Below are 138,604 nucleotides of genomic sequence, written 5' to 3' on the forward strand. Positions count from 1 at the left end.
ACTGTTAAATTTGTAATTCATAAACTAATGTCATTTTCTAAGGTTTTTTTTTTTTTTTTCTGACTTGAATACTTGGATTTCTCAACACTGCTGCTATGATTTAAATCATTTAGAAATATTCACACTGTAAAAGGGTCCTTGCCCTTTTCTTTGTGTTTCCTGTTGTTGCAGAAAATACCTTTCACAAACACCTGCATTTTCAGCACATGTACAACACATCTGTGCATGCTCAGAGGCCATTTACGCACCACAGCCACGTGTCCTGCTGTCAGCTCAGGGCTTCAGTGGATGTGTCTGCTGGAAACTCAATATGTCGCAGCCTTATATGCAGATTTTCGAGCTATTCACAAATCAAAACCAACATAAATATTAATTCATATTAAAATATTTTATTGCAACCGCATTTGGTGCCCATTAAATGGAATAAATACTTACACTTTTCACCTGCAGCTGCCAAAGGATGAAGGTAATTGTGGAACAGTTACTTGATTTCACTGTAAGCTTACAGTCTGCCTGTAATATCCTTTGTCATAAAGAATCCCAAATTCTGTAAGAAATTTAACAAAAATACACATTAACTGGAATTACTGCATATTTGAGGATGTGAAAAGCGTTGTTATTATTGTATTACTAATTATTATTGTTAAACATTATTAAAATATTATTCATTAACTGCGATGCTGTTGTTGGAATGCAGCCGCTTCTAAGGAGACATCTGACAGCATTTCTGAGAGGAATCCCAACACTACACATCGATTTCAGGCCAGATGAAGATCAGCATTTGCTAAAGATTCATTTCAATTACTGCCGAAACGCAGCTGCTGCTCAATACCCCCCGTAATTGTGCAAATCTGATAAACCTGGGCAGTGGAGATTGCTCTGTAGGACCAATTTTAATATGCTTTTAGATTATTTAAATTGTAACGAGAAAGGAACACACTGTTCTTACCAGCCCTTGTAGGTATGAGTAAGGGTTGACATTGATCGCCATAAAAAAGGCAACAATTTGTATCTTATTCATAGCATCTTATTTTTTTTTTTAATAGGCCTATGCCTTGCTAACATTTTGAGTGTCTTAAGTACTGGAAAGCACGAAAATCGCAGGCAACATTACAGAGCTTAAAATATTTAGGCTTTAACCTTGAAGAGCGATACTAATTTTTGCAAGTGAAATGTGACCTCTCAGGTATCTCAAGGTAAACAAGTATGCAAATCTTCACGGGATGAAATCCTCAGAGTTTGTAGAAACAGCCCTTACATCATGTTCAATTGACACCAGATGAGGAAAAATGTGGTCAGACGTAAAACATTCATTCTACATTAAAAGCACGGCTGTTTTACAGTTGTACCAACCAATATTGGATTAAAAAAAAAAAAAAAAAAAAAAAAAAAAGGTTTGTTCATGAGTAATAGAGCATTGGCACAACAAACAAAAAAACCAACAGGTTTTTAGGCTGTTCCAATAAAGTGAAAAAACTGAATGTCCTGGAAGTGCTCCATGAGGTCTTCAAAACCACTCCACAGTGGATTCAGCACAGGAAGGAAGCGCTTCCAAGCTCCACGGTCTGACATGAATCACAGGATCACAGAATGGCCAGGTTGGAAGGGACCTCAAGGATCATGAATCTCCGACCTCCCGCCACACGCAAGGCCACCAACCTCCACATTTCACACCAGCCCAGGCTGCCCAGGGCCCCATCAACCTGGCCTTGAACACCTCCAGGGATGGACGGGGCATCACAGCACCTCTGGGCAGCTGTTCCAGCACCCCACCGCTCTCATAGCAAAGAACTTCCCCTCGACATCCAACCTCAATCTGCCCTCCCTGACATGATGTGAGACAAAGCATGAGGCAAAGCTTGAGGTGCGAGGTGAGGTGTGAGGTCAGCCTGAAGCACCCATCGCCATGACACTGAGGTCTGGCAGCACACCATGGGCCTCATGGCCGCCATGGGGACAGCTGCAGCCAGTCACCGCTTGACAAAACCCAAGTCAAACTTCGCAACTCCATCCCTACACCTCCCTGGATGCGGCCAAAGAGGACCCCGGTCCTCAGCCCCACACCGCTCTCCATCCTCAGCCTCCCTTGGGGGAGCCACAGAGCCAGGCCCTGAGGAGGCCGCAACGCGCCTGCGCAGAGGGGAGCCCGGAGGCGGAGCCGAGAGGTGCTGCGCAGGCGCGCGGCGCATGCGCGGTACGACCCCGCGCTGGGCTTGTCGTTGCAGCTTTAAGAGGGCTCGCGGCCTGGCGGGTACGACGCCCCCCCACAGCCCTGAGGAGCCGCCGGGCCCCCCGCCACCCCTCCTGCCGCGGGACGGCGCGGGGCCGGCCCCGGCACCCCCCGATCCTCCCTCGATCTCCCCCCGAGAAGCGAGAGGGAGGCTGAAAGGGAGTGACCCCCGGCCCCGCGCCCCGGGCTGGGACGGCTGAGAGAAGGAGGAGAGGGGGGGGGGCGCAACATGGCGGAGGCCAAGGAGGAGGGGCCCGGGCACTGCGCCAGGGTGAGTGGGGGGCGTGAGGGGAGGTCAGAGGGGAGGGGTCAGGGGGCGGGGCGGCGGGCTGCGACCACCGGGATCCGCCGCTGTCCGGCCGGCTGCATCGCGGGTGGGCCCGGCGGGCTGGGAGCTGCCCTCGGGCTGTGGGGAGCTGCCCTCGGGCTCTGGGTGCTGCCCACCCTGCGCTGTGTTCCATTCTGTCCTTGTTGAGAGCATCTCGGCAGCCTTTAGGTAGCATCTCTGCGTCGCTGAAATCATAAACTTAGAACCTACTGTCGATGCCATCTGCCTGTCTGACCTCTTCTTGTTCCAAACGCGATGTTCTTGTTGCTCTCCTTCAGTTTATTTCAGTAAGTGTAAGTGAGGCATCGATATGGCAGCTCCGTGCAGGTGGTTCCCAAAGCCGTCAGCACTGCTGGCCCCAAGGCTTGGCCCTCCGTTTTCACAGTCTGTAAGTACACGTGGATCTGCTTGAAGAACAGTGGAAGGTTCTTGTCCATGTCTTGTAGCCTGTGCAGAAACTGAGGATGAATAACTTTGAAGCAGTCCTCAAGGTAGTCTCGCAACACCTCGTGTCATTTCTCATTGAAAGCTTTATGATAGAAATGTGGTTGTTGCTGCTAATTTGCATTTGAATCTGTATGGAGCAGTCTGTAGGCTGCTAAATGTCTCTGAGCTGTCGAGTTCCTCATTTCCAAAGATGAAGAACTTTTCCCATTCTCTAACCTTGGAAAAAGGAAGAACATGAACTAGTTTTCCATTCCTATACGTAAGAGGAGTTTTGTTGTCTGAATTTATTGCGGAGAACGCAAAACTTGCATTGAAACTAATTGATGCCAAACCGAGCAGTTAACCTTCCAGGGAGCAGTTGCACAGATGTTTGGCTACTCTGCAGCTATGGGAATGAACTTTATCACTGATTTGTCTTAAAGCCGTGGCTTTCACCGTGTTCTTGCTCACAAGCAGAGTCAAAGAATTTTGCGGGATTGCTCTCAGTTCTCACTCATCTGGAGGATCAAGAGTTTGTCTGTCTGCAAGACGTTCAAAGAGAAGTGGCTGCACGTAGGACAGTAGCATAAGAACTCTTAAATAAAACTTCATTTCCAATCACTGAAAAGTTAGCAGACATAAAGAACTTTCAGATCATGATGGCACTCAGGCCTTGAAGCTGGTTGCTCACAGAGGTTGTGGTCTCTGTCCTCACATCTGCCGGGCTCACCAGTGCCATTACTTTGGTATGCTCCATTTATCTGACAAGTTACCCGGCATTGCCCAGCGGAAAATAGGTTTTCCTTTTTTCTTCTTAAGAGTGTCAACTGCCAGCTAAGATAAAACAAAACAAATTATCATAAACTTAGCATTAGTTTCATTGGGCTCAGGAAAAACTGTGCTTGTGTTGGTTGGGTAACCGCCCACTTGGTAGTAAGTCTGGAAGTTTCCATCAATTATTGCTCCACGCGTCCCTCCACACTATGGAGAACTTCTGTGTGGTGTTTTTTGGCAGAATTGTGGAAGTTCTTATGGCTAAATGCTTAGCCTACCCAAAATCAAAACTGATGTATCTTCTAATGAAAATACATCAACGCATCCAGCTCTTCTTACTTACTAAATAATATCAGGATTGACGTAACAGACCCTTGTATTTTTTATGTACTTAGTTAAAATATTTGTAGCACTTCAACTTGAATTTGTAGGTAATGTTGCTGAATGAATGGTTTACATTTTGAATAGAATGATCATTTATTTCCAATACTCAATCAGTTGAGGTGGACAGGACGGTTTGTGGTGTGCAACACAGTGCTGAAATTTGACATTTGGGCTGCTGGGAATGAGTTTGGTGTGAATAGGTGAACACCTGGGTGTCTGCCTCAGCAAGCAGCTGTTTGCACAAGATGTTAAATTTTTCATGGGTTTATTTAAAAATCAAAGATCATCTCCTTTGGAAAGTTTTCTTTCTAGGTGCTCCTAAGTGGTGTAGAGGTGATGAAAATAAGATTTCTTTGCAAGGGCTTGAGCACTTCTCAAAGGGTGCTGTGCTGTCGTAATCCCTGAATTAACCTTGTTGAAGAAAATAAGCATAATCAAGCTTAGTCTTTTAGAGTAAGACTTTTCACACAGCATATCATAAGCAAAAAGAAAGTAAGCTGTTCACCCTTGTTTCAGGGCTGCTTGCATAGTTGGGATACTGGAAGTTAATTGCAAGATTTCTCCCAGTGTTCTCAAAGCACTAACCTCAACTGTCCTCTCGCTTGCTGACCACTGTATCCCACCATTCCTTCCAGGCATTCCCATTCATGTTGGCTTTTCCATAAATAAGTCTTGCAGCAAGTTTAATGTAGTGAATTTTCTTCAAGGTTTTCTGCCAGGGGCTGCCTCTGTTCGGATCGTTTCCATCATCTGTTTTACATTGCTGTGCTAACTGCATAAAGGCACTGCTCCTCCACCTGACTTGTGATCATCTGAACTTCTCAAGATAAGGCTTCTCCAGCAGAGCATGCCTCATCAAGGACATGTTAGCAGAACTGTTTGTGCTCTTGGCATCTGTCATCTTTGCCTTTCACACTCTAGTAGAAAAATGTGTTTCTGGTCCAACAGTGGCATGCTGTATTCTGTCCTTTCTGTAGAGAACCACGATGGTAATGTAGTTTGTTATCCACCTCAGATATGTGTTGAATTGTGAGAGTAGTTTGAAGCTCTAAAAGAGTAGACATGCAAATTATCATTAACTTAGTAATGCTTCCATTGAATGATGAGGTTAGAATCTCAATTAATCTAGCAGTTGCTTACAGCCTGGGTCTTGGGCTGGTCAGAAAGCTCCAGCGCTGCCCAGGAAGTTGTACCAGAGAGCAGGAGCAAGATGCAAGCGTTCTGGATGCTCTGAACTGACAATGCTAAGGTATAGCAGTCTGCTGTGCAGTCTGTGTCTGTAAGGCTGTACTGTAGTGTACAGGAGAAATGAGGACAGGTGGGTGTGATGGGGTTCTGGAGGAACATCTTTGTTTCCACTGAAAAGAGAAAAGCCAAATCACTCGCCTAATAATGTGTATGTATCTGCATTTAGGTGAGAAGAACCTGATGCAGAATCAGTGCATCTGGGCGTAGCTGTTCCTACAGGAGTAAATTTGGAGTTCTTCCTTATGACTGTTTTTTCTAAATTTTTTCCGGTTTTTTTTTTTTTTTTTGTGTGTGTCTTGATGTGCCTTGAATCCATTTCAAAAGTCAGTGGAATTATTTCAGCTTTATTCTAAATGGTGTTACGTGCTCAAGAGGGCTTTTGTGAAATAAAGTTTAGTTTAGGAGAAGAGAATGGTAGAAGTCAACCAGGGCAACAGTGGCAAATGTGATGGGAAAAAGAAACAGTGATATTTTTTTTTCTTTTATAAGAGCAGGAGGGGAGAGCATCACAGAGCATCGTAGAGCAGAGGAACGTGGAAGAGAAGCAGAGCAGAAAGAAATGATGCTTGAGTTAGGAAGAAACTTTGAAGAGTAAAGCAGATTGCATGATTGCTTATCTCTCATTAAGGACTGAGATAATGAAGTAGACAAGCTCTCCAGCTTTCACCCCCAGTTATTGTTGGCACTGAACAATTAGGAGAAGGCAAAGACTGGCAGTACCTGATGGTAGTTGAGATGATTCACCAGTGTGGGCCTATTAACATATCAGCCATGGTGTGAAGGAGGGCTGATAATCCCTGCTGTGTTTATCAACAAGCAGAAGGTGCTACGTGTGAACATTCTCCTCCTTTACATGCAATGCCATCCTGTTGGCTTCTGATTTGGGCGTAGATCACAATGAAAAGCAGATGACTTCAGTTTTAAACTTGTGTCTCTTTCTTACAGGCACCTCACGTGGTTAGTTATCCACTGAGCAGAGGGATTGCTCCTGGGTTGTATGGCTTCTCCCACCCCGGGTTGTTGTCGTGTTTCTCAGTGGTAGCTTAAGGATTCACCTTCCCTTAAAGACGTGGTGATAGCACTCAGTTAATGAGATCCCTTCTGGGTTAAGTGGAGTTGCAGCAATTGTGTGCTGTGCAGAACGTCGTCATACAAGTGAGCTGTGCTTTTGAAAGAAGAGGCCAAAATATTGAAGTATGTGCTGGTAATCTGGGCAGTGCTGCCTTCGTTGTGAGATGCTGGAGTGCGAAGTTTGGTTTGGGAGAATTGCTTGCTGTGCATTGCAGCAGAAATAGGTGATATTGTGTGGACAAGTCTGGTTTTGGAGCTTTTTGCATCTGTGTAACTCATGAGCTTCAGTTTTCTTCCGCTGCCATATGCTGTGAGGAATGGGAGTTCTCCAGTCTTCCATGGAGGTGTAGCTTAGCCAAAATCTCATTGGTTGTAGTGACTTAACCAGAGTGGGAAAGTTCAGCGAGGGTTCAATGGAAGAATTTCTTTGTTGTTAAAAGACAAGCCTTTGTTGTGGATTCCTCGCTTTGCTTTCTGTGTGGTGTGTGTGCATTTCTTCATTTGCAGAACCAAATGGAGGCTCTGGGGCAGCGCATCGTTCCCAGTGCAGGAGGAGCTGCACGGCGAGCATCTCCCAATGCTCTGCACAGGTTCACAGCTGCGATCCTTCAGGGAGAACACACCTTAACGTCCTGGTGTTTGACACCAGCTCGCAGCGCCTTGGTGCTCCGGGTTGTGGGAGCCATTGGTCAGCAGAGGCTTTGTTTGGAGCCGGCCCATGAATATTCAGAAATCCTAGGAATCTCAGAGAAATCTGGGGGCAGAAAGGGACGATCCGAGTCTGCGTGTCCCGGTGGATTGTTCTGTTCTAGAAAGGGAGAAATGAAATGCCAGCAGCAGGTGCCTAGCTCAGATTGTAGGAAGCTTCCACTTAAGAAGGATACCAAGAAACTGTACTTCTTGAAGGGGAAGATGGGACCCATGAGAAACCCAGCGCTGCCTGCCTTTGTCCTTTCACATGTATAGGTGTTTGGATTTTTTTTAATGCATCCCAGCATCCATCTCATTACTTCTAGACTAAAACCATAGAAGTTATTAAAACCAACCTTTCACAGTGCTGAGAAACCCACCTAACTCAACCCCCCCCCGGGGCTCCATCTCCCCACGGCGCACTCAAAGCCCACACGGTGCTGCCCAGGCTGTGTGCTCCCCCCTTGGGCTGCTGCCTGGGCCGGCTGGGGGGGGCCCTGCAGCTCCCAGCTCCATGTATGGCTCGCTGACCCCGCCGGCTTCTCTTCCTGCTGCCAATCTGTTCCTGCAGGTACCTATGGCAGGCCGGCTCTTTGTTACCTTCTGCTCTTCCTTCCCCAGGTGCTCGAAGGTACGGATGGCTGAAGCCGGCTGCAGTTGGGCTCCAGCAGCTCTGCTGCTGGTTTAAGGCTCCTGCTGTGAGGTTTGCACGGCTGGCAGCTCGGCATCCCTGCCGCTGTTACGTGGGAAAGGTCAGGGGATGCTTCCTGGGCTGCCAGCACCTGGTTCCTGAATGGCGGCGAGGATTGGAGTGGCTTGGAAAAAAAAAAACCCTCCATCTTCCTTAGCAGAATGCTGAAGCGAGGGGGTGTGCTGTGGTGTGTAGGTGCAGGGAAGCTGTGCAGACAAATTGAGGGATCTCTGCCTATTTTTAGTTGCAGTTTTCTTAACATCTGCTTCCTTCCCACAGTTCGCTGCTTGGCGATGCGGTACAACCTAGGATCAGACTTCAGAAGGCTTGCTGTGTGTGTTAAGTTGCTCTGGGGCTTGGGGTTAAAGGCATAATTTTGCATACAAAGCCAGGGTGCAGCCACAAGCTGCTTCTCTCTCCTTATCACACACTAAAAAGCCACTGATTCTTTGATCTGTGCACACTCTGCCAACCTGGGATGCTGTTAAAGTATGGCACAGGTTCTTAGTTATTTCAGATGAGCCCATTGTATGGAATGGTAAGCAGTGTCCTGCCACCCGCTCAGAGCAGTGGAGGCACTAATCCTAACACCAGCATACCATTAAAGAGATGCAGTGACATAACTAGTGGATGGTGTTTGCTTTTCTATTTTTTAATATATTTATAAAAGCAGCGCTTTGGTTGTAAAGAATAGTTAAAACACATTGCTTTCAGGAATGCCTAATTGTTTTGTCATTATTTCTTGTGTTATTTATTGCCACCTCACCAGGCAGAGCGCTGCTTTCTGCACAATGCTGGCTAATGAGGCAGAGTCACTAAGGAGGATATATTTTAAAACATTAAATTTTACTTCCATCACGCTCCAACAATTCTGTATCAGCTCTTAGGGAATGCTCACTGCCTTAGAAGCACTAAGTGTCATTAAGTTCCTCCCTGGCAGAACACTCGACTGAAGTGATCAAGTGAAGGTGTTTCAAGGTGTGATTGTGCTGAGTTTTGCTTTTGAAACTGGAAGTGAGTTTTGAGGGCTCTGCTGGGAGTTTGGAGCTCGTGGTTTTATATTTCCATTCTGGATCCTTTTTGTCCTGCACTTATCTGGGGCTCATGCTGGGATATCGAGGTGCCTCTTCGTGGGACTGTACGAAATGACCACAGGAAACACCTTCTGAAAACCAGTTCCATGTTTCCCTTTGCAGTTCTTTTGCCCCCTTTTTATCACCGAATCTTCAAAAACTGTTAGCAGAAATAAAAAGCATTACAGCGAATGGCAGCTGGGAGAACAGCCTGTGCTAATTCAGGAAAAAAAGTGTATGAGCCCATTTTGGGGCTTTGTTTTGTTAGGGAATGCATATGTGTACACATGTGTGTATTTATGTGTCTTTATGCATATGCAGACACATGTGTGCCCATACACACAAGCATGCCACCACTTGCTCTGGTTGCTGCTCTTTGGATGTACAGCAGGTGAGAGATCTGATGCTGTCCACCATCCAGGGCCGTGTGCTGCCTCAGCTCAGGCTGCTGCCGTTACCAGGAGTGGGAATTCTGTTTCACAAACACATCTTATGTGAACTTGTGACCATAAACACAAATCATCCCCTGCATCACAAACCGTTTTAAAGAAAGATGATTTCGTAGGGTAGCTCTATGGCTGACTTCCTAATAAATTATTTTGAACTTGTTGAAGATGCTCGTGGCAGTGCCTAATGTGCACTTGCAGATGTCGCCGTCGTGCTGAGCTGTGCCTTGTCATTTCTTTGAATGGAAGGGTGAATTACACATGTCCAGAAGCTGGGATATTTTCCTACGTGTACAGAGGATCTCAAAAGAGTCAAGAAGCTGCTTTGATAGAAATTTGCTTCGGGGAGAGGATGGTCATTGCTCCATCTCAGCTAAATGACCAGAGTTCAGTGCAGTTAGAGATAATCCCTTTGCTATCAAATCCCGTTATTGGACGGCCTGTCAGAAAGAACAGCATGGAAATGGAGGTGCTGAGGAAGGAGAGATGAGTTAAACGAATCTGTTATGTTTTAGGCAGAGGTGAGGAGTGCTGCCCAGAGTTGGCCATTGGAAAGCAAGCTTTGTTTCTCCATGGTGCACACACTGCACTTCAGACACACTGTTAACTTCATCATCTGTCAGAAAATGCTGCATGAGAACAGGTTGTGTGCAGCACTCAGAATCATCCTCTGGTTCTTTGTCCGTTGTGCTCCTCTGACTCTTGTTATCTCATTATTAGGAATGTTGACATTCCCTTCTCCATCTTCTCAAGCTAGCAACACTAATTCTGAATTTGTTGTGTAATTCTTTTCTGTATGCTTCTGAACTTGTGGTAATTGTGACTTCTCAGCAATGTAAGATTTTTACATAGAACTCTGCGTGGGGCAAGAAAGGAAGGAGGAGGAGCTGTGATTCTTCATGTTGGTTTGGCTTTTGATTGGATGCGTTTTAGAAAAATACTTCCAGGTTGACCAAGATAATGATGCAGTCCTTTCCTTTTTACAGTTTGAAGATAAATCTGATGCAGTATTTGATATTACAGAAAAATGTAAGTATATTTCTTTATTTCTGTAAGACATAGCCCAACAAAGCAATTCTTAGAAGTACCACTGCTGACAAAAAAGCTACCTTTGCCCTTCTCCTAACCCCTGCTGCTTGTTCCCTCCCCACAGTACTTTCTGCACAAATAATACAAATGATAGGAATTAAAGTCCTTACTTTCTTGCTGTTTTTTCTCAGATCAGCTTCTGTTTCACTGTGCGGTGAGTGGGACAGAACTGTTTCTTTGTCAGCAGTATTTGATCAGTAATGTTGGTCCAAGAAGGCTTAAAGGGTTCAAGGAATTGCAACATTACACGGATTAGCAAAGGACCCTTTTACTCACTTTTGTTACACGCAAAGCTGGGAGATGCTCTGACTGTTCACAATTTTCTTTTCCCTAGGTAGTGAAATCCTGGATGCAGAAATGTCTGAGGATGCTGTGCACAACTTACCAGCCACCCTTGACAGCGTTTCTTATGAAATACAGAATCGAGCAGGATCTGAAAACTCCCTGCTGGATGATGACGACGACGATGATTATTTTCTGAACTCTGGGGATTTGGCAAGCATACCTGTTGTTGGGAGCGACAACGAAGATGATCAGAGTTTCACTCCAAAAGACACTCTCCCTGCTGAAGACCATCTGGAAGAGGGCAAGAGGGTTACAGAACACGAGCTGGACAGTGAAAAAGATATTCAGATCGAAAATGCAATCCAGAAGGATCTCACTTCACCTTTTGAGCAGGGTCCTGTATTTAAATCAATTCAAAAAGATTTTAGCATCGCAAGAGATAATGGCAAAGAGACTTTTTCGACAAAAGACAAGAATAGAGAAGTAAATCTTCAAGAACATGAAAAACGGTTGGAAAAAATCCCTAAAGATACGGATTCTAGATTGAAAAGCAGTTTTCTTGACAAAGCAGGTAACTGTTGACATCGTAGACCTGGCTGCCCAGCAAGGAGGAAGGAAGAGCTAGATGGAAATTAGCAATAGGAATAGCTAAAGGCATCATCTCGGCGAAGATAACGTGCATTGCTGTATGGAGGGAAACATTTTATCCAGAACCCCGAAATACAGCAAACTGTGTTAGGAGTAGGATGTGCAAAAGGGCCTGGCAGCATTAGGGGGTGTCTCATCAACCACAGCCTGTTTTGTAGCCTCTTCATATCCTTTGTTGGTGTGGTTTGGTAAACCCAACTGGGTGACCCCTTGAGCTTCCTTTGGTTTTGTCATCCAGCCCCCAAAGCTCCTTTAAGGAATAGATGATGACATTTTGGCTTTTGCTGGCTGGAAAGATTTTTTTGAGCAAAGTGCCAATTCTTCATTATTGCCCGTGCTTAAAGCAGCATGTTTTTCATAGTAACATCACAGGAAGGCTTGCTAGAAATATTAGTGCCTGCAGGAAGTCAGCCAGGGAGTAACTTGAGATCTGCTTTTCCTAGGAGACTGCTCTCCTTTTTCTTCTGATACTTGCGTCTTGGACTTTGTCCAGCAGCATGGAGAGAACCAAAGATGCCTGTAATGCATTTCTCATGTGAGGGAGCCTGAAAGTCACCAGCAGTCTTGCTGCCCACACACCTGGTTTTGATTTCCCACGCTCTGAAAATTACAGTAAAACAGTGAATGAGAGCGTTAAGAATAACCAGGGTGGAATGTGCAGTTTAATTTCATTCTGAAGATTGTACAGAGTGAGGGCTGGCCAACAAGTGAGAGCCTCTGACTGCTTGTCGAGACTCACAGCTTACATTTCTGACGTTTAAACTTTGTGCATACAGTAACAGCATCTTAAAATCAGTGCTTTCAGGTTCTACAAATGGTACAGAAACAATACCAATATTTTTTTTAATATCTTTTAGTATCTTTTTACTCTTGCCTTCAGCTAGAAATCTAGTAAAGAATATTTCTGTGCGAAAGACTTATTTCAGAAGATGGTAAATATCTACAGTCACAAAGTTGTAGCTGAAAGCTGTGCAGCCTCAGGTGGGGTAGCCAGTAATTGACCAGCTTTAGTGGATGCTGATGGGCAGCATCAAATAACCAGGCAAATCCAGTCTTTTTTAAAAGATAAATTGCTGAAAACCTGCCGTTTCCTGAGGAAAGGGGAAAGGCAAAAGACAATGAGAAAGGTGAAAGTTGTTTCTCTGAAAATTACTCTCTGATTTAATAGTAGAAACGTGGCAGAATTAGGAACTCAACGGGATATAGAAAGTTCAGAATGAACAATTCTGCCTCAGAATTATCGGACTGTTTTGCTGGCATAAAAAAAGAGTGGCTCAGAAGGCTAATAAAAATATCAATTCTCTTTAAGGATTACCATCTTATTTACAGGGGAGTATTTTAATGCTTCTGAAGTGCTGCCAGACTCTGGGGTTGGGGATCAGAATGAGACTAGATAGTTTGTAAGGAAATGCATTGGAATCTGTATTCATTTCTATTTAATGTATATGTTTTCCTCAGTTCATAATCAAGTAGAAGAAACATTACGGACGCAGTTAGCGCCACAAACTCCAGAAACTAACTTCAGGGTAAGCTATAGATCTTTCAAACACTTTTGCAAGTGCAGCAATATGCTGGAATAATTCAAAATACTTATGTTATATTTGAGTGTAAATTTGAGTATCAAGAAAACTGATCTTCTGACTCATAGACGTCTTTGCTACTTAAACAATCTGCATATAATTTTGTACAAATTTTGCTGACCCTCTCTTTGAATTGAGGATTCTCTTGATAGCCACTCTCATGTCCAGCATGGTCTGACTGTGACGGGTGAGTTGATTCCAGACCTGGACGCATCCATCTGACCTGTTGCCTTTTTTCCAAATGAAACAGGGAACAGCTCTATGAACAGGAGACACTGCCCAACCAACCAAGTGCCCTCACTGACAACCATCTTAGAGAGCTGGGTGGCTTCTGCTTTGTCCAGAGGAGTGAAGAGGATTGGGGGTGGGATGGCAGCGGGTGCTGCAGGGAGGTAGAGGCAGCGGCTGCTGCCCTTCGTTTCTCCCACCTTCCAGTGGCAGGACCCATTTCTTTTGGTCTGCAACAGAAACTCCCCTTGGCATCAGCCCAACTCCTCTTGGCAGATGCAGGAGGGTGAATTCTTTTTCATATTATTGTTTCAGGAGTCTAGCTACCTATTTTCTAGTAAGGAATCTATTGGACAAGAGCTGGGGAATTCCTTTGCACCAAATATTAGAATTAAGGAGGAGCCTTTGGATGACGAATATGATAAAGCTATGGCCCCACAGCAGGGACTATTAGACAAAATTAAAGATGAACCTGATAATTCTGAGGTAAGTTTCCCATTGCATTTCTCATTTTGGTCTGACAACTGACCGCATAAGCTGGACATAAGTTCAGCATTTCATTTGGTTTGTTGACCGAAATTTAACTTGAAGAACGTAGATTAGTAGAAGAATTTCTCCCTCTAATTCTACCATGGAACCCAAACCCTCAACTTTTTGATATCATGTTTCCATGTCGCTGAGTTTTTGTGCTTTTCAGCTCGAGACGAGGCAAACTGCTGTACAACTTGCATTATTAAATCTGTGGCAATATGGGCACTTCATCTCCACTAGATCTCACTAGAAAATAAGTCATGTCTCATTGAGTATTTTGTGGATTGTCACAGTTAGAGCTGCACAGTTCAAGCAGTGCTGTTCCTGCTACTTCCCTCTTTTAAGGTTGGCAGTTTAAGCACAGTGCTTCTTTGTTTTGTTTTTATAAACATTTCTAGTTAGAGGTCTTAGCTCACAAAGAACATTTAAATACATACAGCTCAGTGAGGTCAAGTGGCTTTGTCATTTCAGGCTGACATCTTGTGTGATGTTACAGTTCAGAGTTCAATAATTGCAAAATGGAGAAAGTCAGAACTGTTGAACAATGTCAGCACAAGGATTGCTGAGCCCTCCCCTCTCTGTTTGCCACTGGCTTGCAATGTTACACCAAGGAGATGATCCATGTTGCAGTTCTTGTCTCTTCAGTGCTGATATTTGGGTTGTGTACCCAACTTTACATGCACTGAAGGTGCACAAAACTTCCAAGGCAACTCATCCCACTTGTGCTGGCAGTAGTTTTGGTGTTCTAGCTCAGGCATTCGTTTTTCCAGTCTCATTCTGTGTACTTTTGCTATACCTCATCTTATTTCTGGGCCCTTCTTTTCAGCACTTTTTCTTCTCTTCCCACCGTACTGTTGGGTGAATGAAATAAAAACGTTCACTGAGTATTTGAAACTGTTAAGATTTCACTGCCCTTCTGATTTGTCCTGTTCTTGGAGATTAATATCTAACCATGTGTAGATTAGTTAAACCTGTTTCTTCTTTTGTCATCCCCAAATGGCACCTGCTGTATGGATTTGTGTGGATGTGCAAGATGCTAGTGGTTATAAAAGATGACACTAATGAGGACATTTGGAGACCTGAACGATCTGAAGTATCTTACTGATCAAAATATTAATTCCTGGGGTAAAATTCTGTAATGATCAACTTCAATACTGGAAAAGTGTGAGAACTGATGATGGTTCATTTTAGTTTGCTTTAAATCAGAAAATAATGTGTTTTACATCTCTTTTTCCTGTGCATTCTGAAAGAGGAGAGCATTCCTTGCTGCAATTGCTAGTTGGAGCTGGAAGCTCCCTGCTTCCAACAGTTACACTGCTGTGAAACTGTGCTTCACCCTGCAGAGCTGATGTTGGCATTTGCTTCAGTCTCTATTACTAGTATTAATTTTAAATGCTTAAAAATACACGTTCCTGTAAATAACTAGCTTTTAAATTGTGATATTAGAGTAAAAGCAAGCACGGTACTCTAAAACCCATCATCATGGTGCGCTCATACACAGCTTAAAACCTCTCTTCCTTGCAATGTGAATGCATGTCTGCTCGTTCAGGTGAGGAGATAAGGCTGTTCTCCTGGGAAACCTGTTGAGCAGTTGGTTGCCTTGTGCAGAAACTTGTGATTTTGCCACAGCAGCATTGACTCATGGCAGGGCTGCATGGCAGGGTGTGATTTTTCGGAGGTGGATTCAGCTGAGGGAGCAGTTTGCTGCTGCTGAAAAGTGAGAGCTTATTTTTGCCCAGTGATTTCGAATTGGCTTACCTTGCAGTCAGACAGCAACTGTTAATTTAGCTCAGTCATAATATGACATCATGGCCTCGCTATTCTCCAATGACTGTAAGTAGGTTAAATCTTATCATCCCTGTGGCTCCGTGAGATTATTCTTTTCAGCCTATTAAGATTCACATGTAGAGCATTACAAGCTGCTTTACGGTTTGAATTTCTAGGAAAAGCATGGGCAAGAGGCATGGTGTCCAAGTCTGAATAGCTGCTGTGAGGTAAGCTGGTAATTTGTAGGATGTCAGCTATTCCACAAGCAACTGTCTGCAGGGATTTTCTCATCTGTACAAAATGCAAGGTTGTTCCCCTCCACTGAAGTCAGTCTAAGTGTGGATTGCAATGGTCTGCGTGCTGCCAGCTTCGCAGCACTGCTGTGTGGAGCTCAGCTGACTGAGAAAATTAAAAAGATTACAATAAAAAGAGGGTTCGTTTTTTTCTGATTCGTCATCCCTCAATCAGGTCCGGTTCAGGATGGGGCAGAACATGGTTGTCCCAGCTGAAGATTTCTTAACATGCTCTAAAGCTTCACTTCAGGCTCCTCCCAGGTCCTTCACCTCAGGGTTAAGCACAGAGCGCTTCTCGCCAGCCAGGGCTCAGGTTCTGTTCTGTTATAGTTATCTGTGAATTGGAAAACAGAGCTGGTTTCCAAGAGTGAGGGTAAGGACTGCAGAGCACTTCTGGTTGGACAGTTTGTGTAAATGGAATGCAAATATTTATCTTAAGACGTTGATGCTGAATTCTGAGGTGCGTTGGGATACAGGTGGGGAAGGGAAGGCAGCAGGATCTGAGTTCTGCCTGATGTTCCCAGCTGTACACTTTGCTGTGAACCCCTGGGGCAGTTCTTTGTGTGCTGCTTGTATGGCAGCAGCTGTGAGCCTGGCCTTTGGGACAGGCTGAAGAGGTTCTTTCTTGCCTTCCTGGGCCTTAAGATTCAATACAGCATTCCAGAAGAATGGAAATCATGCAACCTGTTATTACATGTGTGTATTTGTTCTCCTTTTCCTTTCCTTTTGTTTCAGGAGTACGGCCAACAGCCAAAAACTCAGGAAGGGGAGCTGAAAATCAGTGCTGTGTTTTCAGTCAGTGGCAGTCCTCTTGGTAAGGAACTGGCAAGACTTGACTTGATTTAAGTCTATAAAATGGCATCACCTCAGCAAATAGCCTCACAGTTTATTCTGTGAGAATAAATTTTGTTTATTTAATATATATTATTTGTATAACTCCAGTATTAAAAAGAAAAAAAAATTGTTTTGTTTTAGAGATGATGAAAATCACAGACTGAAAAATAATTGCATCTTTGAGGCAAGGGAGAACTGAACGTGAAAGCAGTGTTAAAAGTGCATTCTTATTCTTAAGAGCAGTTGAAACAATCCACTCTGCAGAAAACCAGCACAGGGCACGTATTGTAGAGAGTTCCCTTGCTGTTTGCTTCTCCCTTAGAGCCTGACGATCCCAAAGAAGCCATAAGCTTTATGCTTGCTCCCTGTGCATAAGTAAATTATGTGTAATATGTAGCTTAACAGCTACTCTGTTTTCTCTCTCTCTCTTTCTTTTCATTTTAGCTCCACAGCTGTCATCAGGTTTCCAGCCTGCTGTGGCATCCTCTGGCATGAGTAAAATGCTTCCTTCAGTTCCAGGCACAGCTGTTCGGGTTTCCTGTTCTGGCTGTAAAAAAATCCTCCAGAAGGGGCAGACTGCATACCAGAGGAAAGGCTCTACCCAGCTCTTCTGCTCCACACTGTGCCTCACTGGATACACTGTTCCAGCTTGTCGCCCACCAGCTTCTACCAAGAAAACCTGCTCCAGCTGCTCGAAGTAGGACAGCCTTTTAAATTGTTTGAGAGTAATTGTTGCTCAAGCAGATGATGGGAAGGTTTCAGTTTTCATCTTGTTCTGTTGGGTTTTCATGCTGTTCTGTAATGCCCACTTCACGCTTCCCTTCTGTAAATGATGGTGTGATTTGTTAATTGATCTGTCTGCTTTCAGTTCCATTTAGTTCATTGTGTTTTGCATACAGGTGCATTTAAAAGCCTCTGTTGTGAAGTGTACCTTTTGTATTTTTGCCACGTAAAAGATGGAAACATGGAACATAGAAAACATGGATTCCATGTTTTCTAACACATACTACCTGTGTTGGAAAAGGGACTTCACTTCCCTCCTGTTCTGAGATGTCATTGCACTCCAAACAGCTAACAGATACTTTAAGAAAATATTTATTGTTTCCTCTTGGTGAAAATAAATTTACTGATGCCTACTAATGAAGTAAAACACAGATAAATTAATGTGTTCTGCACAAGGCAGACCCTTAGATTCTATTAAAAAAAAAGAAAAAGCTTTCCAGTCTGGCTCCATTCTGTGAGCTCAGATTTGCATAGGTGTGAGTTCTTGAGTTCTTCAAAATATGTTACTGCTGCTATTACATCATTGTGGTCAAACCTTCATAAGATTACAGAGATTAAGCATATCAAGAATTGAGTGTTTCGAAGAGTTGGGGCTTCAGTATTCAATCAGTTGCTTTCTGCATAGAGCCTGCTTCAAAAAAAAACACTTTAGGATAGAAGATCAGCGTTTTCCACTGGCCTGCTGGGAACACCAGGGTGAATCTTCAGCTCTAAGAAACATTTCAGTTCTTCATATTCTGTTTTAGTTTGTATTATTATCTCCAAATTAGCAGAAGGATGCATCTGTGGCCAGCTCTTAGAGCTGTCACTGCTGTTCAGGAGCTTGAGGCAAGTCAGTAACTGCACAGACTGATTGTTCTGGGCTCTCTTTACAGAGGACAGTGATTCATATGAATTATTTGTAGTTATGAAAGTTACTTTGCAAAGTGAATGCTGCTTTGTTCATGCATCGTTTCTTAACAATAGATTTATTGCTTCCTGTTTTACAAGGTCAACTGAACTTCAGCTTGAGACTTCAGTTAATTATTCCTCTTTCTTGCTCTCTTGGTGTAAAAAGACCTTGTAACAGTCTTGGCTGTAATTTGTATTTATTAAGATGGAAAATGGTTTATATCTGAAAAGACAAGAAAGAAGGAGGCGTCCCTCCATCCTAGAAAGGAATATAAAGATTTCTTCCCAATTTATACACTCATTGAAAATGTTCTGTGAATGACAGTTTCAAAAGAGAGACTTAAATAGTTTATTAAATCCAATGGCAGAGAGAACAGTAGGTTGGAGATTAAAGAGGAAAATAATTGTCAGACCATTTGGGGTACAACTAAATGGGAATTAGAAATCCTCACCTTTTGTTTTTCCCCCTTTTTTTCCTTATCCCATGATTATTGATATTTTCACTGTTAAAGGGAATTCATCCCCATATCCTGCTTTAAAAAATGGTTTAGTAAGTACTGTGCAAAACCTCCCAGTTCCATCTGAAAGGATTAATTATGCAACCTGATGTCTTTGTAGGCCACTCTCAAGACGAGGTACAAAATGTTTCCCAGTGTATTTACTTGAGAATTGCACCCCACTGCTTTACTAATGGGAAAAGAAAAATGAAGATAGAAGAAAATCTCTGAATTAAATAAATCCACCATCTTACAGAAAATGTTTAGTCTGCCAAAGTGGGAAGGAAAGCGAGTTGCCATGAAACCAGTGTTTAATCTCTGGGCTTGTTTTTCTTTTTTTTCCTGTAGAGAAATTCTAAATCCAAAGGATGTAATCACTGCCCAGTTTGACAATACGAATTCCAGCAAGGATTTCTGCAGCCAGTCGTGTCTTTCTACGTATGAAATGAAAAGGAAACCTATTATTACTATTCACACTAACAGCATTTCAACCAAGTGCAGCATGTGCCAGAAGAATGCAGTGGTAATGGCAAACTTCTTTTCCGTTTAAGCTTCCTTTAAATCAGGGAACTTGCATTTCCTTTCTGTTCTTGTTAATATCCTTTCTTCTCTTCCAGATCAGACATGAAGTGAATTACCAGAACGTTGTACACAAGCTTTGCAGTGATGCCTGCTTCTCCAAGTTCCGCTCTGCCAATAACTTGACCATGAACTGCTGTGAGAACTGTGGAGGTTACTGCTACAGTGGGTCTGGGCAGTGTCGCATGCTGCTGATAGAGGGACAGTCAAAAAAGTTCTGCAGTTCGACATGTGTGACACTATACAAGCAGGTATATTTTGACACGGTGTTAGAAGAACATCTTTGGTAGGTTTTGGTTTATTAGCTGATGGTTTCTGTTGCTTTCATAGTCTTAAGATGCTTCCTTTGGCATTTGCTGCTTAGTTTTCGCTAGAAATGTTGCTCTGTTTCCTTTACCACTGCAAAGACAAGCTGAGTATTCCAGTGTGAGAGAAGACACAGTGGGACCACTTGGCAGCAGTCTGCTGTGGCACATTTGGGCCATCCTCTGAGGAGCTAACCATCATCTGACAAAGCACACAAACCTCACGAGCAAAGCCCTTTTGGCAGCCTTTGGGATTGCTCTGAGCGTTCTGTGCTGTGACAGCAGTGGTGCAGTTTCACACCAGCTGCCTGAGAATTCTTAACAGTCAAGAGCAATTTAACTGTAGGGTATCTTACACTACGACACATCCTTCCTGACACTGAAAAAGAGGTTATTTCTGAAATTATGTCTTTCTAAACACCTTGTCTCAGGCATGCTCTACAGCTTTATGGTCTTGGGTACCTTAAGTAACAGAAAAACACGAGAGAGCACTTCGTTTTTGACCCAATTCAGCTGTGAAAATTGTAGCATTTGAACTAAGTGGAAAAGTGGTAATTAGCTGATCATTTTAATTGTCATTTTTAACTTCTTTAATATTTTAATTTTGATTTTAATGGTGTTGGGTTATGAAAAATACTAAGCTTCAGATGCATGACCAGTTTTACTGTTTCCACAGAAGTCAGCTAAAATTACACCCTGTGCACTGTGTAAATCCTTGAGATCTTCAGCTGAGATGATAGAGAGCACAAATAACTCGGGAAAAACTGAGCTGTTTTGCTCTGTTAACTGCTTGTCAGCATACAGAGTAAAAATGGTTACTTCGTCAGGTAACTTTATTCCTTTATTCTGTTACAGACATAATTTCACAGGGCTTCAATCCAAACTTGGTCTTGAAAGTTAAGGCTGATGTTCTTTTCTGGGGTGTAGAAAGCAGTGTTTGTTTTGAGGGAAGGTGCTGAGATGGGAGCGTAAGGATTTTGTAACGTAAATAAACCTAACGGTGACAGTGTAGCCATTTCAGCTTTGTTTATAGAGATCTGAGAGATGGTAACAAACCTTAATGTATTTTCTGCTGGTGTAAGTGAAGGCCAAGGAGTCGGGGGGGGGAGGGTTCTAGTGTCCTAGGGGTACTGTGAGAATAATGAAAGGATCTGGCAAACAGCAGCCACTGCAGCTGTGGTGTCTGCTTCTGTCTTGTGCCTTAGCGTGCACTTTGTCTTGTCATGCAGAACCTCTGGGTTTGTATGCATGGTGCAAAACTACCTGCAGGGGGACTCGATGTTGAATAAATCACTTTTTCTTCTCTGTTTCACTCTCAGGTGTTCAAGTTCAGTGCAACAGCTGTAAAACTTCAGCCAACCCTCAGTATCACTTGGCTATGTCAGATGGGAGCGTACGCAATTTCTGCAGCTACAACTGTGTGGTAGCTTTTCAGGTGTGATATCTGGGATTTCTTCTTAGCTCGATTAATAGAGTAATAAATCAAATACCTGGGGTGTCGGGTAAAATACACAGCTGTAAAATAAGGCTCTTGTTTTTGCTCTTCTGCAGAATTTGTTCAACAAACCTGCAGGAGTGAACTCTTCAGTCGTACCCCTGTCTCAAGGTCAAGTCATCGTAAGCATTCCCTCGGGGACAACGGTGTCAGCAGGTGGCACCACCTCCACTGCATCTCCCAGCTCTGGGAGCAGTTCAGCTGCAGCTGGTCTACAGAGGCTGGCTGCCCAGTCCCAGCAAGTCACTTTTGCCCGCAAGGTTGTAAAACTCTGGTGTCAGCACTGTAACAGATTATTTGCAACCAAGCCAGAACTGCTTGACTTCAAGGTAATAAAGACCAGGACTTCTCTGGCTTGTCTCTCTCGATCAGACAGCTCAGAAATTATAACCTCTATGGCTGTGGTCTGTTGGTGCTGCTCTGTTGTTTGCTGTGATCTGCTGTGGGGGAATTTGGAACCGATTTTATTATCATTCAATCGTTATCAAAATTAATACTGAAAAACAGAAAACAACTGAAAAACAGAAACCCCACACTCAAACCATTACGTGTCGAAATAAGCACATTCCTGATCCTTCATCCCAGAGATGATCTTTTAATTCCTGCACAAAGCACGTGGGTGAGGACTCGTGGCAGAAAATTCTGCTGTCTTTGCTGAAAATCTATTTGGACTTACTTTGCTGGTGCTGTCTGTTGATGATTTTTCAAGTGCATAAATATGCTGAGTTCTTACGATTTAAATGTCGTAACTGGATATGAAATATTGAAACCAAAACATTCTGACTGTGTCGCAGGGTAAAATGTTCCAGTTTTGTGGGAAGACCTGCTGTGATGAATATAAGAAGAGGAGGAGTGTAACAGCACTGTGTGAATACTGCAGAACTGAGAAAATTATCAAGGAGACGGTGCGAATCGCGGGCATAGATAAGCCATTCTGCAGTGAAGGTAAGAAAGAGCAAGGCTGTCTCTCAGAGAAATGAAGTTAGAAGAGTCTTGCCTTAAAATTATTTGTGATACTAAGGGAAACCTAATAAACCAGGTCAGAAAAATGTATTTTAGGCTTAGAAACCTGGAACTTCATTCACACTGTAATGCCGTATTTCAACAAATGAACCAGAAATGCCAAAGACACAACAGTTTGATATTGAAGGATGCTTTTGTTATTCTGCTGTTTTTCCTTCTCTTAGGTTGCAAACTGCTCTATAAACATGACTTGGCTAAGCGCTGGGGAAACCACTGTAAAATGTGCAGCTACTGTTTGCAGACCTCCCCCAAACTGGTCCAGAATCTCTTTGGGGGGAGAATGGAAGAATTCTGCTCAGAAGAGTGCATGTCTAAATTCACAGTTTTGTTTTACCAGGTAAATAATAATGTCATATTCTCTATAGCACAAAAGTGTTAGTGGAACTTCTGAAAGTTAGGAGCTGTGTTAAATGCCTGTGGTTGACCTCCGTGTCCCTGGAAGGTGTTACATACACATATGAGAGATGAGGAAATCCTTCTCAGCTTTGGAGTGGCAGTTTCACAAATAAAGAAAACCTGATATGTCTCTGGGGGGGGAGGGAACCTGAGTGTCCTGCTGCTTTGTGTCACACTGATGCACTCTTAAAGATTTATTTACACCGTGTTTGCTGAGCGTGTTGTGAAGAGGTTGGTTTGCATACACGCTTTGTTGCCTTTAACACACACGTTTAATTTCTCTCTCTCTGTTGTCCCAGATGGCAAAGTGTGATGGTTGTAAGAGACAAGGTAAACTGAGCGAGTCTCTGAAATGGCAAGGAGATGTGAAACATTTTTGCAATCTGCTTTGTATTCTGATGTTCTGTAAGCAGCAACGTACTTCTGACCTTCCAGCCTCAAACAACACAGGTAAAACGGGATGTGGCCAGCATTACCTCTTAATGTGTGTGATAATGATAGGAATGTTTCTTTGGAAAATCCATTTAGTGAATTTTTACAGCCCTCTATTGGGGTGCTTGTCCATTGTAATTGAATGGGCTCAGTTTAAGATATGTCTTTTACTTCAGGAAGTTTCAAACTTCCATAGGTATGAAATGATGTTGTTCATGAAGCAAACCTGTATTTTGATTTTTGGTATTAAACATAAGCACTTACTTTTTATCTGCTTTCCTAAAAAAGGAAGCCCATTTCAATAGGCTGAAATGTACTGATATCTGTTGAAGGCATGATAAATACTCAGCTTCCTGTACTTGGTAAGGCAGAGATAAAGGAGAATGTTAATGTTCATTTAACAAGGAAAGTCAAGCGGATAAGTGCTTAGGTTTAGTGGCTGTAAATGTTTGTTTTGATGTACGACTTGTTGCTGGTTCTGTGTTGTCAGTAGGCGTTGAAGACTTGCATTTTCTGTGTCATTAAGTGTTGATTCTTCGAGTATCAGTTCTGAGGTTAATGTATGCTGTAGCTGTTTTGTTGCTCATTATTTCAGCAGGTGGAATGGGGAGGAGGGTGGGAGTGAAGCCCACAGGAATAGGAACTGTGAGTTTCTGTAGGGAATGAAATGCAAAGGGAAGAAAGGAAGAAAGGCGCACAAAGACAGGAAGAGGAAGCGAAACAAAGGGCAGAAATAGCACTGATCCTAAAGAGGGGCATGTTCTCCCAGAGAGTGATGGTGACTGCAACAGTAAGGTACCCATTAAGCAATAAAGAATATTAACTGACAGTTTATAGTATGCACCAGGCCATACTATATTGAGTTCTGTGCTCCTGCTTCGCTTGGTGGGGATTGTTTTCTTTGACTAAGAGTAATATAAAAGTAACTTTTTGCCTTCAGGCCGTAATTAGACTGTGTGACACTCCTGATTTTTATCAGTATGCTTGGCTGTTAGCAAGGAAGTGGCTGAGAACAGTATTTGTCACGAAATGCAATCGTGATGCTTTTAAGTAGGAAGAACCTAAAAGTTCCTCTGCAAGAGTGTCGTAAAATCCACCCCATTCATCATTTGTTAGGATCTTGAGGATGGTGCTGAGCACAGTGGGACACCTGCTTCTGTTGTCTGCTCAGTGCTGCTCTAAGAGACGTGCTACTAGAGACAGAAAACTGCTTTCATACTGTGATAAACTTCTGAAAAGCCTCAGTGAATTGAAAACAGCTGAAGTTTGCTTATGGATCCAACTTCTATTTGAGCTGGAATCCTCCAGTTTGACACACTCTCCTCATAAAGCAGGCTTTTTCATCTGGAGATAAATCCGGAGGGTGGATGTTGTTTCAGAAACGCCGTTGTGTCTCCCATCATATTGCTTACTGCTGTTTTCTTCTGTTCGTTCCATCCAGCAAACCCTTCTACAGCACCAGCTTCCTCGTCAGGCCCTCCTTCTTTGAGGAAGGACTCAACCCCAGTCATAGCAAATGTGGTGTCCCTTGCGAGCACCCCTGCTGCCCAGCCTACGGTTAACTCCAACAATGTTTTACAGGGTAGGACTGTTACAGTTGATTTCTCTATTTTTAAATCTCTATTCCTGCATATTTGTATTTGTTCAGGGGTCTTTTCCACTGAGGACAACGGCTTCTTCATTATGCTTCGTGTCTTTGCTGAGGGTTGCTGTCTTGTCTCTCCTTTACCTACATGTAAATACTGACGTAGGTCTGTTCACTTGCAGTGGGGAATGAGGTTAAAGGAAATTCTTTTTCCCCACCTGGCAGAGTGTGGGCTGTGGTCCTTGATAAGTGCACAGACTAATCCTGTGTGTTGCTTTTTTTTATCCACAGGAGCAGTCCCTACAGTGACAGCAAAAATAATAGGAGATGTAAGTTTTACAAGAGACTATTTTTCTCACTTTCGTCCAGATTGTATCAATAACAAGTAAAGTATCCAATATTTAGCACCTTAATTTTGTAACTATTTTTCCTGGTTCTGACTGACATTTAAGATTCATCCAGCTTGCAGTTACACACCTTATCCATTTTTAAAAATGTGTGATGTAGAAGTTCTCATGTGTACAGTGACGGGTTGATTTGATGGCTTGGCAAGGCTTATCAGACTGTGGCTCTTGAGATGGCAGCAGCTCTCAAGCACTTTGTGCATGGCTTTTGTACTGAAGGCTAATTTTTGTGGCCAGAGGTGGGATGTGATGTCAGGAGGGCTGCTGTGGAAGAAGGAAACCAGCATGGGCTGCTGGGACTGATGTTATCCACCTCTTGCAGCTTAGCTGTTCTTCCCCACTCCTTTGTAGTGTGGTAGTGAAGCTATGGGGAACGGCTGTCACTTCTTATATGTGACTAACTCCTAGAGTTCCTGTTCTTGGGCTCTTTGAGGTAGGTGGTGTACATCTTGGAACTCTCTTAAATTAGGAAGATTTTGTTAGGTAGCTTGTTGTTTCTGGGAGATTGGCATCCTTCCTTCTATCTGGAGGGTAATTTATGGATTAGAGTATCATTTTTTTGTAATGAAACAGATCGTGTTGTATGAACGCATGACTGGAAATCACTGTTGGCAGAGCACAAAATTAATGCAAGCATAAAAAGTCAGTCTGTGTATAATTAGGAAGTGATACTGCCAGCGTTTGTGTTCCATTTTTTTCTATTCCTTTGCAGTGATTTCACATTGATTTACTGAAGGTTTTTTGAGTATATGTATCAGCCAGTATTTTTGTCATCAGGAGTATCTTAAGTGCTGATCTTAAAATTCTACTGCTGATAAAAAAGAAGTTTATAGAGGTTTGACTACAGAAACCAAATACCCTCTGAGATCTGTTTTTTGCTTTGCAGTAAAATAAGTTGATGTGAAGTGCAGAAAACACCAAATGGATCACACCAAAAAAACACCAAATAGCAAGCTATTTAATGGGAGCTTGTAAATTTAGTTAATAAAGACAGTTTGAAATTGTTCAACATTTCCTAGCAGAGGACAAGTATGAATCTTACAATATCATACTGCAACCAATGCTGACTGTGCCCTCATTTATATTTTTCCAAACAGGCAAGCACTCAGACAGATGCCCTGAAACTGCCATCTTCACAGCCACCTAGGCTTCTGAAAAACAAAGCATTGTTGTGCAAGCCAATCACACAGACTAAGGCCACCTCATGCAAACCTCATACACAAAATAAAGAATGCCAGACAGGTATGTGTTTAATCTCCAACCCATTTTATAGAAGCCTGTAGTGCAGTCAGCGTGTGTGATTTATGCAACAGACTTAGTAGTCTTTTCCTACGGTCTTGTAATTAGCTGTGAGATGACTGTAATAGCATTTATTTGGCTGCAGACCATAGCATTTATTTCCTCTCCCTTCCTTTCCACCATTCATGTATTTGGTCACTGTGCTGCTTATTTCCAAACTGTTCTGTCACTGTTTGTTCCAGCAGTGCTGACGTGCGAGATGACTGTGAGCAAAGATGTGCTGTGCCCATTGAGTGACAAGCAGAAGTCACTACTAGTGGAACACCAAGCAGTTGTGGTGGACACTCTGAAGTGTGTGAGGGTCTCATGGTCACACAATTTTTGTTTTGTTTTTAATGTAACAGAGGAAGAAGAAGTTCAACCCAAAATCATTGTGGTACCTGTTCCTGTACCAGTGTTTGTGCCAGTACCCCTCCACCTCTACACACAGTACACACCAGTTCCACTTGGGATGCCAGTACCTGTAAGTTATGCTCACGTTCACTGAAGAACTGGTTTGCAGTTTTGGTTTTGATTAAGAGCTGTGTGACTGGGCTTTCTGATTAGACACATGAGTGGTATTTGGAGTCTGTGAAGCCATTTCCTTATCACCTACTTAGCTTCATTATGTCAAAACACCAATTCATAGGGTAATTGCAGAGATGACAAGGGCTTTTTTGTCCTGGAGTTATTTAAAATTACGTGTAGTTCTAAAAGTGTGTAAGTAAGATTAAATAAGTAGAATCTCCCTTGTGTGTTTGCTGCTTCCCTTCATCCCAAACAATCTCTAATAATTTCTGCATGTCTGTGTAGGTACCAGTTCCCATGCCTTTCCCAACTACTTTGGATAATGCTGATAAGATCCTTGAAACAATTCAGGATATCAAAGAGAAGATTCCCATAAGTCCATTTGAAGCAGATCTCCTTCAGATGGCAGAAATGATTGCAGAAGATGAGGAGAAAGACAAAACACACTCTCATGGTGGTATGTGGTGCTTTTAAAAGGGAACTAAATGCAGTGAGATAGAGGGGTCCTCTCCTCATGGTAAATAGGCAGAGAAATGGGTGTGTAGCCTCTGTTATCTGCAGAGCTTTATGTGTCTTTGCATTCCTTTTCCTCAATCCTAGGTGCTGATTTAACTTACGTTGGCAGTAACAGGTTGCTAGTGGAAGTAATCTCCAGACCAGTACATCATGCACTGGCAGGAGACAAAATCAAGAAGGCAGAGCAGCTGCTTTTCAAGAATATTTTCCTGTCAGGCTTGTTATGGTGGATTCCTGAAGGGTGATGTGGGTTAGAATGTGTTGGAAAGCAGTCATACTATGCAACAGAAGTGGAGCAAGCTGAAAAGAAATGAACAAAATACTGCATTTGCCTGCAGATGACTGCCAGTGACAAATATGGAGGGATGAAAATAGAACATGGGTTAATTCTTTTTCTCCCATAACAGCGTGAGCTAGGAGAGAGCTGTGATAAAACTGTTGTGGGGGGTAAGGTGTGGAAGCACTGTGACCTCATACATGTATTTTTTTGGCATTCACAATAGTGTATTAGTTGTGTAGGCTGTAAATCATTTGTAGATGAAAGTTTCCTTCTTTCTCTAAAGGCTCTCAAACATCTGAGCATGAGCTCTTCCTGGACCCCAAGATGTTTGAGAAAGGTCAGTTTGACTTTTTCTTGCAAAGGGACTTTGATCCAGACATATCTTCAAAGCCTCCTTTTTGTCTGTCCTTTCCTGTAGCACGTGGTATATCTGATTGCTCTCATTACAGACCAAGGTAGCACTTACAGTGGAGATCTAGAATCAGAAGCAGTATCCACTCCACACAGCTGGGAAGAAGAGTTGAATCACTATGCCTTACGATCAAACGCCCTGCCAGAACCAGATCCAGAACCCAAGCAGATCTCCAAAGGTGAAGTGGAACAGGACCTGGAGGCAGATTTTCCATCAGGTCTGTATAACACTAAGAAAAATACACACAGCTTTGAGTCAACGTTGTCTGCTTAAGAGGGGGTTTATGTTTTCATTCAGTTAAACTGGATATTGAAAGCAGAAGCAATATGTCAGCTCTACTAAAATTTACTGTGTTTTTAAAATATTATTGCTATCTTTACAGACAGCATCTTACAGAACCACTGTTGAGAGTAGCACGTATTCTTGCCTGACTCTCTTCAATGTATCAGTTTTGTTCCTAGCTGTAATCCATGTTAGTGGTGCAAAAGAATATCAGTTCATCTGGATGAATGCAGCCACTGTTTGGGGGTGGGGCTTTTTCTTCTGAGTGCATTTATTGCCCAGTTGTTCAGTCATAAAGTATTACATGAATATACAGATGTAATTGGAGTTGCTGGGGTACTTAGTATTTTATGTGACGCTTCTTCTCAGGCTTGTTAAATCATATAATTTAAATTCTTAATGGTGTTGATTTGACTTCAGACTCATTTGACCCTCTCAGTAAGGGACTGGGTTTGCATTCGCGTTCACGAGCAAGACGGAGGCACAGAGATGGCTTCCCCCAGCCAAAAAGACGGGTAAGAAAGTCCTCTGGAGTGTTAATGCCTTGCACTTACAGCAGTAATGCTAGATGAACCCCTGGAAGTACAAACAAAGTATTGAGCCAGGGTGGAAGTGAGAATTCAGTTTAGCTACACGGCGTTTTTTCCTGTTCTTCATGATAAATACTTTCTTCTCTTCCCTGCATGTTAAAAAATGCGTGTGTATACCTTCACCTCCTCTCATGGGAGTAGCATTTTGTTACCATGTCAGTTTATTGCTCTCTTTATACGAGGTGAAGTGAAGCATCCATGGATGAAGTGCTTGCTAAGCTTTTATTTGCTTTACTTGCTTTGTTTTCCTGTAGGGACGAAAGAAGTCTGTAGTTGCTGCAGAGCCCCGCAATCTGATGCAGGGCTCCTACCCAGGATGCTCTGTTTCTGGGATGACCCTGAAGTACATGTATGGGGTGAATGCCTGGAAGAACTGGGTCCAATGGAAAAATGCACAGGAGGAACAAGGGGACCTGAAGTTTTCAGGTAAACAGGAATAATTGGCTGAATAACTCGGTATAATATGTTTGTCAAGACAAAATTCAGTTTTAAAATAGCCATAAGTAGACAAAAGTTTTCAGAGCATCTTGCATTTAAAAATCTCAGCCATTGCTTTCTTAGTTGATCCATTACCTTTCAAAGCAGGCTCTGAAATACCAGATTTCAACACGAAATGTTGGTCTTTTAACCTCACGTGTGTGTTCGTTTGCATGCACTAATTCTTCACTTCTAGAACAGCTGTTCTATGCAGCTGCAAAGCCCTTACTAAGCTGTTAGTAGACCACACTTACAAGCTGACTACACAGACTTGGCCCTGTCTTTCCATCTGTAGCTCATACATTCACAAAGTATTTGTCAGCATCGGTGTTTGCTGTAAAAAGCTGTGCACCACAGTGTTCTTTCTGAGCTGCTGGAAACAAACCTTCCACAAGTGCACCCATTCTGTGCTGCACTCTGCCTGAAAGTACCTTTAAAAGGTATGAATTGTTCCTTGGGTCTCACTGGGGTGATAGATAATAATGACAATATAAATGTCACTTCTGCTTGTTTTTCTAATTATGGATGTTTTTTGGGTTTTAGTTCTTGTACAAAAGCACAGCCCCGCTCCTGGGGTTTGGCACTGTCTGACTCCCCTTTTCCCTGGTCTCAAGTCTGTCTTACATGCTCACACTGAATGTTTTGTGGGCAAGTTTTCAGAATGCAGCAGAGAATTTGATTTAGTTTTGTAACTGAGCTTTTTGAGGACAGTGGGGAAGAGAACAGGCAGTATTAAATGCTTCTGCAGTGCATAGATGTAGGTGTGGCAGAGCTTATATAAGAAAGATCCCAAAAGGGAAAATGCTGTTTAGAATGAGCTCTGCTTTCTCCTCTGTCATTACACGAGAGCAGCTGTTTTTTGTTTTAATCACATGAATGGTGGGCTTTTCTCATAGCTAAGAAAACAAAGGTTCCCAACAGCTCCAGGAAACGATAGCAATCCCCACAGCAAGGTTCCCTGCTCAGCCCCAGGCAGTCGCTCAGCAGTGTGGAGTGGCCAAGCAGTCATTTCACTGCAGGTTCTTTGATGGATTCTCTGTGCTGCTTCATTTTCTGAATCTCACAGCCCTGTAAATTCTCCATTCCTTTTCCCTTTAAGGAGTCGAATTCTCTGTGCTCAGCTCGTGCCCAGAACTACTAGGAAATATTCAGGATCCTTTTCTCACTCAAGGTTCCCCTGAGTCCAGCTGTGAAGGATTTGCCAACCCTGCTATGCCAGCCCAAGTGCAGTTACCATTGCTGCACCAGATCTTGGATGCAGTGAACCCCCTGGTGTTTAAGTGTAAAGATTTAATCTCTGGAATAAAGATATTTCTTTAATCGTGTTCCTCACCGCAGTTCGTCCTGTGAAGCTCAAGGAGGACATTCTCTCGTGCACTTTTGCTGAGCTGAGCTTTGGCCTGTGCCAATTTATTCAAGAGGTGCGGAGACCGAACGGAGAAAAATACGATCCTGACAGCATCTTATACTTGTGCCTTGGAATTCAGCAGGTAAACCACAATCAGGGTGCTGCAGAGAGCATACAAACTTGTAGTGGCCTTCTAGGCTTCGTACCCATAGTCTCAAGTAGCTGCTTGTTTTTTGTAGAGGTGAGAACGTATCTTTTTGTGCTTCTTTCTTAGTGTGGCTTAATCTCTTACTCTACTAATTTGTTTTTTGATCAGAGTAAACAAACCTCTTCTGTACTTGGGAGGAATGTGACGTGGAGGGCTTGACACAAATCTGTAGGTTTGGGACTGTATTTACCCCTTTAATGTATAGGAAAGAATTGTAGTAACCTGAGGTTCCTCAGAAGAATTTGATTTGTGGTTGAATGCTGTAGATCTAAAATAGCTGCACAGTGCTCTTCTGAGATGTGAGTTTACATGGAAGAGATTGCCTGGCAAAGGCTGTGCTCATTCCCTAGCTCTATTTCAGCAGCTCAATCTGCTGGGCTGCTTTTTCAAGAATATTTTAATACCTAGAGGATGGTGATTTTTTGCAGAAGAGAGCTCTAGAGCTGGGAATAATGAAAATGATTCTGGCCTAGATCTCTCATTTCATACCAAGGAAATCCCAGTCCGTGCAGAAAATCTGATGTGGTATCTTACTGAAGATTTCATTTTGGACCATAAGACACTCAGACGTAGGAAGGGTGAAGCATCTGATGTCCTGTATCTCTGCAATGTTGTGTATTCATAAATTACATGTCTTCCTTTTTTTCTCTCGTAGTACCTGTTTGAGAATGGTAGAATAGATAACATTTTTACCGAGCCCTATTCCAGGTTTATGATTGAACTTACAAAACTTTTGAAAATCTGGGAACCTACAATTCTTCCAAATGGTAGGACAATTATTTTATTTCGTGTAGCTGCATGACAAAGCCTTATTATGAGTATTTTTCTCAGTGCCATGAAGAAGGGTGTGATCTGAGGCATTCACATTAGTCTCCTCTTTCTCCACCATGCAGTTGTTTGTGGTAGACTAGAATCATGGATTGTGTGTCTGTCTCTACCAGTTATGGGTTTCACTTAAAGATTCCTTTCCCTCCTTTGATCGATCTCTCAGCCCCTTTAAAGGCTTCCCACTCCTGCAGTCAGTGTGCTGGTTCTCTTTGCTCAAGTTTGAGCTGATCTTTTTGAATGCAGAATTGTGTGCAGTGTTTGAGATGAGTTGCTTGGAGTGGAGCTGCAGAAGTGTTTCCACATCAGTACTGGAAATACTTCTGATCAATCAGGATCGTCTGAGGAGATCCTTGGAGCCTTGTCTCAACTCCTTGGCTCCAAGTTCTTCTCACCTCAATCGCATTAAGAGTTCCCCAATCCTGCAGATATCATTAATTGTCCTTGAAGGATATTCATGCAGTTTATGAAGGTGGTCAGAAGCAATATGAAGATGTAAGATCTTTTTTTCAGATTGCCACCAAAACATGAGTGATACCAACAGCTCCATAGATGGATCTGAAACTGGCTTTTTGTTTACAACTCCCTGTTGGTGCAGAAATAACCCAATTACTTATAGGCAGCTGTGTACAGTGGAGTTTTCTTGCAGAACAAATCTTTCATCAGCCTCAATTTCTCCTTCCTAACTTAGGATGATAAAACTGGGTGATCTGTGTATAGAGATGGGGTATTTTAAACCCGTGCTCCATGTCCCAGGAGCTGGATGTTCCTGCAGTCAGCTGATTTAATGCAATTAAAACTGAGCGAGGTTCTGCTGATGTCTGTAATCTTCCTTTGTATGCCTTTGTCCATTCATCAGGTGTTGAAGATGGTGCTGTTCCACAGCTTGGCTCTCCACACTCCCTCTATGTCCTTGCATGCAGTGCTCTTGGTTTTATGTTGCAGTTACCTGTGATAGATCTGATTTTGTTGGAATGCACAGTTGGTTCATGTACAAAGTTAGCTGGAAGAAGACTTAATTCATCTCTGACAGAATCTGCCAATGTAATTTTACTCATTTCTGTGTCCTGCTCTGCTCATGTATGAGGGTTTGCTTTGGGAAGATAGGGAAAATCTCTTAGATGGCCAGCAGCCTGTAAAAGCCATTACATTCCTTTGTAACTGAGCATGAGGAGCTGTCCTAAAATTACACAGGTGACACTTCTTCTTTCTCTGCACATTGTTTCTAGGTTATATGTTCTCAAGAATAGAAGAGGAACACTTGTGGGAGTGTAAGCAACTGGGTGCATATTCCCCCATAGTTTTACTGAACACGCTGCTATTCTTCAACACCAAATACTTTCAACTAAAGAATGTCAGTGAGCACCTGAAGCTGTCCTTTGCCCACGTCATGAGGAGGACCAGGACCCTGAAGTACAATACTAAGACAACATATTTACGTTTTTTCCCACCCTTTCAAAAACAAGAGGTAGAATCAGGTGAGTGGATGCTTTGTGATCACTTCAGTTTCTGCAATCATGTTTCTATGATCTCCTCCTCATTTGAAAAGGGCAGGGGAGAAAAGCATAGAATAAGCAGAGCCGTGGGTAGTTTGGTTTCTGCTGTTATCTTGCACTTTTTCCTTCACTCTGGGATGATTTAAAGAGAAACAGTTTGAAGGCAGCCACCTCAAGCAATGTGTTTCGAGGTGTTGCAGAGTCCAGTCAGGCTGGTGCTGAGCTCTGTGTAACCTTCCATGTGCTGCTCTTCTCTGAACTCGAGCGATGCCATTTTTGTGTGTCCAGATAAACTGTCTGTAGGCAAAAGGAAACGTGGAGAAGATGAGGAGATTTCAACAGCAGTGGAAATGGCTGAAAATGCAGATAACCCCCTGAGGTGTCCGGTGCGACTCTATGAATTTTACTTGTCAAAATGGTAAGTGATAGAACTTCACCTTTGATCTGCACCTAGATCAGAACAGGAATTCAGGCAGTGACTCTCCTCAGACATCTTGTTCTTTGTGAAAGAGGGTAGGAAAAGTGTCATTTAGGCAAAAGTGGTGATGGCTCTTGCTTGCTGAGATGTGAGATTAATTTTTATTTAGCAGTTAGAGACCAGCAAGGACACAGACACAAATCATTTTGCCTTTCCTGCTTGGTATCAACTTTAGGTAGATCTGAGAGCAGGTGGGGCGTGGTGTCCCTCAAAGAAAAGACACCAACAGAATGGAACAGGATCTCACTGGTGTCAGCTGCAACTCAAATAAATCACCCTCCAAAATGCACCTGGTGAGCTTCCTGCAGAGTCCCATGGCTCTGTTTGTGCCTCGCAGCTGCCCCGACTCTGTTGTATCTTCCTTGTATTTGCTTGCATAGCTTTAGAAGATGTTAGCTGTCCTTGGGCTGAGAAGGATTTCCATGTTCCTCAAGGAATATCAGCTCCTGCAGAGCCCTGCAGCGGCACGAGCTGCAGTGAGTTCGCTTTGCTGTTCTGATGTGAAAGCACCAAGGCCAAGCAGGAGGGATCCTTGCTCTGGAGGACTTTGTCCCTTCCTTCCAGCACGGAGATCTGATGGTCAGTTTGCCAAGCACAAGAGCTCCCATTCTGCAGCAGGAGAAGCAGGCTGGGCTTGAGTTCTGCTGCTCCTTCCACATTTATTGTCCCAGAGCTGTGGAACGGAGGGATGGAAGGTTTTGTTTAGAGATGGAATGGCAGGCACTTCTGTCAGTCACACAAAGACTCCGGTGTTGGATGGTTGGTGTGGATGACACTGCAGCTGAAGAGCTGCAGAAGAGAAGTCACTGAAGTCTTTGTTTCTTTGTAAGCAGCTGGAGCCAAGAGCTTGGGAACAGCTTAAATGTCCACAGAGCTGAAGAGGGGAAACCAATCCCCTAACAGAAAGATTCTGATTGTACTGCTTCAACGGCAGTGTTGTGACCTCAGTGTGACTCCCGTTTTCCTTGTTGTTTCTCCGTGGCTTTTTTCTGAGTGAGGCTTTTAAAGCTGCCTTCTGTGATGTGTTTTCTTTTTCCGTTGACAGCTCTGAAAGTGTGAAGCAGAGAAGTGATGTGTTTTACCTTCAGCCCGAGCGCTCCTGTGTACCCAACAGCCCCATGTGGTATTCCACATTGCCCATAGACCCAGGGACTTTGGACATCATGTTAACTCGCATTCTTATGGTGAGGGAGGTACACGAAGAACTTGCCAAAGTCAAATCAGAAGATTCTGATATTGAGTTATCAGACTAACTGAAGTGGGATGTTTTCCTTTGAATGCATCGGAAGCACCAAACTGTGAATACGTCCAGCTTTTGGAAAATGTGTATGAAATCAGCCAGGATGGTGTCACCTACAGGCATATTTGGAACCACAGCGGATGTACAAACTGGAACTGGAAGGAGACAAGCTCCATAAGCTGCAAGAAGCAACGTCCTGTGGCAGGCAGCCACGAATCCTCTGAACAAATACAAGTTGAACTAACCTGTTTGAGTGGTGCATAAATCCTTTATCTGTGTAGGGTTTAAAAAAGAAAAAAAAAAAAAAAAAAAAAAAAAAAAAAGAGATTTTTTTTTAAAGGAAAATGGTCGTGGAACATCTCCCATAAGGTGTCAGGCTGTGGCTCACGTCACCTCTCAGCCTGCTGGCTGGCAGTCCTTGCTGCCAAAGAACAGTGGAGATCTTGGAGGTCTTCACGGGAACAGGAGAGGATTTGGTGGTATGGAGAGAACCAGGCGACTTCCGTGACAAACACCAACAAGCTTTTGTAATGTTTTGTAAAGCCGGGATCAAACGCTGGCAGGCAGAGGCTGAGGGCACAGCAGGGAGCTGCTGAAGCCGTGGCTGCGGTGCCAGCCTTGCTGTCAGCCCAGGGCAGCAGCTCCCAGCCGAGCTGTGCACAGTGCTGTAGGTCAGAGCTGAGAGCATCGCCTCTGGGTTCCCTATGGGAGGGGGCAGCCGTGGGGCAGGAGCAGCAGATCCTTTACCTGCCCCCAGCTCTGCAGGCTGTCGATTCTAATCTAGCAAATACTGAGGTGCGTGGACGTTTTTTTTTCCCCTTGAGGCAGCTTTCCTTTCTCCTCTCTCCCCACTCCTGTGGTTTTGGTTATTTCAGAGGGCAAATCCCCAGGGTTACTCGGACAAAGGGACGTGCACTCTTTCTCTTTCCACCCTTGCAGTGCAGTGTTGTGCGAAGGACGCAGTATTACTTCTGACAGCAGAACTGTGGCAGCCAGCAGCCCTGTGTGTCTTTCCCACCCCACGCAGGGAGGTGCAGAGGTGTGATGCTGGGAAGTCAGGAAGCCTTTCTGGAGGCTTGGCTTTGAAGAGAAGAGCTCCCACCTTGTGCTGAGAGGACAGGACCTCATCAGATGCTGTCCGTGCCTCCATGCATAGCTGTGTGTTTCTGATGACTTAGCGACCACAAATCCATTGGAAACCCAAACTTTGCAGAAGAGAACGGTGTGGGTTTTCTCTAGTTCTGGTCAGCTGTCCATCTGCTGTAAAACAGGGGTCTGACATTTGATCTCGTCACTACAATTTCAAGAGGTGAAAATCGACAGCCTTTCGTTACCTTTTCTTTTTTGTTTCGTTTTTCGTTTGTTGGTCGTTGTCTTTTTTTTTTAATTATTTTTTTTTTTAGAGGTAACAAAAGTAATTTAACAAGAAAAAATAATAAAATCAGAAAAGTAGCCTATTGACGTCGTGTAAACTCGGTAGTCCTGTCCCTTGCCTGTAACAGATTTCACTGATGTATTTTTTAATACAGAAAACTTATGTGAAAAGTAAAGCTGCCCCTGGTTGTGTCTGCTCCAAGCCCACTGTGTGTGTGTGTGTGTGCTGCCCTGCTCTGCTCTGCCCTCCTGGGCAGGATCCTGGTTCCCTTGGCTGTCGTCCATCTGTACCGTTGCAGAAGCTGCCCTGGCTGCTCGGAGGCTCGTTGGAGGTTGGTTTCATGCTCTGAACGCCGACCTTCCCTCCCCACGGCGGTGTTGCAGTGGTTTGAACGCAGGCACGGCGTTTTGTGCTGGGATGCTTCAGGGAAAAAGGAGTTCAGTGACCGCATGGCTGGGTCTGTAGGGGGTGGAAAGAAGCCCGGGCTGCACTGGTGGCATGGAGCTGTGTCTGAATCTCAGTGTCAGGAGGAGGGAAGGAGCCAGGAGCTGCTGCATAATGCATTCGGTTTGCCCTGTCTGGAGCCCGTTGCTTTTTTGTGAGCACTTCTGCTTATGTTGATTTTATTTTTCCAGGTACTTAGAATGGAAGGGATTTGCCCTCAGCAGGGAGAGGTGAATCCCTAAAAGCGTGGCTGGCTGAAGGCGGTTGTTCCCCATGGCAAAAAATTCCTTTTATCTCATGGCTCTGAGGCAGACAGGGCTGCTGGGTGGTGCAAGGATCAGAACAGATGCTTTCGGTTTCCATTCCGGATTGAGACCCGCCCTGGGCGCTGTGCTGAGGCTCCCAGCCCTTCGCGGTCACGCAGGTCCGAGGTACGGAGATGACGCAGCAGTGCTGGAGCTCTGAGCGCTCAGATGAGGCGCTTTGGGACAAGAGCTGAATCCCCTGCTGGCCGTGCAACGCCGTGTATTGATGGTGTAAGCTTTGGGGGAGGAAAACCTCGTGTTGGAGAGGAGAGAAACAGCCACGATGAGCGCAAGAAGGGCGACGCCTCGTGCTGGTGGCTGTCCTCCCCCATCCCCGTGCCTTCCACTGCTGCAACCCGCCTGGCTGCGGCTCAGCGCACAGAGGCGACGCTGTGGCTGTTGGCTGGGGAGGACAGGCGGCGTTTCTGAGGGTGTTGCTGCAGGGAACGGCAGCGCAGGGGTCGTGCAGAGCAGTCGGTGCTCGCAGTGTTGGTTCAGAGGTGCTCAGCCCGGTGTCTGTGGGCGGATGGAGGAGCCTGGAGGCGTTTGGTGTCGCAGTGAGGTGCAGAAAGCGGCTCAGTTACGATAGGAATTGCTCTGCCAGCTTGAGAAGGAAGGCAGGCTCTGGGTTTCTCTGGCTGTAACCTCCAGCCAAGCCACGTCCCCTCGGAGACGCAGAGTGAAAGGGCACTGAGCCCCTGCCTGCTTCCTGCAGAGAGCAGAGCCGTGGGGCCGGGTGCTGCAGAACCTTTGGGTTCAGTTGCTGACTGGGGGAGGCCTTTCAGCCCCGTGAGCAGCGCAGAATTTTGGGAGGAGGTGGTGAATGTGAGCACAGGGCACAGCTGGGACGAACAGAAAGCCTTCCTGCACCCAGCACTGCAGCTCCATCTGTCCTGCATCTGCAGGAAGGGTCGCTGAGCTGAGCTGCTGGTTTCTCAGCAGAGATTGGGGTTGCATTGAAGGAAAACCAGGAGTGCAGGAGGTGGTGATGATTCACTTGGAGGGAAGGAGGGCATTGCCACAGGAAGCTCTCGAGCTGGACGAGGCATCAAGCACCAAATCTCCACCTGCCCCCCATGCGCACAGATGGCTCGGCAGCACTGCAGTCACACCCAGCTGTGGGAGCCCCTCACCCTTCTCTCCCTGTTTATCTGGAAGGCAAAGCACAGCACTCAGAAAGGCCTCTGAGAGCCACAGGGGCTCCTCCCTCTCGCCCAGGGCTTGGTAGCACTGCTCTGCCCCCTCCCCTCTGCAGCCCAGGGCCTGACAGCACTGCTGTGCAATGGGTGACGCCTCCCATGCGCTCCTTTGCCCCTCTGTACCTCGGTTGCACCCCTCTGTAAATTGGCCAGACTTTCCTACCTCGTTTGGGCATTATGAGGCTAAATTCCATAGGATGCTTTGCAGCCCCGTGATGAAAGGTGCTATAAAGCTGCAAAGCGTTGACTTCACAAGACTCAAATAGGTCGCCAGTGCATCATAACCTATATGAAAAAGACTTCTTTTTCTTATATGAGAATTTATAGAGTTCAATGTATGGTATTAATAAGTGAATTCCTGAGACCCCCCCCCCAGAAAATAGTTTTTGTTGGAATCGTATCTGTATTCTGCAAAAGTGATTAAAAATCTTTAACCTCAACCCGAGAGTGCAGCCTCGTTTCCTGCGTGCTGTTTCACTCCTCCAGCAGAGCTCCCCGCTCCCTGCCCCACACCGTGGATAACGAGGCTCTCCCTGAGCCCTGCGCCCACCTTTTCCATTTCCTTGCACCGCAGGACCTGCGTGCCCCCAACCCGGCCCTCCCGTCCCCCCCAGGACACACACGGCCACCAGTTCGTTTTCTCTGCCGTCTCTTTATTGTTCTGTGCGATGCGCTCCCGTTGGCGATCACGCAGCGGCGGCCGCGCCGTCTCTCGGCGTTTCTGAGCTTCTCCATCCATCCTTTAAGGGATCTTCGACCCGATCAGCGCACCGAGCGGCCCGAACACGGAGGCCAACCCGAGTTTGACACCAATGGAAAGCCCGGCGGCTCCTGCAGGGACGGAGAGCGGCAGATGCGAGCGCAGGGCGGAGGCAGCCGAGAAGCTCCGACCCGCTCGGCACCCGGGCGGCACGGAGCGCGCGTCCAAAAGCGCAGGATCCCTTCCCCAAACCGATCCCTTCCTCCACCCAGGCTTTGTGCCACCCCTCAACCTTTCGGGTGAACGAAGCCGGCCCGCAGCCCCGCGCTCACCGACCGACTGCAGCACGGCCACGATGCTGCCCGCAGCCACTCCGCCGCCGTTGGCGATGGCCGCAGCCGACATCATCTTAGCGGCTATGGAGTCCGCGGCGATGCCGGCAGTCGTGAAGCCCAGCGACGAAATGGTTAACGGGACGGCCACGAGCACCGCTCCTGCACCGGGACATCGCCGCGTTAACGCAGCCCTGCCGGCTCTGCGCCCGACGGAGCTGCGGGATCCCGCGGGGCGGCGATGCCCCGATCCCACGAGGCAGCCGATGGCCCCGGCCCCGAGCCGCTGCTGCTCCCCCCATCGCACCGCCAGCCCTCACCTGTTGCAACGCCGCACCCCACGAGGGCATGAATGATCGGTTTCACGGCTGAAGAGGAAGAAAGCAGAGAAAGCGTTGCTCAGCTCTCGCAGCCCTGCAGCCTCAATCCCCTCCCGCCCCGTTTCCCGCAGTACCTGCCGCCTGTAACATCCTCACAGCACCTCTGAGCACCCACGGACCCAAACACCAGCGGAGCAGGGAGCCCAGCACTGAGCGCAGCGATCCCCGTGCTGTGATAAGAGGCGGGGGGGGCGGAGGGGAGAGGAAACAAGCGATGATGTAAGGAAAGTGAATTTCCAGGAAATCCGTCTGTTTGCTTTCGGTTTTGCTAAGTTTTCTGGATCGAGCCCAGCGTTTAACCCTTGCCATGCCTGTTCACATTGCTGTGCCGGGGGGTGGCGGCAGGGCTGGGTGCCGCCTCGCAGTGCAGCGCACGGCCGGGGGTGGACGGGGCAAAAGGCAGGAGCCGGAGGGTCAGAGCCTCCCGTCTGCGATCGTTGCTTTATTGAGGTCTGACAGCGGTGAAGCTCTGCACTTCTGGATGAGGAATGGTGGACGTTCCCAGCTCCTCCCCCTCCGCTCAGCAGCTTCAGAAAAACGCCCCAACCCACTCCTTCCCAGCCCTCCCCACGCCCCATTGCCCCCTCCTTACCCTCTGCGTCCCCTCCGTGTCTCCAGGCCTCGTGTCACCTCCTGCCGCCTCGTGTCACTGTGTGCCCCACTGCAGCTGGTTGAAGGGGACCAAATCCAGTTGTAGTTGATCTGGTTCCTTTTTACCAGCCTCAGGGACGCACCGCTCCGTCGCTCCGCAGAGGCCATCAGAGCTGCTGGAAGTGATGGGGTCCCAGCACGGGGGTCCCAGCCCAAGGATACATACTTCTTAACATTCCATAACGCCGGCCGACTCCATATGGGCATATGAAGAAGTATGTAGGGTTGGGAGGAAGAGGAAGAGGCAGCAGGCACAGGGCTGCTCCTGGAGGCAGCCCCAGCCCACGGGGGCTTCCAGCACAACCTCCAACCTGCCAGGTGTGCTCCATCTCTTCCCCATCTCCACTCATCAGCACCAAACCCCAATGGCACCCAGCTGCAGCCAAGCACTCATTAACCCGCCCCAGGCCCTACCAGGGTCCCTCTTTCCCACAGCTGTGCTGGCTCACAGTGCCCCCCCCCCCCCCCCCAGCACCCCTCACTGCACTGCAGTCGGGGACGGGGGCACAGCACCAACCTGCATCCCCTCCTTTATAAGGCTGGGATCGTGCAGGAGCCCTCGTCCCCCACAGCATCTCCTGGCACAGCAGGCTGGGGGCACCTCTCCCAGTGTGCGGATTTGGGAGTGTGTCTGGAGTTGGAAACCACAGTGAGGGGTGGAGGGGGCTCAGCAGACCCAGTGCAGTGTGACCACAGCCAGGCCATGGTGCTGGGAGGGGACGAATATGATACCAGCTGGGCTGTGTTGTGACCCCAATGACCTTCCTATCCCTAATCTCAGAGCTGGAGCACTGCATGGGAACACAGAGACAGGCCCTGTGGGGCAAGGGGGGCACAGGAAGCCTCTGCGGGGCTGTAGGGGCACCCAGTGCTGCCGTGACTCAGCGCCCCGTGTGCTGCAGCTCTGCAGGAGCCAGAGACAACCAAAGCAGCAGAGCCTGGGGGTGCCCTGATCCCCCCCAGTGCCATGGGGCTGCCCAGAGCCACAGACACCGTGGGGACACGACTCCCAGGGGCCGGGTCACCAAGCTGGTGGCAGCTGGAGATGCAGTCCAGTGCCCCCAAAAGCATTCTGAGGGCATCCTGTGGCTGCGCCGCAGGGATGTCCCTGCTTTACCCCTTTGGCTTTTCCAGCCCTGAGCTGTGCTGCAGGGGTGTTTTGGGAAGTGTGAGCCCACGGCTCTGCCCACAGCTGAACCCCCACCATCAGGATGTGGGGTCAGAACCATCTCATCTCAGACAGATCAGCTCCAGGTGTCCCCAGGCACATCTCCCAGCCCTGCAGTGCTGCTGTCCCCCAGCCCTGGGGTCACACGCGGCTCCGTCCCACAGCTCAGCCCTGCAGCCCCCAGCCGAGCTCTCACAGTGACCTTGCAGGGCAGCACCCGGCACTGCGCTCACCCCAAAGCCCCCACATCCATACCTGCACAGTTCCAGGCATGAGGGAAAACGGGCTGACAGGGGGAGGCAGCGGCACGGGGGGGTGCTGGGGCTGCCCGTGGTGTCCCACACGCTCACACAGCACCAAACAGCCCCGGCCTGGCTATAAAAGGAAGCATCTTTTTTGCACGCTGTGCCCCAACCACGCGCCCGGTGTTGGTGGCCTCACCAAATGTCACTGCTCAGTCAGGGCATCGCCCCACAACAACCGGGCTGTGGGCACGCTGCCACCTGGGGGGTTGTCACCCTTATCTTTGGCCATGGAGCATTTGGGGGCCCACGGTGCCATGCTGCTTCGCCATGTGCTGGGCTGAGAGTTGGGCATCCCATCCCATCCCATCCCATCCCATCCCATCCCGCAGCATCAGGCATCCTCGCACCACACGCCCGGTGGTACCCCAGCCACCCAGGGCCACCCCCACTCCTCCTCCTGCCCTACACACGGGAACCCCCCTCAGCCCGGAGCTGTGCCCACCCAGCTGCCATCAGCAGAGCCGCGGTGCTGCGAGCAGCGGCCGCATCCCCACCCGCGCGGTTCTGCCTTCCAGCGGCGCTCGCTGAAGGTTAAACGCCGGCAGTAGGAAAAGCCCCGCAGCGCCCCGCGCCCACTCCCTCCCTGTCCCCCCCCCCCCAACACTCACTGCCCTGGAGGCGCCCGGCGCGGAGCTCCGGTGGCAGCGGCTCTCCGCGTCCCCGCCAGCTGCACGCCGCTCCCCGTGACTTTGCCATAGGACTCCTCCGGTTCGTCCGCAGGAGCTTTGCAGCATCCTCCGGTTCAGCTGGAGAAGTTCCCTCACCGGAGAGGGAGGAGGGAGGGAGGGAGGGATTTAATGCAGCCCCCGCCTGAGCTGCGGGTGCCGCCGGGCTCAGGCGAAGCCCCTTCGGGCACGGCCCCCTCCCCGCCCCGCGCTGGGCCGCCGGGATGCGGCTGTGTCCGACGACGAGCATCTCCCCCTCGGGGCCGCGGCCACCTCCTCCTCCCCCCGCGTCCCCCGGTTGTCCCGCAGCGCCCGCAGCCCTCGCCCTGGCCCAGCAGAGGCGCGGAGATCCCACGGGGCGCGACAGCCTTCGCAACTCAGACCCCGCGGGGATGCGGACACGGTGGGCGCGGGGATCCCGAGCGGAACGGGGACCCCCGGCAGAACCACCCGGCTGAGCCCGGCACGGCGGGGCTTTTAGGATCACGGCGCAGAGCGATGCTGCTCTGCCCACCCCGCTCATCCCCCCCCGGCCCTACCTCTGTGCGGGGTCAGCACGGGGACCCCGCGGTGCTGCCCATCCCGGCACCGACGGGCAATGCACGCCCCGCGGTGCGGCTGCCCCGGGTGGCTGCGCTGCTATTTTTGGCAGCCTCCGAAGAGCTCCTCTCGGGCTATTAATAATGAGAGTGCGAAATTCGTTTGGCCTCTCCTATATAAGGAAAGGTAGAGGCTCAGAGGCAGCTAAATATACTGGCGCGTGCGGGAGCGAGTGGGGAGGCTTTGGCACCGGGTGTGGAAAAGGGATCGTTGGAACAATGGAAAGACAGAGCGAGCTGCGCAGACGGACGGACGGACGGAGGGATCCCCGGGGTGCCCACAGGCAGCGCCCGATGTCCCAGGGCTGCGTCTCTGCGGCAGAAGCACGAAGGGCAGAGCAGGAGCGGCCGGGATGCGCGCAGCACCGCGGTGCCACCAACACAACCGCGTCCTCCCGCACCTCAGCCCCACCGCTGCCCCACTGCTGCCCGCAGACCTGAAAGGCCCCGACAGCTCCCAGAAGGGACAGCAGAGATCCGGGGAATCCCAAAGACAGGAAGGCAGTGAGGAGCGGTGCCAAACCCACACGGTCAGAGCAAGGACAGCGCGGGCAAAGGGGTGAGAACTGCTCTCAGCCTGAGCTCCACGAAGAGCCCTTTTCTGTTCTCCTTCTAATTCCACCTGCGTGAGGTGGTGGGAGTTAAGAAAGCAGAGAGATGAGCAGCGGCAAAACACCTCCCCTCTTCATTCACCAGAAACACTTGGTTAAAAACAATTACGTTTAGCCTCGATCCAATTAACGCTGCAATCAGGCACCGTGAAGCAGAGCTGGGCAGGTTGGGCGGCCCGCTGGTATGCAGAGGAGTGAAGGCTTGAGAGCAAACTGTTTTAAAACTGGATGGCAGCGTTTGCCTCCATCATCTTAACGAGGGTTCAAAGTAAATTTACGTGAAAGGAAATAAAACCAGAGGCTCCGAGCGTTTGTCCAACAGCCGCCTCCGCCTGTAACTTCCACACATGGGTGTCTCTAATTGTGAAATCATAATGCATAGCAATGCAGAAACCTTCCCCGTGCAAGGTCAGAGAGGGACCACAGAGCTCGGGTAGCAAATGAGCAACGCTGGTGGTGACGTGGAGGGGGGAAGAGGGGTTTGGGAGGAACGCATTCACTCTCACGCGCGGCCACGGGGAGCCGCGTTAAGGGCGCGTTGTGTCCCATCGCTGCAGCACGGCAGGGTTCTCCTCGTCCTTCTGCCCAGCGCCGGGCCGCGCTCTGCACGCTGTGCCCCGTGCGGTGATGCCGAGGCACTGAGGGTTAAACGGCAGCGCGCTCCGGTGCCGCACGGTGAGGGAACGCCAACGGGGAGCGCTGCGCCGTCACAGAGCCGCGCTCGGCGCTGACAGATGGCAACGGAGGGAAATCCTGAGCGGGGAAACGCCGCAGCAGCTGAGCGAGGCGCCTCAGCCTCCGTGTGTTTCCCGTAGAGAACGCCGAGGACAAAGAAAAGAACCTCGGCCCTGCAGCTTTTTGGTTTTTCCCTCTCCAACGCTCTGCGCTCGCGGTGATCGTTACTGATCTCTGCAGCGGGGAGAGCCGGCGCACACAGCACTGCAGAGGGGATTCCCCCACGAGGACAGCGAGGGATGCGCAAGGCAGAGCGGCACGGAACGAACCCCAGCGCCACGTCGGCTCCATCCCCCCAGCTCCAAACCCTCCTTCTCTCGAGCTCCTTTCGTCCTCCATCCGAACGAGAGGGCGGCGGTGCCCAAAAACGCCGGGCCGCGAGCAGCCCTGCAGCACAGCACCAAGCTGTGAGCCTTCCAGATGTGGGGGGCACCTCTGTGGCACAGCATCCCTGCGTGTGGGCTGAGGGGGAGACAACGGACAGCCCAGAAAATAAACTCAGCAGCAGCCATGGCCACATTGAGCAGGGCGACGTCCCCCCGCCTTCAATAGTGTTTAATCTTCAACTCGCTCGACACAAATCAGTAGTGCAGCAATATAAATACAACCGAGGAAGTCAAAGCCTTTTGGCTTTCACAGCTCAAAAAACAAAACAAAACAAAACAAAATAAAAGCCAGTGAAACGAGTCTTCCAGTTTTAAACACAAAGGAAGGCAATAAACTGCCCACCCAAGCACTGAGGAGCAGCGGCATCCTTTGTGCCTGTGAGAGGACGGGGGTGCAGCCCATGACAGCAGCACAGTGAGATACAGAAGCAGCTATGGGGAAGGACCACAGCTGAACCCCGGCACTCACCAGGTTCTCAGGGTTCCCTTACCCCACTGCAGTTCAGAATTGAGATATGGTTGATGTTCAGACTCGTGGAGGGCTTAAAGACCAACAGAAAGTGCTGGGGGTGCTGAATGACATCTCAGAGCTTTGGAAATTAAGTCTGCCGTGAGACAGAGGTACCAAAGGTGAGAGTCCTTCCCTGCTCTGGTACCAAACAGGAGAGCTTGCTGCAGGAGGGGGTCTCCCAGCCCAGCTAATTACCACAGACAGATCAGCTTCTCCACACTGCCATCCCAGTGAGAAAAGTCTGACCGTTACTTAAGATGGCTACAAAACCCTCTCCTACCTGCAAGCTGATGCAGCATGACCACAGTGTTTAGATTCCTCCTCCTCTATGCTACAAAACAGCCAGTGCTTGTGAAAGGACAAGCCTAAATTAAAACAGCGCTTAAACCATTAGGGAAGGTGGAAAGAAAAGAAAAGAATGGACAGCAGTAGTTGGTGGTGAGCTGCTGGAGCCTGGAGGGAGCTCAGAGCACAGCCTGCAGTGCAGCTCTGCCCTTCCTTCTTCAACAGATTTCCAAGGCAAAGAGCCTGGAAGTCCACAGGTGCTTCCTGTGCTGCAGTGAGGTGGGACAGGAGGGTCCTGCACACCCACAGTCGCTCCTTCCAGATCCAGCTCTGCCTTTTCTGATGCCTGCGGTTCACAGTTGTCTTCTCCTCCCTTTGATTTTCCTTGCAGTTCAAATTCAAGTACAACCAGTTTTAACTGAACGAAAAGAAACCCACAGAGTTATTTTCTACGAAACAAAGTTAGCAGCTGCTGTCCAAACCAAAGCGGCCTCCAAAGGCCTTTGTAGAACAGGGACGGGCCTCCTCCTCCCCGCCGAGCTCCAGCAAAAGGCCACCTGAAGGCAGCTAGAGGACCTCCTCCCTCTGGCTCTTGGCTTTCAGTGTCACCTGTCCATTGCGCAGGGAGCCGTTCTGGCTGCGGAGCAGCTTCCCTTTTTCCCGGTCAGGCCAGGTGAAGATGGCTTCATCGCTGTCCAACTCCGACTCCGAGTGCATCAGGCTGGTGTTGAGGACCTGGGATTTCTGCCTGCCACCTTTGAAGGAGAGAGATTTGCAGGTTAAAGCAACTCAGCACTGCACAACCACAGCTCCCTCCACCCCCGTCTCATTTCACGTCACAGGGGTGGCCTAACCTGACCTCCCCCCATCTGACACTCATTCACCCACAGGCTGAAGCCAAAAACAGAGTTGATCCTGTTTCAGAAACCTCGGTGTGACAAGAGGTGATGCAGACACTGCACACAGAGCAAAGCACAAGGCATGGGCAGGGAAACAAACCACAGAATACCTGGGGTCTGCCTCCCTGACCTTGCTGAGGGCACTGCCTAGAAAGCCCCCTGGGGGCTGTGGTAAAGAGAACATGCAGGTGTGCAAGAGATCACTGCATTCTTACTCCTTTCCCTACTCTCATCTCTGCTTCTCTTGCCTGCAAGGGGAGGGAGACAAATTAATGGGCTGAATTCAGATTAATGTGCAAGGATGGGAGAGAGACATTTGCTGATATTGTCAGCAGGGGAAGCATTTAAATTTAGCTTTTCCTTAATGGAGAAATGCAGCCTTTCCTCTGTTAGGAAATGCTCCCTGGATGTATCTAGAAGGAAAGAAGACGTCCGTCAGCAGCCAGGCCTGGAAGAGGCAAAATGAGTTTGGTTATCAGGGAGCAAATGGTTGAGGCACCTTTGCAACAGCCTGCAGAACAACAAGGCCTTTACTTAACAGTGGGGCTCTCCTGCACCGTGAGGCAGAGTTGGGTGCTGAGGAGGAAACCCACCTGATTTTTATTCTACAGGAGCAGCTGTATTTGTGCAGCTCTCAGTTACGCGACCAGCTCTGCTGCTGCAGTGCCCTCAGTGCCACCATCAGGCACATTTGCTTTGCTGGACCACTGCTGCATGGGATAGCACTAGGATGAGTCATTATTTTCCATAGTAATCAAGGACCAGGGATTGTTTTTCGCTCCCTCTAAAAGCAGGACCAACATTCTCAATCAGAACACATATTTCAGCAGCCCAAGCACTGCGCTGTGTTTGGCAGGGCCAGGCTTTGCAGGCACCTTCCCATTCCTGCCTCCTCCCCTGGTCAATCAGCAGGTGACAAAGGTTGGCTTTTGGTATCAGATTCGACCTGATACAAGCCTGCAGCCACAGAGAACACTGTGGACCTCACTGGTCTCCCTTCTAAGAGAAGCATTCGATTCCAGCAAAAATTAAAGGGTGGGTGAAGCTCTCAGAGCCTCATGCCCACAAGGAATGGAATGGATACACATACAAACAAGTACTGTGGAGTGGGAGAACGTGAGGGCAGACATGAACAGCACTTTCTGCAGGCCATTAAGAATGTTGATGTTGCTTGGTGTCCTTTTGTTTACCAGTCAGTGTCAATCAGTTCAGTGAAATGCTCAAAGACACTGAATTCATGCTCAGCCTTGCCAAGGAATTGGATGCTGGCAAGAAGCTGAAAAAGAGACTGAAAAGAGTACATGGAAAACCTGGGAGCTGGAGAAGCTGCAGCTGACACCCAGTTCTGGACTTCTTGGATCAGGTCTGTCTCTGAAGGGCTTATGTGCATCCACTTTGTGATGAGAAGCAGAAACACTTGGACTACGCCAGTTTCAGCCCCAAATATTTAAACCAAAGTTAGTTAACTTGATTAAACAGCCTGTCTGCAAACGAAACAAGCTGAGATCTTCAGAGACTCATCCATCAGTGACGAACATCATGTTTGTTTCACTCTGTGGTTTTTAAGTCCACGGAGGAAGAGTTTTCTTAGCAAGCATTCTGGAACTGCTGAGCTCTTCCCTCTCATGTTTTACCTGCTTTGGGATTTGGTTTTAACTCCAGGCTTTCTTGATCCGTTGCATCCAAAATCTTGTATTTGCTTTTTCTTTTGGATTTTCCTTTTCGTCTAAAGGGGGAAAGACAGAATTCAGAGGCAGGCTGCTTCTTCAGAACAGTTGGAAGAAAAACAAAACAGAACAACACACTGATCTTCAAAGCCAGAATACTTGCTTATTTCAGACTATTGTTAACATCAGAAAGCAGAACATTAAAAACATTGCTTTAGTTGCACATTTACAGGCTAATCCAAGTCTCACTTCTTAAACAGACCCAGAGTTTTAGGACTTCAATGTTCCACTTGAAACACTGAGCCAGAAAAACCAACATCCCAGGGCTGAGCAGACAACCTGCTGGGTTTAAAACTCTTTCACCTCCTAAAGCAGCCACTTGGCTCTGCAGCACTGACACTGGGGGGGTTATGGCCTCAGTCCCACCTCTTGCAACAGCAGATCACCATCCAGGATAAGATTCCAAAGGCAACCACAATGACGAAAGAGGCAATGATCACATACAGCACACTCCACTCTGAAAGCAAAACACCCCAGAGAAAAAGACGTTGTGGCAACTCATCCAGCTGACAGTGTGCACTTCAGATGACTGCTCTTGAGACAAGAAAGAAGGCAGGCTCGACCTTTTGTGGAATTACAGAGACTGGCACCCATCACTGGCAGGATCTCTGATTCTCCAATGGAAGCCAGAGGTTTGGGTCTTTCTGCACAAGTTTGGGGTTTTTTTTTCTGTCTGTTGTCTTAAAAATTGGCTTTCCCATGGCAGAAAATCCCCCATAGGATCGCAGTAGCAAAGGGGCATAATTTATAAACTGAGAATGGACTCAACTCTCAGCAAATGCTCACCATGAAGAGCATTTCCTAGCCACTACTTCCTATCTGCTCTGTGAGACCAGCTCAGGGACCGCAGCGTCACAGTGAGCAATCAGGCATCTCTTACACAGCAAACCTCGGGCTACAGACTCTGTTTGCCTCCTAAAGGTGAGCAAAGCCAGGCAGCTTTCACATACCACAGTTGCTTTCGCCATCCCCCATCTGCACCTTGATGAAGTTCTCCATCCAAAAAGGGTCACAGACGCAGCGTTTGGTGAAGGAGTCGCAGCGCCCGTGCTCAGAGCAGTTCAGCTGACATGCTGGGGGCCAGAAACAGCAAGGTGAACTCAGTGACTCACACGTGAGGCAGCAAAAAAAGGACAAGACAGCTCAGTATGGCCAACCACCATGAGGTTTTTTACTCCAATCACCGTGCTGTGACTGCAAGAAGGGCAAATGTGAGCACCCAGGCCTGATGCCAAAGCAGCAAAGTCCTGCTTCATTAGCAACTTCACATGTCAACAGGCTCAGAAAATTCTTGCCGTTCTTGCAAGTATCCAAAAAAGAGTGCAAAAGGCATCAGCTCACATCACAGCAGCTCTCTGACTTACTGACTGTGTTGATTTCCAGTGCCCGGAAGATGAGGAAGTCTGACTGCTGCTTCCTCAGTTCATTTCTTAGAGTCCAGGCCACCTCCCGTCCTTTGAAGATCTGATGGGGAGGCTGATTCTGCACAAAAAACACCATCTTCGTGCTGCAAGTCAGACAGAATGGTTACCTCCACTGCTTCTCCAAACACCACGCAGTCATTCCCCTGTCTGTCATTACAGGGACTCATTCAGAATCCCACATTTATTTGGAAGTCGAACTTCAGGTAAACCTGCTCATGCAGCAGACACCCCACTGGGACATCTGATCCAACCTCATCTTCAAAGCTGGGATGGTTTTTAGTTTGGTAATGGCTTCGTCAAGCCAAGTTTCAAACATCTCCAAGCACAACTTTGCATGCTCACACTGAATGTGGAAATATCCAAGCCTTAGGGCCTTACTGTTTTCATAATCTCCTCCCTTACCATGGGATGCCTGGACCTCCAGCACCCTCTGTCACACCTCAGGCAACAACAGGCTGCTGTTAATATGGACAATGGGGCCCACATGCAAACTAACACTTGTTTAGAAGAGGCCAGCAGTAGCTTACTTTCAACCACGCTGCAGTCAAAACCAACCTTTTCTGTTCTAACAGCTGTTACACTGTTTCTCAACATTTAATTTCACATTAAATTGAACTAGTTGTATAGACAGCAAAGCTTTTCTGGACAATCACCACCTCCAGAGGTGAAGGATAACCAAGACCTGCTTGGCAACTCAGAAACATCAATTTCACACAAGGTCTTTGCATGTCCTGGTTATCCAATCTGCTTCCCCAGGGAAAAAAAAGCCCTTTGGTCACTAAACACTTCAGCAATTCCTCTCCTTGTGCCTTCACAGGCAAGTCCTACCTTTGCTCAGTGTATGGCTGGATCTTTTGCACAGTGATGTCAGAGTCAAGGACCCCCAGCAGAACTCCTATCTGTCGGATGAACATGCCCTTCTGCCTCTCAGTCAGCTGGCTGACATTCACATCCAGAATGATCTCCACAAGGTTGTTTTTCCTAGGATCTAGTGAGAACACAGACAGCACAGACCTTCAGATCTTCTATTTAACAGTTCAGGTACAAGTCAGGTTTCTAGCATCGTTCTAAAATGCTTCTGGTTTGAATCCAAAAGTACAGAATACAGGTCTATGACCCTCATAGATAATGACAAATGGTAAGAGTCAGCCTCCTAGAACCACATGAAAATATGACTGTTTTCCCCCACACATTTGACCTTTTACACTTCCAAGCAGGACCCAGAACTTGCAGTATAAACTGTATTCAGAACAGAAGGCCAATGAACTGTAGGCAAACTTGCTACAGCACAAAAAGCACTCACCAGGTTTGACTTCCACCGTGGTCCTTTCCACATCACTCTCTCCTTTGGCATCTGTTACTCTGAGATGGAATGTGTAAGTTCCTTCTACCAGATTGGACAGGAGAAGCACCGGATGGTGGTCTGAATTATTTAAGACCTCCTGGAAGGCAGAGCAAAGCAAGTATCAGTAAACTAAGCATCAAACCAGGATGGCTTATCACTAAAAAGTAACCAGGGCAATGATCAGCTCGATGTTTCCTCAGGAGCTATCAATGCTCCCTCCCTCTGACTGCTGTGATGCTGCAGGATGCCATTTATAAAAGAAACTTTACCCCAGCTGCAGGGCTCCCCTCATCCCGAGTCCACAAGTAGCTGACAATTCCCTTATCATCAGAGGATTTTGATCCATCCAACTCAGCTGTATTTGCAGGCAAGGTGATGACAACATTCCCCGCAATCTTTGCAACTGGCGGCTTGTTTATCTCTAAGCAAACAGAAAGAAACAATTGGAGAGAAATCTGGTAGTGCCCAATGAAAAGCTACAGCCTTCAGCCTCTGCTGTAACCCAGAAATCCCCCCCTAAAGCTGGTGGAGAGAAGTGCCATTAGGTACTGTGGGAATCAGTGAACAACATCACTCCTCCAGGAAAGGGCAGACATCTGATAACACAGGCAATTTCAGTGCTCTGCTCCTCATCCTTCGTCCATTCCTCCTAAGTTTGCCTCTTGCTCAATTGCTCAGAGATAACCTGGGCCCCAGGTAGTTCTGTGTATGGCTGGACCTACCTTCTTTGACAATAACGTTGACAGAACTTTGGCTCTGCAAGTTCCTTTCATCCTTAACTGTAAGAGTGAACTCATACGTCCCAACCTGGAGGCCTGTTACAGTGGCAATGCTGCTGTTGGCATTCTCCAACTTGACACCATCTGGTCCCCTAAACAGAGCACAAGAGGATCAGTTTCAGCTTTGCACAGCATGGGAGCTGACCATGAGGCTCAAGCAGAGTTTACAGGGTTGGAAACACAGTTACCTGGAAATACAACCAAGTGCTTGGCAGAAAGCAAAATTATTTTCTCCCATCACAGCAAGGTAATCAAAAGAAAAAAGGGCAACATTCACTCTGTGGTGAAGCTCATCATGCCTGATGTGGCAAGGATTTAAGACAAGAGGGGTAGATGTGTCCTGGTTGAGATGAAAGACCCGGATGCTTGCAGAAGAAGGGGCTGGAAGATGATACGCACCGTGTTTTTTCCCAAAGAAAGGAGACTATTTTCTGGTCATCTGAGCTCTTGCTGCCATCTAGAGTGGTGCTGTCCACAGGAAGAGTTAATTCTTTATCAGGACCAGCATCTGCCTTTGGGGGCTTATTGTTCTCTGAAAAAGCATTGCAATACTTTTTACACAGATGCCAGAAAGGTGGAGCTTGCTCCCCAGCATTAAGAAGTTCCTCCAAGAATCCTTAGCATATTTTCTGCCCCTTATTTCAATCAGCTCAGACCAAGTGAGTCAAAAAGCAGCTAAGAATTCAGATCAGAGTTTTATTGACACATCTACACTAAAAGGTAGATTAATGAAATCTAGGAGTTTTGATTTTTGACTCTCATCCTCTCAGCATTACCTCACCTTTCCTGCTCCTGCACTGTGAGCAGAGACAGCACTCAGGAAACACAATCCTGCCATCACAGGTGGATAATACTAACTAGATGACATTGTGAAAAATAAGATAACAGCCTACAAGGGTAATATTTGTAGAGATTTTCTTAAGTTGGTTCATCAGCAACATAAAGTCCTGGAAAGGTCCTCAATTAAAGCTTTTCTGGAAGCATTAGAAAGCTACTACAAGATCTAGAGTATGCTGACACAGTGATGCCCACCTGGAAATGAAGAAGCAAAAGCAAGGAAGGGCAGCTTACCTGGCTGGACTATCACAGTGACCTCTGCAGTGGACTGGTGCCCAGCAGAATCAGTCACTATTAGCTGGTAAGTGTAGTCACCTTCTTGCAGTGCAGAGAGCTGCAAGACTGGTGTCCTCACCCCCTGTGAGAAAACATATTAATGCATTGAGAAGACTCTCACCAGCAATGATTATAGATCTGAAGACTCTGTTTCTAAAGCCACTGTTATCAGCAGGTTCCAGGTGTTTATTATTACCTCCTGTTAAAGGACCAGAAGTCTTGTGTCACTTCTGGGAATCTCAGTGCCATCCTGCCCCTTGTTTTAGTTAGATAAAAGATGACACAGCCTGGCTCCACACCTTTTGACTGCACTTAAGCATCCATCCTATAGCACCATTGATTTAGTATTCACTAATGTTCTGAGGAGTCAGCAACTGAGCAGACAAAAAGCACACTTCCCTAGCAGTCACATAGGTTAAAAGGAGATACAAGCTATGCTGAGACCTGCTATATGGAACAGCAGAGTCCAAAGCTATCAAGTTCTCATTTCTCTTAATACTCTATCCTCAAGCAGTATTTAAAGCTGCATTGCTCAAGAAAGGAAATAGGATGCCACTGAAAACCTGTGGCTAGACTGGTGCACCAGCTCAGCCATAAGCTAATAGCATCTCTGTGTGGATTCAGTTTGAAGCACCGAATCGTCACATTCTTTCTCTGTAAGCTTAAAAGGCAGATTTGCTATCAGCCATTTAAAAACTGCTTGATCATAGGAAAAAAAACAACAAAACAGCTAACGAGTAATCAGAGATGAGTATAGGAGACCTGCACTTACCTGCATCTCCATCACTTTCCCTTTGCTGTTAGGGCTGAGCAGCCACTCGTAGCTGACGATGCTGTGATCGTCAGTGCTCTGGTTGCCATACAGGGTGATGGAGTTCTGAGGCAGGGTGATCACTTGGTTTGGGCCTGCATTTGCCACTGGGGGGTAATCCACTGCTTTGTTCACTGTCAAGTTGGCAGTGGTAGAGTTGCTGGCACCGTCTGAGTCCACTACTGTTAGACTGAAGGAAAAACACAGATAATTGTGAAAGCAACCCAGAGTCACAACTGTAAGAGCAGAATATAAAATGGTGGCTGGAGAGGCACAAGAAAAGCTAGAAAGTTAAGACACTTCAGGGCAGTATTTCCTTTTCCTCATCTAGAGGTGAAAAAGTACCTTCATCATCTTGGACCAGTGCTACAAATTAAGAACAACAAGCAGCCAGATAGCTTATCTTTTTTAAAGTGAAAAGCTATGAAGCCACCTGAAATTCCGACGAATACATCAGAAAACAGAGTGCCATTCCTGTTTGCTTGGAGAGCAGGCTGACTTCAGGAGTATTGTACATTTTATCCTTAGGGAACAAGAACTGGTAAAGGTACAACCTACCTGAAAGTGTAATTGCCAGGAACCAGGTTGGTCAGTGTCAGAATGGCAGTGTCACTGGAAACCTTCTCTTCCCGCAAAGGACCCTTCAGTTCTTCCCAGTGATAGCTGACAATTTTATCATCATCGGTGCTTTCTGTGTCAATTATGAAAGAAAACCATACAAGGAGCTGGAAAATAATGCTTCACAATCCCAGATGTTCAGTTCTCCACTTCAGTGCTGGGCTTAGTGAGCAAAAGCTTTTTTGGTCCAAACCCAACCTCAGATACCCAAAGTGTCTGCCCTCGTCTGCTCTGCTTCAGAGGTGCATTTGAATATCCTTGATTCCAGGTTTGTGTGTTGAGGGAATGCAAAAAAAACCCAAACACAAAACCAAAAAATACAGATAAAATAGTACTAGTCCTGGACCAGCATTTAAAGAAACTCCTGAAAAGCTCTACTGTGGGCCAGGGTCATCACAAGTGATGTGTCAGCTAACCAAGGCATGTGAAGCTTAACATGAGAGGCCAGTTCTTTTGATTAAGAGCCTTTTTTTTCTAGGAGAATCCCTCAGGGCAGCATCTGCAGGAGGAAACACGGAGAGGTGCCTGCGTGTCAGCATGTGGATTCCCCCCTCCTAGCAGGAGAAGCTGATTCTATGCACTGAACTTATCCACCAGGCCAGCCCAGAACCAAACACAAAGAAACCAGGCACAGCAGACTACTGAAAGCAGGAGGTACTCACGGCTGCCATCAATAACAGTTGAAATGGTTGGCAGTGAAATCTCCTGGAAGGGTGGGGAGACGATGGCAACAGGAGGACGATTCACTCGAGGCTCTGCAACAAAAACAGAGCTGTTACAATGACACCTACAGGCAGACCATGGTACAAGGTCCTAGCCGAGGAGCTAGAAAACTGCTTTGCTTTCGGGCACTAGGAGTGGTGAGCAGAACACGTGCTGCACATCTGCCCTCTCCCCAGCTCTATCTATCCCTTCAGACCCTGCAGTCATCTAACTGATAGCCTGGAGAATCCAGGAGTCCAAAATGTGGAGCAGATGTGCTGTGCAGCTTCAGGACAGGCACAGAGATCTGCATGATCACCAACACAATAATTCTTGCTTCCAGCAAGTTATGAACCAGTGCAGGGAAGCAGTGCTAACAAAAAGGGCTTAAAAAAGGAAGGAGGAGAACTGCTACCACACGAGTACTCCAGAAATGGCTGCAGTCCATCAGTGCTCCCACGCTGAGACGAGATGATTCTAAGTGAGCAGCACCTAGAGCTTCTAGTTTCTATTGCAACAGAGCTCTGCCAGCATGAGGCATTTCCTGAGCACTTGTGTATCAGTATTCCAGCCCTTGCACTGGGTGGTTGGCCTGCATGTGGTACAGCAAATAGCTGTGTGTATCAGCATAGCTTCACATCTCAGGAAATGACTCAACGCACACTGAGATCTGAGCACAATCAATTCTCATGATGTTAATCTAGGGTCCAGTCCAGTAAGCAAAGCAGAGAGGCAGGAAGTTAGCAACAGATGCACTGACACTGAACTCACTTGGATTCACTGTCACGTTCACATAGCCCTCTCCGTGTGCATTTTCCCCATCGACCACAACTTTGAATTCATACAGGCCAACAGTAAGCTGGAAAGCAAACACAAACAATTATTCACCTTTGATCAAGACAGCAGAACCACAGTTTGACCTGCTGAAAAGTCAACTCACCATGCCTTGGTGCTGTATTAGAAGCACAAAATACACAATTCTGCTCCAATCCACGCATAGGAGGCAAAGCACGGCTTCCAAGCCAAAATGTTGCTATGCATATTTCAGTTTACAACAACTAATCAGAAACTAAAGACTAACATTTCTTACTGCCACAGGTGACAGGATTGTCAGTCAAGACTGACTTTCCATCAACAACAAGCAAACAGAACAGGTCTGAGGGATTAGTTCAGGCTGTGTGGCCACAGGAATCTGTATGAGCAGACTGTGCTTGAGATTTAAAAAGCCTGAATGTAAGAAAAAAAGATCTCTTCTTACGTGTTTTTACCAAAAAAACGTATTTCTTCTCTTTCTTCTAGGGGACACGAGTCAGTTTGTCACCCTTTCATCACAGCTGAACCAGAATGAGGTCTGGGTGCTGCACAAGTCATGCTATCCAAGAGACTGAAAACCTGACAGGGACAGATGTGCTGCTTTTGAAGTGCTTTTCTCTGCATGGTATCACAGTTAATGCCTGCACATTTTGTTCTGAGTGCAGAAGAATCCCTGATGCTCAAAGGAATGTCCCATAAAAACAGAAGTGTATATTCATGCAATATTTAAAGTCGTTCTCTTGTTAAGAAACTCCATGTGCAGAAACCAACAATCCTTTCATTCCTTTAGATCTTGTCTAAAAGCAGCAGCCAGGGACATGCTAGGAGGTATTCCATCTCTCTAAGCTAATGGAACCTGCCAGTCCTTTTAGAGACTAGCACAAGGCTTCCAACCTAAACAGACCACTGCAGTGTTTCGGTAGTAGAAACATTCACAACCTTTTGTTAATGTTAAATTGTGTCCTTTTGAGTTTGACACATGGCATGTAGGCAGCTTTTAGATCCTGAAATCCATTTCTCCCCCTCATTCCAGAGCAACCTCCTTTTTCTAAGGGACTCAGAAGAGGGCCTGTAGTGAAATGTTGGCTGCTGGCCCATGGTGCTATTTCCTCTTCATTGTGAAATCATACAAGTCTTTCCTGGCTGCCAGGATTCCTGTTTTCCTCACTTGGCATTCCATACAACAGGACACCAAGCAGCAAAAGCTTTACCTTAGATAACTTAAGGGTCTGGGAGTGTTTCCCTTCCATTTCTCCACTGTAGTCTTTCGGATGAGTAATCAGTTCCCACTCATAGGAATAAGTGGTTCCTTGAAAAAATAACAAAAAAGAAAAGCTCCAGAAGTTAGTTTTTAAAAGACTGCCTTTCTGCCTGCTAAAAAAAAGCAAAGACATTAAACATTTACAAGGCCCATTCTGCTGCACGGAGAAATGAGACTGCTTAGAGTCTGGACTGCAGCTTTTTGGGAATACACCCAAGACAAGAGACAATCTGTGCTCCTAAACACATTTACTCCAAAGCCAAAGCCCATCTTTCTGCCTGGAAGGCATTAGAGAGCTTCGGAACAGTCACAGCTCAGGATGGTAAGAGAGAAAAGCATTACTGTGCTCACAAATCCTGCAGGCACAACATAATGCCAGTTTCTGAACAGGGACACGTCTCCCCCTGCTGCTGTGCACCACGTCGCTTGCTTGCCTCCCCTCCTGCTGTCATTACTGACATGGAAACCGTCTTCTGACAAAAGACACTTCCAAGATTGCTGTTTGTAATGCTTTTTTAATGCTGTTTGTAATGCCTGTTGGTCTTTTCACCATCACCTGCCCTTGGCAGGAGCCCCAGGGAAGCCTTACCAGGTGGTGGTTCAGGAAGCACAAATGCATTCAGCTGAACTTCGTTCTTTGGCAGGGTGACTTCTACGCTGTCTCCAGCAGAAACCACCAACTCCTTCATAACTGAGAGGGAGAAAGACAGAATTGAAAGAGAAACGGAATAATTACACACGTACCTAAAAGCCACCTTTGCTTCAGAGCCTGTGGAATAAAAATCAGCAGCAAACGGGTGTATTTTGTAAACACCTCATCACTCAGTGCAACTCCTGCTCCAGGTTTCAGTTTCGTTGCTAAAGCAGGAACGCTAATGGGCAAAATCATTCAGTCACCTTCAACCCTTTGCAGATGCTGAGCAGCTCCTGCTCCTTTTCTGAAGAGCTGAAATGTGACCCTCAGGCCCTGAACAGGGGCCTCTGGGCAGCCAGGTCCAGCAGGATGCAAAGGGCTTTTTGCTGACAGGCTTTTGGCAGAGAACCCAGCTGCAGCCTTATGGCAAAGCAAGACAAACAGTGCTATTTACCAAACTGCAATTTCAGATCTTTACAAATACATGAAGAATCCAAGGCATTTCTTAGTTAAAAACTGCTTGGGGGCAAAGAAATTTTCTAAAATCTGCATAGCTACAGCACTGAGTTCGGGAACTCAGAATACAAACAGGATCCTTTTGTTTAGATTTTCTTCTTCTCCTTTTCTTTTCCGAATAGGAAATCACTGCAGCACTTACTATGACCTTTCCTCCAATACCACTTCAAATCAACTGGCAGACAAAGAAAGCTTACTCCTTCCTAGTTTGCTACTTCCTAGTTCGATCCCATCAAAGACAGTGTTCCAAAGATAGGTGCCAAAAATCCAAGTAAAGATGGACATGGAAAACACCAGTAAATATTTAGCCTTACTTCCATTTGTTTGATAGCTATTGGAATCAACCAGTTAACTAAGAGAAAACAAATTTATCAGATCCTTTCTTCCCTCCCTCAATTACTCCACCTCCTGAGATTTTACAGCCCCATCAGTCTTTCAAGCTGCAAAGAGTTCCAAGGCAAAAAGAAATCTGACCTCATCAGAAAACAAACAGAGAAAAACTTAAAACTCCTCTGAGAAAAAAATACCCTTCACGTGACCACCTCTGCACCACTGAGCAAAACAAGGAGGCCCTGGCTATGCTGCTTTTCCAGCACAAACCACTGAAGACATTTTAAATAAGTCTTTCAGTTTTAGTTGGGTTTAAGTCCCTAAAAAGAATGCTAACTTGTTAGCACAGGCATCCAACCAGCTGCCTGCCTAAAACATCCTTGGATGCAACATTTCCTTTACACGTTCTGTTTGTTTCCTTGTAAGGGAAAAGAAACTCTACGTTCAAAAGAAATGCAGAAAATTGGATTAACTGAATTCTGAGCTCTCACACAACCAGTATGCATTGGTCAGTATGAGCAACACGTCCCCACAGGGTGAGATGATGGCCTGTGTGGGTTCACAGAGCTGCCCAAAGTGCCTTTTTGTTTTCCTACATCTTCAAATGTTTGCTTTCAGAAATGCCAGCGTGAACAGAAATGCCACTTTGCTGCAAAGCACAGCGTGGGCAAATGGCCAGGCACAGTGCTCTGCTGTGCACTGACATTTCAGAGATGGAAGACAATCAGATGCACTGCCTTTTGAACAGACATTCATTAAGCTTTCTGCTGAACTTGATAGAGAACAACGTGTCCCAGCTGCTGAAGGAATGCTCCACATGACTGTGCCTCACACCACATCTCAGCCTGCACTTTTATCACAGTTACTTTCAGTCCATTCTTGGAAACAAACCCAATGGTCCTGTGCAGATTTATGATGCCAGTATCTCACCAATTAATGGGGACCAAGCACTGCACGCACTAACACTCGTGTCCCAACTTCCTTTTGATGGCACCACCCTTAAAAGACCCAGTGTTTTTCAGTGCTGCAGTGGTTTATCAACAAAACCTGAAGAGGTGACCATCAGGGATCCCTGCATGCTCTCACCTGGTGCAGCTGCAGTAGTGCTTGGTGCCACAGCAGTGTTTGTCTGGACTGGAGAAACACTGCTGTTTGTGGGAGCACCACTGGGCACAGGAGTAGCAGCCTGCATCTTCGTTGTGCTTTTCCCCTGTGCAGGGCTGATGGTGGGCAATGTATCTGAGGAGTGGGTTTGGATGTAAGCATCATCCAGCAGCTCGGGTTTCTCTGTCTTTCCAACAGCTGTCAAGCTCAGTGCCACAGGACTGGAGAGCGTAGGCAACACTGGGGGCTCCGGTGCAGAAGTTCCTGCATGGATCTGGAAAGGAAAGAGTAGTTTTAGTCGAACTGAGCTCAGTTTTGTTTTGCTGTGTTTGTTTCACAGAGGATCAAAATGCCATTGGATTGTTCTATATACTGAACTCCACCAAAAGTTGCACTCCTTCATTTTGGGGGATGCTGAGAAGTCCCTGGGTTGTTTCTCCCCTTAAGGATGATGTTTTACTGCTTCTAAAACGTTTCTCCATGCTTTTCCACAGCAGAGAAACCATTTCTAGCTGAGCAGAACACCAGTTGAGACCTCAGATCTTAGTACAGCATCTGAAGTGTCACTGCTGTTGACGTGGCAGATGTGACAGAAGATCTGGGCTCAAAACTGCAGAGAACAGGACCAAAAGAATGGGGAGGTGGAATAACACAGGAGCAGAAAACAAGGATTGGGAACTGGGGCTCATTTGGGGCGTTTGTTTTGGCCAGGTCCTCCTTGTCCTAAAGCTGCACAGCTGGCAAGCACACAGAGAGGGGGCTGCAGTGGCATTTTCATTTAATAATCAAAGATTTTCAGCAAGATGAAATTTATTCCAAATCTCCCTTCAAAGCAAGGTGGTCTGACATAAACAACTGCCTCAGTGCCTGCCAGGGGAGATGCTGCTGGGGCAGGGAGCAGAGCCTGAGGGCAGAAAGCTTGCTCACATCTATACAGGATGAACAACTTTATTGAAAGTAATCCCATTGGCAGCAACAATTTCCTTTCTTTCATCAGAAAATTCCTTTTGCAGGACCCAGCCCCGTTCCAGCTCTCAGTGCAGCAGGCACTGCTCTCGACAGCTCACCTTCCACCATGAAGCACACACGTGTGCACCACCACGTGTGCAGCACATCCTGCTGAGCTAACCCTGCTTGGGGAACATCTGCTAAATGTTTAAGATGGAACAACTCACTGCTTTTGACTTTGGAAGTGTTTTGGAACTGGATTGCTCACTGCTGCTCCTCGCCATGGGAATTGATCACAAGCTCACATTGGAGGAAACGTTCTCAGGCTTTTATGCCATGCTTTTGGCATTCAGTCCAGGCAACAAGTGCTTTAGACTACAGTGGGCAACATCCTGCTAGTAAACAGGCCAGGCTTATTAAGTATAAAATGCTGGTTGTTAAAATAAAGCCATTCTGCATGCATTGGAACAGCCAGCCCAGCCACGAGCAGCAATGGAGGCACTGAAGGTTTCTTTGCAGAAGCATTTTTTGCTGTTTCAGGCAATTTCCTCCCTTCATATCCTGGCTAGCCTTCCCCAGCCCCTGAAAGCATTGCCCCATGCTGCTCTCCAGCAGCAGCCTCGAGACCAGCAGCTGTGACTGGAGATACTGGCACACTCTTACCAAGTAAGATCAAGTCAGAAAAGCTTCACGAGAGCTCAGCAGCCAGGCAGGAGCTCAGAGACACTCAAGACAAGCTGCTTCAGGAAGGCACAGGAGGGGAAAGGCTCCATGACTGCACACCACCACAGGGAACCTTTATTTTGCTTAGTGAGAATCGACCCACAAGGGCTGCAAGAACAGCTGTCACAAATAAGGCACAGCAGCTGCAGCTCTGCTTTGCTCAGTAGTATTTTCACTGAGATGGATGCTTCCTTGAGACACCTTTAAATGCCTAAAATACCTGACAGTTAAGAAAGACCCTTTTCCTCCCAGAAGTCTTCAGGATGAACCGACAGCCAAATGTCTGCGTGCAGCTCAAGTGAGATAAGCTTTGCCTGGGGCAACATCACAGTCAAAAATGCCTCTGATGCTTGTAAGCTGAGACATTTCTTATCTTTACCCAATAACCCCAAATTCTTTAAAGCAAAGAACAGAAGACGGGGGTGAGGGGAAGACTAGAAGTTTGCCAGCTGTCCTATCTTATTAGCTTACAAAACAGAGAAAAGTGGCACAGTGGCCCAAGAGAATGTGCCAGACATTTCTTATTCCAACCTATAGCTGCCTTTGTCTGGGACAAGTGACCTCTCTCCCTGTCTGACAGCATTATGTCTGTAACATTCTAACAGAGCAGCTACGTGCATCAGAACCTGCACTGAACTTTAAAGAAAAACACTCATGATCCAGAATTCTGTTTCATCCTTCAACTTAAACGGGCCTTTCTTTGGTGAGAGTGGTGTGCATACATAAAACAGCCTCTCTGCAGCTCTGATTGTTGGCTCTGTTGTCAAAACCCCACTTTAAAGGCTGCAGATTTTCCCATGGTCTGCCTGCAGGACTGCTGCAGTGCTGCTGGAGCCCTTGTCATCAGCAGGGCTGCACTTAAATACTTTTGTTTGGCTACTGCATGCACTGTGAGAGTCTAAAATTGGCAAAGTAGTTCTGCAACAAGGTGGAAAGATTTTAGTGCTTGGCAAATATCACTCACTGAAGAAAAGGCCCAGATTCCCCTTCCTTAGTTAAGGACAGGTGAGGGTGCACTGCAGCTCACCCTGCTGTGCTGCCCTTCCCCCATCTCTGCCACTGTAGCACGGATGTAGTAAAGCCATAAATTAATGCTAGCTGCAAATTAGCAAGTGACACTGCAGATGGCTGTGAGGCTGTCAGAAATGTGAGAGGAAAATCAGAGCTCAGAGAGGCAATGTGCTCCTAAAGCATCACCTGACCATTCCCTGCATCTTTAGGGAAATCCTTTCATCTTCTCCTTGCCACGCATCCAATATTCTCACCCACTTCGGATGTTTGATGCTCCCAAGCATGCACTGCTTTGCATGCAGTGATTTCCTCCAGCTTCCACCCCACCTGCCAAACCTTTGTAACAAATACAGCATTAGAAGCACTGCATTCACCTGCTCAAACAATGTACCTGATCAAATCTAGCTCAGATTAAATTCTATTGATTTCCCCATGCGTGTAACTTCACTTCTTTTGGCCCCAAACCAACCCAGCTTGGAAAAATCCCTACTTTGGCATCTCCCTCCTGCAAAGGCTGGCCAGGGCCCAAGTACAAAGCCTTCCATGTTGTATCCTTGGCCTAAATTAAACTGCTCTCAGATCAGAAATGTGAGGACAGCTGCATAGCTTGACTTATATTTTGCTGCTGAAAGTTGGATGCTTCGCTAGCCAAGGAATTAGCCCAGGGCTGGGCAGCATCAGCCTCAACTCAACACTCCTGTTAAGGTGGTTTTTCTTAATTCTTCCTCAAATACTGCATCCCAAACCTCAGAAATGTGGTTGCCAGGAATTTCATCACCTTTTAGGAAGAATTTCATCAAACATCCAGATGTTCTTGCTAGCAAAGACCAGAAAGGTGAAGGAAACCCACTGCCCCTCACATCCACCCAACAGTGCACCTTAATGACAAAGAGGAGCACTTGTACACATGGGAAATTTGGACACTTAGCAACATTCACCCATTGATTACTCCATGTAATTTAATATTTGCAGCCCATTTTCTGACAGGCACTGAACAGTAATAATGAACACTCAGCTCTGTGCAGAACAAGCAGGGAGATACAGCAGCTCTTCAAGAGCAATAGAGCTCTCAACACAGGTTATGTGCAGCATAAATGAGAGGATGGGGTCACCGTGTAAATCTCAAATAGGAGGAGGAGGGGAAAAAGCAGCAGGGTAGGAATGCTGCAGTACTGCAGGGGAGAGAGAAAGCTGAGCTTTTATGTCAGCCCTGGGTGCTGGGAGGCTCTGGAAAATCAAACATTTGTGAAGTCCTGGTGCATGATTTCACATGGCAGCAGGGCTGCCCTGCAGCTCCACGTGGTGCCTCTTGGCTGCTCTCCACATCCTGCTCACAGCCTCACCTGGAACCACGATTTGCATTCAAAGGAGAGAAAGAAATTCAGGCATTTCCAGTAGCAACAGGAAAAGGCACCAGGCTTCAAATCCTGGAGGTGTGGCAGAAGATATGCAAGGAATTTCACAAAGGATTCTTCTCGTTTCACTGTCATTTGTGGGCTTTTCTGTGTATTTTTATAAATATTTCTATCTGCAGATGTAAAAATCTAACTTCTCTTAAGATCAACATCTGGATTTGCTGGATTAACGTGGCGCGCGTTTGCAGCAGAGCCTGAACTGCTTTCATTCAACCAATGCCAACGTAAGCTTTTGGGGATTTGAAAAACTGAAAGCCTTCAAAAAGAGAAAAAAAGAAGAGAGTTCAGATGCCAACACAAGTAAGCAGGCTGACATGGGAAACCCTATGCATAAAAGTCCAAGAATAATTTATCTGGCTGCTTCAGTTCAGTACTCCAAAGGAAACAGCTTTTGACTTTGTGGATCCAAAAAGGTACTTTAATGGGTAACAAGTGTCAACTTCCAGGTGCTTCCCACTGACATCACAGCTATCATACCTCACTTTTGCATCTCATTTGGTCAGTACAGTCCATGATTTCATACAAAATGCAAGCATTATTATTTCCATCTTCCTTCTCAGTTTATCCCAAATAGGAAGAAGTAGGGAAAAAAAAACCAACTCATCCCCCTTCAAAATATACAAAACAAAGCAGAAAATGAACACTTGTCCTTGCCTTGCTGACAGGAGACTGAAAGCAGACATCTAGAAAGTTATTCTATCATGCAAACAGTCCAAATTTATATAAAGCAAAAGCAGGAGATCGACAGCTGTCCAAGACAGCCCCATTAATCACTCACCTGTGGGAAGCCAGCACTGTCTGCATCACCAGATCCATTCACATTATTGCTTTTAGGAGGGAATGGGCTGTTGGTTTTCTGCTCTTGAGGACTGGGCCCATTTTTCAGCAAGTCTTTCTTTTGATTTGGATGGGCCTCAGGAACAGGCCTGTCCTCCCCCAGCTGCTTCAGCACTCGATCCTTCAGGCGCTCTGCGTCTCTTCGGCTGCTTCCAGGTCTGCTGTCTGATGCTCTGGCTGCAGCCCCACCACCAGGGCTGGCTGCTGTGTCCCCTTTCAGGAGCTGCACTCTGTTATTTGCCAAGCTCCGTTTCTGGAAAGACCTCCAGGGTTGTTTTTTCCCCCGCACTGGGATGCCCCAATCTAACCACCTGCGAAGCCGGTTCTTCACATCATTTCCTGTTTGAAGCTTGAAGAAGTGCTCTGTGCTTTTGGATTTCTTTAAAAACACCAAAACAGAATCAGAAGTGCCAGTCCTGTCTGTCTGACACGCAGCAGGCATGGAGCAGTTCACCTGGATGCACATGTTTTCTGAGAACCAGAAGGCATCACAGGCAGGGCTCTGGCAGCAGGCAGCCTGACAGGACTGCATGGTGTGAAAGCCTGCCAGGAGCTGCAAGTGATGATCTTCCCATGACTGCAAACGTCCACCAAGCACGATCTTCCCTGGCTCACACTTAGATCTGTTCCAGTCTGCATCTGGGAATGAAGAAGATAAAGACAATTCTCAGTTTTCTAAAGCAGTCGACAAGAAATCCTCATCACTGCTGCCAAGGCAAAGTCACCACGCTCTGCCCATAGCCTCCCTGCAGTACCAGCAGTGCCTTGCTTCACAGTATAAAAGCAATTATCTGTCATGCATTTCTTTACAATTAAAGCTGCTTCAGATTTCAGACTGGGGGTAGAGCAGCAATTGCTTTACGTATGGATTATTTCCTTTTTCTTGTGCTTGTAGGGATCAATGGATTAAAGGCTTCCAAAATTCAGAGCTCTGCAGATTAAGGACTCCCTAAAAATAGACTAATGACCTATGGGACCGTTACACTGTGCTGTGCTCAGCATCCAAGGCACAGCAGGTCACTGGAAGATTACTTTACCAACTATGCCACTGGACTTTGAGTCGTGCAGCTGGAGGCTGTGCTCTGATCTGCCCCCTCCCTGTTCAGACCACAACACAAATGGGGATCTTTTTTTTTTTTCCCCCTGTTAAAGTAGTCACAATTTCCTTTTTTTTTTTTTCCTCCTATTTTTCTAATCAAATGTGGAGCTCACAAGCAGCAGCCAGCTTCCACCTCCAGCAACAACAACCCTGGGAAACTCTCTGTGAGACTGTGACACAAGCACAGCGTTCCCCACCTTGGCTGCTTTTATCATTTGACTTCAGAATATTCCTGCCACGGAGGCACTTACCTCACACTGCTGATGTGGCAATGAACTCTGATCCTCTCAATCGCAGTTAATACCCAGAATTGGCAGCACAGATTTGCTGTGACTCTCCCCCTCCTTCTGCATCACCCCCCAATATCTCTGGGATAACATTATATGACCAAAGAAAGCGAGCAGCAATGACAGATGCACTTCACTGTAATCCAGTTATCACAAACATCACAGTGGGTGTTACAGCTCTTCTGTTACTCATCATTAAAGGCTTCCAAATACATTAATTTGGTTTACCCAGAGTGGATAAGGACACCTTATAATAAATAATAAATAAAGAGTGATGGCCATTTTCACGTTCCTTCCATGTGCACCTCTTGCAACACCCAGAGTTTCAACTCAAAATGGGAACTCAGACCACGTGCAAAGTTTGTTCATGATACAGCAAAAAGAAAGAAGCAGAAATGTCATTCATGGCTCATTTGTGAGACTAGCACAGCAGAGGCAGTTTGAAGACAAAGCTGAAGCAAGCCAGCATCAGGCACAATAGGAGGCACCTGAGATCTGCAAGGGGATCACAAGGGCCCAGAGCTCTCTGTGGGTGTCTGAGGCCAGAACTGCAAGAAAGGAAGGGAAGCTCTTCACTTGAGAAACTGCAGTCTGTGAAATATTGCATATGTTCACCAGAAAGAGATGCTGACAACAGCACCTTTACATCAACACAGCATTTCCTTGCAGAGCAGGCAGGCAGGCTGCCCAGGGCCAGCAGCTGACCTCATTCCACTCTGAAGTGCTGGGCTGAAGTCACCCCAACACGTGGCTGTGAGCAGGCAGGGATGAGCACCTGGCATCAACCTGGCAGGTGTGGAAATGGGGCAGAGCACCAGGAGGGGCTGTGAGCACCAGGAGGATGTGAGCACACACACAGAGCACACATTGGGCTTGGAGGAGCAGGCAATGAAAGGAAGGATAACACTTCTGCTGGGAATTTCAAGAGGATCTTATCTGCAGAGATCTGAGTTAGTCTTAAAAGTAGGCAACAAAAGAAATCCTCACTTTCTGTTTAAGGTGAAGCACTGTTCCTTAACACCTACTGTGCAGTAAGTGCTGCTTTCCACATCCTTAAAAAGCCCTTCTCATCCCGAACTCATCCATCCCTCCTCATGTTGAGCCCTGGCTCATGCCTACCACACAAACTAAGGCTCAGTGCAGAACCCAGGGCTTTCCACCACAACTGAGCACAAACAGAATGGCTGCATTTAAAATGTAAGTGCTCCCCAGGAAGACATCACTCGTGAGAAAGTCACTACATAGACAAGCATGATATGCATGCATCTAAAATTTGAAACTCTAATCTCCATAAGCATCTCCTAGGTATGCCAGAGCCAGGATTTAGTCTAGATGACAACACACCAGCATGCTGAGAACACTCTGCTCTCCTTTAACCCACTGTGAAAATGTAGAGATCTGAATTATATTTCATCCAGACTTCATTTCCAAAGTTCTGGTAATGCCCACCTAGGGCATGTTTATCTGAAATAAGCCAATATGGTTTTTGTATTGCTCTACACTGATAGCTTAAAGCTCAATTAACTCACAGAAATAACAGAAGTTAAACAGGCAACTCACAATCTGGAAGGCCAGCATTGAAGATGAGCATTTTTCATAGAGCCACACCGATTCCCATCTATGCAGTTCCTGTGGTGTTTGGCAGGGGTCACAAATCACACAGCTTCACTGAATCACGCAGAGCTCTTCTATCCATCTACATTTGCATTTCACCTCTGGCCTGCCAAGAAAACTCACCTGGCCTGTTCACAACACAGTGCCTCCCCGGATCCCATAGGAACACCCTAAGGGCAGACAAAGCCCCACACTGCTATCTGCAGCCCTATAAATGGGGATCTCTGCAGCACTGGGCAAATGTGGACCTGTACCAAACGAGTGGAGGCAGCTGTAAGCACAGGCAGTTACCTACTTTGGCTTCCTTAGAGAGAAGCCACCTGCTCAGCCCCTTACAGCTCCTCGTGCTACATCCCAAGCATGGCAGCTGCACAGAGGGACCTGCAGGCTGGGTCAGGCCAGCAGGGTGGTGAATCTGCTCACTGTGATCATCCATGCCAGCAGCTTCAGGGGATGCAAAGCAAATCTGCAGCAGGAATGTCCCTGTGAACAAGTCCTGTCTAAGCTCCAGAAAGGAACCAGCCTGGCACAGCACCAATCACATCACTGCTGCACACTGTGTGCTCAGTCACTCCTCAACACTGCTTTTGTCATTTTTAGTTCTCTAGTGTATATATATACGCAAAAAATGCTGTCCTTCTCAGTCTGTAGAGCTCCTGTCCCTCTGATGCAACTCGCAGCTCTGCTGAACAGCAGGGAACTAAAATGGATAAGAACAGTTTCTATTAATAAGCTCAGGTTCATAGACTTAGGCACTTAATCCCCCCGATAGAGAATTAATGATTAACAACTTGACTGCACAGACTTTTTTTAGCCTGTCACATGTAACCAAGTATGTCAACACAGCTGGGTAACCCCACATGAACACACTGATTTCTGGGCACCTCTGATTCCTCTCCAGTTGAACAAACTCTGCAGCCTAAGAGATACCTACAAAACCAAAAGAGCAACGTGCACACAGGGTGAAAATGCCACCTTCTGGGGAAGATGTGGGCTTAAAACACTTAAGAGAAATTTAACCCATTCATCTGAAAAGACAGAATTTGATTTTTTTTTAAACAAAAGAAAACCCAGTTCTTTACATGAAAGTCTCCACACCCATTTGGTGCATTTACTTGAGCAAGAGGTTGATTACTCAAGTTTGAACAGGAAACATAAAAACAAACAAAAATTACCTGTAGGCAAATAGACTATTGACTTACAGTGTTTGTGGAGACTTTACAAACATTAAGTGCTTCGAAACGCTCTTGCCTTCCCAACCTCCTTCAAGTACAGCTCAGATGAAATTATTAACCAGAGCATCACCTGTTCCTTTTTGGGAAAAGGGTTTTCAGCTCAGAGAAAGCTCCCTGTGAGATACAAACATCTGAAAGCCAGCAGCACACGTGAAGATGCCCACATTTGTGGGGCAGACAGACCCTGCTGCTCAATAAGCAGTTGGGTACCAGAGTGATACAGCATTACAAGAAACAAGCCCTCATTGCCCCACACCTCTCCACAGAGCTTTGGTTATCCCACATTTCTGACAGCTCATTTAGCAACCATCAAGTTAGCTTGGTTTTAATCCAGCTACGAAGGCTAGCAGCTAATAACTCCACTTTCCTCTCTGAATATTTCAAACATGTGAGAGAGATAAATACCCACAACACAGACAAGGTCCCAGGCAGAGCAGCACAATCACCTGTTGAGGAGCACAAGGCACACAGGCAGGCGCACACGTAGAGCAGCTGCAGGCTTCTCAGCTCCCTTGCAGGTCTTCCCCAGCAGTATTGTGGCAAAAACGGAGCACTAATGCTGAGCTTGGCTTCCAACCTCTTCTCCATGGCCTTTGTGGGCAGCAGCAGGGTTCTGGAACCACAGAATATATCCACTGGTCATTGGTATATTCCTGCAAGGACTCACTCAGCATGATGGAGAGCACGGAGTGTTTGCAGAGGAAAAGAAACAGCTAATCTTATCAGCTGAGCACAGCAGATAAGCAACCATCCATGTCACAGTGCTAAAGTGAGACCTTTGGCAGCACAACTCCCAATCAGTGAACCACAGCAAGCCTTGCAATTCCCCGCCCCCCCCCCCCCCCAGATTCAACAGGGAAACACCAAACAGCATAAATTGCAAAGTATTTGGGGCTTTTTGGGCTTCCAATAACCCACGGGCGATGGATCCTCACCCAGCTCCTCCAGCACAACACACTGACAAACCACACACTGACAAACCACACATCTGTGCGGCGATGTCACTGCTCACACACTGGTGCTGCTCGGTGCCAGCCACCAACAAAGCCAGCAGAACACAGAATCGTTGAGCAGCGCGAAGATAAGGGCACATCCAGCTCCGTGGGCACAAACCAGAGAGCACTGATCCTCACCGGTAGCCTGAATGTCAATTTTCAGTATCCTGAATGTCAATTTTGGAACCTCAGATGCTCCCGAAATCCCAACCATCGCTAAGCAAGGTGCGATACAAAACTCAATTCCGCACGAGGGATAAACAGCGCCTGTTTGCAGGGGCAATAGGGCGTTACTGGGCACGAGGAGCTCAACCTGCCACGGTTCCAGGCTCGGAAGGCAGCGTCACCACAAAACCGGCCGTCAGCACGTCGCCTCAAACTCGTTAACTGCTAAATCCGGAGGGCAGCCGCCCCGCACACCGAACCGGCCGGCAGAGCCCGGCACCCCGCGCTGCCCCACGGTCCGACCCGCGGCGGCTCTCCGCGGCAGACACGTACCAGGGCCGCGTGCCGCTCCGCCGCTCCTCATACCGGGCGGCCGGGCCTCCAGCGCTCCGGGCCGGGGGGCAGCGCGGCCTCCTGCCCTGCGGCCATAGCGCCGGGCGTCCGCTCAGCCCCGGAAGCGCACCGACACCTTCCGGAAACGGAACCGACACACCGGGAACGCCTGGACCGGCGTCGTCCGCTCGGGGCTGCGCCGCTCCGCTGCCCGGCTCGGCGCGGGGAGGAACCTCGAGCCGCCGCTCCTCCCGCAGCCCCGGGAGGGATCGGCCGAGCAGCCGCGGGGGATTTGCCCATAGGGCGCGGCTTCGGGGACTACGCAACAAGGAGGCGGCTGATTGGTTGGCGCCGCCCTGCGAGCGCTCCGATTGGCTGAGGGGCCGCGGTGGCGATGTCCGCGTGGATCACGTGCGTGCCGCGGCGCGCCGTAGCGGCCGGGTGCAGTTTGCTGTGCAGAAAATAGCCGATTAACCGCGCTTAATGCGGAGCCGCGCCGGTCGCCATGGCCTCGGGACCCGGAGCCGCCACGCTGAAGAAGTGCCTGGAGGTGCTGAAGGACGCCAGGAACGACAGCGAGCAGCTGGCAGCCCTGCTGCTGGTAAGGCTGCGTCACCGCCGGGCCTGGGCCGCCGCTCGTCGGTCCCGGGAGCGCCTAAAGCCATAGCGAGCTTCTTGCTATTCATTGTGAGGTTGAGAGGCACGTTATTGAGGGCAACGAAGATGATCAGGGGGCTGGAGCACCTCCCCTATGAGGACAGGCTGAGGGAGCTGGACTCGTTCAGCCTGGAGAAAAGAAGGCTGCGGGGTGACCTGATTGCAGCCTTTTAGTGCCTAAATGGAGCCTGCAAACAGGAGAGGAATCAACTCTTTGAAAGGGGTAGATAGCAGCAGGACTAGGGGAAATTGTTTTAAGTTGAGGCAGGGAAGATTGAGGTTGGAGGTCAGGGGGAAGTTCTTTGCTATGAGAGTGGTGAGGTGCTGGAACAGCTGCCCAGAGAGGCTGTGATGCCCCGTCCAACCCTGGAGGTGTTCAAGGCCAGGTTGATGGGGCCCTGGACAGCCTGGGCTGCTGTGAAATGGGGAGGTTGGTGGCCCTGGCATGTGGCGGGGGGTTGGAACTTCATGATCCTTGAGGTCCCTTCCAACCTGGGCCATTCTGTGATTGTCTTTGCTTTCCAGGTGACCAAAGCAGTCAGAGCTGGAGAGCTGGACTCAAAGACCCGCCGCCAGATCTTTGATGCCATCGGCTTCACGTTCCCCAACCGCCTGCTGAACTCCAGGCAGGCACCACCAGGCTGCCCCGAGGACACATTCAGGGCGCTGGGCCTCACCCTGCTGGCGTGCTTCTGCACCGACCCGGAGCTGGCCGGCCACTCACAGATCCTGAACAAAATCCCAACCTTCAGCGACGTCCTGCTTTCCCCCTGTAACCTGGACAGCACGTCCATGCTGGACGATGCGTACCAATGCCTGGCTGCTGTTCTGGCCACTCCCAGGGGGCCCAGGGAAATGGTGACCAAAGGAGCCGTCGCTGCTCTGTGCCAGGCTTACACGAATGGTGGTTATGGCTCTGAGCGTGCCCTGACGCTGCTCTCGGGGCTGTTGGCTGTAGCAGAGGTGAAGTGCTGGCAGAGAAATGCTTCGCACCTCCTGGCTGTGCTGAGCAAGCTCTCTGAGGAGTTTGTCAAGGCTGAAGACGTGACCAAGTTTGAGCTGTGTGAGCTTTTGCCTCGCTTCATCCCCCTCTCGCCACCACTGGCTGAACTCTCACAGGGCTCTGAGAGCATCTGTCAGCTTTACAAAGGGCTGGCCAGCATTCTGGGCAGTAAACTCAGCCAGTCACAGCGGGACCCTGCTCTGAAGCTTGCTGCCAGCCTCGTGCAAGCCTGTGGGTCAGAGTGGATCCCAGCAGGGAGAACTGGCAGCAAGTTCCTGGCCTTGCTGGTGAACTTGGCTTGTGTGGAGGTCCGCCTAACCCTAGAGGAGCCTGATCCCTTGGAGGTGGAGGGGAAAAAAGAAGTGGTAACAGCCTGCTATGTTCTTATTGAGACGGGGATCCAGGAGTGTCTGAAAGAAGAGGAATCCCTGCTAGATGAAGCACAGAGAATGCAGCTCATGAGGATTATGGAGGAGGCGTTTGGAGCTGTAGTATTTTACCTGAGACAGGTAAAGAACTTTTAAGCAAGGAACACATTTGGTGTCTGTTCACTGTGGATTTCTCTGGGAGGCTTTTAAACAGCTCCTACAGTGCTTCAATTGGGTCCTAGTGGCCTCTTACCCACATGCGGGTACAGCATGATGCATCCAAGCTGATAGATCACAAGATAGCAAATGAATAACTCAGTGATTACTGCGATTCTTGTTCTTATATTCCATCCTTTTCCTACCTCAGAATAAGAGAATCAGCATCTACTGTAGCCACAGAAGTCCAGACTTGCTCTAGCAGCTCACGTTCATAAGCTGCATAGACCAAAATACGCATCTTGGCCCACTGTGCTTTTCATCCTTTTCTATCAGCTGCTTTCTTCTGTGCCCAGGTTAAAGAGGAGGAGCTGCAGGATCCTTTTGTATTTGCTTCCGTTCGAATCCTTGGAGCTTGGATGGCAGAGGAGACATCCTCCCTCAAGCAGGAGATCTGTGAGCTCCTGCCTTTCCTTGTTCGTTATGCCAAGAAGCTTTTCAAGGAGGGTGGTGCAGCAGAGAATCTTTCCCAGGCAGCTGGGCTGGTCAGCAGTGACAACTCCATTTTAGCCCAGGATGCTCTGAGGTATGTATTTTAAGTACAGAGTTGATGCATATCAACACAAAATAACTCTTTTTTCCGTATCCAGAGAAATGCATCCTGCATTTAGGTCAAGATCTTGTTGATCCTTTGGTGTGAAAGAGGCGACTGGAACTGCCACAGTGCAATGCAGCTGTCCAAGCCCTCCATGTGTGACTAATGGGAGATGGCAGCTGCTCACACAGACTGAGAGGCAGGGAAAAACTTCTGCAAGTTGTGTGCAAGTTGCTAGGCTTTAGTGATAGCAAGCAGGAAAAGAATAGAGTCTTTGTAGAAGCAGATCAGCCCACATGGGCTCTTCTGTAAGATTTCAGCACATTTCCTTCAGGCATAAGGAACTCACCACTGTGTTACTGGTTGAGCTGATTTTGAGAGTAGTTTCTCCTTTCCTTTCTCCCTGCAGTATCAATTATATGGCTCTTTTTCCCTCAGTTTGATGTAAATCCAGGGCTTTGACCCCAGCTTTTACTCTACCTTTTGTTTTCAATTTTTTTCCACCTTACAGACTTCTGCTGCCTGGATTTTGCCATTTAACAGCAGAGGACAGACCCAGAGACATCCTCATCTCAGAAGGGGCACCAGCACTACTGTGTGATTACTTCCTGCATCAGTGGGGGGTGCTGAGCTCTCAGCCTGGGTCCCTGACAAGCACTGAGATGAGTCTACAGACTTTATGTGGGATCTTCCTTAACCTGGTTGTGACTGCACCAGACCTCATCAGGTAACAGAGCCACAGAAGCTTGTTTTAAAACTGTCAGTTGGAAGGAAGAGGATGCAATGAGAGATGAGCTTCCAGGATCCTTTAAGACACTTGCACTGAAAGCGATATCCCTTTTCTCAGTGCCAATCTCATTGCTTTTGTTAATGATGCCTTTATCAAGTGTGTCTGGCTCTGCTCAGAAAGTTTCTCAGAGTTTCCTTTCTCTCTAGGCAGGAGAAAACTTTCTCTTCTTTGATGGACACGTTGCTGAGGTCTCTTCCCTTCCTTCTACCTCAGAAGGACCACCTGGTTCTAGCAGCCAACGTTGCCACTCTGGGCTTGATGATGGCAAGGATCCTTTCAAATTCAGCAGGTAAGAAGCATTCCTGGTGGCAGAGCTGCACATTGCACAGACTGAAGACCCCAGAATGTAAGGGGAACAGCCCCAGTTTCACACAGAGCTTTTGTCATTGGAAGTGTGACAAAACCAGAATCCCAGAGGAGAAAGCAGTATGCAGGCTGAATGGCTGGGAAGCAGTGTGGAGCACAGTCTTCTGCTCTCCCTGAAAGCCCTGCTGCAGGCCAGCCCACCAAAGGGTCCCTCCTTTGGCCAAGTATTTTATCAACTCATTTGTTCCCTTTCTCTTTCAGTTCTTCAGAAATCTGGCTCTGCAAAGGAGTTTTTCAAAGCCACCGTTTGCTTCTTGTCCCAGGCTCACACGGCCCAAGCAGACCCTGGTAGCCATGGCTTGGCTCTGGCCGTATCCCCTGCCTACGTGAGTGCCTGGGATGACATCCGTGAGCTCTGGTTCCTGGCGATGCAGGCCTTGGCCAGCTGCGTGCCTCTCTTCCCCTGGCTGCCAGAAGCTGTGCTCCAGGCCCAGTGGCTGGAGGAGCTCTCAGAGTTACTGACACGCGTCACTGCAGCCTCGGTGGATTTTGAGCTCATTGCTGCTTTGCAGGGTGTGCTGGTTGAGCTGGCCAGAGCCAGCGAGCCGTGCAGGGAAGTGATCCTGTCACACCATGGGGAGGAGTGGGCCAACCTTTATGGGATGGCAGCTCTGGAACAGTGTCTGTCCAAGCAATAAAGAGCCGTTTTTCAGCAGCGCCCTGGTGTGGGACATGAAGCCAGAAACACCTGCAGCATTCCTCGTGCACCTTTTGGTGCCACTGAGGACAAGAAACATTTCAGTGACCAACTTCATAAAGTCAGCAATGCAGCAGAGCTCTGCAGGATTTTCTCTGTCCAGAACCCAACACACACAACTATTGCTGCTCCAGAACATTTCCAGATGTACCTCATTTATCTTCTGTCAGCATTTTGTTTTAAAACCAGATCATTTGACTATTAAAGAGGTTTTCTGTTCCTTTTCCAAACATGCAACACTGGGATTTCTGCCCAAGGCCCTGAGAGGTTTCCTCTTTCTCTAACACACTTCCCAATTTCGGCACCCCTTCAGGATGTCACCTTACTTTCTGCAAAAGCCCTGCGTGTCACTGAAGTGGTTTTGCACAACGGGTAGAAGACTGCAAAAAAAGCAGCAGCGGGAAGAGCTTGAAGTTTTAACAGTAACAGCAAGGATAACTATGAAATTCAGCAGCAATCTGTCCCTTTCTAGATGTGTGGGGGGGTGCAGAAAGGCCCTTGTGTTCACATCCGCAATAGTGCCATCGTCCCAAATTCACCCTGTAACAGCTGCACAAGGCTTTGTGGTGTTTGCTTGCACTCTTTGCTGCAGGGATGGATGTGCAAGGGTTGCTTCCTGCTCTTGCAGGGAAGAGGGGTCGTTCAGCCTGCAAAGCCCTTCCTTCTTTTTAGAGCCTCGGGTAAATGCTATGAAAACAAAATCAAGCAAACTACACCTCAGCATCTCAGCAGATGGAGAATTACCGTTTGATTTACGGCAGAAGGAACCCAGGTGTAAAAGCACACGCACCTGTACTGTGGAGGAGTAAACCATCAGGGCTTTGTCAGGGTGCCCTGGAAGCAGAGGCAGCCGCCTGGCTGGGGCAGAGCAGGAGCTGGACGAGCCGAGGATGGCTTCACCAAGCCCGCAGCTCCGCCAGCGCGTTTCGAGGCATTTCCACCAGGTGTCAGCATAGGAGCTCTGTGGGAGAGGCAGCCCGGCTGGCAGCCGGACGCGGCACGGATCCTGCTGCCCTGCATGGTTGGGGGCTGCGGGATGGGACGATGGAGAGAAAAACAGGCGGGGAGCTGCCCCGAAAGGAGGGCTGACTACAGGGAGCCCAGCTTAATGCACATATCCAGCTCAAATTCATCAACACCAGCGCCTTACATAAGCAGAGAGGAGGCATCTGCTGTTGATCAGTATCTTCCTGATCTCACCAGCTCAGCCCTGAAACGTTAATGCAAGTTGAAACAAAGGTAGGTGCTACCAGCAAGCAGAGCAAGCCAAGCAAGCAAATGAGAGTGCTGGAGTGGGAAAAGAGCAAACCTGGTGTGCGTGGGCTGCAGGCCTCCCATCCTGCCAGGAGCAGCTCATCCTGCAGCGCAGGGCGATAGAAACACGTCTCAGAATCGTCAGGAATAAAATAATCATCACAATCCAACCCATCAGATGCTTTAACCTCAGCTCTTCTCAATCCCACACAACGCAATGCTTCCAACCAAAGGCTGTGGGCTTGCTAATCAAAGGCTATCGTTAGCATTAATGAGAGATAGGTGGCTGTATCAGCAGGTGGGAGCTCCCCAGTGCCCCCAGCTCAGGGATGTTTGTGTAATGCTGGGCTGACAGCATTAGCCCCACATTGACCTGGCCCCATCCAGCACCAGAGCAGTCCCACACCTCAGGTCCTTCCCTGTCGCCTTCAGTGCCCAAGCAAACTGCCTGCTAACACCCAGCTGTGCTCCCTGGCAGCAAACCCAGAGCCCCAGAAATCCTCCAAGTGCTGGGCAGCAGGTTTGAGCTGCTTTAGTCCCAAATTCAGCACAGCAGCCCATGGTGTGAGGACCATCCAGAGCTGGACCCGCTCAGGGATGCTCGGGACACAATGCATCATTTTCTTTTCTGTGCCATGAAATGCCTTCCTGAAGGCCAGCAGAGGACAGGGTGAGGATGAAACAACCCTCTGCTCAGCCAGAGCCCCCTCTGGGCTGGCCCCCTGCCCAGACTGACCACCTCTATCTCCAGGCTGACCCCCCCAGGCTCTGGCAGAGCAGCACAGCTCAGGAGCAGCACATGGCCTCATGCCGTGGGGCTCTGCCACCCAGGGCTGTGTCCACCTGCAGGTCTGCCAGCTCTGCTCGTGGTGCAAAACATGGGCTGCAGCTGGGCTGGAGCTCTGAAGGTGAGCTGCACTGAGCTCTGCCAGCCCAGCTATGGGTGCTGCTGCCAGGAGCTGCTGTGCCCCTCACAGAGCAGGACTGCAGGACCTGGGGCAGGCAGCAAGCAGCGCGTTGTCTACCAGCCCATCTGCAACACCGGGGCGAGCTCTGCAGGAACCAATCCCTTCCCACAGCTTGGGCAACATGCAAAAGGCCCCAAAGGAGCAGAGGCACATCCGCCACAGCTAAAATGTCACCATTCCATTGCAAGCCCTACCTCGGCGTGTTTTACCTCACCGTGTCTTCGTGTCATCCCAAGAGCACTGGCAAGCAGATGAGGACTTTCCTAAGGCTGCTCTCTGGCACTGCAGGAGCCTCGTGCTGCAGGAGGGGATGGGGGCAGTGAGGGTCTGCCCAGTGCTGCACGTTCCCATTCGAGGATGGAAGCACAACTTCCCCACTCGCCGCATTCCGCAGGTTCACCTCTTCCAGATGAATAAAGAGTGGGCATTATTGAGGGACTCTAAGAATGAACTGGAACATCGCTGCGAAATACAGCATGTCCAATCTGATTTTTCTCAGCAAATGAAACGGATCTGGTGGAAAATAAACACGGGACTTTCAGGAGCAACGTCCTTGAAAAGCATCAGGGGGGTAGAGGGGGGAAGGAAAGATGTGAGCACATCGGCCCTTTACCTCCTCATACCCCTCCTCCCTCTCCTAAATGCCATCTTTAACAGAAATAAATTAGAATAAATGATGAGTCTTTGCCTCCTAAAGACAGGTGGCGGGGTAATATTGAAAGAAATGAATAAAAATTCTTTTAATGAGCATTGTTAATTAAACCTGGAAATCAAAGAGGTCTGAGATGTGGGAATTCAGAGGAAAAATGAAAATGAAGGGAGCCGTAGCTCGGGGCAGGAAGAGCGGAATTAAATTAAATGTAATGTGGGATTGTGTTTGTTAACGTCTATCACACATCACAGTGTATTACAGTTTAGGGTAAAGTGTTTGTTCTCTGCTCGCACACAAATTACGCTCTGCCACGAGTTGGAACTCCGGCACGGCGATGGGCAGCGCGGTCCCGGCACGGTGAGGATGCGGGACCGCGGAACCTGCATGCGTGCGTGCGGCTGCGTGTGCAGGAGCGCCAGGGCGAGCGTGCAAACGTGCCGATGTGGGTCGGTGTGCATCAGTGTCTGCATGCGTGTGAGCATCGGTGTGGGGCAGCGCGGTGCCGAGAAAACCCCCGGCACCTCAGAGCCGGAGCCCCGTGCCACGCGCAGGGACACGGCGCTGCCACGCTGCGACCCGAAGGGAGGGCGCAGAGAGGAGGGAGGGATGGAGAGGAGGAGGGACGCATGGAGGACAGAAGGGAGGGCCGCTGGGCCGAGCGAGGAGCGCACGACGCCGCCCGCTCTCCGCTTTCCCCTCGCTCTGTCGCTCCGCAGCGCCCTCCGTCCCGCCCGTCCCCTCGGGCAGCAGTCGGTCCCGTAGCGCCGCACGTTCCTCTCTCCCTCTCGTTCTCTCTCCGGTGCCCGTCGGGCAGAAGTGAGGAGCGCCCCGGGGGGATCCCCGGGCTCTGTCCCTGCCCCGGGCACTGCTCCGGCCGCCGCCGTCGGGCAGAGGATTCCGGGCTGCCGCCGGCGGCTCCGACACTCCGCTCGGGTTAATAAAGCGAAACCGTCGGGCCCCGCCGCTCCCCGCACCCGCCACCTCCCGGCCCTCGGGGTTCTCCCCTCGGGGCTCTCGGGGAACGTGACCCGGGGCGGTGGGTGCTGACGTCGGGGGGAGCCCCGGGGGGGTGACGCGGGAGCGGCGCGTGCCCGTGGGACAGCGGAGCCGCGCGGCCGTCCGACGGCGTCGGAGAGGCCCCGGCCGCCCTTCTCCCCCTCCGCCCGTCGGGAGTCGTCGGGGCCCCGCGGGAGCGGGCGGCGCGTTCCCGGCCCCGCGCACTGACGCGCGCCCCCGGCGCGGCGGGCGCGCCCCCGCCACTATAACTGGAGTGCATGGAGTCGGGGCCGGCGCAGAGGAGCGGGCGGGCGATGGGAGACGCCGCTCCGGCGGGATAGAGGGGCGGAGACGGGGGCACCCCCGGGGCCCGGCCCGCCCGGGGCTCGCCGTGGGCCCGCACAGATGCTGGTGCACAGCTACCCGGGCATGGTGAGTGTGCGCCGGGCCGGGCCGGGGGTCGGGCCGGGGTCGGGGCCGGGACGTGGGATCCGGGACCGGGGCTCCGCTCTCCTCTCACCGCCGCTGTCTCCGCCGCCGCAGGACCGCGCCGAGGGGCTGCCCGGGGCGTCGGCCGGGGCCCGCCTGCCGCAGCTGCCCGCTCTCAACCAGACGCCCTACGGCTCGGCTCCGCCGCTCTGCCACACGCCCGCCGCCGACTTCCAGCCGCCCTACTTCCCCCCGCCATACCCGCAGCCGCCGCTGCCCTACCCGCAGGGCCAGGAGCCCGCTTACCCGCACCTGGCCGACCCGTACGCGGCGCTCAGCCCGCTGCACCAGCACCAGCAGCCCGCCTGGCCCCCGCAGCGCTCCCGGCAGGACGACGCCGGGCTGCTCTCGCAGACGCACCGCGCTCTGGGACTCGACCCCCGCCGCGAGTACCCCGCCGTGCCCCGCCTGCTCCACGGGCTGCCCGACGGCGGGCACGGCCTCCCCGACGGCCCGCTGGGCCTGCACGGCCTCGGGCACCACGGCCTCGAGGAGATCCAGGTAGCGGGGGCTCGGGGGGAGGACGGGGGTGGGCGCGGGGGAACGCGGCCGGATCCGGCTCTGGTGCTGAGAGCGACCCTGCGGGCAGAGTGGGACCCCGGGGCGCTCGGACCTCCGGGCGAGGAGCGTCCTGCCCCGCTACCGGCAGGGAGCGCGCAGCGAGCTGCCGCCGAGAAGCCGGGCCGACGCTCCGCTCCTTCCCCCGGGGCCGCCGTGCCGGGGCTCGGCCGTAGCCGAACGGTTTCATCGCACCGCGGCCTCGCGGTCGCCCCGCGCCCAGCAGCCGGGAGCCGCGCCGGGAGCCCCCGCTGACGGCTTTTGCTTTGGTGCTTCCAGGCGGCGGACGACGGCGGGATGAACCTGCTCGATCAGTCCGTCATCAAGAAAGGTAAGAACCCGCGGGACGCGGCGCCAGGCCCGGCTCCTGCCCTCGGGGCTCCCTTCCGTCGGGTCCCCCGCGACGGCCGGCACAGCGCGACTCGGGAAGGGGGATAACTGGGGCGAGGAACCGGCGCGGTGTTCCGGCTCCGGTGCTGCTCGGAGGTCGCTGCTACACCCGGCGGTGAAACGAACGCGACGGATCCCGGAGGGCCGAGCACACACGGCTACTGGAGAGCCCCGACGGCCGCGGGTGGTTCGCGGTGGGAGCCCCGGTGGGACCGGAGCGATGCTGGGGGTGCAGCCGCGGTCCCGCAGCTCGCCGGGAGCGGGGAGGACGCATTGAACGGGGCCGAGGCGGTTCCGAGTGGGGGTGAGCCGCCTCCTGCACGATTTTGCTGCCGATTTTTGCCGACCCTTTCCTTCCAAACACGGCAATAGTTCCACTCCGTAAAATGGTTTTTCTCATTAAAACATCGTCGGGGCAGTGTTGGGAGCGAGAGGAGCACGGGGGACCGCTGTGCCGCACGGGGTGAGAGCCGCACGGAGCAACCGGGCGCTGCTGTCGGCGTTTTTAACAGCAGCGGGGAGAGGGAAAGGAGCACAGCGTGCGGGTGGCGGCCCGGACAGCAAACGAAAGATGTGGGATCGACACCGCGCGGGGGCTGCGGGGGCCGGAGGAGCGGTGCAAGTGGGGAGCCCCGGCCCTGCGCGATGCGGCGCGGCGCTCCCGGATCTCTTCCCTGCCCCCCGTTCCGTGTAAATGGGAGTTCAGCGAATTCGTGACACGCGGAGCACGAATGGACCGTCATTATTGGAGCTCTAATTGGAACACGCGTGAGGCGTTGCGTGAAATGGTCGCGGTGTGCGCTCCGCTCCGCGCCTTCCCTTTTGTGTGTGCGGGCGGCATCGGGGCGCTTCTGGAAGATGCTCTCAGGGACGGCGTTTGCGCGGAGTTCGGCTGAAACCAGCGCTCGTTTTCATTGATTTTTGTGCATATGCGTGGTTTGTTTTGCTACGTTTTGTTTTCCTCCCTTTTCCAAAACGGGCGCCTACCCCCAAATCTTCGTTTGCCGTCGGGAGGAATTATTGCTCGGTGCCGCGTTTGGACCCGGAGATCCTTCGGTTGCTCCGTTCGGATATAAAAGGTCTCACGGCGCGCTGCTCTGTGCCTGGGGCGCCGCGTCTCTTCCCATCCGTTCTTTCTTTATTTTTCCGCCGTGTTTGGAAGAAAGATGCGAACTCTTTGTGGGTCGGGGGCTCCCCTGCGGCTCGAAGCGTTTGCGGGAACAGCCGCGCAATGAGCGCCCGCGGTGCAGCGGGGCGACTCCGACCTCAACTGACGGCTCTCCGTTCGTTCTGAGATACATCGTGGTCTCATTTAATTTAATTTAATATTATTGTGGTTTATTTTGCGGCTCTGCTGTGAGCCGCGGCCCGGACCCTCCGGAGCCCAACAGCAAACCCCTTTTTTTTTGCCGTACGCCCTCGGAAAAATAAAAGCGGTGGCAGAGAATCCGCGGTGCGGGCGGCAGTGGGGCGGACGGGGGGGGTGGACGGGTGGGGGAGCAAATATCTCCGTGGGAAGCGGAAGAAATTCGGTCCTAAATCCCCAACACCGCACTGGGGGCATCAATGCCCCAATTCCTCGCGGTGCGGCCGTCGGACGGAACCCCGATGGAAACGCGTGCGGCCCTGAGCCCGCGTCTGCCCTTCGTGAGCCGCCGCCGTGCTGCGATCCCGGGTCAACCAAAGCCCGATCGCTGCCCCAAAGCGACCTCAGCTCCGCCGTGGGGGGCAGCGAACGCACAGCGGCTGCGGGGAGCGGTGCGGGACGGGGAGAAACGCGCTCCGATATTTGCGGCTCTGCATTTCGTGTCCCCCCCCGCTTAAATAAACGGCTTCGGCGGCTCTCAGCAGGGATTTTTTACGGGACTGCGAGCTGAGCGCTGCGCTCGGGGCCGTTTTGCTGCATGAAAGGGGACAGCGAGAGCGGAGGGGGGGGGGCAGCGGGGATCCCCCCCACCGCACACAGGGGCTGCATCGCTCCGGAGGGTTACGTGAGCAAAGCCCTGCGTGGGGCAGCGCCGGTTTTCTGGCTGCCTGTTCTGGATCCGTTTGTTTGTTCTCTCTCTCTTTTTTTTAATAAGCAGTGCAGAAATGGTTTTTTGGTTTTTTGTTTTTCCGGTGTCTTTTTTTTTTGTTGTTTTTTTTTAAACGGTGCTTTTGGGTCGATTTGGTTTTTGTTTTTGTTTTTGTTTTTTTGCTTTTTCTCCCCCCTAAGCGTTTCTGTAAGACCGGGAATATAATGGATGTAAAAACATTATTGTGAGCTCTGAAAAAGTTCTGTCCGTGGCTCCATCTGCGTGCAGCAGGGTGGCATCTTCCAGCAATGGACCCCAGCATTCTGTCGTTGCATTTCTTAGCAAAACAAAAAACAAACCTAAAACAAAACCCAAAACCACAAAAAAACCCAACCCTTCAGCTTGGTCGTAAAATAAGGAGGAGTTTTATGGCCTCACCGTTCTCTCGGGCTCAGCAGAAAGCTTTTGGTGGAGCCTTTTTATTCAGAAGGAGAACAAGAAATCCCTCTTCCCAACACGGTGCTGCCTGTGGGGTTGAGGGGAGCCGCGGGGGGTCCCTATGAGCAGAAGGCTTTGGCTGCTCGGCTCTGCTTCGTGTCTGTGAGCAGCAGGGATTTCCACAGGAAGGTTTTCGGCCGCCCCGCAGCAGCGGTGCAGGAATGCGGAGCTGGGCAGGACGGGGCAGGGGCTGTCAGCGCTCGGGAGCACGGAGGGCTGCGAGGCTGCAAGGCCTTTCCCCCTGTTTGGTCTGGTGGGAGCAGAGCCGCCGCTCTCAGCTCCATCCGTGGCCGAGCACCGCGCCAGACGCGGCGGCAGAAAAGCGCTCTGCCGCTGGCAGCAGATGAGATAAACATCATTTCCTGCGATGGGGGAAGGCAGTGAATGAGGTCACCCTATAAAACACCTGGGGCTGCGAGGACTTGTTGCTCTCCGGGCTGCAGCAGCTGCGGGTGGGACGCGGTGCTGTGAGGCTGCAGGGCCGGGCTGCGCGCTCAGCTCCGCTCCCACCTCCAAGACGCGGCGCATGCAGGAACACCTCCTATCAAACAGCAAAAACTTGAAAGAAAGTTTTTCGCTCTGAACTGCGTCCAGATCGCCGTTCCTCCATTAACATTATATTTTTAATGTCCTGTAATTGCGCCGGGATAAACCCAGGTGTGTGTTCATGTGAGATAACACGCGGAGGTGCTGGTGGAGGTGCTGGGCTTTGTCTCAGCCTTCCCGGTGCCTCCCAGGCACGTGTTATCTCCGAGTTTCATATACCTTGTCATGACTTACTGCTTAATTAGATGTTTCTAAATGAATATTTTGTTTTGTTCCAAGCAAAGAGCAGCTCTCACAGGGGAGGTTCGGCGAAGCCAGCTGGGGTTGCTTGTTGGCGTGTGGCTGGTGAGTCAATCAGCAGGAGAGGGGCTCCGGGTGAGGTTTGCCCATAGGATGGGGCTGGGGTGCCCTGGAGATGCTCCTGCAGAGCAGTGCTTTGGCTGCTCCTGGGCCAATGGGACCCAGTGGTGGACGGTCGGCACGAGCTGCTTGTGGGGAGGGATGTGGGCAGCAGCAGCTGCTCTGATGGGGAAAACTCAGTGCCTCTGGGGAGGCCTCTCCTGTGGGCACTGGATTGCAGGGTGACATTTCTTCTGCTCCTTGCTGAAGTTCCTGGCCCAAAACCGGGGCTCCCGTGCTCCATTTTGTGCCCAGCACTCCAAACCTTTGCAATGCAGCCCTTTCTTCTCCACTCACCCAGCAGATCCTCCACTTTCCCCCTCCTGCTGTGCTGCTCGAGGGAGGTGTCCCCCCCCCCCCCCAGGCTCTGCTGGGCTGCTGGCTGCAGCTCACAGTGCCCATTCTCCAGCCACAGTGCAGACTGCCTGCTTGCAGTGTGCTCCCATAGGCGTGCAGGCAGCCGTGCCCAGAGAGGCGGCCCTGAGGCTTTGCTCTGTAGCAGTGCCATGGTGTGGGGGCTCAGTGGGGCAGACCTGGGGGCTCTGTGCCACCTCCGTGAGGCAGAGGCCTGCGTGGCCTATTCCTCCTTGTTCAGCACTATTCTGAGATCTGTGATCTTGGACAAAAAAAATACGCGTGCAATCCGTCTTAATTTTTTCAAGAGCCCAAACGTGGCTCTCTGGAGTTGCAGACTAGAGCCCTGACCACGGAAGCCTTCCACCCTTTCCTGTGTGATCCTGGGGAATAATTCCTTCTTGCTGTCCTTCCGTGTGTTTGTTTATTTTAATTCCTAGTGGAGGAGCTAATTAGCAAGCGTGGAGGTAAAGCGTGGAGCTGCTGCGTGCTCGGCTCTCATCTCAGTGTGCTGCACCAGGTCTGCTCTGTTTGGGTATCAAAGAGAGGAGGGAGGAAGAGCAGGGAAGCGTGGATGAGCCCCAGCTGCGCAGTGCAGCCCAACATGGCCGAGGGGAGCAGAGCGTTCGCCCTCCTTGGGTCCTGCAGTGCATGCTTGGGATTCCAGCAGGCTGAGACTCCCCACCCTCTATCTCCAGCATTTATCTGGCACCAGTCTGTGGGTGCGAGGCGCCCATCCCCGGACTGGTCGGACGGGTCGTGATGGCAGCATTGGTGCTCACAGAGCTGTGGCCAAAGGGACCCAGAGCTGCTGTGTGTCTGCGTGGTTCCCATCGGAGAGCCGAGCTGCACTGCGTCACGGTGGTCGTGCAAGGTCGTGCCGTATGAAAAGGAGCATTTTTCTGTGATTATTCACATCTAATCTTTGCTGAGGGGTTTTTTTTTTTTTTGCCCTTCAGTAATCAGAACGTGTTTTAACAAATTGATTGCAACGTTAGCACAGCTTATGTGGGATCCGCGCCGCGCGTAGGGGACACTGCAGCTTTGTTCTCCTCGTCAGCTTACGGAGATCCGAGCTGCCGCTCCTATAGGGAATGCAGGGAGAACCTCTCAAGCATGTTACTGCAAAATGGATTATACTGTTTAAACACATAAAGATCCCCTATACCGGCTGCCAAAATGTAATGGGAGTTTGCGCTGCTAAATGAATAAACCTGTGATGCTGAGGGCTATGGGGCAGAGCGGGGTGGCTGTGGGATGGCAGTGGGGACCTGCCCTCATTGCGGGTTCACAGCTCCTCTCGCTGACACCCCAGGGCTCCCCATCCTCTGGGTTCCTCTCCTTTCCTTCTCCCTGTGTCCGAGTGTTTTCCACGCTGTGAATCTCAGTTTTTCTATACAGAGGCAGAGCTGCTTCCATCCGCCCGGAGCAGGGAATCAGAACCAAAAGTGGGATCTGAGTCCATTTCTGTTCGTTCCTGTGAGGACGTTGCTAACATTGCTGCCTTCCCATTCCCAGTGCTCCCATCCACGAGCACAGCGCAGCCCTACAACCATGCACAGCTCCCCCAAATTCACTACAGATTCAGAAGGAGGGTTTCAGGCCGAGTTACTGCGAAATGGCAAAGCAGGGAGATGCGGTAGCTGCAGTAATTGCAACAAGTGCAGTAATTGCACACCACCTCCCCAGTCCCAGAGGAGCTTGCAGTGCTTTTGGAAAGGTCTGGGTGCGTTTCGTTGCTGTGTGTCCTTCCAGCACATCACTGGGTGCACGGTGAGGCTGTGGGAAGAGGTGCAGGAAGGGAGATGGCCACGAATGTCACATGGCACCTTGTGATGGAGCTCGTCCCTTAATGTACTGATTTGCATTGGAGGCATAATGACACGCAGGGAGCTTTGCATGGGCCCAGCAGCTCTGCTGGGTGCTGTCCCGTGGGAACGCTGTGGGCCCTGCAGCTCCATCCCCTCCCGACGGTCCCAGCTCTGCTCCGTATCACAGTGCAGCAATCTGGACAGCACAGAGATAAAACCCGGATTCTTTCCGTCCATCCATTTGAAGAGGCCTCCGAGCCGATTCCTAGAGAGCCTCTTTGACATGGGGACTCAATTCAGGTGGTGCATTCGAGATAAAGAAAATACCTGTAGAACCCCTCTGGGAAGAAAGGATAATTACAGAGCGCGGTTTGAAATATGGCCGATGGCACTGACCTCCTTCCCGGCCCCTCCATAAATACCTCTGTGCTGAAGCATGAGGAAATGGCAGGAGCTGAACCGCGCACCTCCTCTGAAGCAGGCAGGAGCTGCTGCCTCTGGCTCACACCCACACGCAGACACTGCCTGATGTATGGATCCCGGGCTTGTAATTTACAGCAGAGGCACTCAGACAAAGGTTGGGTTGGTTCTGCTCTGCCTGGCAGACAGCCCCGCACGGCCCCTGTGCTTCTCTGCAGCGCAGCTCCTCCAGCAGCCAGTGCTCACAGCACTGCGTGCAGAGGGCAGAGCAGCGCGCCTGGCTGCAGGGAGCAGTGTGGGGCAGAGCTGCAGCGACGGGCACGGCTGCAGGGAGCAGAGCCTGGGCTCAGTGCTCCATGCCGTCGCCATGCATCAGTGCCTGCAGCTCGACCCGATGCATTGCCTCCCTCAGTGAGCAGCAGGACACAGCATGCAGCGGGAGCAGCTGGAAGGGTTGCATATGGTGCTGGTGATGCAGAGCAGAGGCCTCGCAGGGCTGAGCTGCTCCTTTGGGGGTGGAGATGGGAGACTGCCCCAGAGAAGGGGGTTTAGGGGGCTCAGCTGAGTTAGATGTGATCTGAGCTTCAGCACACTCCTGCTCTGAGAGAGGTGTCGCAATGAAACTGCCAGCATCCAATGGTCCAACGCTGCTGAGGAGGAGGATGTGCCTGAAATGGATCTGAGTAGGAGGAAACCAGACCTGTCTGACAGGCAGCAATCCGCATCTTCCCTCTGGACTCGCTTTTCCCCTTGCAGCACCCCAAGCTTCAGCTGGCACTGGAACCAGGCAACTAATACCATGAGCAATTTGATTGCCAGGAGCCCCACATCTCCCTGCTTACAAATTATTTTGCAAGCCGGTAGCACAATTCAGCATTTCATCTATTTTTTTTGGTCTCTGGTAGGCAAAAGCTCTTTGCCCATGTAACCCAAGCTGTCTGTGGGACAACTGCACAGGGACATGGTGCAGTGGGGACAGCAGCTGCCTCCCAGGAGTGAGCACTGCTGTCCCCTGTGCTGAGATGCTGCGCTGTGCCTTTCCTCACCCACTGTGCACCCTGTTGGTGACATTCACCTCCCAGGGGCTGCAGATGCCTTTGTCTCTCTTTTGTTGATGCCTGCACTGTGGAGGTGACCTCAGGGTCCAGCGTGGCACCAGGGAGCTGCTGGCAGCGGGTGCTGAGCCTCATGGAAGGACAGTGCTGTAATGATTACATCATTATTTTGCAGCATTAGAAGGAATCTGGAGCTTCGGAAGCACAGCACAAGGTAACAGGTTTTCTGGAGCCCAGTGTTTAGGAAGTGCTGTGCAGTCTGGATTGCTCTGAAGGCATGCAGTGAAACAGAGCGTGCGTTCAGGTCGTGCTCGTATGGCTGATTCCTGGTAAATCATTGAACTTGTTCTGTGCCCCGCTGCTGTAAGCAGGCAGCTCCTGGGGCACCGCTGTGCATTCAGGATGGGGTCGGGATTTGCTGTTCTGTGAGCTCTTCCCATCCTGCAGAGGCTCCTGAGCAGCCCAGCGATCGTGTCCTGCACTGAGCACTGTGGGGTGGGCGATCCCTGTGCTGCCATCACGGCGTCCTGGGCTGGGCTGGGCTCAGCTGTGCTCTGTCCAATCCATCCATCCATCCATCAGGGAAAGGGATGAGTGCCCAAACCGTGCCTGACCAGTCTGTGTGTGATGCGCAGTTCTGCCCCCATTCCAGCACATTTCTGCCCTGCTGTCCCAGGTCTCAGTCATCCGCTCGCTCACCAACACTGGGCACTGCTCACCCACTGGGGGAAGGTCCTTGGTGCCATGGGCAGGGGTCTCCGAGGACAAGCCCAGAACTTACATCCCAGTGCGGCCACCCCTGCGCCACATCCCCACGCTCATCCATTCCACCCGGCCAAGGGCCAGCAGGGCTCAGCTCCAAGCACGTTCCACCCGCATCCTGGCGGCGTGGCACCCAGCTGTGCCATCGTGTCCCCCCTCTGTGCCCCTCACCGCGGTGCAGGTGACACGCTGGCTGCCACCCTGGTCTTACGCTTCCTTTTGTCTGCAGGCTGGCTCAGGTGCTCCGATCACCTGCTGCTTGCAGGAGCGGGGAAGCAGCAACTGAAGATCGAGGGGGACTTTTGGTTTACTCAGATGACAAGAGACAATTTTGCTTCCCCCAAAGCCAAGGAAACAAAGCTGTCAGGCTTTAATGGTAGCTTGTCTCCCTCCTGCAGCATGTTTATGGGCAAACAAGCTGCAGAGCAGACCAGGCAAACTGCAGGTGAGGCCAAATCACAATCATTAATAATTAATGGCGACCGTGGCTATGTTTATTCTTGTATCGAGGCAACGTGGTGTGATGGATGCAGCGCTGTTGCAGTGGTGTGCCGTGCTGTCTGAGGTGCCCCTATCCCTGCACGTGCCAGGGCTGTGCCGGTGCCCGTGGGGCTTGGACACAGGGCTGCTGTGGGGCAGCTCCCAGTGGGGTTGTTTCAGGCTGTAGGGTCATTCCTTGAAATGCCACCGTGTCCTTTCAAAGCGCGTCCCCACGCCACCCCCCCTATGCGTGCCAACACACATCCTGCACTCTGCTCCATCCCACAGCAGTGCTCTGCAGCGCCTGGTGCTGCTGCCAGCTGGGTTGGTCTCCTCCCCACGCGCCCCATTCCAGGGACACGCGTGGTGCTGCATGGCCCCATCTCCTGCATGATGCCCACATGTGCACGCAGCTCCCTGGCCACGCATGCGGGCTCGGGCACACGTCACAGCATGAAGCTGGGCATGCAGGAATGTGTCCGTGTGTGAATGATGCAGAGTGCTTGGTGGCTGGGCAGAGTGCTGTGAGCAGCAGCTGCTCCCTGGGTGATGGGTCTGGCTGTGGGGCGGCTCGGTGCAGCATCCACCAGGTACCTGGCCCTGACACACACCTCTGCAGTAATGCATGGCTGTTTGTGAAACCTGCAAGGGTAATTTAGAGACAAACACGACCTGTTCTAGGGCCCTGAAAGAGAACTTTGAAGTTGCTGCTTCTTGGAAATAGCTCTGGTTTCCTCCATCCCGTGATGACATTGCTGTGATTCCCTTCCCACCCCTCAGCCAGTGGCTGCAGTGGCAGTGCCAGTGGGAGCGGTGCATCGTGCCCTTCAGTCTCTGGCCGTGCCGAGGTCCCATGCTGAGAGGGAACTTCTCTCATTCCAATTCATCTTACAGCCTTAAACACGAGCCATTTTTATGTAACACTGCTCCTTTTTTGCTGCCACGCCAACAAGTTGTTAAGCTGCACTTACAATATGCAGATTGTGAGCGTCCACTAATAGGTCCGACCCACGTAGCCATCCCCCATCAATTTTCAGGGTTTCTGTTCCATTTGGGGCACGTTTATTTCCTTTACAAACCCTGCATTACCTGCCACGCGCGTGGCACCATGGGGCAACCATTACTGGGGAACCACAGGGAACATCAGGGCCAAGCCGATGCGAAGCGATGCCGTTGGCAGCCCCCTTCAGCTTCATTGAAGATCTGTTGATGTATTTATTTTTTTTCCAGAGTTAAATTGGCTATTAGTTTCAGAACATAAAAGCCAAAGAGTTTTGGCACTAGTTTCAGCCAGAACTTTTGACCCATAAAGCTTTGCTGTGTCTCGGAGCGTTTCTTACTGGGGTGATGCATGGGAGAAACCGTGCCACGCTGCCCCGGTGCGCTGCCCCAGTGCTGTCTGACTCCTGTGCTCTGATGCTGCCCATGAGCAGCAGCTCCTACTGTGTTACTGAGGTTTGAGCTCCTCAAGCTCCCTTTGCAGGGCTGACCCCGAAGCTGACGCCTTTCCCTGGTTCCCATGTTCCCGGCACCTCTCAGCTCTGTGCAGGGCAGTGGGGCTGTGGGTCTTGAGAGACCTTCCTGAAGACCAACCTAAAACCCCAGTTTTAATTGCACCAGGGCGGGAGGTGTGGGAAAGCAGTGAGAGCAGAACCTGGGCTTCTTCCATTGTGCTTCTTTCTTCTTTTTTTGTTTGGCTCCATCAACCTCACCCCTCTTTTCCTTCATTGAGGAGCACACGAAGCCATGCCATGGCTTCAGCTGCGGACGCGCTTCCCGAGCTCTGCCCTCTGAAGCCTGCTCTCCTCTCCTCTCTCCCTTTCCTGCCCTGCAGTGCCCATCCCCTCGAAGGCCAACGGCACCATTCCCTCCCTGATGAACAAGGACGGGCTGATCGGAGGGGTGACGAACCCCAACGAGGTTTTCTGCTCGGTGCCCGGCCGCCTCTCGCTGCTCAGCTCCACTTCCAAGTACAAGGTGACGGTGGGGGAGGTGCAGAGGAGGCTCTCGCCCCCCGAGTGCCTCAACGCCTCCCTCCTCGGCGGGGTCCTGCGCAGGTAAGGGTGGGGGTGAGGAATTGCTGCTGCGTGGTTCGCTGGGGAACGGCCTTTTCGTTGCTTTCTCTTCTTTCTCCTCCAAACCGAAAAGCTTACGCTGGAATCCAGAGAGCTGTGGATGCCCCATCCTTGGAGGTGCCCAAGGCCACGTTGAACGGGGCAGTGGCAATCTGGTCCAGTGCTTGATTTTGTACTTGGCAACCAGCCCTTGGCCAGGGGGTTGGATCTGGATGTCCTTGAGGTCCATTCCAACCCAACTCTATGATTGTGATGATTCTATGAATTATGGTTCTTCTAATATGAATGGCAGCATCATTTTATTTTATTTTTTTCCTCCTTTCTTTCTCTTTCCAGAGCAAAATCAAAAAACGGGGGTCGGTGTTTAAGGGAAAGGTTAGAGAAAATCGGCCTCAATCTACCCGCAGGACGGCGCAAAGCTGCCAACGTCACCCTGCTGACATCACTGGTGGAAGGTAAGAGCCCAGAGAGATGGGAGTGCCGAAACTCCAACACCCCTCATTTGCAGCTTTCCACAAATGACAGCACTTAAAGCAAAGTATGACGTGGTCAACACTGAGACTGGAGGTGCCCTTTGTCGGTGTCTGCACTGACTGAAACACGTCTGTCCTCTGAAACGGGAGCATTTCTGTCAGAGCAGTCATAGCTCATTTGTGAAAGGGCATCTGGGGCCTGAACGGGGTGAAACGTTGCAGCTGTGAGCTCCCCCCGGCCACCCCTCAATTCACTGTTCGCTCTGCGAAGCAGTTTTAGGAAAAGCTGGTCAAGACCACCGAAACCAGATAGAAAAAGGTGTGAGTAAAGCTGATGATGAGGTGTCAGGCCAACGCTGTTCTGCAGCACTGCGTGCCCACGATGGCCACCAGCTCGCTGTCCTTGGGAGCACCGAGAGCTTGGCTGGGGCTCCATAGAAACGCAGAATCATCGAGGTTGGAAAAGCCTTCTCAGATCCCTGTGTGCCCATTGACCACATCCCCAGGTGCCACGTGGAGCAGTTCTGCTGCTCAGAGCTGTGAGGTTGCCCCCCTCCCACCTTTGGCGCTATGGAAATGACGAGGTGGTGCCGCATCTTTGGAGAAAAGGACGCGGGACGCAGACAGACGCAGTGACAGCTCCGACTCCCTTCGAGCTCCGGAATCCATTGTGTCCGTGCCCAGTGTGCTGGAGGCAGCTGCCTGCAGATTCTGAATAGAAAATCATCTCCATTGTCGCCAGCAAATTAAATGACCCGCTTCATTAGGCGGAGGTTGTTACCGAGGGCAGTTGGTTTGTGCTGAATGAAAGGTTGATTTCCATTAAAAGAAAAGAAGGAGAAGAATGAAAGAAAGAAAGGAAGGAAGGAACGAACAGTAAGGTCTGATTTCAGGTGGCTGCTGATGTTGTGGTTACCATTTACCAGCTCGTAGTAAATAAATAGTGGTGTCATAGGTGCTCGCTGGATACGATCTCCTGCAAGTCAGTACTGGAGGTGTTTCACCCAGAGGAAGGCCTTACAGCACCGTCATTGCACACAGAGATGGACTGGTTCCCCTGCACCCTGGGTACCTCCTTCTCAGATGTTTGCTGCCACGCTTTATTCTTCTCCCCTCTGCCTTCCCCATTTTTGCTGTCACAGTGATTGTTTTTCAGCAGCTGTTGCGCTTTAATTGTTTTCTAACATGTGAACGACCGCAGTTCCAATTAAGTTTTCCTCATCTGCTGCTTCTTTGGAGGAGGAGGTGGAAGTGGAAGCAGCAGCTCTGTGCAGGAAGCACGCATGCACATTCCCTGTGCCACAGCTCTGCAGAGCAGCCCTGGAGCCGGGTGGGCTGTGCTGGGATCTGGGTTAATGCTATCAGGATGGATGGCCTCGTGTGTGTGAGCCGCAGGGGGCACATCCAATTAGCTCTGCCTGCCCGAGCGGGATTTCGGGTGCTGGATGTGATCGATTGCCATCAGCTCTGATTATTTCCAGGGGGACGCCTGGAGATGGATCAATTCCATCAATGGGTGGGCTCTTCCAGGGGTGATGGATATGTGCACGTACAGCCAGCCCGAGGGCCCGGCTTGCTAAGGTCTCTTTTCACTCTCCTTTTAAGTCACCAGAGGAAGGGACCAGCTTCTGTTTAGAGGTGGTGGTAGTTCATTTAGACCCACATGCACTAGTTGTCTTACAGATGGGTATAAGAAACTCTTAGTGGTGCCCACCAGCTTGAGAGCCATAGGGGGAGAGCGCTCCTGGGTAGCAGTTGTGAAAGGAGAGCACCCTGATTCCAGCAGAAATAAACCCCGACAGTGCCAGATCTGAGGCTGTTGGAGAAAATGTCCCCTTGCAGCCGGGTGCTGATGCATTGTGTGAATCTGTCCCACCTGCAGGTGAAGCTGTCCACCTGGCCCGGGATTTTGGCTACGTGTGTGAAACAGAATTCCCAGCCAAAGCGGCGGCAGAGTACCTGTGCCGACAGCACTCCGACCCCACGGAGCTCCACACCAGGAAGAACATGCTGCTGGCCACCAAGTGAGTGCTGTGCTGGGTCAGACTCCAGCTATGGTGCAGGGGCGGCCACAAAAGCTTTGTCTTCTGCAGGGAGGATGTGGTTGCATTGCTGCATGCAGCCAGACCTGGTCAGGGCTCTGAGCAGCCTGACCGAGCTGTAGATGCCCCTGTTCGTTTGAATCATAGAATCATTCTGGTTGGGAAAGCCCTTCCAGAGGGCTCACCAAATCCAATCCCAGCCCACTCCCTCCATGGCTACTGACCATGTCCTCCATTGCCACATCTCCATTGTTCTGAACACCTTCAGGGATGCTGATCCCCCACTCCCTGGGCAGTCTGTGTCAGTGCATCCTTTTTCCCATAGCGCAACTTGCGGCCATCACCTCTTGTCCTATTGCTGTTACCTGGGAGCAGAGGCTGACCCCTCCCTCGCCACTACCTCCTTCAGCTCATTGTAGGGAGTGATGAGATGGCCCCGAGCCTCCTCTTCTCCAGTCCAAACCACTCCAGCTCCCCCAGCCTCCCCCTAATAAGTCTTGTGCTCCGTTGCCCTTCTCTCCACACACTCCAGCACCTCAATGCCTTTCTTGTCACGAGGGCTGCTGCACCAGATGACCTTTAAAGATCTCTTCCAACTCAAACTTTCTCTTCCAGGCAAATTTGCAAAGAGTTTGCAGACTTGATAGCACAGGACCGCTCACCTCTGGGGAACAGCCGCCCCTCGCTGATCCTGGAGCCGGGCGTGCAGAGCTGTCTGACTCATTTCAGCCTCATCACCCACGGCTTCGGCGGCCCGGCCATCTGTGCAGCACTGACAGCCTTCCAGAACTACCTGGTGGAGTCCCTCAAGGGGCTGGATAAAATGTTCATCAGCAGCACAGGGAACGGGCACACGGCCGGAGACTCCAAAGCGTCAGAGAAGGACGGGAAGCATCGGAAGTGAGGTGCAGGCTCCATCCCCTGCCTGGGGAGCTCCCACGGCCCGAGGAAGGTCAGCAGTGCCAGGAGGACGCGGCGCTTTCTGAACCGCTCCATTCAAACCGGGGGGGGGGAGCGAAACTCAAAATGCAAACTACAAAAAGAGAAACGGATCGAAGTTCAGCAGGAAGAAAACAACTCTGACAGACGCGGCAAGGAGGAGAAAATAAGCCAGTTTGATGGCTTTTTCGTTTTGCCTTTTTTTTTTTTTTTAAATCACGGATGCAGGAAGCCAAGTCATGTGCAATTTTTTTTTTCTTTCTTTCTTTCTTTTTTTTTTAAAGCCCGTAATAAAATCCTGACAAGCTCCAGGAATTTGTTCTGAGCAAAGAACTGAGAAGAGCGAACAAAAGCCGCCCCAATACCAGGAGTGGGGGCACGAGCGGCACAGAGCTGTGCTTGGATCTGCCAGCTGGCTGTGACGGGCAAGCAAGTTGACCCAAGCAACCTTCCTATTTCTTCCTGTTTCCCCACCTACAGCCCAGCCCTAAAGCCAGGCCAGGAGAAAACCTCCAGCTTTGGGTTTGAAGCGGTTTCAGGCTTCATTTTGCAGAGCACCTGCGATGCTCCCAGGAGGGACAAAGCAGGAACACCGAGCCCAGGACTTGCTGCAACTCCACAACCTACACAGAACAGCACACACACGTTTTTAAAGTGATTATTAATAATAATGAATTAAGCACAAGGAGCAGAACTTGAACCAGGCCAAACTGAACTGTTCTAAATCTGTATATATTTATTTATGTGTAATTAAATCTGAAAGTTTTAAAATGTCCAGTGCGAGTTATTTATATCAAATTGAGTTGGTTATTCGGTTTATTTACTTTCTTTTTTTTTTTTTTTCCTTTTTGAAAGATGGACGTTTCTGGTCTTTCTGCCATTAGAAATGGGAATGAAGTTTTGGATACACAGAACTGTAGCATGGACGAGATAGGCTATGATAACAATAGAAGTTCTGCAGGATTTTGTACTTGCTGTTGTTTCTCTTAATGCTGCACTAGATGTACAACACCCACACCGTAATGTCGTTCTCATTACCTTAATAAACCTCTTTTTATTTGAAGAAAGCACCTCCACCGTCTTTGTGAACGAAGGTCCTCCTGCCTCTGTGGCTGAACCTTGAAACTGTTGTGTAGATGTGAGAAAGGACACCCTCCAGTTCCATGGCTCACATCCATCTGACCAGCACAGCCAAGAGAAAGCTCAGGGAATGGCATTCCAGGGGAGCAGACATGGCAACGGCATTTGGCAAAACCAGAGGGGATGCTGAGAACGTTTGCAGCCTTCCCAACACATCTGTTGCTATCACAGCTAGAGAACTGGCAGCTGGGCACGGGTCTCAGCATAGGTTACCTTGGAATGTTCTCAAAATTCTGTTTCCTTTGGAGGTTGCAGAAGAGGACAGTGATAGCAGAAATAATCCAATAGGTCCCAGAAGGAGCCACAGGCTTCCAGAGGGCCCCCTGTTTCAGCAAGAACACTTTATGTGCTGCTGTACTTTGTGGGGATGGCTCTGAGTCAGAAGCCTGTCCCTAAATACTCCCTTCTAAAACTTACGTGGGGATGCACATAAATTGGGAATCAGATTGGAAATGTCCCATGGTACGAAGCTTACAAAAACAAAAACCTAAATGACAGGCTCCGCAGGTCTGGTTTTGCTCTGGACCTTCCCAAAGGAACAAGGAGAAGCCAGGGAACAGAATGGAAATCCTAGAACCACATTAGACACCTGTCTGCACTTCAAAGCTATTTTGGATAATGCAGGGCGTGAGCTGAAAGCACAGAAGTCATTCCTATATAAAATTACTCCAAAATAGGAGTGGCCTGCTCTGCATCATAATCCATTTTAAACATGGATTACGATAAAGGAGAACGAGGTGCTTTTGTGCCAGAGTGCAGGTTTCCCCCCCATGGAGCTGCTTAGCATAACTATCCTGAAATCATTCAGCATGCAGACATCCCATGGCACTTGGTATCAGAGCAAACTGCCGTCCGATACATGATGAAAGTGCGTGCACACCAATATTAAAGAGTGAAATACTTCATAACGTAGTCGTGTTATGAAAACCTGACTTGGCTGGGGCATCCTTTGAATATCAAGTAACTCTTAAGCACAGCAGTGATGAGCAATGCAGACGGAGAATCAGGATGTGCCTACAGTAATTACACACCATGTCCATCAGGCGGAAAAAAATCTCTCCTCGTTTTCCTCTTTGGGCTCTGCAAGTCTTTTGAATGTTTTATGAGGCGTTTAGCAGTCTGGTGCCTGAAAGGCCAGGATGCCACCAATTACCCTTTAATGGGAAGGAAGTTTGATGATTTGGATTCACTTGTTGATCTTGTCGTGGATGTTCAGGACTGACGGTGGACACATCGTGTTGGGTCAACGTCTGAAGGCGCTGAGGCTTCCCAAAGGGGCTGAGATTTTGGGCTTTCTGCGTGCACACATGCATCCAGGCAGAGCGCAGCTTTCAGAGGTTGTGCCAGGCCAGCCTTGCTTGCACATTAATGCTGGAGTTCCCCTCCTGAGGACACTCAAACAAGGCCGTGCCCCGGTGTGTTCTTTGCCTTTACGTCCTAAGAGAAAAGGGATTTTCACACAATTTGGGGCTCCACCCTGCTATAAATTCCCACAGCGATTACAAATCGTGGGAAAATACGTGGGATTGTGTTGAGGAGTAAAAATAGATTCGGGCTCATGGTTTCTACCCTCGTTACAGAGCGCTGTGGAATTCCAATCCTAAAGGGGAAGTTAAAAAAAAATATATAATTCTTTTTCCAATTAATTTGGAATGGATGACAAGTCCAGGGAAACCACATGGCAATCCTTGACAAGTGGAAAAGAGAACATTAACAAGATCTCTTCATTCCTCTGCAGTCAGCTATCCCAAGGGTGAACTCTGACTACGCTGCACCATTAAGACAAACAAGCAGGGGCTGTGCTTTGGCATTCTGCATGGCTTTGGATAAACTAAATAATTACCTTTAAGTAGGCGACCTTAAAAGCAACATAGTAATAATACCTCTCCATACTGAAACAGCACAATAAACAGACTTTGCTGACCTGTAGTTAATGCATTCTTTCATATATGAGAGAGTTCATTAAGTTCCAAGCTTTACATAGACAGTCCGAGGAGCCACACAACGAGCAGAGGAAGTTTTTCCTGTAAGTGCAACTGAATCGAGACGTCCAAAACAAAACCATTTTCCCATCAGGCGTTAAAAGAAGTGGTATTTGCAAGGGAGACAAAGTGCTTGCTTGAGAGATTGATTTAGCAGCCCAGACAAATGTGTGCAGCGTCCCACTATTGCCTTAATTATGCTAGCAGACTCCAGGAGAAACAGCCCAAACCCAGTCATTACACAGAACGTGAACATGTTGACCCAGAAGGTATCATTTTGGTCTTCCTGCCCAACCTTCTTCGTAGTGCAAAGAATTCCCACTGCGGCCATCTGAATTTCCAATAGGACACCACAAATAGCCATCATAATTCCAGGCACTGAACGCACACCCAAGCTTTGACCCCATAACTGCAGTGCTGCAGCATCCCAATAACCTCCCAAAGGCAGAGGGGTGAAGGATGCTCCAAATGGCTCCTTTGGGTGCTTTATCCTGACACCTTCAGCTGCTTCCTATTCTATCCTTCCCAGCAAACCAGAAGTTGAAACATATCCCAAAACTCAGAAGTATTTCCCTTAAGGACAGCTTTGCCATGGTCTCACAGCCTATAGCCAAAGATGTTAAATGAATGCAACTCAGCTTTTTTGTGGTGCGAAACGAACTCAGGGAAAGAGCAAGATGTCATTCCAAGAAGCTCAGCAGCACACAGAGATGCCTCTGGAAGCTACAGCCTTCTCACCTGATGATTGCTCTGCCTGCACACAGCTGTCCTGGGCTCCTTCCTGAGTTTTCCACTGTACAAAGCCTGAAATTGGCTGAAGAACATCCAAAAGGCAGAATTTCCTTGGTGTGACTTCTTGAATGACCTGCACTCAACATGAACCACAATCAGCCCACTGTTTTCAATCCAAACCAAATTTTCACGCATTCCATGTGGTTTTATTATCCCTTGCAATTGATACATTTCTGCTAACTCTCCAATGGCATCTAGGATTTACCTACTCTCAAGGGCACGCTGAGAAGTAAATCTTGTTCTTACTTACGCTCTTACAGATCTGAGCAAAGGGAACCCACAGTTTGTTTCAGACTATTGGTGGCTGGAATACCACACACTTTTATTCTGCTGTTCAGAGTCTCCTCACACCTTGGAGACATTCCAAAATCTATGTGGCTCTGTAAGGAGAGAACTTCTATTTCCTGTGCAGACCACACCATCCATGGGCATCTCTTTTCCACCAGGTTTACATCCCAGTAATAGGTGGGAAACCCACTCACCTGGCAGAGCACCTTCCAGAGCAATAGGAAGAATGCTGAATAGCTGAGAGAATCTTTAAATTAGGTCTAATCTGGTGAAGACCAAAGGCATAAATGAATATTCCCATTTTAAGTATACACAAACTTGTCATAGTGCCTTTGGATCTGGTGAGCTAAGGAGTAATGCAGCTGAACGCAGGGAAGAAAACAGCTCTGTTCAGATCAGGGCAAAGATTGGCTTTTCTATTAATGCCATGTGTTAATAAGCTTTTTCACAGCTTCTGAACACAAAGCACCTTTTGGTTTAGTTCTCTGCAAATTTTGGAGCCAACACAGAAACCAAAACCGTATGGCTTTACAGCTTCTAAATACATCAGCAGAGGTTAACCTCAAATCTTTAACCAGCTTATGCAAACATCAGAGATGAAGGCGAGCTGACCTCTGGCAGTGTTCACACAGGCAGCCTTCCTGGTGTTTCATCAGAGCACGGGCAATAAACACTCAAGTAAATATGAAAACACAACCTTAGGAATATCAGATGTACCAGACCAAAGCCTCAGGTGTGCTGGTTTGGAGAGATTTCTTGTGTGCTTTGAGTGAACACCACAAGACATACGAGATTAGAGCCAAATTTTAACTGTTTTCTTCTTGAAGGTGTCCACTCAGAGCAACACCATTTTAAGGATGACCAAGAGAAAGTGGAAAAAGCAAGTCTGAATCTTAGCATCATTTCTTTCAGCCATTGTCCGAAACAGCATTACGTGGTGCTGTAGCTTTTCCTCCTTGGCATACTGTTGCCAGTAAAGCACTGCAAGCATCCCCACTTCAAGCACTTGGCAGTAAGCACCAAGAGCAGTTTTGCAAAGGAGACTGACCTGGCACTGCCTGGGGAAAAAAAAAACCAACACAACAAATTAAAGATGTGCTTATCAGTGCTTGGATTAACAAAGAGAATGGGATGAGAATGGGTTCCAACCTCTCTTTGGTCATTTTGGCAACTCACGAGCTACCAGACTTCACTTTCCTGCTTGTGAAACCATGGATGATCACAGGATGATTTTCCAACAACTACAGAAGAGAAAACGCATGTCTTTACAGGGAAGAGGCAACCCTGTACTCAGCCATTGCTATGCAAGGTATAAATTCACCCCTTCCCCATGATGCTGAGTTTCTGTGACCACCTGGCAATCTGCACAGAGACGGAGCAGCCAAACAGGTTTGCAGGGAGGAGGTATAGTGGATGCAAGATCACTGCCCTCTGCTGAATGGAAGAGGCTTCTGAGAGCCCACAAACCATGAATCATCTTTGCCTTCTCCAAATTAACTAAAGGAGATGCACTGTTTTCATGGTTGTGCACAAACACCACAAATACTGACGATCTCAAAGAAATCTCCATTACGGAGCAGGTATTTTAGCCAAGTGGAAATGCAGTCAAGCTTCAGACAACTGGACTATTAGGTTGCCTTAGAGTTCATTTATAATCCAAGTTTACACTCTACTCACCGCTATTCAGATTATCCACATTTTAGTTTCACCTCTCCAGAGGTTTGATCAGCAAAATTCAGTTTTGAATAACACTTTGCTGCACTGCACAAGGAGAACATACTGCCAGTCCCCAAACATCCTTTCCCCTCTCCCCATTCCTAAACAGAGGGTTTGCTCTATTCCTTCCACAGCTGTCTTGAGTTAGACTACATGAATAAGCTTATTGGATAACCACCGAATTGCACATTAGCACAGAAACAAAACACTTCCAGTGTCACTTCACATTTTCAAGACAACTATTTTCTTTTTAGCCCGGTCCTCAGCAGGTCATGGGTACTCACAGGTTCAAAGCAATGCAGTCAAGAGCACAGAAAACACAGTAGAAGTACATGTTTTGGTGCCACCACTTTCAGTTTCTTTCAGTTTCCTCTTTTTAATATCTGCTAAGACAACTTATGCCTGTTTAGTTTGATCAGTGCTCACGTGAGAATTTCCTGCACTTAGTTATGTTGATGGCAGCCTGATAACAACATATGGAACCCCTGAAAAAGGTTAAAGCTCTAAAGAATGTTAAGTGGCTCAAAGGATAAACTTTTTACAGGCAGGATAAATTAATTTTTCCTTCACACATTTGCTTGACAAGTAGCAAAGTCAGAGGCAGTCAGAGGCACCCTTAGAGCTCAAACTATTTTATACAGAATATTCTGTCCCTGCTTTAGGCTGGAAAACTGAATCAACCTAACCCACTGCTATGAACACAGCCCTTTTACCTTTAACAAAAAGCATCTTCTGACTGTGTAAGGTCCCCTGCTACTGGGGTCTGCTGGAACAAGCCAACTCCTTCAGCACAGCCCAGACCCAGCAGCTCTGCACCTACCCTCACAATCCCAGCATCAGCACAGCCCTAAGGCACACAGCTCTGCTCCTTGTAAACCGACCTCATGGCTCCCGAAGAGATGAGCTGGTGCAGTGATCTGTTACCCACACACTGCTCAGGAAAAGACCATTTTTAACAGGAAACCTAAAACGAGAAAAAGTGCCTTGTTAACTCTTTAGGCCCTGAGGCTTTGCCAGTAAAACATATGGTGAGAATTACCAGCCAAAGCAAAGCAGAGCAGAGCACGGTGGATACGATACCCTGCAAATGTTACCTTGGTTTACAACTTCTTATCTTTTAATATAAAGAACAAAAATACATCAGTAAAAAGCAGGGGGGGTTTTTTGTCCTTGTTCAATTTAGTCCCAAAAATGAAACAGACAAAAGGTTTTCTTCCCCTTAATGGGAAGCTTAAAACTTTTCCTCTCAACACCCCATGCATTGTAACCAGGGAAGTGGAAATCAAATGTTTCTGAATCTAAAGCTCAGCATCACAGCAGACCTTTAAAACATCCCACAGGGTTTTGCATAGCAAAAGTGTTACACCTTTCCTTAGAAAGTATAAACTCTTGAGAAATCCACAAAACAACCTCCTCTTCTTCAGAGGCTGCAGACAAACCTTGCTGTAAACATTCTTTTGTTCAACTGCTTTGTCAAAAAAGAGAAGAAAAAGAAAAAAAGGGCTGCATTTATTCATTTCCAGAGGTGGCTGCTCTGTTGGTTTCTGATGTAACCCCTTGCATCCTCCTCTCAATGGGGGATTCAGATCCTGGTCCTCGCCCTCAGGCATAACATATGTTCCACTGCAACCTGAATTCAACGGGGATGTTTGCAATGGAATAATTGTTTTATGTTTATTAATCACCTGCATGCAAATAGGTGCCAATAAAAACACCAGGCAGAGCCTCTGCCAGACTCTCACGTGATCTAATAGCACCACAGCCCAGTTTTGGTGTCTGAAATAATGACTGCCTCCAATAAGGAGGCATTGCAACTTTGATATGCGGTGACAAAAATATCACATCAGCTCACCCTGCAATGATGAGTTTGAAAAAGAGACAAAAAAAAACTGCAAAAAACATTCAACATCAGGGGTAAAATTAGATATGCTGCATATTAAGCTGAACAACTACATTAATGCAACATGAAGAGGTGAGATTTCAAAAACAAAAGTAGAACACCATTCATGTTAAATGTGACCTGCCAGTAGAAAATCATGCCAGGGACAACTTATGGGTAAGGAAAAAAAAAGAACAAAAGCAGTCTGAGGTTTAAGAAAGTCAATTTCAGTGAAATCTTCCAGAGTTGTATTGGTGGCTTTAAATAAAGCTAACTGCAGACAAGAGTACAACAGAAAGAGCTCATAATGAGACTAATCATGGAAAAAATTAAGACTACCAAAGTCTGATGTGACTTCAGATTTAGCTTTAAGGGCAGTATGAAGAGGTAGGATGAGTAAAAGCACCAGAGCTGCAAGTTTATCTGTGACACTGAGTGAGGCTCAGCCTCCAGCTCCCATGTGGTCAGGAATACAGGAATACCTGCTTTACAGCTGGCAGCTTTCTGAGGAGATAAGCATTCTGCATCCACTGAAATGGAGCTCTACTACTGCCTTCAATACACTCAGGATTTCAGGGTAAACCCATGCATGGCACCAGCAGCAGTGGTGCCTCAGCCACATCCTGAACATCACCTGTACAGAGGATATCAATGCAAGTACCCTAAAAACACAAACAGAAAGCCAAAAAAGCTTAGACAGATGGATTGCTGGCTTGGTCACCTCTCCCAGGTGCATAAACTTAGGTGTTATACCATGTCACACAACATAACCCACACAGAATCCTGTACACATCCATCCATTTCCAAGATCGTTTTTCCAAACTGAAAATACGCACCCAAAGAGAATGTTTGAGACACTGAGCTGCACAACGTAATTTCAGGTAGGGAATCAGTCTCAATTAGTCTCAATTTCTTCCCAACAGAATCTCTTCTGGGCAGAGCATTAAGGATCAGCAGCACAAACATCACTGAAGGCTCCTAGCTACGACCCAGACAGCAGCAGTGATTTTTCTTACAGGAGCTCTCGCTAGCTGAGAGAATCCAGGGATTTATGAGAAGTGCTGAAATCATTTTTCATAGAGCTTCTAGGGACAATTAAGAAAAAACAATCAGACAATCAGTATGTTTGAATAACACAGCTCCAAGCTGACTGTGCCAGAAGAACATTTCCTTTCCCAGAATCCAGGTGAGTAAAAAGTGACACCAGCATTTTAAAATCCACTGTTTATTGAAAACCTCTCTTTTCACTTGGATTATATTGAAACCAAGAATAACAGAAGGAAGAACAACAAAAAAGTCTTTGAAAAACAGATTTTTATAATGCAGAGGTAAAGTCCTGTGAAAGATGCAATGGGATGCTGGTGTGTTTAGCACAAACCACTTGCCTGCTGTTTGCTGAGCTTTAATACTCAGCGAGAGGAAGGTGAGTGCAAATTCTCATCCAGAAAATATGGTGGTTTTCCCACACATCAAAAAACTTACAGTAAAAACTATCAGAATAAGTGTAGGAGCAATCTGAACGTGGCACCATTGCCAACAGATCACGTCTCATCTTCACGAATGATGAAGGGAAGGAATTATTTAAACACTCCCAGGAAGGACCAGTGGAATCAGAAGATGGAACTGGCATAAATGTCAACCTTTATTCAATCTCCCAGCACAGTACACGCCTTGGGTGCTTCAAATGAATATTAAAAAACCAAAAACTGAACAAAAAGACTGCTGAAGGAAGATCTCAGGGGTTAAGACAACGCTTTTAGAAGGGGTACATTGTCCACTTCATGGATGCCATCCTTGTCAATGAATCGGGCATTGAAAGAAGTCAGATTTAACACGAAGCGTTTCTGAAGCTGTTCAAAAGACAAAGGAGGTAAGATTAATCCACAGCTTAAACAAAAGAGGATAGCATCACTTAAGGGATATGCTGTTGCTCATCAACAATTTCCATCCTGTTCTTGTTGCTGATATTTAATGTCACTAGAACTAGGGTGACTTTCACAGCTCAGGAAACGTTTAGTACAATTTTGTTATAATATTATCCATGTTAGAGCAGAGATTCAAAGCACAAAAGCCTGTTAGCGTGGAAGACATTTAAGGAGGAAGACAGCAGGCTGTAACTTAGGACACAGTGCAGGCATCAAAAAGAATTTAATCAGAACCTTGTTAGAACAAGTCTTCTTAATGTTTCCCTAGTTGTTTCTTCCCAATGATATTAAATTCAATCCCAAAGACAGAGAATACTCTCCTTCAATAAAAGCCTTGGAGTCCAAAATGATACGTTTACATTAAAATAGATTATGAACTTTCAGGTCAAATCTTCACCCCAATTAGACTTAGATATCACTTCACAAGCTGCAAGAGAAGTACCTTGTAGTTATGTGTAACACAAGTAACAGAGGGATGCTTGCATTACATTCAGAAGCAACATAAAAGAAAGTCAAAGACTGTCTGTATCAATATTATGCTAAGCATGAAAGAAGTAGAAGTAAAGAAAAGCAATTAAGCTTAAAGTTTATGTTCTGGAGGACATGAACCATGCTAAGACAGCGCAAGCGCCCACAAATCCTTTTCCTCAGTAGCTGTTCCACATCTGGTCAACGTGCATTTATTATCCCTTCTGGCAAAGAGAGCAAAATATGCGACAAGAGGAACAGGAAAATATCAGCAAATGAATGCAAACAAACATTCCTTTCTCAGGATCACAAGGACCCAGGTTTGGCAACTCACCTCCTCCAGACATTTCTTTAGGAGCTCCACAGCTTCCTCACGTGTGATACCTGAAAGAAAACATCCCCAGATTGATTTAATTACAGGCCATCTCTCTCAACAGAAACTTTATTAAATTTAAACAACTTTTCAGCTGAGCACCAAAAGCTCCACTTCCCAGCTCACAGAAAACACTTTCCAGATGTACTGAGGACGCCCTGAGCTGAAGCACTGACACTGCAACAAGCCATTGAGAATCGATTTGTTCCACTGAATGGGAAGCATGACGGAATTTTGCCTCCCATGGCCAGGGAGCAGGCTTTGGAGGAGTCCAGCCTCCCCTCTCCCCTCAAGTTTATTACAGTTTTAAATCAGCTCCATCTGTCCACAGCCGGCTGCAAGTCAGTGACAGTAGGCGGAGTCCGGTTTTAGTGCTGTGTTCCCTGCTGGGTATTAGCTTTAATAATGGGAAAGGCACGTGTGTGATGCCCCTGCTATTCTCACACACTGGGATGAAATCCAGCACTGGATAGGGATGGCAAGCCATGACAGCCCATTGTCGTTTGCTGTTTTTCCTCTTTTCACAAGGAGTGATGAAAATGTGGTACCATCATTTGTAAAGGTCGTGGCTAGAAAGCAGCTAAGCTCCGTGGATCTTATTTCTAAAGCTTTTGTTCCTGACTCACATTCACTGTTCAGTTAAAAGAGCTCCCATTAAAATGAAATTGCCATCCTACAGCTGCTTTTCTTGCAGTAGATAGATGGAAGGATTGCTAAGTGAACAAATTCACTGTGAGAACAAGCTCAGCTTTGCACACAATAAGGAGTAAAGCAGTTTTGTGGCTAAAGTCAAAGATGTCATTAATTACAGTTCCAGCTTTGCACATCTCATCTGAAGAATGGGGATGGAGCACAGATCTAAAATTAAGACTTTAGACAGCTACAAGCATACACAATTATAATTAACAACTGTGCCAGCTGACCTTCAGCACCTCAGAGCTCTGAGATAACCTTGCTAGGAAGGAATGTCTTTTCACCCCTGTATTTCTGATACACCACAAATGAAACCAATCCAAAACAAGGAGCAAAAAGACAGGGGGTTGCACTCTGGAGTTCGATATTCTGGAATAGCCATGTCACAGCAACAAGCAAGTGGAAAACAAAATGCTATTTATTAAAAACAGTAAGCAGTCTAGAAAAGTCCAGCCATATCCTATGTGAAACTGGAACTTCTTTTGCTTGCAGACCATTATGTTTCAAACAGGAAAATAGAAAGGACTGTCTGGTTTCACTTGACCCCTTCAGCAGAAGCAGGAGGCCACCTTCAGAGCCACATTTAGGCTAACAGTCAAGTTTAAACCTGCAGCAGCACAGCAGTTGTGACAGACCACCTGGCTCTGTACATGCCAAACTCACTCTTTAAGCCTTTAAGTTATTAATCAACAATGGGAGAATTTGCCTCTCTGCAGGCTCCACTTACCTGGCTTGTAATAGCGGTCCAGGATGCTGAGGGTGAGGAATGCACCGTATCCATGTGCTGCAAAAGGAGCTTTAGCCAGAGCTGCAAGGTAATCCATGTAATAAAGGGCAGGACCCTCATGGTCATCATAGCCAGCCAGGAGAAGGTTGACATGGTAAGGGGTCTGCAAACAGAAACAGTGCTTTGTCAGAGCAGCCACACACAAGGTTTTGGATCTCAACCATCACGAAGAACAGCAATGCAGCTGGTTTTGCAATTCTTTATGACAGTGACCAGCAGCTGACATCCACGCTCTTTGCAGGAGATGCTGCACTTCAGCATCAGAAAAGATCAAGTCTCCTGGTGTTACAGCATGCAGAATCAAAAGAAAAAAAAGTACAATTCTGCCCTTTTTTCTTTAAGATTCCATGGCGCATTCAAACAAAATGAAAACTTCGATCACGTTTTCACAACGGATTCTTTAAATTCAACATAAAAGTTGATGCTTTTTACCATCAACACAGGAGCACAATGTGAGCATTCTGCAGTCTGTAAGAACTTCTGTTAATTTCATATGCTCTTTCCTCAGTCACACCACTGTTAACCAGAGACCATTTTAGCACACATGGGAGCTTACAAACGGTGCAGCGTGAACACATATACACAGTGCTGCACAGCCTTAATTGGCAATTAATTTTTTATTGCGTGTACCAAACTTAATCTTCACTATTTTGCTAAATTGATCACAAGAAGCTCTAAGGAACTGGTTTGTTACCATTTAAAATCAACTAAGACGCTGCAACACCACATCACTGCGCTGTATATTAATCTTAAAGCATTTCAGAGTATCTGTAACCAGTAACTATGCAGCTGTACTCATCTAATTAGGCTGCATTTTATTTGTTCTCCAACATCACACAAGCTGATATTTGAAAGCCGTGACACAAGATCACTCAAATCACTGTGTGACTTGGAATTACCAACACTGGCATATGTGAGACACTCAGCAACAAACAAATGGTCTTACACAGACTCCAATCTGTAAGCTATTTTTCAGTTGTATGCTCTCCTGCTAAAGGGCTGAGATAACTTCTTTAAGGCAAATTAATTGTTACCCATGCTATCCTATTACTCTAATTAGTAGATCATGCATTCCAATGTTTACTTCCATAAGTGAAAATATTCTCATACAAGCCTTTCTGCTGAGTTTACACAGGACTCAGTTCACACCCTCCAACAGTGACATTTATGCTCACAGTGCACTAAGATGCAAACACTCAGAATCCCCTACTTAATTGGACCAAGTGATCACTGCTGCTTTCCAAGGCTCCATTTCAAACTAATTCCATGCCCACTGAGGACTTCAGTCCTCAAGTCCTGAGGACTCCACAGTCTTCAGAGGTCTGCAGTGGCTGAATGGTGACCAAACACACGACGTTGTTCTTGCTCCAGGATAAACGCAGCTCCCCCAGATTTGCCTTTATTTCTCGCCACAAGCAGCTTTGCACTTTATGCTGTTTGATTTAAAATAACCACAGCAATTAAGGCACGTGTGAAATTCTTCAGAACTTACAGCTGAAGAGAACAGCTGTGAGAAACACAGCCAGCCAACAGGCTCAGGAGGCTGGGCTGCAACAGGCAGCCGTGTGACATCTGGCGGAAGCCAAAGTCACAGCAAGGGGGAGGGAGAAAGGTGGGCGTGAGGAAGCATCCTGCCGAGCGTGGGCAAGGAGAGGGGAACTGACAGCCTTCCCTTGGACTCAGGCCAGAGCCTGTCACCTACAATTAAACACAGCATCACAACCCGACGAGAAGCTGAACTTCAAAAAGGTTTCAGGGGCAGAGGGGAATTTTTCCTGTTCCCCACCACCATGCACAATCAACAGTAGGTCTAACATCTAGCACTGATTCACCTGCTGCATCAAATGCCAGTGTGGAAGGAACAGTGGAAGGGGAACTGCAGCACCACTCACCTACTTAAAAGCCAGCAGGCTCCAATGCAGCATCTGGATTTGCCTCACTCACAAACGAGAAACAAGCAGCTCCCTGCAGACACTACTTCAGAGCCTAAAGCCCTGCATGAAGGCTGAATGTGACTTGCAAGAACACCACAGATCTGACACACTGCCTGCCACCTACAGCAATATCCTCAGCACTAGGAAAGTAAGTGAGAAATGTTGTACTACCCCTGTAATGTCCTTATTACAAGACTCTGGGCATCACTGGCTATGTGAACAGAAGCCATTTCCTTCAAAAGACAGCCTATTTCTACTCCAGCAACAGCTTCATGTCTGCATGCTTTGCTAAAGCTTCAGAGCTTTGCTAAAGCTGTAACCACACTCTAATTAGAATGGTTTCAACATTTATCAACATAAATGTAACACTGCACAGATTTACTGTACCAGCTGGTTAACACTATTTGTTTTCCCCTTCTGTTTTCCATGCTTCTGTTTCTACTCAGAAAGTAAAGCTCACAAGTGAAAGCACTGCCTGACAGCAGACATTTATTCCAGAGAATCTTTATTAATAAGGTGTGGAGAAAAGCAGGAGAAACACAACCTCCCTCAATAGCGTGGAGCAGATTTTAAACTGTGAAACAGTACTATTAAAAAGAATGTGCATTGCAAGGTAACAAAAAGCCAAAAAGATTCATATTAGTGCTGGCTCATCTGCCAATATAAACAAAATCAAACTACACAGCATAGAGAAGAACCTAGAACATTTTCATCATCCACATAATTCACTTAGGAGCTTCCAGGAATCCTACATGCAATTTGAACAGATGCACAGAGCTGGTGTTAATCCTTGTATCGCATCAATTAAAAAGAGGCACAAAAATAGGAAAAGAAGTTCTGATGGCAAGGTTTGTATAACCAAATTCTAAATGCACACAAAGACACGACGTGCTGTGTTGAAAGAAAAAGAGTTCTCAGAACAGAGATCACTGTAGTGTGACAGTGTCAGAGTGCACTGCTTGCTCTGGGGCACCGCCATCTGCAACAGCACAGCGTTTTGTCTCCAGTAAATAAACACATCTGCCTTTGCCAGTGTCCTCCCCACTGTGCTGCCCATCTGGAGCAGGTGAGCTGGAAGACAAGCAGGGGCTCAGGAAGCAGAGAGGCATGGGGAGGGATCAGGCCCCAAGGGACGTGGCACAGAAGACAGTGGCACATCGTGCCACATGCTGCCAGCTAAGGATGCCAAAACCTCTGCTAAATTACTCGTTAGTGGTGTTTAAATCCTATTACAAAATGGTTGCTTCTGCACACAGGCAGGACGCTCAGCATTGCCTCACCTGTGGAACACAAGGACCCTGCAAGGAGTTATTCCACTACAAGCTTGATTAACTTCAAAATTTGATACCTTCAGCTGTCCTCCACATCAGAAAAGAGAAGGCTGCCATCAGGTTGCTCCTACAGATGAGTTCAATGCACAGCTCAATGCCTCACTGCACACAAGCCTAATGCTCAGAATAAAGCTGATGTTGACAGGGCCTGTATGTGCCCATGTAAAATATGATTTCAAGCCTGTGAAGTAAACTGCTGGAATAAGCACCAACCTCATTTACCCATGTCCAATCCCTGACAGATTTGTTCAACTTCATTTTCAATATCCTCTTTGCTCTTGTTTTGTTTTACGCAACACACTGGGAAGAATGCTAACCAAGTAATTCCTAACCCTGGATCTTTAGAAGTCTGTTTGCCCCTCCTGAAAACATTAGAACATTTTACAAGAAGAATTAAGCCTTTTCTCCTGGGGAAATAACAGATTTATTGCAACATGCGTTACGCCCGTTTATCAAATTTGGAAAGCACAGATCCAAGGACAGTGACTTGCATAGAGCCAAACGAGATGAAAGGCAAACAGAAGTTCTGACTTCACTGTGCTTCAAAGGGCATCCCAGCATGACAGCTGGAGAATCACTGACAGGATGCATTTATGAGCAACACTTTGAAAAAAAAAATTACCATGAGCAAAATCAGTAATTACAGCTCAGTAACTTGAGAAAAAATATAAAGCTTCGACTTGGATTTCACATTTCCTGAAAGCCTCGTGCTGCTGTTTACAAAAGGGACTTGTTTTGCTAAGCACATCAAACAGCTTTGCTCTATTAAACCATTTTCCAAGAAGATTAAACGGATTCAGTGCATTTGCATGAAAACTAACAACCTTATCTAGATGCTAAAGAGGCTCAATTCACTGAGCTGCTCTTACGTTTGGAACAAAATGTTTATTGGACCCAAAGATGAAATTTGAAGACCACAGTTGTATCAGTTATCAACACCCAATAACTCTTCTGAATGTGCAAATCAATATTTATTTTCAGAAGAAATGTCTCTTCCAAGTGAATTCACACACAAATACAGAAGCCAACACCTCTACATCAGACCCTAGTACTTTAAAATGGAAGTTTTGGCCAAAATCTTTTGCTTATTACTCACTCGACTGCGAAGGTAATCAGCCAGATTTCGTCGTGTGAAGTTTGCAGCTGCAGTAGGAGACAATTCGTAACCTGGAGCAGAAATGCATACTGGATTAAAAAAAATCATATACACGTTTAAATCTATGATTTCCCATAGTATTTCATAGGTAACAACATAGAGGTAATTTCATAGAATGGCCTGGGTTGCAAAGGAGCACAGTGCTCATCCAGTTCCAACCCCCTGCTGTGTGCAGGTCGCCAACCAGCAGCCCAGGCTGCCCAGAGCCACATCCAGCCTGGCCTTGAATGCCTGCAGGGATGGGGCATCCACAGCCTCCTTGAGCAACCTGTTCCAGTGCCTCACCACCCTCTGTGTGAAGAACTTCCTCCTAAAATCCAGCCTAAACCAGTGATTTTGGAAGCAATAAGTAATACCCTTTAATATTTAAATTAATATTTAAAACCCTTTAATAACCCTTTAATACATTATTTAATCTGCCTAATCCCATTTTATTCTGAAAGCTACAGTTACAGAGATAATCATGCAAAGAGCCCTTAAAGTCCAGGTAGCTCACAGGTGTACAGAGCATTCAACACACAGCTCGAAAAAGTTAAATACTACGAGCACATAGCTGGAATTTCTCAGCCACATACATCAGGAAAGCTGCTAACAGCTGGCATGCAATGGATATCTTCCTTAAACACTGTCACTAGTGTTAAAAACAGCTTAGTAGGGCTATAGATCAGTAATCTCCCTCACTCACCATTTCGCATTTTGTAGAGCTGAACGTTTTTCTGGATGTATTCTGCAAACTGCACCGTGTCTCCAGCCTCGCCAACACACAGCAGCAAGATCTTTTCACTCATCTTAAACATTTTATCGTGGTCTAGGCAAAGGAAACAAAGAGATCTGAAGTGAAATACAGGTTTAAGCAAAAGCACCACCAACTGTAAAACTGAAGGTTCCATAGAAAAATTACCAATACATCAATTTACAGCTTTTTGGTAGCATTCTAGAACACAGGGCTTGGATTAAGGCTGCTACACCTCGTGCACATACTCCTAGCCCATGTTACTACAACAACAGGCAGAAAAAGCCATTTTTGAGAACTTCAAAGGCTTGGAAACTCCCCAGCGTTTTCCCACATCAGGAAGCTAAAAAGATACCGCAGTCACTCACATACCTCGAGTTGCTCTTACTTCCAATATCCCCTTTTCCCCACGAAACGGCCTTGAGCAGGGATACAGCTCCAACCAAGCCCTTCCTCCTGCCCTCATTATTCCTCCAGAACACCCAACGCAGCCCCACCGCAAAGCCTGGGCCAAAAAGCGACGTTTAAGCGACGTTTACCTCAAGCCTTCAGCTAACACAACCACCAGCGGGCACGGCAGCTCGGAGTGCCGGCTTCACACAGAGCATGCAGCCCTGCGAGATCAGAGCTCCGAGCCGGCAGCCCCTCACAGGAACCAGACCCGAATTAAAGACCCTCACAGCGTTTCCCCGCGCGGTGCCGCACATCGCGGGGCTGGGAGCCCCCGGCAGCACAGGGGAACGAGGCCGGGCCCAGTGAGCGGCAACCCGGAACAGCGGCAGCTCCGTTCGGCCCTCACCGTGCTTCATCTGGATGATGCTAGAAGCCGCCACGGTGTCGGCAGCCACCAGGACGTAGTCGGGGCCCTGGATCCCGATCAGGTACTCCATGGCGGCCGCGCTCCGCCGCCCTGCGCCGTGACACAGCGATGCGCCGCCGCCTCCGAAACGCCGCCACCGCGCATGCGCCGGCGCGGTGTGATGACATCAGGTCTCGCGAGAGCACGGTGCGGGAGTCACGTGGGGGCGCGCGCGTTGCGCCGGGTGTCCGTTGGCGCCTGAGGGGAAGCGGGGTGGGGTGGGTGCTGATGTGCTTTTATGGCCTCTGCCCTAATTATCTCTGCTAACTAATCTTGATGAGCAGGGAGCAGCGCTGGGTGCGCTGAGGGGTTACTTGGGTTGCTCTGTCCAATGGGTTCTTTGCAGGGTATGGTCTGTTCTCTGCATTCCGCAGTTTGGTTGCCCTGTGCCATGGGGATGGTGGAGGCTTCAGGCAAATCTGGGTCTCTGTGCACGTGAGTTGGGGTGGCTGGTGCTGCTCCCAGCCAAAATGTATCTTGTTCGTTATTAAAAAGCATGCTTGCAAAGCACAGTCTCAAAGAAAGGTGGAAAATTGAGTTGTAGTAGGGCAGTTTCTGCTGCATGTGCTTTGTGGGATAAAAACCAAGATGGCTTGGCTTGCACGCCCTGGAGCAGAGGGCACTGCTTGGAACTGAAACTGCGGAGGTCCAAGAGGAAAGGAAGCTGCTCCAAACCCTGCTCTGCGAGGCAGCTGTTCTTGGGCACAAAATGCATTGAAAACGAAACCCTGGCGCTGCCGCAGCCTCTGATCTGCACGTTCAAAGGGAGCTGAACTGTGAAGAGAGGCAGTAAAGGCCCTCCAGCAGCAGCACGGGGATTTATTCACTGCCCATCTTTCTGTGTCAGTAGTGGCTGGCAGTGCCAAGCCTGGGCCCTGGCCTCGGCTCCCTGCTGCTCCTGCTGTGCATGCTGTGCAGCCGGTAGCCATGAGCGAGTTCAGGCTGTCCCTCCCAGCCCCATCCCACACAAAACCCCCGCAGCACAGAGACAAGCCCTGGCTTGAGTCACCTACTGGGCTAACGCAGGAATTTTTTCCTTGCTGATCTGTGCATGCCAACCACTGGGGGAAAACTCCCAAGCTGCAGATGTGTCTGCTGATTTCCTGATCCGATGGTAGATTCAGAGCTTTGTGATCTCTGCTCTGGGACTTTGGGTGAAATGTCCCTGTTTCATCCCTTGGCTGAACGTGGGTTCTGACAGCTGCTGAGCAGCAGATGCTCTCCTCACTATTCCCTTCTTTTTCCCCACTCCCACTCTATTTTAGTTTCTCAGTGCTTTGTGTTAGGTGGCCACCGAGCACCCAGAAGCTTCCAGGTGTGGCTGTAAAGTAGGTAATTGATAACGAGGAACAAAACAAACACCCTAATTGCCTGGATGTTGTCTGACTGCAGGCACCATCCTGCCGAGCACTAGCATATGCTTTATTGATTAAACACTGCCTGAGCCCGTCAAACATGTGAGCTAAGTGCAGCTCCACAAAGACCCAGCCCCACGCCAATGAAAGGGGCCACCGAAGCATTAAAATCCCACGGTTGCTGTAAAGGAAGCAGCCCCAGGACATAAAATTCTGGATGCTGCAGCACATGGCAAATGCCCAACTGTACCTATACCAAGAAAGTCACTGTGTAATTATGAGAACTGGGCATAACCTTTGTGTGGTTTAAAAAGTACTAAACATGCCAAGAAGCAACAGCAAACCGTCTTCAGGAAACAGTATAAATGAGTGGAAGCAGCAAATTCACCATTTTGACTGTTTTCCAATTGCCTGTAGCTACACTTGTTAAATTGAGTGCTGCGTGCGTAAATCAAAACAGGATGTTTTCTTTTACCTAACAATGGCCGAGCTCTTTGCCAGTGCTTAAGTATTTTCTGTGTGGATCCAACCTATAGTTTTAAACACATTTTCCCCTATAGATGTTACTGCGTGTGTGCCCACAGCCAGCCTGTTAACTTAACAGTGATTTTCTGAGACCTCTTTAAGAGAAGGTTAACAAAAAATCAACAGTTACCTTTCTTGTTGATTTTCATTGGGCCCTAGGGTGCAATTAAATGTTAACATTGTTACTGAACTTTCTCAATAGATTGAATTTCCCTGGTTAGGAAGCATGCATACATACAGTGCACACCTACCTCTCTTCCCAGGGTGAAGGCACTCCTGGCATCGTGAAGTGGGTGTAAGGAGGGAAGCAAGGCATCTCTGCTAGCAGAATTTGGGGAATATTTTCTGCTATTAAAAGGAATTTCTCCAACCTGTAGTAGATCTTAAAATTGAATGTGCTTCTGCCTTTTTAATTGTAGTGTATTTGTATGTGTGTGTGCTCCACGTCCTTGGTGAGAAGGATCGCCCAGCAAAGAGGAAGCAGCCTGAGTCCCTCGTGTAACTTGCCATACCAGCAAACCAGTGCAGAGATGCATGTCGTGAGAAGTCAAGAGGGACAGGCTAGCCAAGACTAGGACAAATGGGATGGCAGGAAAAAAGCTGGTAAGGATGAACAGCTGTCATGATTTCTACACGAAGAAGTTAGCCGTATGGGAAAGCCTACAAAGCAGTGAAGGTATTACCAAAGTCCTCAGCCCAGCCCACGCTGGCTGTGCGCACGCTGTGCTGTGGCTCTGAGTGCTGCAGCTGACAGCAGCTGTGGGCTGGGCAGCCACTGCTCATCTCCTGCAGTGACACGACTGACCAGTGCTTCCTAATGTGAGGTGATATGCGCAGAGGAAAGCAGTCTTTTTACCAGGTGCTGATTGCTCCAGCAGAGAGCCTGGAGCCCGGCAGAAAATGCAGACAAGTCATTGCATCAACAGCTGGAAAAAGGCAGTGCCTGTGAATATGTAAGTCAGCTCTGCAAACTTTTCAGCGGCTCATTTTCTTTCCCTGTTTTTTTTACCCCTCTGCACACTGTCCATGAGATGATGCTGTTGTAATTCCTACCTCTGCACAACAAGCTCACTTCTACCTGATCGGGCTTCATGCTCTGCCGTGCCGGCGTCTGCTACCCTGCCTGCAAAATGGTGTCTGGTTCTCATTGTGATGCTTGGCAAACTCAGCATGCTGCTGACATTTGCCAACAGTGGAGTGCTTTCCCGAGCTTCCCTGCAGGGTCTGTCCTTGATCTGCATGTGCCCAGGGTGCAGAGTTGTGATAATCTACGGTCACTCGGCCAGGAGCACACACTGCTCTCTGAGCTCCCAGACCACTGCTATTTGCCTGGCTGCTGGTATCCCTGTTTCTTCCAGCTTTGGGCTGTGATGTGACTGCGGCACAGAAAGGGTTTTTGCATTCTCAGATTGTTTGGTGGGGTTTTTTTTTTGCACTGGTTGTCACCCTTTGCTGTCATCTGTCTCAATACAGCATTAGTAAACGGTGCTGCAATTGCTGTGCCACCTAGATTAGGTTTCCTGCTTTGAGCTCAGAGCTGGCCAGAGAAGAAAGGGAACCTCGTGTCGCTGCTATGTCAGGTGCAGGAAATGAAGTGCAGAAAGAAGTGATTTGGTGGTGATCACAGGGCGGGCTATGGATGGAAATAGGGCTGCCCTGATTCACTGAGCTCCTCTACTGCTGAAGCATGCTGCTGGATCCCACAACCCCGCAGTGAACCCTGCCAGGATTACGTGGAGCTTTGTTACTAATCTCTCCGTCTGGGCTCCACGGATCTCCTTGAGCCATCTTCCTGTGGGCCCAAACACGTACATGTAAGCAGATTCTGCTTTCAGACAAACCCTGCACCATTCCCCTCCTGCTGTTCCCAAGCAGTTTTGGGACCAAGGCCAGTTTGCGGGGAGCAAAACTTCCTTCCTCCTGGCTCCTACCAAACCTGCAGCCCCTGCTCCAGGCTGTGTTTGCCCTCTGCCTGTGATGGGAAGAGAGGGGCATCGATTGCAGCATGCAGGTGAAAATGGATTGCGACCTGCTGCCTGCTGCACTAACAGAGCTGATTAGCACTGGTGTGTGTCTCTGCCAGGACTGATCTTGCAGGTGAGAGCATTCCGAGAGCAGCTGAGGCCCTGCAGTTTCCATTCTCTCACCGCTGGCTCAGTCTGCTCACTGCTTTGCAGCCAGGACACCAGCAGTGGTTTTTCTCCACTTTTCCTATTCCTGGAGCCTCCTTATCAGCCCGTTGCGCTGTCACAGTGGCTGCTCACAGTCCTGGCACTTGCAGGCTGATATTGCAAAAGCTCAGCTCTGCAGAGCCAGGCTGGCAATGCCAACAAGACGTCCAGTCCTGAATGGGGTGACCCATCCCTGCGTGGCTCTGCGGGGTCCAGCAGCATCATCCCATCATCCGCTTCATAACCGTTGCTAATTGGAAAATTAAACCGTAAGAAGAAAATCTGCTTCAAGTTATTCCATGGGCTTTTGTCCCCCACTGAGGAGGCACAAATCAAGGAATCAGAATGTTTAACAAAACAAACAGAGATTTCTTTGGTATTGGGGGAGATTTATAGGCAGTAGCATCCAGAGAAGCCTCCCCCTGCTCTGTCCTTCTGCTTGAATTCTTGCTGGTCACTGACTTATTACTTTTCTTACTGTTTCCCCTGCTTTATAAGTGGGTAAAGCATAATCAAATTATCATAATACTCATTTGGTTAATTGCCCTTTTGGTTACTTATTGAGTTAATTAAAAGACAGGGTCAGTTAGGAGGAAATGCAGAGAGGTGGGCAGTGAGGGGACAGGATGTGGGCTGAAATAGGCCATTACTCCAGCTCAAAGAATGGCAGTTTGTGTCCCTTCTTTATTGCTACATCACTTCTGTGCATGATTTGTTCTGGATTAAAAAGAAAACAGCAGCTAAATAACCAACCCAACAAACACAAAGCAAAAGAAGAAAGCCTGCTGCTGGAGATCTCCGTTGCTTGTTAGAATCCATTTAGCATCCATCCAAAGCTCTGCAGAAGCCCAAACCACCTATTTTAGGATCCTTTTTTCAGCTGAGAAAAATGTGCTGCTCCACAGGTCAGAAGCTGCCTGCAATTATGACCCCGAATAGATAGAAATGTTGCTTCTTGAGACAAATTCCATCTGACAGTTTTTACAGTACGTTCGTTCAGAGCAAAATGCCCTGTCCCCTGTCACCCGGATTGAAATTATTAAGGAAGACAGACATTTCACTGACAACTCTAGCCTCCGGGGGGAAAATATTCCTTCTGTTCCCCTCTGAAGGTCAGAGCTCACATAATGCAGAACACTTAGAGCAGTTTCTCTGCAGTGGGGCTGTGGATGGATGTTAGGGCAAGCAGGCGCCTGCTGCACGTGTGTTGGAGGGGATTGGGGACAGAGAGGCTGAGGCTGGCATGGCTGCAGTTTGAATTTGCCTTGCCTGGTCAATGGGTAACACGTGCAGGGCATGCTCTCTCTGTAGGTTCACCTTCTGGCAGGTTGGAGGATCCGTGTGTGCCGTGGCTGCTCCCTTCTGTGGGAGCACCAGCTCCATCCCTGCTCAGGTGCCTTTCTGTGCTGTGGGAGAGGCTCAGCCCGGCCCCTTCGTGCCCCCCAGCCTCACTCCTGCACATCAGCTGTCATTCACTGGGCCCTGCTGTGGGTCCTCGGGCTCACTCAATCTAGGGCTGAAAATTGGTCTTGAGCCAAGGTGGCCAGAGGTGAGAAATCAGCCTGCAGCTCATTAACCTTTTGGCATCCCTGCCGGCAGTTTGGTCCCTGCTGGCTGTGTGCGTGGTGTGAGGACATCTGCACTGCTGTCCCTCCCCGCCTTCCCAGCTCATATTGCAAACAAATCCCAAACCAGAGTGCAGCATCAGCACCAAAGCTGGATGCAGAGCTCAGGAGCCTTTGCTCTGCCCTCATGGATAAAGGGTAGAAGAACCAAGTCCTGACCCACACTGCTCCAGCTGTCCCATCCTCCATGCTCTTGCTGGGGGAGCACAGCCCTGTACACCCCTATTCCCCACCATCCATCCATCACCCCCAGAAGCCCTGGGGGGCTGTGGGGGGCCATGAACCCTGCGCCATCCCAGCCACTCATCCCAAGGGATGCAGCATCTGCCCAGAGCCCACAAGGACCTGGAAACTTTTCTTTCTTCTTTCCCTCACTCCCTATTTTTCTAAGTTTAATTCTGAACAGCCGGCTGCGTTCAGCCTGACTGGTTTGTTATGGCTTATAATTTGTGTTAGGATTAATTAACTAATTACCGACAAATGTCCGTTGGCAAGATTCTGCTTCTGCTTGTCAACTTGAAGTATTTAATTATTTTAATCATTTACTTTCATCTTCAGAATTTATGCTCTTCCAAGAGCGTTTCTAGGCATCTTTTAATTATTATTCTGATTTTTTTTTCCAAGGGGTGGTGAGCTGGGGGATGGAATCTCTTCCCGTTAACTATTTCAGCGAGGCAACTTTCCTTGGAAGCTCACCTTTGGCTTGCAGGGCTGCAGTGGGCAATGGGATGCACGGGGAGGGCTGGGCGCTGGCTTCCAATGGAGCCCTGCCTTTCCCAAAAGGATTTTGGGACCCAGCCATGGCCACGCACTGCTTTCTACCTGAGGGCTCAAGTGATGTTGGTTTGTCCTCACTATATGTGATTCCCTGATATCCCATCAGACACAGGAGAGTCTTCGAAGCACCACTGTGCACGTAGACTTCCGAATGTGTGCCCAAGGATCCTGGGGAGGTGTCCATTTATACAGGTTCTCAAAAGACCACAGATTGCTTAAAACCCACAAACCGAATTGGACTCGATGGTCCTTATGGGCCCCTTCCAACTCGGCTAATTTGATGGTTTGTGATTCCATGAATTTTGCTCTGAGGATGATGCGGGGGGGGGGGGTGGCAGCAGGATGGATTTGGCTGCAGGCACACAAGGAACTGCAGTGGTGGGATGAGAGGGCAGTGTGGTTGGGTTATGGGAAATGCAGCCAAGGCTGGCTTGGTTTGATGGGAAATCCCATAGGGCTGCCCCTGAAATGACCACCGAGGCAAAGTCTGAACCCTTTCCTCCCACCCATCACAACCAGAGCACTTCCATGGGATTAAAACACTGCAGAGTGCCACCATCTGACAGCACATTGCAGCTCAAAGCCTTTCACTGCCCAGCGGATTGCCAGGCTTCTTTCCTAGCCAGATGCTTCCTGTGCCATCAGTCCGTGTTGGGGCTGAGCTGCACACCCTGCCCACCCCTCGCTGGTAGAGGCTAACGAGGGCCGTGGACTTGAGAAGATCCTTTCCTGGAACAAACGAATCCCTTGGACCAGAGCTGATGAGAGAGTGCTACTTAAAAGCTTTCTTGAGGGTACATAATTATACGGAAAATAATTAGGGGCAAGGCAGCAGTATTATTACCACTTATCACATCACTCTAAACTTAATCCGGAGTGATCTGTGGGATCACAGGACAGGCTTTCTGAAGCAGGAGGAGCCCACGGCTGTGCCCATTGACTGGGCTGACCCAAAGGCAGGGGGGATGTCCCCACGGGTGTCACCTGCTGGGACGGCACGTGAGAAATGAATGGTGCAGGGAAGGAGGGCTGCAACCCGGCCGTGGGCTCTGGGTAGGGAAACATCTAAACGAGATGAGAAAGATTGCCTTAATTAACTTCAGAATCTCGTTAATTAGAAGCCTCTCGCATTACAAATTGTTCCGGTGACCAGCCCGAGCCAGGGCTGCTACAAATGGCAGAGGATGGATTGTGTGGGTTTGGGATCATTGAGTTTTGCTGCGTGTTGGCTCTGCATCCAGGCACGGGGGGCTCAGAGCCCAACTGAGCTGCTGCAGGGCCCTGTGGGGGGATGAAGGCCTGGGGTGGCTGGCGCTGGGGGTCCTGGTGGGGAGCAGAGCCCTGTGCCATTGCAGGCGGGCAGAGGGAGCTTCAGTTGATGCCCCTGGCAGTTTTTTTACAGCTCAGCTATTCCATTTAGGGTTTCAGAGGCAGTGGAAGGAAGCTGGGATCGCTTCACTGACCAGCCGGAACATCCAGCCAGTACATTAACTGCCCTGCTGCCCTGATCTGATGTGGTTTTACAGACAATAGCTACTGGCTATTTAGGCAATGTATAAATTAGCATATTCTGCACAAACGAGGAGCATATTTAAATCAAAGGAGAGTGCCCTCTATTTGTCAATCATTCAACATTCGCATTTTCACATTCCTTTATAAAGTCGATTTCAGCTTTCTCTGTACCCCCATCTTCACACGGGGAATTGTCAGAGGGTTTCCTCCCCCTCCCCCCTCTCCTTTAATTAAAACAATTGCAATCCGCTCTCCTGGAATTCCTTTTGGCTCAGTAACTCGTGACCTTCACTCCGGGTTGGAGCCTGGTGAGCGGGGCAGAGATGGGGAGATAAAGTCAGTTTGATGGGGATGCGGGCGTGCAGATGTGATTGCCAGGACGTTCTGCAGCCACCGACTGCATCTGCTGCTGTGCTGAGTGGTGCTGAGCAGGGAGGAGAGCCGTGGGCTGGCTTTGGAGGTGCAGCAAGCTGATGTGCTGGACAAAATGATGCTCAATGGGGAAAAAAAACCATGACTGCAGTGGTGGTTTGCAATGCTGGAGCAGCCTGAGCTTCCTCATCCCTTCAAGTGCTGTTGTTGGTAATGTGAAGGACTGCTTTGGTCCAGTGCAAAGGTCAGGATGTGAGCCCCACTGTGGGGTAGCTCAGCTCCAGGGCACAGCTGGGAGCAGAACCATCTGCACTGCCAGCACTGCCTGCTCTCAGAGTCCCCTTTTGCATTCCCAAGGATCTCAGGGGCTCTCGGAGCTCTGCAGCTCCCAAAGATGGGAATTGCTGCTGCTCAGCAAATTATCAAAGGGCTTTTGACAGCAAGTGCTGACAGTAAGGCACTTCTCCTTGCTGGATGATCTCAGCCAAGCCGTGTCTGAAGGCTTTCAGTAGGGCAGTGCTGAACGTTTGCACTCCATCAGTTACTTTCCAGCCTGCAGAGAACACAAGTTAAAGAGGAAAATGCAAATAAACCCAAGTCCTGAAGCCTTCCTAATGGCCACATCCTGGCTCTTGCCAGGTTCTCACAACGCTGTGCTGACAGAAAATAAAATAGACCTAGAATGTCTGTGCAATAGATACAGATATGGTTTCAGGAGCAGCATTGGGGTGGGTTGGGGGGCTCAGGTGTGGGAACTGGCTGCTCACAGCGTGGCCACGAGGTGCTGGGACTCCAAATGGCACCAAGGGCTGTGGGCCCCCCTGCCTCACTGCCTGCCCTCCTCCTCCCCTGCCTTGTGGTGTTCCTCATGCATGGAAGGTATTAATTACCCACCTTGCTTTAGTGGCTCTCAGGAAATGCCCTGCAGCAGAATGCGCTGCGCCCGCTGCAGCTCTGCTGAAGAAGAGGAGCACGAAGCTGCGCCCCACAGGATGAAGCAGTGCCCATCTATTGCATCCCATGGACAGCAGCTCCTGTGGGGCTTGGCAGCACAAACAGGTGAGCAGCAAAGCACAGCGGGCTGCCCCTGCTCCTGGGCACTGCTTTCCCTGCACCAGCCCAAAAGTGAAGGTGGTAAAAAGTGGTGAGAAAGCACCTGGGAGTGGTCATTAATTCACAAACCACCGCATGGCCAAGGATGAGCCCCTGTGGTCCCTGCCTGGCTCGGGGTTGGATGGGATTTGCAGGAGCCTGGAGGCAGAATGGCAGAAAGATGGGCAGGAGGGCGTGAGACCCCTCCCAGGCTCCAAAACTGCAGAGACACTTTTTTGTTCCACCTTTGGAACACGCAGATCTATTCACTCATCATTCTACCTCATGGATGTGTGCACACGTTGTTGTGACTTCACGGCTCTCCCATCCGTGCATAAAACAGCCCAGGGAGCCCAGGCTGCTTCATCTGTTTGCCACAGAAGATGGATCCGTTCACAAATTGTTTTTTATTGACCCACAGCGCTGCTGAAGGTCGTTTGTTTGGATGGAAGCAGCAGCGTGGATGGGGGGAACGTCCGTGTGATGGGCACATCCCAACCCCAGGGAGCACCATGGAAACCCCATTGATGCTCCACTGAAATCCCATTGAAACCCCATTGAAATCTTGCTGAAGCCCCATTGAAACCCACTGAAGCCCCCCAGCGTCCCTCTGGACCTCACGCCCTTTAGGATGAGTCCTTCCTTGGGTAAAAGAGGCTCAAGATGGAAAAATGGTGCCTGCAGGAGCAGCACGTGGGGCCGGTGGAGCATCCACCACACTGGGGATGATCCCAACTGAAAGCACCAGAGCTCTGTGGGCTGTGCTCAGCAATGGGTTTTTCTTTTAGAAGCTCCACGCTGCGGCCATTCCTGGGTGCATTTACACTGTTTGGAGACGGGGATGAATGGGCACCAGTCAGAGCAGCACTGAGTGAACAGGAGAGACAGATCAGTGTGGAGTCACAGAATCACAGAGCCATAGAATGGCCTGGGTTGCACAGGAGCTCAACGCTCATCCAGCTCCAACCCCCTGCTGTGTGCAGGTCGCCAACCTGCAGCCCAGGCTGCCCAGAGCCACATCCAGCCTGAATGCCTGCAGGGCTGAGGCATCCACAGCCTCCTTGGGCATCTCTGTCCCCGTCACAGCATCACACCCCGTGCTCACTGGGCGCAGTGAATGATCTGAGCTCAGAGCTCTCTCTGTCTGCGTCCCCATCGCAGCCCTTCACACTTTATTTTTTCGACTTTACAAATGTGCCAGATTTTAAGGGAAAAAAAAAAGGGGGGGGGAAAAAACAACCAACCCACAGAAAGGGAAAGTAGCACATCCCTTTGTGCAGTGCTTTTTAAAAATCCCTGTTAAGTTCCTGTACATGCTGACAGTTTTACAATTTACATGACAGCTGGCTTGCTTGGAGGAGATCTCTGTTAATTAAAATAACACAAAGGGAAAGAAGCGAAATCGTGTCAGCGGATAATTAATTTGGAGCAGGACACCAGGCTGCGCTGATCCCGCTAACAAAACTCTGCAGGAATTCACAGCTTTGCAGGGCTCGGCTCTGGGGACGGCCCCTTCCCATGGCACTGGGTCCCCAGGTCCCCCAGTGTCCCCAGCTGGGGTTACGATGGGGTTTCAATGGGGTTTCAGTGCGGTTTCAATGAGATTTCAGTCAGGTCTCAGTGGGGTTTCCCCATTTGGGGACACGGGGGATTTGTCCCATGGGAAGGGACCGGCTGCAGCGTGGCGCTTTCCCAAGATCCGTACCCAGATCCTCTTTGCTAGGGCTCTGCCTCTCCCATAGTGGCGGGAACCGCTGCCATCCCATGGCCATCCTTTGCATACCTCTGTCCCACAACAGGCACGAGGCTGGGGACAAGGACAGCCCGGGGGACCCCTCTGCATTCAGAGGTCCGTGCCCCCGCGGTCGGGGCGTGCTTGGGATGCTCGCTGTGGGTTTTGCTCCATCCTGACCCACCGGCCCCTTGCACCCATCGCCCGCGTTGTGCTTAGTTAACAATTCTGCTGCTCGCTCTCGCTGCTTTGGTGTGCTGATCAGGCGGGCTCGGGGATGGGGAAAGAGAAAAACAGCGCAGAGAGGGAAGGGAAAGAGCAGCCCAGGGCTCCAAAGCAGCTGAGGTGTCAAAGACAGAGATTTAATGAATGTGCCTGCGGTTCACCTGAACAGATGAGCACGAGCTAGAAGGAGAGAAGGAAGAAAATGGAAAAAAGAAAGGATCATTTTTCAGATTGGCAGCTCCCCTCCCAGACATCTTTTAACAAGAGAGGAAAAAAAAAAGGGACTCCGGCGCCGCTTTAAAGGAACAGAGCCGCTGCTTCCCCGCACCGCGGCTTTGGGGTCGGGCTGCGGTGGGTGGGACTGCAGCTCCCTCTGCCCCATAGCGCTGAGCCCTCCGGGTGGGACGGGACCCGATTCCCACCCAGACAGCGGGACGGGGAGGTTGGAACCCGAAGCTCTGCGGCCCCATCAGAACTGGGACCCCAACCCCGGAGCTCTGAAGCTGAGGAAGGCAGTCCGGAGTGACTGCCAGGTCTCCCAGACTGGGCTCAGATTTGGCTTCCAACAGAAAGCAGTTCCCAGCCTCCCCTTTGTTATGCCCTGCATCATTCCTTCCTCTTTTTTTTCCCCCACGTTTTTCTTTTCCTGGGACAAAGCAGAGATGCTGTGTGTCCCTTCCCATCTGTGTCACCATTCCAGAGCTCGGTGCCCCTGCTATCGAGGACACAAGGACTCAGCCCAAACTGCAGCTCTGTGGGTTTCTATTTTAGGACTCTATTTTAGAAGGAAGGACTTGGTTCCTCTTCCACAGAGGTTTCCCCTCCCATCCCCGTGCCCTGCAGGCTCTCTGACTCCTCACACAGAGCGTTGCAGAGCTCTGGGATCCCACAGCCGCAGCCTGCAGCCCTGGGGATGGGACCCAATGTTGTCCGTGAGCAACTTTGTCCGTGGGCCTTCAATTACTCTCAGTGCTCTGAGCTCTGTCACATCTCCTTCTCATCAGGAACGGCACCGACGGCTCTTTCATTCGGGGGGGGGGGGGGGGGGGCGTCCCCTTTTTATTTTCTTGTGCTCACGGTTGCGTTTTTCTTGATATTTTTTAATGATTTTGCACAGGAGCCCAAAATGCTGCAGCGGGGACCTGAGGCTCTCAGCCCATCCTGCATCACAAATCACTGCATCGCATCCTTTGCACAGCCCCATCCCTCCCCATGTAGATCCTCCCCATGGCTGCAACCTCGACTGAAACTGGTGCTGAGTGAGTCCTAAGCCCCCCCATACACACACACTCCACAGTTGCTTGATTTTATTTTATCCATTCCAACCTGTTTTCTCCTAAATGAAATAAAACAGGAGCCCAGATAACGAAACCTACGGCTTTTATAAAAGAAACATTTCACAATTAAAAAAAAAAAAAGTTAATAAATGGCCGAGCCCCAACAGATGGGGGTGTGTGCGGAATTTGCATTTTTCAGATTAACATGCACGAGCAGAGATAGAAAACGCTTTTGCCCCGGGGAAATAATTTGAGAAATCTTTGCATATTTTATTTAAAAGCATGCCGCGTTAGGCAGGGTAATAATGCAGAGCGGTGGTGATTAGGTGGGGCCTGGAGGGATCGCAGCCCGGGACCCCAACCCCCCCCCTGCAGCCCCCCGACCCGCAGCGCTGCACCCCAAAGCCACAGCGGGGTCGGGGTGTTGGTAGGAGGGCGCCGGGCCCCGCCGTGCCGCGCATCACCCCGTGTCCCGTTATGGGATGCTCCGCTTCCTTGAATTCCGGGCGTCCTTGGGATGCTCCCCGCTAATTAGTAGCGATGGAAGCTCCTCCAGATGGAGCGGAGGGGTCGGGGCGGGCGCTGAGGCTCACAGCAGTGGTGTGAGGTGAGGGCGCAACCTACAGGGCGTGCGCCTGGAAGGAAAGTCCTGGCAGCTGTGCGGTGTAACGGTGCTAATTGGGCAGCGGGGGGAGGGAGGGAGCAGGAACGGGGGCGCAGAGAGGGCGGGAGGTGCGCTGGGCTGGGGCTGATTCTTCTGGGGGCTTCTCCCTTTGGGTACTTCTCCTTTTCGGCTCTTCTCCCTTTGGGATCTTGTCCCTTTGAGCTCTTCTCCCCTTGGGGTCTTGTCCCTTTAGGTTCTATGAGGTCCCTGAGGTCAGGGATGCTGAGCTGGGGCTGACATGCTGCTGCCCTCATTGATGCAAGCAGGAGCAGGAAGGATTCTGCAGTTCAACCCGAAGGGGATAAAACCACCAAAAATAGGGCTGCCACCCTTGGAAAAACCTTATTTTTTTTCCTTTAATCAGGGCCCCTTTGTTCTGGCATTTGAAGCCGAAGGAAGGCCTCGTTGGTAGGACTTGTGGAGGTCATTTTTCCAGGAGGGGACGCCCAGGTGCCACCGTCCCCATCCCGATCTGCCCCTGCTGCCCATCAGCTCTGCTCAAAGCAAAAACCCTCCGCCGCCTCTCGGCTTTGAAACCCGACCCAGCGCCCAGCTCGCTCCCTGTCTGCTCCCATTATTAATAAACTTTGAAGGGCTCCCTTCTGTCCTTAATGAGATTAGCGTTATTTTCATGCATTGCTGCGGGGCAAAGGACTGAAAAAGTGGCTGAGCTGTAAACTAAAGGGTGCTAATCTATAGAGGGTGGGTCCCCGTTCCCGTCGCCGCAGGGGATGGGTGAGAGTAATCAATTAAAAGAGGGGATTAGAGGTGCCGTGGTCACCCCGTATTGAGGTCGCCCCACCACCTCACAGCAGCCCAACCCCATCGCTGAGGGAGAAAAAGCCCTCAATCAAAGCCCAGACCCAAAGGGGCAAAAAAAAAAATAATCTGTCGTTCATACATTAAGGCTCCGATTTGCTCAGCAGCTCTGCCCGAGCTTTGTCAATTAATGCTAATTTAAAGCACAGCACTGCTGTTTGGTTCATTGGAGAGCTTTTGTTTTGGAGATGAAAAAGTGTCCGGCGTGGCCAAATGCGATGCTGCTTTCTTTGGTTGCATGGGGACGGCCCTGAGCAGAGTCACTGCGGTGAGGACGGCGCAGCAGGGCTGGGGGTGCAGCAGCACAGGCCCTGAGATCTTCACTGCTTCCAGTTCCTTTTTGCCACCAAAGCTGTGCCCGAAAAGCACCCCAAGCCCTCACCATGCTGGGAAAGGAGGGAGCAGCGCCCCTGATGTTCACACGACAGTAATTAAATGCTTCTCCTATCGGAGCATCCCAGAGCAGGAGCGCAGCGCATCCCAGCCATGCGGCTGTGATCTGTCCCCAGTGTCACACTGTGTGTCCCTCTGCTCCAGCACCCTGCGGGAGCCAATCCCAGCACGTGAGGACGATGGCATCCTGCACGCACAGCAGTGCCTTTGGGTGCAGACAGATGTGCTGACGCTGCACAGAGTGCCAGGCATGGCACCGATGCCATATGTGCCCTTGCCAGGCCGTCACCGCAGCCCACATCCCCACCAAACCCCCACCCCTTCCAGGATCCCACTCTGAAGAGGGCAATTTGACTGGTTGGGTGTTGGCAAAGCTGTGGCACATGATGGCTGGAGGAAGATGTCCATCAGACCTCCACGTGCCAGCCACATCCTGAGGGCACCCACCCACCCCACAAACCCACCCCACAAACCCACCCCACACTGAGCAGCAGCTCTGGGGCACAGCGCTTTGTCCGGTCCCATCGCCCCACACCGAGGGACGGATGCTCAGCACCGGGAAGGGCTCACCCCAAAACCCAGCGGTGGGGCAGCCCCTGGCAGCGGCCCTAATCCGGGTGGCTGCACCGCCGTGGGCTGTGGATTAGGGAGCAGAGCCCCGAGCCCTCCTTTGTCCTCCCTATTGTGGAGCATTTTGCTCGCCTCTGCTTTAAACCTTGTAACCATTTTGCTGCCTTTTAAAATCGGGCTGAATAGGGGGTGGGATGGGGAGAAGGGTGGGGAGGGGGCTTTGAGGCAGCATTCAGGCTGCAGCTGCCCCGTCTCAGCGCGTTCCCAGTGACCCCCACGGATGCGACGGCCACCGAGCAGCGCAGGGACCGGGCTGGGGACAGCCCACCTGCCTGCTGGGACGGGCACTTTCATGCCTATTGGGATTAGAGATTTTAAGTGTCGTTCCAAATTGTGCGGATAAACAGTCTTGTGAAAACTTGTTATCGTGGCTAAAAGGCCCCCGCCGCCGCCCTCCGTCCCCGGCCTTTTGTTCAGGCAATTTTTATTGGCGGATTGGATTTGATGAGGTTTAAGGTTTATTCTTCGGACTCTATTGAAGAGCTGATCCTTTGTCTCACGCCGCGGAGCGTGAAGAATATGAAACGTAGGCAGAAATAAATCTGCTTTTCGCACGCATCGGGCCCCGCTACGGGCAGGGACCACCACGCACAGCTGAGAGTCACCTCCTGCAGCCTCGTGTCCATGCACGACCCCGGGGTGGGACAGGCGCTGCCGTCGCATCCTGAGCTGCAGGAGCTGGGAAAGGGGCTGCAAAGAGCCCAAAGGCAGCGGTGCTGGGGGGCCCCAAGCTCTGAGCTGCCATCTCTCGCCCCCCTCCCACAATCTCAGCCCCGTGGCAGGTCAGTCCCATAATCGCTTCATTTATCACCAGTCACTCGAGGAGAGATTCATCAACAGGGTAATTTCAAAGGAAAGTTTGCTGCAGGGGCTGCCTTCCGTTCGTGAGCAGCTCCCCATACCTTTCACCTATCGCATGGAACCTGCCCCACTGCAGGATGCCTCCATCCCCATCTCATCCCCATGGCCACCAAAACCATGGGACGCGGCTCTGAGCTGCAGCAGAGCTTTGTGGTTTGGATCTAAGAAAAAAAAACAAACAACAGAGAGCATGAAAGCTGCCCTGATGTGAGCCATCATGGAGCATGAAGCCTGCCCTGATGTGAGCCATCATGGAACTTGAAGCCTGCCCTGATGTGAGCCATCATGGAGCATGAAGCCTGCCCTGATGTAAGCTGTCATGGTGCAACTCAGGCTCAGCGGGCTCCAGGCAATGCTGCATGGCTCAGGGGGCTGAACCCCATGAGTGGTCCCTGGGGAGGAGCCCCATTCCTGCCCCCAAGAGCTGCAGGCACTGCCCAGGTCCCCTCTGGCATCACATCCATGTATCTCACTGCATCTCTTCCCAGCGTTTCCCCATCACCAGGAACACAACCTGCACTGGGGCCACCCCGCTCACTGCGTCGCATCCCGCTTTGCATCAGTGAGATCTCTCCCCAGATCCCCACTGGTGTTCAGGCTCCTCCTGTTTGGATAAGATATCTGTAATTACACGCATACCTAATTTGAATTCTTTCCGGAGCGCAATCCTAGCGCTCTGCACCCAGCTCAGCAGCGTGGCAGGCAAACTCCCCATCAACAGGGAGATGGTGGATGGTGGCACTTCTCGGTTGGGTGACCAGGGCATGGCAACCAATGGCCACCTTGTCAATGGGGAGACGTGGGGTAGTGGCATTTCTCTTTGGTTGGATGAGCAGAGATGGCTGTTGGTGATCACCACAAGGTGCCAGCAGCCCGTCCCCAGGGTTCAGCAAGCTCTCAAGGGTTTGACCCCAAGGAGAAGAATAGGGAAGGGGATTCCTCAATCTGTTCTTGGACTCACAGCAGTCATCCCCGTGTCTAAAGCCGGGAGGGTGAGGGAAGCCCATTGCTGTGCCCGAGGCCCCAGCTAAGAGCCACAGAGCTGATGAATGCTTTCCTGACAGACACAGCACTCAGGAACGGAGGGCTGGTGGAGAACACATGGAGTGAGGTTCTCTGGCCCGCGCCGCGCGAGATGTCAGATGGGATTATCACAACGCTCCCTTCTGGCCCCGCGATCGATGAGCTCAGAAGTGGGGTTGGCTGGGAAACAACAACAGTTTCATCAAACATTCAACGTTTCAAAATTTGGGTTCCTTCCAGGCCACGTCCGTGCGGTGCCCTCTGGGTTCACTTCCAAGGAGAGCCGTGTCCCCGGGTGCCGCCCATCCCGTGCTCAGTGCTCCAGTGCCACACATCAGCCTCACGCAGGACCACCCCAATGCCTTCAGCTTCCTCCCTGACTTTGCAGCCCCTCCTGGCTGTGCCCGGCGGCTCTTGCTGTCACATCACGTTGTTTGCTCCACCTGTGGACCTGCCCAAATCCTGCAGACATCCCGCAGGCAGCACTGGGTGCAGGAGGGGGATGTGAGTGTGGGGACGCCGAGCTCAGTGCGGGTCACTCAGAGTGGCTCAGCCATGGGGAGAGGTGGTGTGAGGGGAGGGGGGAGCAAAATCCCAGCTGGATTTCCAAGTCATTTCCCAAACCTTGTGGTCAGCACCTCCCTCCTCATCATCGCCACCACATTTTGGGATGTTTCAATGCTTTTTGGGCAACTTGAACCCTTCACCCAACCCCAGCCTTCCCCCCCCCCCCCCTTCTTCCCCCAGCTCTGAATTCCCCCTCCATTTCTTCTCCTCCCCCTCCCCCTGCCTCCTCAGCTGCCTGCTGAATGAAGGATGGGTTTTTAAGCCTTTTTTACCCCCAAGGCCTGCAGCTCTGGCTCGCTGCTATCGCTGGGATAAATGCAGCTTTTCGGCCCAGAGCAGCACCACGTCCCCCCCCCGTGCTGGGTTATCAATCCCTGCTCAGCATCGCCAGCGCCGGGCTGGGTCCTCTCCACTGGGAGCCCTCTTCTTCCCCTCTGGCCACGAGAAAGACCATCGTGCCTTAATTCCGAGCAGTATCACCACCAAACAGACTCAGCCCCGATGCTGTTGGCTTCTCTTAATTCGTCTTTGTATTCTGCAGTTGGTTTTTTCTTTTTTTTTTCCCCCCATGAATTTTTAAAAAGTTTCCAGCTCTTTCTGCCAGGCTGTGGTGGGTTGGGTTTGTGTGGGGTTCGCCGAGCGCAGCCCCGATGTGTGGGATGTGAAAATGAGCATCCATGGAGTGTAAAAAGCCACCGTGCTGGATGGTGGGGAGTGGAATGAAGTGAGCAGAGCCATCAATGGACTCAGTAAATGCATTCATCTCTTCTTTGCTCCATCCTTGGCAGGAGCTGGAGGCTGCCTTCACCTTGCCCAAAGCACAGGGAGAAGGAGGCAGGATGGGGTGAAGGGGTGACAGGGCCCAAAGAGGAAACACAGACGCAGCCCATGAGCTCAGGGTGACCGCTTCAGTTTGGAGCTGAGCACAAACAGCTGGGAATCCACCTCCACCCGGCCCAGCCAGAGCCTTCCCTTCCACCTGCCCCATCCCGGGAGCAGATCAGCCCTTTGCATTGGGCACGCAGCCCTGGGGATGCCCCCCTTCCCCACCAAAGGAACCGCAGAGCTCTGCATGAGCACCACGCCAGGGCTGCGGGAGTTGGGGGCTGTCTGTGCGGAACCCTCGTTTCCAAGCCCTCAATCAAATGCTCACGGACAGCCAGAGTCGTGGCAATGGGGTTATTTTCCCCTCCGAGGAATGAAGGGCAGAACGGAGGCTGCTGGGACTCAGCGCCGTGCTTTCAGGGCTCAGGATATTTCAGCGCTGATGCTTAAAACCACGAAGGTGTTCCCTGCAGCCAGACAGCCGCTGCATCGCAGAGGGAACGCGCTATGAAATAATGATGTACAACTGGCCTTGAGGCACTCTTTGCAGCTTGATTGGCCTCGATGGCAGAAGAATAACCGAGAGTTTATTGCTTCTCTCCCAGTGATCTTTACTCCCAGCTGTTTTCCTGGGGAGGGCCTGGTTCCGTTCCCCATCTGAGCCACCTCCTCACCCCTTCCCTGCACCCCAGGTTGGACAGAACGCACAGCTCCCAGCACCCCAGCACTCTGCAGTGCCTGAAAGTGGATTTCTGCTTGCTCAAAGCCCCGGTCTGCAGAAACGGGGCAAGGAATGGGGCAAAAGAAGTAGGAAAAAGGGGCAGGAGAAGTGCTGCCATGCAGAAGCCCTTGGTGACCCCCCCACCTCCCGGCACGCTTTGCAGAGGGGAGAGGTTGAGTTGCTGCAGTTGATTTCTTTCCCCCCTTTTCTTTCGAGGAGCAGTGCTGCAAATAGCCTGATTTATAAGATTTCTCTATCATTAAAATGTAAATGAAAACAGACACGAAAACAATCTGAATTTCCAGCCGAGTTGCTCTTGCTTAATATTCTACCCTGAAGGGGGATGTGCGGAAGCAACAACATTTCAAAGGGAATCATTAAAGAAGGCAGCTCAGGCTGGGTCCCCATCAGATATGGGCCGGGATGGGAGCCCGTCCTGTTGGACTGCACCCCTGCAGAGGGGCATGGAGGGCAGGGGTGGCCCCAGCTGCTTTGCTGCAGTGCTGCACCGCACGTGTTGTGCAGCGTGCTGCACGTGGGAGCCGCAGCCGTCGTGTGAACCCACCCAGCAGCACCACGACTTCCCTGTCCTCAACGCACTGCGGGGGTTTGGAGGATGCATGGAGGGGTTTTGCAGCTCCTGCTGGTTGGGCAACGCAGGGAGGGGAAAACCCCAATCCTTCCCAAATTTGCTTGCATGTGGAGCAATCAGCATCGCCGCTGCTTTGTTCTGAAGGGTTCCAATGGTGAGGTGAAACACCTTCCTCCCTACACACCTGACGTTTCTGTAATGCTCTTATTTTAATGTAAAAAAAGACAACTATTGCCAGAGCTCACTTTGTGCCATCAGGTCAGCCCCAGCTACAGGGATTCAATGTGGCAATAAGGTAAACAGGCAGAGAAGACCTTCCAAACAGGGCCCTGTCTGCTGCACGTGGCAATCTGGGCTCTCACATCCTGGGCTTTGCAGATCATTTTGGGAACGTGGCTGTACGTGAGCCCAGCTGCCCTTCACTGCCCCACATCCCGATGGCATCACTCCATCCTCAGTGGTTCCAAACCTGGAGCAGCTCCAGAGAGACCCCGAGAGCCCCCACATCCATCTGCAGCCCGTGATGCATGGAGGGACGGGAATCCCTGGGGATGCAGGAATACCCATGAGATCCCCGTCCCGGCACCGGAGCCACACGGAGCTGCGGTCCCACAGGATGCAGAGCTGGGACACGGCTCCCCACTGGACACCAACGGGTTTCTGTGCCTTTGTTTTCCCAAATCTCGGGGCTGGGGATGGGCAGCTCAGGATGGGGAGGGCTCCAAGAGCAGCGCCGGGGGCACCGGGCTGGGAGAAGCCTCTGTGCCAGCAGAGCGCAGCCACCGCTTTGATCCGCGCCCACAGTTATTCTTTCATTTCTTGAGCAAATAATCAGGATTTTCACAATATTTACCTTGGATGTAAAGATTTGTGTCATGCTTCCGACCAAGACAAACAGAGGAGCCGGGTGGGGGAAGGGGCTCTGGCAGCACCGAGGCTGCATCCATCGCACCCCCTGCAGGGACATCAACGCACCCCCAGGCACAGCGAGGGGCTTCCGCTGCTCCTTGTGCTGCTCTGGATGGAAGGGCCTCCACCGGCCCTGCTGTGCCCTTCCCTGCTGCTCCCCAGCCCTGTGCCGTGGAAGGGGCTCTGCTCCTCGAGTTCCCACAGCTCCGCAGGAAGGGGGAGAAGGGTGAAGGAAGGTTCAAAGGGCTTTTTCTCATTTCTGCTTGATCTCCGCGAGGCCCCAGGCGCGGTCACCCCGGGGTCAGCGCTCAGGTGCTCCTATCTCCATCCCATCAGCACGCAGCACGGAGCTGGGCGATGGGGGCTGCAGCCCACGGTGGCTGCAGGAGGGCATAGGGAATAAAGGAAGAACCCAGTGGTGCTCTGCTGCTCTCAGGGCAGCACCTCCAGGCTCCATCACTGCCCGTGGCAGGAAGGGAAGCGCTGCGTGGCTTCCTGGGGGGATGGGGCACAGCCCACTGCCCACTGCTCCATCACAGCAGCAGCTTCAATGATCACTGCAGAAAGCACAGCACGCAAACACAGCATCTCCTTTTGAATCTCTATTTAAGAAGGGCCGTCCTTCACACTTCCCACGCAGCCCCCACTGGATAAAACAGACATTAGGGGAAAAAAAAAACAAACAACCAGTCTCTTTGCTTTAAGACAACAAAATGATGCAAAGAGCACAGCTTTGCAAGCAGCTCTGTGGCCATGCATGGTTCTAACACGGCTCCCCCAGCATGCAGATGTGCATCTACACGACCTGGTCGATAAAACACAGAAATAAATCTAAATCAACTCTCCTCTAACACTGAACTGTGAAATAAGCGTGCTGGGTTTGGGGCTGATGATGTTTATGTGCATTTCTGAGCATTCTGAAGTCACTTTTCAGAGTGATTCTCTCTCACTGGACTTAGTGCGTGAGTGCAGCTCCTATGAGCTGTGCCACAGCTGGGCCCAGCGCTGGGGACAACCCAGGGCACCGTGCCACAATGCGCAGCAGGACGGCGCTGGGAGCTGCAGGTCACTGCAGGGCGATGCTGCACACATCGGGTGTGGGAGCAGCGAGGGCGAGGAGGAGGAGGAAGGCATTAAAGCTCTGTGGTTATTGGGATGGGTGAGCACCACGTGGGGCTGGGGCTGCCACAGAGCCCGTGCACCAACATCACCATCACAGTCAGGGCTCAGCCCCGATGGGGGTGGAGAGCTGGGGGGAAGCAGAACGGGACTCCGAGTGCAGAACGCTGATGGAAGGAGCGCAGCTCAGGGGCTGGGGGCAGCAGTGGGGCACGGCGCTCCGTGCTGCATGCAGCGGATCAGCTCCTTGCGGTTGTCCAGGATGGTGTCGAAGCTCTCCTGCAGGCGGTCCTGCTGCTCCAGCACCTTCTGCTGCAGGCCGTGGATCCAACGCAGCAAGGCCAGGCGGCGGTACATCACCAGCTGCACGTGGTGCTTCTCCTTCTCCCGCTCCTTGAAGCGCTCCTTCTCCTGCAGCTGCTGCACCGCCTCTGCCAGCGCCGGGAACAGGGGCTCCGGGGGGGGCTCGGGCACCTCCGGCGGGTCCCCGGGGGGATCCCAGGCGCCGCCGCAGGCGCTGTCGGGGCTGTCGATGCTGAGCGAGCTGCTGGTGTAGCCGATATCCTCCGCCGGGGATCCGCCCGCCTCCCCCTCCCCGACCTCCGCTCCCTCGGGGGGGCTGCGCTCGCCCTGCTGGGGGTCGCACGCCGCGCTCGAAGCGACGTCCCCCATCCCGCCTTGAGCCATCTGTCTCTGTGCTAACAGCAGCAGATTATCGGAGGGATTTGCAGTGTTTTCACCCCCCCCGCCAGCCCGGCTCCAGTTCTGGTTGCTGTCGCACTCATCGTCCCCCGCGAAGTTGCAGTTGGAGTCGGGGTTGCGTTGCAGGGACCCTGAAAAAGCTGTGCCCAATGCGGGGCCCCCCGGGAACGGGGCGTCGGGGGGGCAGAGGGCGAACATCTCGGCGGTGCTGCCTGCAAGGGAGACGTGGGGCTGAGCGCACACTGCGGCACTGCATCAAAGGGGGGAGCCGGGTTTGCAGGGACAAGGGGGTTTGGGGTGCTTGGGAGATTTGGGCATCCCGGGGGCGGCACGGGAGCGGCTGCAGCATCCTCCTCCCTCACTTGCCCCTACAGATGGAGGCAGAAGGGCTCTCCTTGCCCTAAAGGCTCTTCCCTGCTGTCTGCTGTTGCCCGAAGCGGCGCCCAACGGCACCGGGAGCGGACGGGACAGAGAGGGGAAGGAGAACAACGTGCTTCTCTCCGGAGCATCAGCACGGGGAGCGCTCCCAGCACTCACAAGAATCACGTGAAGGATCCCCGTGATCGCCTGCGGAGCGCCGCGCTGTGAGCGCACGGATCGGCCCGGGGGGCGGCACGGAGGTGGGCCGGGGGTCCCTTAGGGCAGCGCTGCGGCACAGAGCGCTGCAATTACAGAACAGCCGGAGCTGCGGAGGGCCCAAGGAGACCCCGAGCCCAATTCCCGGCCCTACGCGGCACCTCCCAACTCCGCGTCTGGAAGCGCTCCCCGAGCCCCCTCAGCTCCGTGCCGGTGCGGGATGACCCCGTCCCACCGCCTCAGCGCTGCACCGCATCGCGCACCGACGCACGGAGACGGGCAGTGCGGGGCCGACCCGCAGCCGGGGGCTCCCGAAGGCCGCGCGTTCCGCTGCCCATCCCCGGCGATGTGCGGGGCCGAGCTCGGGGATGCGCGCCGCGGGGTTGAGGATGCGCGCACGGATCGGGGCTGCGGGAACCGGCGCTGAGCCCCCCCCCCATTTCTCCCCTTCCTCCGGGATGGAGCTCCGCCCCGCTCAGCAACGCCGCCCGCACTCACCGGGGCCGTTCGCAGCTTCGCCGCCGGTGGGAGCGGAAGCGTTTCCACGCGGGGAGGTGCCACGGAGCCGCACTTCCGAGCGAAGCCGCGGTCCCCGCCGCCGTGGGCAGAGAGAGGGCGGCGGCTGCGGGGAGGGACCCGCGAGGGCGGCGGTGCGCGGCGGGCAGCGGCAGCAGCATCACCCGGGAAGGGACGGGGTTGGGGTTGGGGCCGTCGGGACGGGGGTCGAGGCGTCCGTGGGATCCTAACGGGACCTTCGCGGTCCTCCCCCACCCCCTGCAGGGAGCCGTCAGTCTGCGGCATCAAACGGGGGAGCACAGGGGAAGTCACACGGAGCCCCGCAGGCGGTCTGTGGATAATGAGGCTCTGTGGGGTTGGGGTGCTGCGGGCAGACGTTCTGCCGAGGTATTGAGAAGGTTGGGAGTGGGGGAATTGCACTGCTGTGGGTTAAATCTGATCTGCTGACTCCCAGAAGGCCGATAGATCTGCGCTGCTCCGGCCGCAAAGAAACCCCATAAGGACCGAGATGGGCTGTGGGGCCCATTTCTCCCTGCACAGCATGAGGTGAAAAACTCAACATTCCCATCCCAAAAGGAAAAGCAGAAACCGGCCCAGAGCTTCTGCTGATGAACAGGAAAGGAAGAAGTGGGGCTGGAAGGGAAGAAGTGGGGCAGGCAGTGGGCTGCACTGTGCTGTGAGCCACATTTGTGTCAGCAGACATTCAGGGGAATCAAAACAAAGCCAAAGCAAAGCAGAATATTCTCAAGGAGGAAATTGGGCCTGGCTTAGGGACCTTCTCCTGCAATGGGGTTGAAAGAGGCTGAGCTGAAGCTGTTCCATCCCAGATTTAGGTTTTGGGGTCAGTGGGTGCCTGCTCCACTCGGGGCCTTTCCCCAATGCTGGCACCCACGCAGCTGGGATCGTTGCTGGAATCCCAAAGGAAAATCACCATTTTCTGTCTCGTTTGGTTTGGGTTTGCATCAGTGCAGCTCCCCCAGCCCCGGATTATCTGCATCTGATTGAGACCAGAGCAGATTTGCTGTTTGCAATGAAAACAACACACACGCACTGAGCGCTCAACCCTCCCTTCTGCCTGGATTCCACCCCAGCTGCACAGAGCCAACTGTGCACTGCATTCGGTGGTGACCTCACTGTGTGCCACATCCAACCCCATGGCCTGGCAGCAAAACCACTGGGAGAGGTGCTGAGCAGTGCTGGGGGGCAGCGGCGGGACCCCCGTGCCATGGCCATGGTGTCACCTGGAGCTCCTGGCACAGGGACCTGGGGAGTGGGGACACTGCTGGAGGGGGCAGGAGAGAAGCGAGGGCTCGGGGCAGGGGGAGCTTAGTGGTGGATTTCAGATCCATCTTCCCCTCCTCTTCCCCCACGTTGTTCCAGAAATAAATTAAAAGCTCTCCCTTCAGGAAATTAAAAACTATTGAAAAAGACCAAGAGCAGGATCCGATGGGCTGGGATTTCGGGATGGGATGTCCTGGATGAGATGTAGGCCGTGCACGGCAGGGTGTAGGGGGAGAAGGGCACGGGGTGAACCCCAGAGTGGCTCCAGAAGTCCCTAAATCAGATTTCACCCAACCCCTGGCTCCTGGCTCCATGCATTGCCCCACACAGGACCGGGCTGCCGCCTGCGGTGTGTGATCGCTGCATGTCTGTGTGCCTGGTGTGCACTGCATGCTCTCTCCTGATCTCCTGGGCCAGGAGAGCAGCAGGCGGTGGTGCACGGGGAGCAGGGGGAGGTGTGGGCTGGAATCTGCAGCACCAGAAGGAAATGAAATGTGGTTTGGGGGAGATCTCCATATTCTTCCCATTGATTCCCATCTCCTGCGGCGATGGCCATGGGAGGACATGCCGTGCCTCAGGGGTGAGGTGAGCGTGGCTGGGGGCAACCAGGGCCTTTGTGGGGTCACCACCCACCTCGGGGTCCCCCGGATGGAGACGGCCCTGGGGAACCCGTCCTGAAAGAGTTAAAAGCAAACTGTTACAATAGCAACAACAACAAAAGAAAATACAGAAGAAAAAAGAAAAAAAAAAAAGGGCCCTGAACCACATGCGACCCAACCTCCCCAGCGGCTCATCTGAATTTAATAACAGAGGGGGGAAATCTCCCTCAAAGCTCTCAGAGAAATTAAAGTAAACAGCGTGCTGACCTCCAGCTCGCACTGCCCCAATGGCACCAGGGGTTGGGGGGGGTGGGGGTGGCTTCTGGGGGACGGGGGGGTTCCTGTCCTCTCCTCCATCTCTGCTTTCATAACGCACACAGGTTGGGTTTGTGGGGACGCTGCCAGGACAGCAGAGGGGTTTCTGTGGCAGCTCTGTCCGCTCCTTGGCTACAGAAGGGGAACTCAGGCCCCGGCTCCACCCTTCCCATCAGAGCAGGACCCAAACATCACCATTTCCTCTGGGCCTGTGAATCACTAATACGTTCCAGACAGAAAGCTCCGATGAGGAAATTGTTTGGGAAATTGAAGGGAAGTGGGAGGGACGGGCGGCCACTGCAGCTCCGCTGTCACCTCTGTGTGCTGTGGGCACATCCTGGTCCCCAAAGGGCAGCACACAGGGATGGCTGCAGCCCCGACCCAGGAGCTGTTATCCCACAGGCCCAGAAAACAGCCTGCTGCCTGTGCCAGGCTGATGCTGGCTGCCCAGCAGCGCTGGATCCATCCGTGCCGATTTGGGGACAGCGATCACCCTGCCCTTCTTTCCCCCTTTGATCACCATCCATCCCCAGGATGTTCCCGACAGTCCCTGGTGACCCCCGGGCTGCTTCCTGAAATAGAAAGGTTCCACATTTGGACCTCATCATGCAG

General features: G+C 49.9%; 7 protein-coding genes across 16 annotated transcripts; 3 read left to right on the top strand and 4 right to left on the bottom strand.

The window, feature by feature from the left end:
* Window positions 1-2,343: 2,343 nt before the first annotated feature.
* ZMYM4 (zinc finger MYM-type containing 4) lies at window positions 2,344-36,514 on the top strand. 8 transcript variants are annotated; one of them, XM_042833866.1, is made up of 30 exons: window positions 2,347-2,501; window positions 10,348-10,390; window positions 10,785-11,306; window positions 12,842-12,909; window positions 13,507-13,677; window positions 16,518-16,596; window positions 17,061-17,313; window positions 19,136-19,310; window positions 19,405-19,617; window positions 20,348-20,498; window positions 20,991-21,106; window positions 21,223-21,495; window positions 21,961-22,111; window positions 22,354-22,526; window positions 22,885-23,035; window positions 24,459-24,599; window positions 24,894-24,931; window positions 26,104-26,248; window positions 26,650-26,768; window positions 27,098-27,269; window positions 27,892-27,945; window positions 28,058-28,237; window positions 28,723-28,817; window positions 29,147-29,318; window positions 30,469-30,562; window positions 30,706-30,859; window positions 31,581-31,692; window positions 32,980-33,228; window positions 33,535-33,664; window positions 34,770-36,514. In XM_042833866.1, the coding sequence occupies exons 1-30, from the start codon at window positions 2,460-2,462 to the stop codon at window positions 34,975-34,977; spliced, it is 4,644 nt and encodes a 1,547-aa protein (XP_042689800.1). In that variant the 5' UTR covers window positions 2,347-2,459; the 3' UTR covers window positions 34,978-36,514. The 8 variants fall into 8 exon arrangements, with proteins under 8 accessions (XP_042689799.1, XP_042689793.1, XP_042689800.1 ...); XM_042833859.1 differs by lacking the exon at window positions 30,469-30,562 and having other exon boundaries at window positions 2,346-2,501; window positions 30,708-30,859; XM_042833860.1 differs by lacking the exon at window positions 30,469-30,562 and having other exon boundaries at window positions 2,348-2,501; window positions 20,351-20,498; window positions 30,708-30,859.
* A 2,405-nt stretch (window positions 36,515-38,919) lies between these two features.
* Window positions 38,920-40,052, bottom strand: LOC122168584 (interferon alpha-inducible protein 27-like protein 2). Its single transcript, XM_042834055.1, has 4 exons — window positions 39,774-40,052; window positions 39,640-39,687; window positions 39,320-39,481; window positions 38,920-39,118 (listed from the first exon to the last, which is right to left on the bottom strand). The coding sequence occupies exons 1-4, from the start codon at window positions 40,006-40,008 to the stop codon at window positions 39,030-39,032; spliced, it is 534 nt and encodes a 177-aa protein (XP_042689989.1). The 5' UTR covers window positions 40,009-40,052; the 3' UTR covers window positions 38,920-39,029.
* Window positions 40,053-44,948: 4,896 nt separating this feature from the next.
* Window positions 44,949-70,450, bottom strand: KIAA0319L (KIAA0319 like). 3 transcript variants are annotated; one of them, XM_042833910.1, is made up of 21 exons: window positions 70,354-70,450; window positions 69,307-69,473; window positions 64,567-65,264; window positions 59,674-59,965; window positions 57,697-57,798; window positions 57,058-57,155; window positions 55,805-55,892; window positions 54,994-55,086; window positions 54,272-54,404; window positions 53,675-53,903; window positions 52,861-52,984; window positions 52,189-52,321; window positions 51,733-51,881; window positions 51,280-51,431; window positions 50,969-51,107; window positions 50,494-50,653; window positions 49,606-49,748; window positions 49,192-49,314; window positions 48,608-48,698; window positions 48,149-48,240; window positions 44,949-46,370 (listed from the first exon to the last, which is right to left on the bottom strand). In XM_042833910.1, the coding sequence occupies exons 2-21, from the start codon at window positions 69,446-69,448 to the stop codon at window positions 46,183-46,185; spliced, it is 3,369 nt and encodes a 1,122-aa protein (XP_042689844.1). In that variant the 5' UTR covers window positions 69,449-69,473; window positions 70,354-70,450; the 3' UTR covers window positions 44,949-46,182. The 3 variants fall into 3 exon arrangements, with proteins under 3 accessions (XP_042689844.1, XP_042689845.1, XP_042689847.1); XM_042833911.1 differs by lacking the exon at window positions 70,354-70,450 and adding an exon at window positions 65,976-66,258 and having other exon boundaries at window positions 69,307-69,383; XM_042833913.1 differs by lacking the exon at window positions 48,608-48,698 and having other exon boundaries at window positions 46,284-46,370.
* Window positions 70,451-70,760: 310 nt separating this feature from the next.
* NCDN (neurochondrin) lies at window positions 70,761-75,215 on the top strand. Its single transcript, XM_042833965.1, has 6 exons — window positions 70,761-70,954; window positions 71,536-72,522; window positions 72,894-73,123; window positions 73,644-73,859; window positions 74,069-74,211; window positions 74,490-75,215. Exons 1-6 carry the CDS (start codon window positions 70,859-70,861, stop codon window positions 74,924-74,926), a joined length of 2,109 nt encoding a protein of 702 aa, XP_042689899.1. The 5' UTR covers window positions 70,761-70,858; the 3' UTR covers window positions 74,927-75,215.
* Window positions 75,216-79,260: 4,045 nt separating this feature from the next.
* TFAP2E (transcription factor AP-2 epsilon) lies at window positions 79,261-94,126 on the top strand. Its single transcript, XM_042834093.1, has 7 exons — window positions 79,261-79,287; window positions 79,399-79,845; window positions 80,182-80,233; window positions 90,467-90,689; window positions 91,044-91,162; window positions 93,063-93,204; window positions 93,838-94,126. Exons 1-7 carry the CDS (start codon window positions 79,261-79,263, stop codon window positions 94,124-94,126), a joined length of 1,299 nt encoding a protein of 432 aa, XP_042690027.1.
* A 9,450-nt stretch (window positions 94,127-103,576) lies between these two features.
* Window positions 103,577-112,305, bottom strand: PSMB2 (proteasome 20S subunit beta 2). The gene is made up of 6 exons (XM_042834092.1): window positions 112,158-112,305; window positions 111,311-111,433; window positions 110,566-110,636; window positions 106,145-106,307; window positions 104,686-104,735; window positions 103,577-103,808 (listed from the first exon to the last, which is right to left on the bottom strand). Exons 1-6 carry the CDS (start codon window positions 112,246-112,248, stop codon window positions 103,701-103,703), a joined length of 606 nt encoding a protein of 201 aa, XP_042690026.1. The 5' UTR covers window positions 112,249-112,305; the 3' UTR covers window positions 103,577-103,700.
* A 21,185-nt stretch (window positions 112,306-133,490) lies between these two features.
* Window positions 133,491-135,800, bottom strand: CUNH1orf216 (chromosome unknown C1orf216 homolog). Its single transcript, XM_042834072.1, has 2 exons — window positions 135,780-135,800; window positions 133,491-134,917 (listed from the first exon to the last, which is right to left on the bottom strand). Exon 2 carries the CDS (start codon window positions 134,901-134,903, stop codon window positions 134,190-134,192), a length of 714 nt encoding a protein of 237 aa, XP_042690006.1. The 5' UTR covers window positions 134,904-134,917; window positions 135,780-135,800; the 3' UTR covers window positions 133,491-134,189.
* Between the last annotated feature and the right edge of the window lie 2,804 nt (window positions 135,801-138,604).

This window comes from Centrocercus urophasianus, unplaced genomic scaffold (assembly GCF_019232065.1).
Source record: "Centrocercus urophasianus isolate 14NV4802_14NV808 unplaced genomic scaffold, USGS_Curo_1.0 seq_43, whole genome shotgun sequence".
Classification (NCBI taxonomy): Eukaryota; Metazoa; Chordata; class Aves; order Galliformes; family Phasianidae; genus Centrocercus; species Centrocercus urophasianus.

Bases quoted from the DNA above. Each gene is read 5' to 3' on its own strand.
- ZMYM4 (XM_042833866.1), top strand. From the start codon at position 2,460: ATGGCGGAGGCCAAGGAGGAGGGGCCCGGGCACTGCGCCAGG. The intron at 21,107-21,222 runs GTGTGATATCTG...GCTCTTCTGCAG, and splicing joins ACTGTGTGGTAGCTTTTCAG to AATTTGTTCAACAAACCTGC. The intron at 30,563-30,705 runs AGGATTTGCCAA...GTTCCTCACCGC, and splicing joins TCCCCTGAGTCCAGCTGTGA to AGTTCGTCCTGTGAAGCTCA.
- PSMB2 (XM_042834092.1), bottom strand. From the start codon at position 112,248: ATGGAGTACCTGATCGGGATCCAGGGCCCCGACTACGTCCTGGTGGCT. The intron at 106,308-110,565 runs GTGAGTAATAAG...TTCTGTTTGCAG, and splicing joins CTGATTACCTTCGCAGTCGA to ACCCCTTACCATGTCAACCT. The intron at 104,736-106,144 runs GTAAGTGGAGCC...GTTTTCTTTCAG, and splicing joins GGACCGCTATTACAAGCCAG to GTATCACACGTGAGGAAGCT.
- NCDN (XM_042833965.1), top strand. From the start codon at position 70,859: ATGGCCTCGGGACCCGGAGCCGCCACGCTGAAGAAGTGCCTGGAGGTG. The intron at 72,523-72,893 runs GTAAAGAACTTT...TTCTGTGCCCAG, and splicing joins TAGTATTTTACCTGAGACAG to GTTAAAGAGGAGGAGCTGCA. The intron at 74,212-74,489 runs GTAAGAAGCATT...TTTCTCTTTCAG, and splicing joins GATCCTTTCAAATTCAGCAG to TTCTTCAGAAATCTGGCTCT.
- TFAP2E (XM_042834093.1), top strand. From the start codon at position 79,261: ATGCTGGTGCACAGCTACCCGGGCATG. The intron at 79,846-80,181 runs GTAGCGGGGGCT...TGGTGCTTCCAG, and splicing joins ACGGCCTCGAGGAGATCCAG to GCGGCGGACGACGGCGGGAT. The intron at 90,690-91,043 runs GTAAGGGTGGGG...TTCTCTTTCCAG, and splicing joins CTCGGCGGGGTCCTGCGCAG to AGCAAAATCAAAAAACGGGG.
- LOC122168584 (XM_042834055.1), bottom strand. From the start codon at position 40,008: ATGGCAAGGGTTAAACGCTGGGCTCGATCCAGAAAACTTAGCAAAACC. The intron at 39,688-39,773 runs GTACTGCGGGAA...CTTCCTCTTCAG, and splicing joins GAGGATGTTACAGGCGGCAG to CCGTGAAACCGATCATTCAT. The intron at 39,482-39,639 runs GTGAGGGCTGGC...GTCCCGGTGCAG, and splicing joins GGGGTGCGGCGTTGCAACAG to GAGCGGTGCTCGTGGCCGTC.
- KIAA0319L (XM_042833910.1), bottom strand. From the start codon at position 69,448: ATGGAGAAGAGGTTGGAAGCCAAGCTCAGCATTAGTGCTCCGTTTTTG. The intron at 59,966-64,566 runs GTGAGTGATTAA...TTTCCTTTCCAG, and splicing joins ACAGTGCTGGCTTCCCACAG to ATCCATGCAGGAACTTCTGC. The intron at 48,699-49,191 runs GTATGTGAAAGC...TTTTGCTTTCAG, and splicing joins GGATGGCGAAAGCAACTGTG to AGTGGAGTGTGCTGTATGTG.
- CUNH1orf216 (XM_042834072.1), bottom strand. From the start codon at position 134,903: ATGTTCGCCCTCTGCCCCCCCGACGCCCCGTTCCCGGGGGGCCCCGCA.